This window comes from Trachinotus anak, unplaced genomic scaffold, assembly GCF_046630095.1.
Source record: "Trachinotus anak isolate AG129_WGS33_773 ecotype Australia unplaced genomic scaffold, CSIRO_AGI_Tana_v1 ptg000003l, whole genome shotgun sequence".
Lineage (NCBI taxonomy): Eukaryota > Metazoa > Chordata > Actinopteri > Carangiformes > Carangidae > Trachinotus > Trachinotus anak.
The window spans coordinates 15,923,755-16,067,933 of NW_027273854.1; the positions used below are offsets into that span (position 1 = coordinate 15,923,755).

A 144,179-nucleotide genomic window follows, 5' to 3' on the forward strand; every position below is an offset into this window, starting at 1 on the left:
GTGCTGCTAGGCTGATTTTATTGTCTTCGGCTGTCTCTGGTTGTTATGCTAGCTTAACTACGCTAACTGGCTGCTCGCTCTCGCCAACAGACATGGGAGTGGTATCAATCATCTCATCCAACTCTTGGCAAACAGTAAATGAGCAAATGTTGTATATTGATGTTCTTGTTTGTTTAATCTGTACAAAAACCCAAGTGTAAAAGCAATTATGTGGCGGACTGTTGCTGTGCGACACACATCAGACTCCAGAAAGTCACGGTGCCTGGTAAAGAAGGAGTGCAGTCACCAAAACCTCAACATGTCATTTTTAAACTTTGTCTTTTTTGCAGGCTGTGGCTTTATTAAACAGATAAAACTATGACGTGTTGTTTAGTTTTTTACAATTTGGTTTTCTTACAGACAACAGAAATACAACATTTCTATTAGAGGGTTTTTAGAGAGATTTTGTTACCCTGGAACAGAGCCAGGCTAGCTGTTTCCTCATTTCCAGTCTTTATGCTAAGCTAAGCTAATTTCAGCTGCTGACTGTAGCATTTTACTATGAGAACATATGAACATAAGAGTGATTTTGTTCTTCTTATCTAACTCTTGGCCAGAAAGCAAATATGCCTATCATATGGAACTTTTCCAAGTGTGACTATTTGCATTATGATGTAATTTATAACAAACTTTCCCATAAAACAGCTTTCAATGCTGTCTGTAGAGATGGTGCAGATCAAATTGTAATGCGTGTAGTATCTAGTACAGTGTGAGTGTGTGTGTGTGTGTGTGTGTGTGTGTGTGTGTGTGTGTGTGTGTGTGTATAATGGTTCTTCTCTGAGGGTATAAACTGAAAAAAAATCAACCTTAACTTAGTTGTGAGTCGATATTTGCTCCTCTTGCAATGCCCCCTCACACCTACACGCATTGGCTCTTGTTCACTTGAAATAAAGCTGACATCACTGCGTATGAAAGCACAGCCATATTATACACCAGCACAGCTCTATGTAAGTGGTGAGTAATCTATAACCTCAGGTGATACATATATATCAGATCCTACCAAAAACAGATACACACAGACATTTAGCCAATCAACTTATTTGCTTTTTTAAGTGCAGTGGAAACATTAGCAACAGTGATTATTGTAGCTGAAGTGGCTTTAAAAAGATAAACTATATAATTTAGTCACCGTATCTTGAACAGTGGTTGAACTTGACCTTTTTTTATGATTGATGCGATGAGGAAGATGCAAACGGGCATGGACAGGAGTGAAAAGAAAAAGACAGCTGATCAATCTCTCCACATAATGTCTGAGCTAAAGATTATATATATATATATACACAAACACGCACACACACATATATAAGTTCACACAGACTGAAAAAAATGTCCTCCACTCTGCAATTCTTTAGTCATAACAGGCACACTCCATTAAGTAATGTCTGAGAGTGTTGGTTTTTCAGACTACATCCTATTATTATGGAGAAAGGCATCCGCATACAGTATGCACACACAAGGAGCAGGGCACAGAGTCATTATGTGTGATGCATTTATCTTTGTGGGAGGCAGCGTGAGCAGAAGGCAGCTAGTCTCCTCTCTGTCACCCATACTAAAGAGACACGAGCGAGGAAAGAAAGAGAGAATTCATTAGGAAGAAGTATCAAATATAATATAGCAGAAGTGTAAAGGGTGGGTGATCAGTCATGGAGAACTTTTCAGTATTTCAGTTTCAATTAAAGGTGAGCAAGCAGTTCAACCTCCGCTGCCCTCTCGTAGAAGAGATGAGGTGAGGGCTGAGGTTTAAAAACAGTCACAGGAGAAATAATGTGGATAAATTGAGAAACGCGAGAAAAAAATAGAGACATGAGAAGTAGAGCAATTGAGGAGAATAAAGGAGTGGAGAGGGCAGTGATGAGGAGGTGAGTGTGGGGCTGGAGGAATGAAGGTGCCTGCTGTGTGTGGAGAAAAGCGATTAATCCTAGTCTGTGTGACCTCTCTCTTTGCAAAAGTTGGCTTCGTATGCCATGAATCATACTGTGTCGTGGTTACACTCTAATTCACTGGTGAGGAAAACACACTTTCACACTGCTGTGAGCGCTGCAGCAGCTACTGCAACCAGCATTTATTCACACTGAGCTTTGTCCAACAGATGGCCAAAACCTTGACCATATATAAAATGCCTTAATTTGTGCAAATGTAAATAATAATTCTGTTAAAATCAGATTCTGTGAGAGGACAAATTGGGTCTTTTTTTTTTTTTTTTTGACCATTATTTCTACCAGTTATGATAACATTGTGCTGATATCTGCACAGCACAATCTGACCGGGTATGAAAAATAAACAGTCAGACAAGTGGACATATAAAAGAAATCAGGCTTTTTGGAGGTTAAACCAAAAGTAATCACACAACCACTGCAAGTAAAGCTAAAGTCCGTCTGCAATTTGTGACGGATGTTTACAACAAGCTGTTTTGGTAATAATTTCACAAACTGCCCTCCATTCTTTCTCAGATACTTACAGTTTGGCTAACTGGTGGCGTTTCTTGTCCTGTCAGGTTTCTTTTAAGATCTTACCTCAGATCTCTCTCTGTATTAACATCCATCACCACAAAGAAAATTGGCTCCTGACATTGCAAACGTTCAACGCTTGAAAAGGTTTTCACTTCATTTCTCTGCACTTGTGTACGGGTATCTTATATCCATCACAAAGGGAAGTAAATGTCAACAATTAGTATGATATGATTAGGGTGATGGTAAAGAAGGCTGCAAACAGGTGGAGGTGTTATTTCATAGGCCCTATGACTTTGACAGCTGATGACTGGTGAGTTAACATCAACACGAGGTAGGTCTGGCTTGATAATGCAGGTGATTACTGGCAGACAGAGATACAGGCTTGTATTCCAACACTCATACATCAGACAGCATTTCACAGATGAAGTACGTATAGCTGTAGTGTCTTAAATGTCATATATAATTGAATGTACTGTAACAGCACTTATAGTGCAGGCATAAATCTGCTGTCAATACCCAATTAAATATGCTCACAGACAGAAATCTTGTGAATAATACAATGTAAGTCATCAGTGTTACACCTCCGGAGCATATCCCACTCAACCATTAAGATCGCTTTCTTAAGGCAAGTGTGTGACATGTGTGAGCAGGTAATATGTCTTGTGAATTTGTGTTATCTTAAGGCCAAGCAAAGATTTTCCACAGCTTGAGAGATGAAAGAGCTCCTCAATAAACTTCTTTCTCATCTCAGTTCACGTTGTTACCTGAAATAGGTAGTGCAGACTGAGCTTGCCGGTAGCCTTTCTAGCACACACAGTTCCAGACCGGTCCATAGGCAGTGTGTGGAGAATCTGAAAGATGTTTTTAAAAAAAAAAAAAAAAGAAAAGAAAAAGGGAAAAACCGTCTTCATGTGATTGCTGCAACATCTACGAGTGTCTTACTCTGCCAGCCAGTTACTTCTTGCCAGAAAATTAATGAAAGAGGTGAGCTTTTTTTCTCTGTATAGCTGAACAGAAAAGTGCTTAAGCACAGATTTGAGAAAACTCTCAAGTGGTATATTTATATTTTTCTTTATAGCTTTAAGTCTCAGAAGCTTTTGTTCAGCACCTGAATTCTCACCATAAAAGCCTCACAAGATTCAAAGCCTTCTTCACTACTGCTACCACACACACATATTCTTTTTCCATTGGTTCCTGAGAATCAAGAGAAAGTTCAACATTAGTTCAGAGATTATAAATTGGAAAGAAGAAACAGGCATATTGCGAAATGGTCCTTACTATCAGTCAAAGAGACACCATCATTAAATGAAAACTGGCAAATTCCAACTCTGTCTTTTGAGGATGTCTCATTAAAATCCTCTTATCTTAGTGAAGGGTTTCAGAGCTTCAGAGGAGCAGCAGCTCACATGATAATGACTTTAGTGACATTGCAGCATTTCTGTGCATATTATGATGTCCATTTGTAAAGGTGATTTAAAATAAATGAAAAAAAAAAAAAAACCCTGTTCAAAATTTCTGATCTTCAGGCTTTCAAGTTGAGCTGGAAGTTGACGTGGAGATACCACAGCAAACAAATGGTGCTGAAGCCTACAAGCATGCACCCTATTGTGAAAGAGTGCACGTCTTGATTGAGTATATGAACATAAAACAACGTGACTGAAGTGAAGAAAACTGTAGACAGCAGATTTCATTCGACTGTGTAGATTTTTCTCTTCCAGTCCACACACTTCAAAGTAAGCTGTGGTCTTGACTGGTCTTGAGAAAAAATCCTGAGTCCAGCTCGTCTGAGACCGAGACAAGACCGAGTGAAAATGCAGTCGATACCGAGACAAGACCAAGACCTTGAAAAGACTGATCTCGAGTACCACAACACTAATTATTACCACTGTGTTTTACTATCTTGTCATTATCTGTTTGTGCTGCAGCCTCCACTTATGTGCGCACACAGGAGGAGGTATAATTGTTGGTGAAGACATTAATAAAACAGAAAGGATAAAATACACTACACCTACGACGAGATGAAACAGAAATACGTGTGACTAAAGTGAAATCCATTAAGGATTGTACTTTGAGTGGGAAATGAGAGCAACATTAAACTTGCCCTGCTTGGGGCGTAACAGTAGATATTTTACAGCCTTTAACTACTATCTTGTTGAAAAAATGCTCCCAACATTGTCCCATAATATATCTTTTTTGCCTCAAGCAAGTAAAAGTATTTCTGAAGAGAAAATTCTGCGGAGAATTTGATCATTTGCGGTTTTCAATGTGCTGTGAGGTTTGAAATGACCGTAGAAGCAGAGCGGAGGTTTCTGGCACAAATTCACCTACTTCCAAGGTGCATGGTGAAGTCATAAGAGATCAAAACTTCAGCAACACTTGCAGCATATGCAGTATATAGAACCACCTTACAGTGAGACTACAGTGTTTCAGCTTGTGGCCTTCATCAGGGTCCTATATACTGCAAGTGCTGCTGGAGTTTTGACCTCTTTAGGTTTGAAACGACTCCATAAAAAGTCACAGGCTCATATCTGTACATTCAAACTGTTTCTGGTCACTGTAATCATCCCTTCTTCTTTATTCTGTTTAACACTGACTGCTAAAACCTCACATCGGCTTCACCTCACGTTTAGAAGTCATTTTTTGCACAGAATGTCATGTGAACTTAGAATAATATGGCACTTCATCCGTGAGGAACATACCAAAATAATTTGAGAAGTGGAGAAAGATTTTATCTGCAGCTACCATCCATCAGTCACTGTGCAGTCATGGAGCAGCTCATCTATTACTCTCTCTGTACAGCGGGCTGATGTCTGCCACTGTAATTTTCACCACAAATGGTTGTGTTATTAAAGAAATTATCTCCCTGTGCAGAAAACATGTGACAAGTATGGGTTTCTGTGAGGGCTAGAATATAAACAGTGCTTAAGAGTATTGTATTATCTACAACAAATATCTTCATCAGAGTTGGGGGATAAATACAAATAAATAAACAGAAATAAATAAAATAAAAATGCAGGAATCAACCCAAACACTATTGTCATCTTTTATCCAAAGACTGCTCTATAAACTAATGAGCCTGAGCCAGCACTGTTTGCATATAAATCAGTCTGAAAGAAGTAATTAGGATATTTCCCCACACTTGGCTTTGTGAAATTGACCATAAAAGATTGATGATCTCTTATACTTTGAGTCCTAGTTTTTAAAATGTGATGAAATATTATAATTTCCACTCATATCTTATAATGAATAATGGTAGCATGTTTTTCCCCTGTATTTTATTAAACAACACTTATGTACAAATATATTCATTACAGGACATGGAAAATAGTACATCTCAGCACGGTGTAAATGGCTTTGGGTGCATCTAGTATAAATATCCGAACTCCACTACGATACTGTAAGTATTCACACAACACTGAAAAACACACTTATGAAATTCAAGCATTAGCAACATTTTTTGTGACCAATCTTTCCCTTTGATTGCTCATGATTTCTTTACTAAACTCTAACTTGAGCCATCAAATGACACATTTCATCATGACTTTTGTAACAACTGTGCTGTCCTGATGCTGCCAAGTAAACCTTTAAACTGAGGCTTCAAACCCACCAGATTCAAAGTACAATCATGCAGTTCCCTGAGAGGTTATTACCACCTTACCTACTTTGGCAGCCACTCCTGTGTCAGAGGTAAGGGAGTAGAGTCATTGTTCAAGGATTACAGCTTTTTACCGCATTCTCTCCTTGTCAGAGAGGAGAGTCTCCTGGGTCAGCCCGGATCTTGCCAAGAATTAGAAAAGCGTCTTCGTCCTCCAGGTCCTCCTGTGGTCATAGGCAGTCTCTGCATAGTGCCACCTGGCCAACACGATAGTCCCTGCAGGGGCACAGGCGCTGGTATTTGGCACTGGAGCCGGCGCAGCTGAACAGCAGCGGCTCCTGCTGCAGGCCACATTCAGCATGCTCTGCTGAGAAGGCGGGGAAGAGGTGGTTCATCTCTGACTCCAGTCCCTCGCACTGGAAGTCCAGCCTGGACACCAAGATAGAAGAGGAGGACCCAGCTTACAATGTAACATTTATTGTTTTCAGGTTTATAGTATTAGTAGTATTATAGTATTAACTGTTATTCCACTAATAATATATTTAATATTAATGTAAGCAAGAGTGCCAGGAGGTGTCGGTGAATATTCCACTAATATATTTCATATTAATTCTACAGTGTTGCCTCTAGAACCTCAAGGGGAGAAGGGAAATATTACAGGGAGAGCCAGTGTCTTCCCTTGTACTTTGTGCTGCTGCATAATTTTGAAACTAAGAGTGCAAATGATGTGAGGAGGGAAAGTCAATTTAATGTTTCCTCGAGATGCAGCATCTCATTAGGACTTTCCTAAAAAGACATTACATTTCACAAAATACTGAATAATGTGAACTGTGCATCTGGAAAGAAAACAGTTAAAGGGGGGCCAATGTAAATCACAATCACAGGTATAAAGCTGACATTTCAGAATGAATCTACAATAAAGATGAGACTTGCTAGTATCATTATGAGCAATATGTACATTATCCAAATGTACAAATATGTATTTTAACATCATTAAAAAACATCAGAATTATAAAAAACAGCATGTTTTATCGGCACTTTCAAGAACTTCCTGTTTCCCTTTTTACTACCCTGATACATGCTGATAAACACTAATTCTTGTACATTAAGAAATGAAAACTAAACACGCAATGTCAACAGGAGCAAATGAAAAGATTAAAAATGAGCAGGGCCAAATGAATATGAACAGTCAATTTAGCTAATTATCCAAATGAAGAAACATCTTACGCGCTGAAGGCCTCCTTAACGTTGATGAAACGATACAGGGCGGGCTCACAGATTAGACCTGTGCTCTGGCACGCCTTCACACACGATTGACCCTCCAGTGAAGCCAAAAGCCGCAGCGCACTGAGCGGAGGCCAGGATGTGTACGAGCTGCTGTTAGATGCCCAGGTTAGGAAGGTAGAGTTGGGCAAGAGGATGAAAGGACTGGGAGGGCTGCCCAGCCACGTCCTAGACGAGTTTACCGGAGGAAACTGAGCTTCAGGAGAACAAAAGTCCTGCAGGTGTGAAGATAAAATGTCCCAGATCAGTAATATTTTGAGCGTTATATTGCAAACACTTTGACCTGTCAGGGAACATAAACATTATACTCCACTACAAAACAGTGACAAAGTATACATTCAGCTTAGCAACACATACAATTTCTGGACAGCTGATACAGGAAATAATAAAGGAAGTGTTACAATGCAGAGGTTCTTATCAGAACTGACAAGTCCTCGACAATCCTCCAGGAGAAGTATATGAACGCTGTTATGCCACCAATAACAAATGAGGTTTAGAGGCAAAATTAGGCTCTGGTGAAAGCCCTGATTAGATTCCCCCTCCAGCTGGAGCTATTCATAAGACCCAGGTAATAACATTTCTCTGACATGTCCCTCTGGCCTCCAGACCCGTTTATTAAACAGGCTCCTAGTGCCCACAGGCAATAACCAGGTTTCCAATCTCTCCGCCTCTCCTGCTGCACCTCCACTCTTAAACACAGACATCATCCATGACACACACGCACGCATGCGCGCACACACACACACACACACACACACACACACACACACACACACACACACACACTCACGCACGCACGCACTCACACACACACACACAGCTAAGGAGGGCTGGAATGTGGCAAGGCTAAGAGACAGATATGAACAGCAAAGGTGTGTGGAGGTGGTACTATTCGCAACTATAAGTGCATACGTTTTATTTGAGTGTAAAATCATTGTCAATGTTGACAGGGTACATTGATTTAAGTATTAGACCCTATTTTGTTATTATAGCAACTTCAGCATTATGTCTTTGTGATACCACAGTCACAAAATGTTCATTTCTACAAAAAGGAAACATTAAAAAATCTGAAACAAACCTTAATTTTGTATATTTGAATGGTAATATCGATCTGTGCAGTCAGAGGATCACAGAGGTTTGTTTATACATAATAAACAGGTGAAAGTCTTTTTTTTCCACCTGTGCAGGTGAAAGGCAGGTGAAAGTCTTTTTTTTTTTTTTGCTGTTCATTGTGTAGCTAATTGCTGTCGTTGCGTATACCTTTTCAATGCAATGGATGGCTGTAATGGACATTTTGAGTGTGTTCACTGTTGGGTTCACGTGGAATAAACTGGGTGGTTTTTTTTTTTTTACAGCCTGTGTGATCATTTGAATGGAATGACTGAGTGAATGATGTGGTAATGTTGTCGCCCTCAACAGTTCATTTAATGATAGAAGTGTTTTCTTTAATGTGAAAACATATTAGGTTATCACATTAATGCATGTTTTGTATTATCATTTGCACATTATTCTTTGTACAATGAGCATTTGCATATTTCTAACTCGCTCACTACTATTCGTCAGTGCATGACCCCCCACCAGCCCATAAATGCACTGTAATAGTGAAAATAACTGTAGAACCTCCTATTATTAGCGACCACAAAGATCTTCCTCTGTTTAATGTCTAATTGTGTATGTTTGAAACAGGGAGACTGCCTGGAGAAGCAAAGACAAACTTTACCTACACCTCTACTGAATTACATGAGGAGTGACACTGAAGTTATTTTTCAGCTGCATACTTTCCCCACGATTATTGGGATACTTCAGAAATAAACAATAAAAGGACATTTAAAGGTGTGAAATGCATTATTTCTGCTTTGCTGCATGTGCCGTCATGCTGTCCAACAATCAACGCTTTCATACTCTGTTATCATGTGTCACCATCATATATTCATATATCATATATCATGTATACTGCAGGACAGTCACAGTGGGACTGGAGCTCAGTCAGCAGAAAAATGAGGGTGAGAAATGTGAGCGATTGTGTAGTTAGAAAAAAATTGGAAAAGTCTGAAACAGGGGAAAGAGAGGGTTAAGAGAAGTGGAAGAAAAGAAAAGGGAAGAGAGTCTGATTGCGAGTGTGACCTTGTACACGCCAGGCAGGCAGTCACAGTCTCAGTCAGTCACAGCATGTTGAGTGTGTGTGTGTGTGTGTTTCTGACAGCGGGGGAGAGATTGTGCCAGAGCAGAGCAGAGGCTAACACATTTCCTTAACCTGCCACTGCCACACTCAAACCAACCACCACAAGATGATAGATGTGAAAGAGGTTGACAACATCTGGAAATATGCAAATAGATAAATGTGCGTTTGTGTGAGGTTTGGATGTGTTTATTTTTTTATTTTGGTAGTAGGACTTCTGTATTAACCCTGGGTTACAGTTACACATGTAGTAGTATTGATTATTGATTAATTCACAATTGCACAAATTCAAAAGATTAGATAACAAGTCAATTTTATGTATGAGCCTTACATTTCTCTTTCATCTCTGTCCTTGAGGAGCATCATTGAGAAAAATTTGTCACGGGTGCTAAGTCTATTATGCTTGCATCTGCAAAAGTTTTAATAGCTGCCCTCAGCCATTTATCCATACGATATAACCAGTGAAAACCTTAAATACCTCCAAACACAGGCTGAAATGAATACAGTCGTCACCACACATTTGACCGAAAAAAGTAACAGTCAAGATAAACAGGGACACAAAAGCTCAGCACATGAAAAAACTGATGCTAATGGATAGGCTAAATGTGTCGAACCGAAGCGGTGGGGTTTAGCTCGTGTGTATCTGGTAAAATGCTTTAGAACAGGCAAGCAGAGATGATGTTTTGCTCCCTCCCCTGACTAATACCGTGTCTTAGTATTGTGTTTACTACCGTAAGGACACATTCTTGATATTCTTCATATACAAAATGGGGAGATTGTAGACGGTTGGAAAATGGTTGGTAAGAATGCCAGGAGGGCCAGAAGTGGCCCAACCAGTTTCACCTGAGAAAGTCTGCTCCACACCAGGAAGAGTCCAAGGAAGTAGATTTATGGGGTGTAACAAAATAATAGTCTGTAAACACTGTAATGGAAAATGACTTGAACTTATAAGCTATAAGAGGAACTTAATCACAAATACAGCTGCATATGTTGGTAATATTCTACTGAAGGCAAATTAGCTGTGGGTATTAGCTCTAAGCATAGCTAAAAATGTTTCTTAATATGTTTTTTAAATATATTTCTTTAAAATCCTTTGAAAATGGCCACAGCAGTTGAGCCACACACAAGTAGCCGAATAATTAATCTTGTGGTTCCAGTTTATCTATCTATATGGTCGATTCACACAACCAAAATGTCACCAACCTTGCCCGCTGAGAGGCAATATATGCACCAACAAATACTTTCTATTACACCATTATGACCCTAACTGGATTTGGATTTGTTTTGAGACCCACCTGGTTCTGAATGTAGGCGTGAACTCTTTCAAGCATCCCCTCACAGGTGTACTCATAGGGCAGGAATGGCTCCACCTGCAAAAACAGATGTGAACACAGATGCAACAGTGGAAGGGCGGGGGGGGGGGGGGCAGCAAGCCATTGTAATTATAGGAACTGAGCATCTGATACTTAATCAAAACTGACACATTCATTAGTGTAATTGTGAAAGGCTTCTATCAGGCCACAAACCTCACATTAAAATCAATGGCCTAATACATCACAGGTGACGGGTTTGAAAATTGATTTCATTATTTTTTGTGATGACTATATCAATATGTCAAACATTGGATTGAACTGACAGCGGGGCACAGGTCATGCTGCGCTAAGGAAGCTGAGTTTTTTTTTTTAATGCATTCTGGATGCTTCAGGTGTAGTTATCGGTGTCGTTGTTAAGGCCTGTCACTCATTGTGTGAATTTTGATAGCACACAGTGGATTAAAATTCAGTGAGGGAGCACTGATCGATAGTTTGTCCTGTTCTTTCTACTGTTTTCTGCTAACAGCCTTGTAAGAGATGCGAGAACACATCAGTGGCAGGAAGAAATACTCTTACTGGTGGTACAGAAAAATATGGTACCGTCTTTTGAGATGGGTTTATTTTAATTAATGAATATTTAAACCTATTGTTTTTTGATGACATCAGTAATTATGAAATAAAGCAGGATAGGATATATTCTGTTAAGATCCTCAGAGGAGAATCCCCTCTGAATGTCTCCCGTGGCAGCTGAAGTGAGATCTCATTGTTTACTATCAGGCCACTAAAGCACAAGGGCTTTTAAACTGATAAATGGTTCCTTTTAGTGTTGTGTTCCTTTTAGCACTCCCTTATTACTTTATTTCATCTGAGTTTAATGAAATGTATCTGGCACTTCATCAGCTATTCTGCAATGCAATTCGCCTTTTGGGCATCTTTATATAATAGAATCCAAGAGTGAGAGAAAAAAATGCTTCATAGATGGTGATTTGAATTCAGCAGTGGAAAACATTTTAAAAGGAGTGTGCAGTTTATATGCCAAAACTGACTGCATTGCTTGGCCTCAAGAATATCTGAGCAAATTCATTATTTCATGTCATCTTTGATGACACAAAATAAAATTCAATGACATGTTCCTTAGGTGAGTTATGCCTGGGGCAGCCATGTCCAGAAAAAGGCACACAAGCCCTGCCAGCGAGTGAGATCAAGCTGGTGTCAAAGATTTTTCAGTGTGTCTTTATCAGCTGCTTGTTTCTTCATTTCCATCATGCATTGTTGCCATGGTGCCGGTAAAAACTGAGGCAACATGTTTCAGACAGGCACGGAGGTAGCACTACAGCTCACTGACAGAAGAATCTATCTAACATTAAAAACACAAGCAGCAGCTTTACCAAAAACAACCTTAACTAAAAATAGTGCTGTGTAGTTAGTTGCTCTGAAAACGCGTGTAAAAGTCACATCACACGTGAACACCTCCCAAATCTCAACAACATGTGTCAAATAAGCTGAGTGTTTCATCCAACACCTGTCGGGACATCAATGTAAACGTATCTGACTGACCAGAGAGACGTTACTGAGAGTTAGACGAGAAGATTGACACCACTCTCATATCTGCATGGTAAACATCAAACTACCCTGAGCAGGTAGTTAGCTTGGCACAATGATTGGAAATAGGGGGAAATAAGTAGCCTGCCTCTGTTTGAAGATAACAAAGAACCTATAAAGCTCACTAAATCACATATTAGATCTTGTGTGTTTAATCTGTTACCTGTTATAATGTGTGGGCTTTAGATCTTTAGAGGTGTTGGTAGCTTTGTTACCTTTGGACAGAGCCAGGCTAGCTGTTTCTCCCATACGCCAAGATAAGCTGAGCTAAGCTAAGCTAACCCACTGCAGGCAATAGTTTCATACCCATTTACTGACATGATGCAGGTATCTATCGTCTCATTTATTTCTGCTCTAAAACAGATAATATGCCAATTTCCTAAAATGTCAAACTTTTCCTTTAAAAACACATTTTAGAGGAGGATCTATCTTGTTGGCTTCTTAGTCAGTTTAGCTCAGCTAACACTATCCCACAACTAGCTAGATGAGCTAGTGTCTAAAATCATTACATTTTATCCACCATTAAAAATGACATTTCATTGTGTCTGAATTAAATACTCATGTAAGTAGCAGGTTTGCTTGTCAAGCACATAAAGCTGCTCCTACTTCTTGCTCATTCAGCCTGTGTGATCAGTTTTATTTTTTTCTCCTCTAAGGAACCACTTTTTGAGCATTTACCGTAGCCACTACTGGTACCTCATTTTACCTCTATCAGCAGGACACGCAAGGTCTATTTAACACACCTTGCAGGTAGAGGCACACATGCATCTTGGCTCTGCGAGAGCCTTGGCTGTGGTTCTGTGTTGTTGTGGTGACAGATTGAGCACAGCATGATTAATTAATATGATCTGCTGTGGACAAAGCTTACTGACTGAGGCGCTGGCCTCTGGAAAGCAGCCAGGTAAACCCAGGTATGGGCACAGTTTACCTACTGAGCTGCTCAATATCTCAAGCAATTAGCAGTGCGGAGAGCGGAGAGGGAGCCAGCTAAGCATTTTGCTCTAATGTCGGATGCCATGATTAAGAGCTCTATTAAAGGCTGAGGGCTTCAAAAGTAGGTCAAACCACGTGAAGTGTGAATGTAAAGTGTGCAAGAGCAAATTATGCTCTTACCTAGCTTATTATGCAGCAGTATAAAGTGTGCTGCTGGAGACTATATATCAGAATAGAACTTTTTTTGTTGGTACTGCTGAGTTTGGATGACAAACAGCAAAAAAAAAAAAAAAAGAACATACATTGATCCTCATGATCTCACGAATGGTTGCATCAAACTCTTCAGAGTTATTGAAGTCGATTGTGATGACATGAGGCCTGCCAATATACTGCTCAGCATAGGGATGCTGAGAGGACACCTGAGGGAGAGATAAAAGAGATATATTCACAATCACAAGGAAAGTCTTAACAGCAAATCAAGATCAGAGAATGGTGTTGTAAACTCGACTGCTACGAATGTGCTGATATGTGGACTGACAGGCAGAAATTAAATGACTGTGTTCTGTAATAATATTGTCAACTGCCATCATTCTCATGGCTGAGATGAAGACACGTGTATCTACCTTCCTGGAGGTGGGCTTCCCTCTGAAGAAGTTATGATTGAGGGAGCTGTGAGGGGGATTAAACTTTGGTTGTAGGAAGATGCAGCCATTGGCTATGGCCTCCAAAGGGGCGGGACCTTCATACGGAAAGCCAAATCCAATGAAAAGCTTGACAGGAAAATAAGGAGGAGGAGGGGATCATGAGTATATACACTGAGCTGCTCATATCCATGACAACACTTGCATAGGGCTTAATTCAACTCTTCAAAAGCACAAAAACTATTATAAAGTATTTCAATATATAAACCAGAAAATGTGTAAGCAAACATCTGAGCATTTTCATGACAGCATCAATAATGTCCCCACCTTGGCCTTTCTAAGGAGCTGCTGCAGCTCCTGCTGAGGCAGCAGACCATGGTTCTTGACAAAGGCAGGCACCTCTGGCGGACGCTGTGTCTCATAGTACACCGTCCCGTGGATCTCCATGTAGCGATGCAGAATGGCCAGAAACTTTTCCTTACCCTTTCGAGACAAATGGGACAAAATGAATCAAGTACTTAAAAAGGGGCACTGGAAAATAACTGATTTATCATTGTAAACCCTGCTACAAAGGTGGGTCATCTTCATTTGCATTGAAATTAATATTCTTTCAGTCCACCATATCCCTATTTGTTAGTTTTAGCCTTTCACTGCTCACTTTGTGTTTGGCATATACTGCCATGGTTTTCAAGACTGTTCCCCGAAACAAATGAATTTTTTGACCTGCAGTTTGGATGCTTTTAGATGGCTTATGTTTCTTTGAAAGCTCACATATTAAAGCAAATAGCTTATATGATAAATATATAAATAAATAAATGTTGTCTATACTAAAGTCTGTTTTTATGAAATTACTGAATTAAGATAAATGTCTCATTCGACTGCAGAGGCAATATATTTCATGTGAGAATGCCAGTTATGCATTTATGAGCTTTTTCTTATTTTGATTTATACTATGTTTAGTTTAAAGGTTCTGTAAATGTGCTTTTAAACAATAATTTAATCTTCTGTGTGAAGATATAGTGGAGTAATTCTGTCCTGAGTAAAGAATGAAGTCAAGCCCCCTCTGCGTGTGTTTTAATCTGAGTTTCTCTGTTCTTTGTTTTCGTATCCGGTCCGAGAGTGCATGCATGTTAATGTATGTACGTGTTAGTGCATGTGAGTTCCTCCTGTGAAACTGTTGGCCCTGCCTTGGTTTATAAACACAAAGGCACCACCCACAGGTTAGATCTTCAAGAATTTCTGATGCTAAAGAAACCACGTTTTTCGACTGAAAAGGCCTCTGACAAAGAAAGAGATAAGATCAGAGCACTGAAGGACTGGCCATGGGATTACTGGCATAAGTCCTGGTTGGCCGGTGGCCCATCAACACATCCATGAAGCTCTGTCAGTATCATTCGTGCAGCCGGTGTCAGCTGATAAGTCCAAGGCTGAATTTGTTTCTCCTCAATTCTCCTCAATGCATAAAGTAACTTGATGGGTACATAATGTTACATGTCTGTTTTCATTCGTGACCAGCTAAAATGGGCATGACAATGTTAGCTAATTTGATGTGGGGTTGATAAGATAAACTTGTTCAGAAAATGTTGCCATCACTAGCTGACTAAATGCCAGCATTGCCATGGTATGCTCCATGACATTGCATGGCCCAATGGTTATGGCTGGGTCGTGGCAGTGGCAGTTGTTTAAAGAACCTTTAAACACCTGTCAATCATTTCTCCTCCTGCACCAACACCACTTTGCCCAGTTAAATGAATTGCACTGATTCATCAGTATTACACACAACCACTGAAGGGCAGAGGAGAAAACACCAAAGGTGCTGGGGTGGGCAGGAGAATCACCCCAGCTTGAGCAAAAGTTGCCAATGGAAATGAGGCAAGCAAATCTAATGAGCTGAGTCAGCTCTTGTTAGCGCTAACATCATCATCTTGGTACCTGGTAACTGTCCAACACCTGTGACGTGATGAAAGAATTAAATCAATGTACATCTTCTGTCTTGCTGTGTGGAGACACTTTGCTCGAATAATGTTACTGAGGTAAAAGTGAACTTGTTCATCTCAAAAAGTGTTGCTGGGGGGATGTCATGAATTATTTACTAATGCTATGTCTTGAAGGCATAAAGCATTTATAAATGCCATCTGAGTTTTAGTTCTCGTTTTTTAGCTGGGCCATTTTAATGTCTGTGAGCGACATGGAGATGAAACCACACTCTCTGTGATTCAAAGTGATAATCCTCCCAAAAGCTTTCATTCCTGGGTTCATGTGAGTTACAGTGAATAATAATAATTGTAACCATAGATTTAAGGAAAAAACTTCTTAACTTCATTTAGTCATTTATTTAAAACCTGTTAGCATCTTACATGATGGCCCTCTATGCTACATTACACAGGTTTAGATTCTGGCTGATAGTTGAAATCACTGTAAACAAGTCTGTAAGCATATAATATGGAATATAATATAACTGTTTCCTGAACTGACATTAAAAACTCAGGCTATATATATATATATATATATATATATATATATATATATATATATATATATATATATATATATATATATATATATATATATATATATTTTTTTTTTAATTATTATTATTTTTTTTCATGCCCATATAACTGAGGTGGAACATATTTTTTGGGCATGTTTTGACATTTGGAGAATCAATAATGCCAGTGAAAGGCAGGTGCACCTACTTGAAGCTGTGTGGATCCATCAATGATGCATCATGGTATCATGAATACAGAGTAGTACAGGACGAGAACAGAAGTGTGAAGAGGAGTGAAGTGAGTAGAGAGAAGCAGATGCAGAGGAAAAGAGAGAATACGACATGAAAAATTAGTCATTTTTCCTCTCGTAGGACCTTTGCAAGTCTAAAGTCTCACATGTGAATCTCAGAACAGAGGTGAAGGATGACGCTGCTCTCAATGAGCGGGTACTCATTGTCTGGAGAGACCCTAACAACACTGGCTTTCACATGGCAATCTTTCAGACTCACAAATGTTACATTGCAGCTCAAGTTGTTCTGAGAAACAGGGGACGCTGTGGCTGTGTAGGAACAAAGCTCCAGATAGATTCAAGTGAAGCCAACCTAGGGAGAAGCTGCAGCACACTTCAAAGTTACAATATGAGGGAGAAACCATGCCAGTAGCTCGGAGGGAACATTTACTCTAAACAAAACCAACTGTTCTTCAACCAACACACTTCAGGACAGATTCCTGGAGGAGAAAGCTTTTTGGAAATGTGTCATTTACTGGGTGTTTCACAGCTAAGGAATGTGATATTGAAAAGTTCTCTAAACTTTGTTTTTATCCTCACTTTATTACATTCAAAGCACATTCTACGGCATCAATACATATGACGCATATAGGTATAGTTGTGGTAAAGAAATCTTCCTCAGATTAGAAATATGCTACAAATATATCGTACATGTATTGGCAGTTGTTGCAGGGAGTTATTGTGTGATACGTACCTTCCACATGCTGGCTTCTTTGCCATACACAACAGCCATATTGTTAACCTTGTTCCTCTGAATGTTAAGTCTCTCCGTCTCATTCAGCTCCTCTGCCACAAAACCCATAAAAGAGTTGTCTGGAGTGTGGGCTGTCAAGGACAAACAAAGCAATTGGCAATACAGTGTTAAAAGTTCAATTTCATGTCTGGAAAAAAAAAAAATTAAAAAAAAAAAATTAAATTAAAGAAGCTGTTGTGAAGCTCCAGGCCATTCTGTGCTTAGAGAATACAGAATAAAAGGAGGACAATGGGAATTCTGTAATGCTGAATTTCATAGCGTTTTATGCAGTTTATGATTCCATTCATCTGTATGGGGCAGTGTGGTGAAACACTAAAAATGGTGCATTTACTGGGGGTGAAGATTTGTTCCATAATTGTGATTGTTGAGCAACCTCACAGAGTAGCGTGTGTCTGGTTGATGGTCTCAGTGCTAAGTTCATCAATGATCTGTGCAGTGTATTTCGCCCCCAGGTCACCTGATTGGTTGATTTTAACTGCAAACCAACAATGAGGTGAAACAACTTTACAGAAGTGAAACTTTCTGTTCTATCATCTTTGTTGTAGTTTTAATGAACACAGAATTATGGATTGTGGCTTTAATGTGTTCTGAAAGCCTTCAGCTCCCAGAACACAAAACAGCACGATGAATATTAATACACAAAGGATCTACTACACCAGGGAGCTGTAAAGTGGGAAGGCGAAAGAAACGGTATTTTCAGTCAATTTTCAAATCCTGAGATGAAAGCTGACATCTTTCACAGTGTCATGCTTTGTGATAAAGTATACAAAGTATTTTGGAAACAGTGGGGGTTGCCCATTGTCACTGAATTAGATGGAGACTAGTACAAATAGCTGAAGTTTCACCAAATGTGCTTGTGTGTGTGTGTGTGTGTGTGTGTGTGTGTGTGTGTAACGCTGGTGGTGCTTGGCCACTCTAGGCTGCTTTAGGCATCTGTGCAGACACAGCTGCTGTGAATGAGCTCTGCGGTGTTTGTGCCCCAAAGCCGCGCCTGTGTCGGCCTGAGGACTTTGTAAGCTCATACAATCTGTTCACACTCTCAGTCACATAAAAAAGGGACATACACATTGCTGCACACATGCACCAAAACACCTTTTTTTCTGATTCCTAATCATATGTGAGAATTTATGCGGACATTTAATCTAATAATGTCCCATAAGCAGATGTGCAGCCTTAAGCTCAGAGAGAACAAAACGGAAATCTTTATCTTATATCTTTATCTTTATCATATAAAATCAAAGTCCACGTACGGAACATGGTCATGTACTGTTGGCCGTGGAGGTTCCAGTAGCCCCAGTTTGTTCTGTAGCCGTGCAGGGTGGCGTACTCCTCGTGGTTGTAAGCAGGCTCTGTGCCGAAGGTGTCAATCACTCGGATGTGGCACCTGGGACAAAATAAGAAATAGGCTGAGCTGAAATTAGAACAAAGTTGTTTCTTGCTTTCAAATCATGAAGTCTCTGCTGAATCAGTGACACAAAGACCAAAAAAAGTGAAAAATAATCCCAATAGTTTAGTGGTTTTTTTTCACTAAAAGTAACACATCCATGCACAGTAAGAATAAGTCTGCATTATAAGATGCTCACACAGTTAGACCATGATAACAACATGAATGACAGCTGCGTAACAAAAAATAACATTAGCCTCATTTTGAGATATGGGAGCTTCTCACAGAGCTATAACAGTGTCTTGTTGTCAGAGTGGTTTGTAAAACTGTCAGCTGTGATGGATATCCATGTCCCCTGCCAGTCTCCCCTCGCTGAGCAGAGCTCACAGGGGCCTCAAGGTGAGACAGCTGAGGTTTAAATCACAGCCTTGTTTCACAGCCATCACAGGGCCCTCCACTGGAACAGAGCATGACACCACCTGGACTGGTCTAAGCTGAATTTGAGTCAAACTCATGGATCAATATAGCTCTCTGAAATGTTAAACTTTCTTGCCATGTGTAAGTCTCCCTGGATTGACTGAAAAATGCTTCAAATCTTTCCTCATAATGTTGAGGCAACATTTCAACGGGGAATAGATTGCACTCCTTGGACTGCAGCTGCACTTAAACATCTTGAAATATGTTGCATTGACGTCCCTCCAGATTAAACCCGAACAGAAAAACTGGAGTGGAACATTTAGTTTACGATGAGCAGCACGAGAAAAGACATAAAGAAAACCACCACTTTATCAGCGGTGAATATTCGCACTGGGAAGTCAAAAAAAAAAAAAACTGATGTAATCCAATCTGAGAAGATTTATCAATGCTCGGCATCTCTAATCAGTATCAGGGCTGGCGAGGAAATTAAAGTACTGGTCTGTCACACTTTGACAGCTAAGGAGTGTTGGTCGATCAGCTGACCTTGGACTGATGCTGATTGGAATCAGCGGAGGCTTTCGCCGCTGCCCTGCCGGGGGCCACATTTTAGAGAATTAAAATGCAGGAGAATCAGGATGAATTATTGTGAAAAGCGTGTGCCTGCTGCTTGGTCATTTAACAAATGTAGCACCCTTCTCTTCTTATACAATAACAGTAAAATATAGATTGCAATATAGCTACAGCATGTAATCTAAAGCCTGTAAAACACCCTATTGATTACCCTTATTTTCACATTGCTACAACTTGAAGATTTTTCTTCTTTGACTTTTACCTTTTCTTACCTTGTTTCCCTCCCAGGGTTGTAGTCTGCATTAAAAGCTGTTAACATGGTTTTTCTTTGTTTGGATAAAAAGAGGATTTTCTTGTATGCTGTGAAAATTCCAGAGCTGCTCATGCTGTACAAAATCATTACCAACTATATTTATTGTGAGAGATCAGAGGCACTCAGATTGATGGAATATGTCCGTTTTTTTGGGCATTTGCCAATAAATGAGCTTCACTCTAATACATCTAACTATACACTTGTGTCGTGTATATGCTAACACATTTACTTTTAAGGAAATAACTTACAACACCTTTCTCTATGTGATGCATATAAACAACACAGTTTGTCACTCTGAGAAAAAGGAAGTGACATCACCGGGTTCATTGATCAGTGTGCAAAGAGGCTAAATTAGCAGCCTGGTGTCTGACAGCCTGTAACGCTGTGGCAAGTCAATAAGCCTATAGCGAAGTGTTTCATCAGAAAGGCATAATTAGTGATAACCAAACTGGGTGCAACAAATAAATGGAACTTGTTAAGTATACAGAAATGACAGTCTTAAGAGAGAGAGAGAGAGAGAGAGAGAAAGAGAGAGAGAAGGACTGACTTGTGCTTCCTCAGTGACAGACCCATGTGCTGCTTCATTTGCTGCAGGCCGTGGTAGTCGGTGTAGATGAGGTCAAAGGGCAGAGGTCCCGTCAGAGGGCAGCTTCCTCTTCCTGGAGGGACACCCAAAAACCTGCATACATGGGTCAGATGTGCATTAAGTGTTATACCGAGCCGACAAATGTGCACAGTGGCATAAAAACACTCACTGTAATCCAATAACGGAGATGAAGAACATCAATGAAAAAGCAAATGTCACTCCCTGAGAGAGTCTGACTGCCTATCTCATAAGTGGAAAGGGAACATATCTGGGCAAAAGTGAAACAGTCCAGGGACGCTGCAGTCTAATGTGTCCAGTGCTTGAACAGAATTTCAACTAAGGTTCTGCGCATCTCAAAGCTCAGTCCACCTGCCTTCAGTCAGCTGATACTAATGAGACAGTAATTAGTAATTAGTTCATTTAATAAAAACCTGTTAATATTGTTTCTCCAGTATTATTGTAGCTGTGCAGGTGAATGGATTCTTGCAGAGGAATCTGACAATGCAGCACTTAAAAAGACACTTTTGTGAACATTATTGTGATCGAAGGATCATTCTCGACAAAAGGACTAAAATAACTGTCGCTCCACCACAATGCAAACAACCGATCAGGAGAGTAATTGATTTTTATGGGACAGCTCTTCTTTTCATAGCTGTTTTGGTGCAATTTCTCCCATTTCTCTCAAGTGTGTAAGAGTGTGCATGTATGAATTGAGAATGGTAAGGAGACACACACACACACACACAGAAAGAGAAAAAGAGAGTAAGAGAGAGAGAGAGTAAGAGAGAGAGAGAGAGAGAGAGAAAGAGAGAGAGAGAGAGAGAGAGAGAGAGAGAGTAAGAGAGAGAGAGAGAGAGAGAGAGAGAGAGAGAGAGAGAGAGAGAGAGAGAGAGAGAGAGAGAGAGAGAGAGAGAGAGAGAGAGAGAGAGAGAGAAGATAGAAAAAATAAAAGAGCCCAATTGCACCGTGAAGCATCTCAGCGCTCTCAGCGAGAGCCATTCAACCACACAACCCACAATTCAACGCTACCAGGCAGTGATGTCTCGCACTGGGGGGTCACTCAGTTTTGTCTGCACAACTTGTTCTGACTCAGCCGTGAAAACACACATATTATCTGAGACGTGCAGCATGTTCATTTAACCACACATCTCTGGCAGATGCAGAGATGCTGCTGCTTTCAACCATTATTTCTGCCTTTGTCATGACGCCACCTAAGCAATTCTTATTTTAGCTGATTCATTTGCTTTAAATTGCAATGGCTTTATTTATTCCTTAGGATTCTTTATCTTACTAATTTGGCTTGTTATTATTTTTACTATGTATTGCCATTTTTATCTTTATCTTTCTGTCTTGTGTTTCTTGGATTTTTTTTTTTGTTCATTGTTTTTAACATGGCTATATTTCAAATGAGGTTTCTACCTCAGTGTAATTCTGAGTTCAAATAAAGGGTGAAAGAATGAAAAAAAAACTCCTGCTTTGTTAGCTCTCTTACCAGATGTTTTTATAGAATAATAATAAGGAAATTACAATTAAGTGACTGAGGAAACACTGATTACAACAAGGCTTAAATTACCTTGCAGATTGAGCCCTGTATCTTGCTCATGGGGCATATAAGTGACTGACAGTTATATTCTTTGCATATTTATTACATAAATAAAAATGTGTGAGATTAGAAGTCAGCCCTGTATTGAGATAACATGCCCTTGTTGCTTTGCTATTCTCTGCAATAAATCAGCCTGGCTTGATCAGGCTCGGTATCAAGAGTCTGCTGCCAGAAAATATTTTTAAAAAATTTAAAAAACGCAAAAATAAAACCAGATGAGAGCAATTATAAAAGAGCCTTTTGTTATAAAAAATAAAAAAAAAGGGAAAGACAGGAGATGCAAAATCATTGTCTGCTATGACAAAGTACAGTGCAGCTTTAGAGTGCTCTGCTTTCAGTTGGGATCAAGGTAGCACTTTGTTTGAGAAAAACACAATCAAGCGTTTCTGTTTTCATTACATGAGAAAGTACTGCTTTGTCAAACTTCAGCAGTTCTTAAGAGCCACGCGGCACACAAAACAGCACAGCAGAAAAAGAGGGAGTGGATGTACTTTGTGGACTAAATGTACATGAATGTGTGCAAGAATAATGTGACACCGAACATTTTGAAGCCGTTTGTAAAACAAAAATATAGAGTATTTTATAAATACAGTTTTGCAGGACCAGTCCATACACACAAGCACACTGGAGGTGCCAATCTCAGCTGACAGTGGGTAAGAGGTGGGTAGACGCCGGACAGGACGCCAGTCTGTCACATATACACACGTATGGGCAGTTTAGAGTCGCCAATTAACCAGCCAACCTGCGTGTGTTTGACAGCATACCGCAGGAAGAAGCCAGAATACACAGTGGAAACCCAGGCATGGGGAGAACATGCAAACTCCACACTTCACCCTAGTCATAAATACTACATGCCTAACACTCTCACATCCACTTTACCATGTCCGTGACTTCAAACTCAAACCTAAAACTTGTATCGACTACAACATTTATAATTGCTCTTTGGTTCAAAGGATTTAAAAATTAAGGTAAAGGAACAGTCAGTGGAGGGACTACTGACACAGCTAATGACAACTAACACCCATCTAACATAATAGTAGTCTCCCCTGTTTAAGATATTGAGTTTTCCATGACTTTGACAATGTAATAAATACATGAGAAATTTAGCTTGACTTTCAAGCTAAATTTCCTGCTTCATCTACTGGAGCTTTCAAACTGAGACACTAATGGGGCCACAAAGTAGATACTGCAACCAAATTACTCACAACAGGAAATGGACTGGATCTTAAATATCAACGTTTATCTGATCAAAGGAGATCCCAAAAAAGAGAACATTGTCAAAACTTCTGGTTAAATATAAATGAGAAAGAAACGTGACCAATGGCAATGAAAGCAGACAGAGATTATCGCAATAGCACAGGAAATACTAAAGAAATGACTGTTCAGTCACTGTTGGTTGAGAAATTGAACAGGTTTAGTGTTGTCAAACCGCATCCACTTTGTGAAAGTCTTTGCAGCAGAAGTCACAGACCCATGACCTTACACGCGCTCTCTCTTGGTACCTGGCCTGAAAACACATCCTGCACACAACCAAACATCCATCCACACACACACACAAATACCTGCAAAACAAGAGACTATCGATCTTCCTTTGGACGGTGAACATATTTAGTCAGCACTGCAGCCTTGTGGAAACAAGCATGGCCGCCCGTTTCCCTACAATAGATGGGATAATGAGCGAGAGTGTGTCAGCCAACGGTGCTTTACGCTGCGGTTTCATCAGTCAAAAGTACACACCCAGGCGATTCAGCGCTTACACAAACAAAAAAGGGCTCTTCACTTAAGCTTTATTTCTGTTCTCTATATTGTGTGCAGTATGCAGCCAGGTGGACACAGTACAGTCAAGATGACAGAATCCTACCACAGGTACAAGAAATAATGCAAGAAAATAAACTTTATTCATAAAGATTACAAAGCGTTTCACAGAAGTGCTCCCATATCATCTCCCTCACACATGCCACATTTTTTTTTATTTTTATTTGTAATAAATTCAAATGTATGTAAATTACATTTCTTCTGTTGTTTGACTGCGTGTATGTGTGTCTATGTATGTTGTATAAATGAGCTTGTGTTTTCATCAGTCTGTGTGAGTATGTGAGATTTCACTGTGTGAGCTCTAGTTTGAATTATGGCCTTTATGGGCCCTCGTAGTTTAATGCTGATGTGCATTAATGTGAGAGCAGATGTGTTGCAGTGACTGAGTGCAGAACTGTTACGTGATTCCGCTCCACACAGATCCACTGACGGCGCTGCTGTTCAGAGGTTTAATTGGATATATGCAAATTCAGAGAAACTTTAAGGGAAGGGTAAAGGGATTAAAGTGCATTATGGAGCAAAGACTGTGGAAATGGGAGTACACACATACTGTAGCCCACGAGCGCACATACATATATAGTATGCATACACATGAAGAAACAAACAGCTCTATCTTTCTCTCTTTATCTCCTTTGCGGATGCACACGCACAAGATTAAAGGATAAGGCTGGCATTATTTTATCTTTTTTATCATTACCAACAAATCCCGTGAAAAGACCAAGACCAACAATGGATTTATTCTACTAACAAGTACTGTGGGTGCAGCCACAGTCTGATACGGCTCATGCCTTTGTGATGCACAACTTCATTATCATCCGGAAACTATTTAAAACACATTAAACAAAAGCCATACCGTTGCATATTGGTGACATTTTGTTTCACTGTGAAGAAGATAGCAAATGTAGTTTAGTCTTTTCAGAAGTATAAAGAGGCAGCACATCAATGAGCATGCTCAGTGATGTCTTCCCTTCACAGAGCTGCTCTTTAAATGATGAAAATGCAGCTAGAGAGTTGTTTCAGGATTAATCACCCTGGCTGAGTTCATCATAATGAAGGAATATGTCGCCCTACACAGCTTTATGCTTCTAAATGTGTTTTTAATAGGTTTTGGACAACACCGAAGTTGGCATGGAGGGATAAGCTATATCAGGCTTTGGCTACACACACAAAAACTGTAAGGAGGATTAATTAAACCTTATTCAAAAAAGATCAAATAATATCAGATATTTGAAAACACAGAATGAAAGTGAGTTCTAAAGAAAAAAGATCGAGGGTTTGATAACCTGCTCAGATTTAAGAGAGGAGTAATAAGTTGTGAAAATCTGCAAATAGAAGAACAAAGGTGCAAGACTTGCATGCATTTCCTGACACCACTTGATAACCACCATCAGGCACAATTTGTCTCTTTCACAGCTGGCCACTGGCACCATGGCAACTCACCGGTTTGAGGAAAAGGGAAAGAGTGGGAGAAACAAACGAGTGCAAGAGACTCCACACTCGCACTGCACTTCTTAGAGGAGAGACGCATAAAGTATATCAAATGGGAAAGGTAATTGGCTGAGGCAGATTTCCAGGCACATATGAGGGGCTGAGGCTGGGGGCATGGAGTTTACTGAGGGCTGCAGGGAGGCAGGCTGGAGAGAGGGCTCACAGTGTGAAGAGAATGACATGGGCAGAGAGGAGAGTTGATGTACCACTGATTGTAAAGCCGGCCTGGCAGAGGGCGCGGGGCATGGCATGCTAATGGATCACTCGAGACAGCAGGATGGCGGGAGGAGACAAAAACTCAAGACGCTGTGATCAGATAGAGCTGATGTGCCATGCTGTTGTGCTGCGTCTAGCTCCGATTTCATGTTAAAACAGCCCGTGAAAATGGCGCTATCACAGCACATAAGAAACAGTCTCTCCTTTGTGTTGGACGGCTTTGAGCGAATAAAAAAAACAAAACAAAAACTAGGGCTCATTATTTTTGGTTTTTATCTAAAAAAAACGAAACCTGGACATATATTAGGGTTCATGGGGGGAAAACATCAATAATACAAACATTTGGGGAAAAAAATCTGACTTTCAGCTTTCAATTTTTTACTGACGAAGAGGGACTGTAGTGCAAAAATCAGCTGCTCCCCTGTGTTTTTTTCTCCATTTTTCCCTTCAATTTCTATTCTGGAAGCAGGTTCAGAGCTGCCGACTTCACAAGAGGACCTCATTTTCTCAAACACTGGTAAACAGTGTTCTTATGCTGAAGGAAATCTAACAATTTTGGGGACATAAAATATGTGTGAAAATTGGTTCAAAGGAAACGTTTCTGATTTTTGCTGCTGCTGTTTCTTAAGCAACCCTCTTGTTTTGCTTCTACGCCCATCACTTCTTTTCTTTAAGTTAGAAGTTAGCATGCTAACCAGCTAGCTCCTGCCCAGTTGGCCCATCTCATCACTTTCCAATGCTGAGTCACTGTTGCGTCCAGTCTGTCAGAAGAATAGTACCGCTCAGAGGAAGTATTACCATGTATTCAAATCAAAACAAGTTTTATTTATATAGTGCCAAATCACGACAGAAGTTATCTCAAGGCACTTTCCAATTGGAGGAGGTCAAGACCTTCTCTATAAAGTATTGGAGAGAAAGAGACCCAACAATTCCCACCGAGAGCAAGCACTTGGCGACAGCGGCAAGGAAAAACTTCCTTTGAGAGGCAGAAACCTCAGGCAGAACCGGGCTCAGGGTAGGCGGCCATCTGCCTCGACCGGTTGGGTTTGAGAGAGAGAGAGGGAGGGAGAGAGGGAGAGAGAGAGCGAGAGTGGGAGGGAGAGAGAGGGAGATGCACCAGTAGTAGTGAAAGTAATAAGCACTAACAGCAGCAACGATAGTGTTTAAGTTAGCGATAATGCAGCTACTGATATTACTATGTATTACTCTTGTATTGTAAATACATTATTGGCTGAAGCTCTTGGCTGGACTGGTGAGTAAACAGCTGCTAATGTTAACGTTAGCTATACAGCAATAGCAAAAACTTACATATAGCTCCTTCTTGGTCTTTAAAAAGTATCTTTCTGTGGAAAACCCCAAAACACTGAGTCATATATTTAAACACACTGCCTGCAGTTATACTTTAAACAACTAAATGCTGAATAATGACCACAATTGTGGAATATCGCACAAAAGTTGACTGCAATGCAAACGCACTGCAGTGTTAACCTCAGCTGATTACCATACTGCTCTGTTGCACTGAAGACGAATCCCGAGGTTGGCCCACACTGGCTATTTTTAACAGTGCTGCTGTTTTGCATTTCATCTCAAAGCATAGAAACGAAGTCTCATCAATCAGAAGGCTGCAGGGTGAGAGTGCATCAGCACTTATGGAGAGGCACAACTTGACACTGGCAGCATAACAAGGCTCTTTGTTGGTGCTTCGAGGAAAAAAAAAAAAACAGCTTTGATTTCAAGTTTCTTATTCTACACTTCAGAATGCCTGTGCGCGCATGTCATTACTTCTACTGTTCAGGCTGGGTTTGAGGATTACAGACATATTTGAGTCCCAGTCAGACATTTTTGAAATCGCTGACCACATGACTCTGGCATGTCTGCATGTTTGCAGTCAGAAACAAGGAGAAATTACCTGGCGGCTGTGTCAATGTGCTCTGTCAAGTGCACCTTCAAGGCCCACTAGACATGATTCATATAGAAACGCAATCGGCAAAGCATCTACGCAAAGCAGCTCTTACATCCCGCATGTCAAACCAGAGAAAAGAAAATTGGGAGAGCCTGAGAGTAAACAGTGAGATTATATCAGCGTGAGACATCAAGAGAAAGACTGGCAGAGACAGTTGGAACCATCCTGTGAGAGAGAGTGGCAAATCAAAAATATTGGTTTCTTCCGATTATTTCCGGGTGACAACACCACTAAGTACAATACTCCTCCACTTTGGTGACAGGACTTGCTATACCTGACAGGCTGCAGCTACCCAGCTTCCCCCCTCTTTTTTTTTTTCCTCCTCCCCCTCCTCTGTCTCTTCGCTCCTCAGGTGTCGAGACGGCATGCTCTGTCGCAGGCTAATTACCTGTGTCGCTCTGGGAGGAGATGAGGGGAGATCCCAAAGCGGAAGTGACAGCTGTCTTTGCCACACTGCAAACTGCCGCGGGACCCTCCCCTCCCCTCGGAGTGCGACAAGTGCCGGTGTTACATACAGAAATGATGTCACAGTCTCCACCTCACTTACAGTAAATCAAGGACAGATGTGCGACAGAGACTGTACCGCTTCTCTTGTTCTTTTGTTACTACCACTCTGCTTCAACATGGATCTGTCTTTTACTTTTCTCTTCATGACTCAACCTCCCTGCGGCAAGGTTCATGTCTCAAATTCTAATCTCAGTGTCTGCACTGCCACCATCTCTCATTTCAACAATGCAACAGCACAAGACAATGTTTGGAGAAATGGTTAATGAGCAATGCTTTCAGTGGAAGACTGTAAACAGAGTGTATAATGTGCAGAGCAACGATGGTCCTTTGCAAAGTAAAGAATGATTACCATTAAGTAAAATGTACTTTGGGAAGAAATACAATTTTAAAACTTTCTAAGATTAAATATTGATTAGTTTCTACTGTTGAGTCAGACCTGCAGTGAAACATGTGCCGTAAAAGATGTGTCACTTTGCAGCACTCGTAGCACCATCAGGACCTCCATCTGATGCTCAGAGCAGCGTTTTGAATTTCACTGCCGATGATAAGATGGTGATCAACATGAGCCTGTAATATTATAGGCCGGGTGGCAGAGCTGATGCTGCTACAATGAATTCTCTTGCATTAGTAAGAGAGCGAGGACATAATTTGTGAAAATATCACTGCTCCCTGACACAATCTAGATGATTTACATGGACAGCTATGCCATCTGTTGTGCACAGTGCTATGTTTGAATTTCCCTGCTTTCTATGCAAAACACTTTCTTTGTTAAAAGTAATATGTAATAGAAGTGTATTACTAGGCTGTTTCTCCTGACAAAGCACAACTCCTAATGACAGCATTTGATGGAAACATGCATTCATTCTCATTTTCTTTTGCAGATTTTCTTGAAAATCAGTTACAATTAGTCCTACATTTGTTTGGGAGCTTACCTATTGCTATCACAGTTACTGTATAATTTCAGCCACACAGGTGAATAGGGTTGAAGGAGCAACAGGTTGATGTCAAAAAAATGAATAATTGCAAATGTAGAATAATTATAATCACGTTAACTGAATAATCACAACTACTCATCAAGGTGCGATCAGTGCATCCCTTGAGAAAATCTTGCACTGGGTGGAAAGAGAAAAGACAACAATGTCTCGGCGAATCTGCAGGGGCAGTCAACCGGAATCTTACTGTGAAAACATAATGTGCGAGCTTAACTGATTTGTCCAAGCAGGACAGCAAAAGGAAGATGCCAGCCAAAGCGACTACTCAGTGAAGCCACCAGAGAGCATGAGTCCTGCCAATTAGAGCCAATTATATGGTGCAAACCAACGGTCTGACTCCCACTGTAACTAAGCTCCCAGTGTGGCTAATCTGTCTATCGGAGAAAACACTAAACATATCAACAATCCTGTCCACAAGAGAACCACAGCAGGCCATCCAATGATATTAAGCTCCTTCCCAAAGCCTGGGTGGGAAAGTGAAGAGTGGGAAATGTAAATAGATACAAGCCTGAGGGAATCTGTGGGAGCACAGCCCACATAACGATCTGTCAATTTAATAGCATGTGGGAGAGTAAGAGTAAGGGATGGAGAGAAATGTTCCCCTTCTCTATTCATTAATAGTCACAGAAAAGGGATTTATGGATGTTCGGCATCTGCCATTTACCGGCCAATTTAAGAAGGGATATGTACACTGGGTTGTGTCTTGTGTGGCTGCACGCAAAGAGGGAACACACTCAGAGCCTGATGAATCCGCTTGGCTATGTTTTATATTTTATATATGTTTTCTCTAATGCTGAACATTGATTTTCCTAAAGAACAGAGACCAATATCAGCCCTAACAGAATGGCATCGCGTAATTTTATAAATGCACATATAATGTACCAATAAAATCTTAACTGTATCTCTCTGCCGTAGCATAAACACTCAAACACACACACACACAGTAGACCATAATCAGTTGTTAGCCCTAACCTTGGCTGGTGTTTCTTTGCGAGTCTCTGTCAAAACTTCTGCAATTTTCTAAACATTTCTGATGGTGCTGCACCCCAAGGAGACAGGCTGCAGTGATTCAATACACCATGACACCAATTAGTGGGGTAAATAATAGCACGGTCAACAGAAGCATTCCCACTGCGCCATCTTTCCCACCTCACTGATCTCCCCAGTCTGTTCTTATCAAAGCAGCTTTTCTTCACAGCCTGAAATTTAAGATCAAAGGGCAGCTCTAACTCATCAATGCCCTCACCTCTTCCCCACAGCAATGGATACAGTGCTCAATAACAAGCGCACATTATCATCAGCCTGTCTGCTCCAGCTTCACACCACCCACTGACGGAAAGGAATCGACAGCAAATCTAGTCTTGTGCACAGTCATCTTCCTGACCAGCCAGCGTGAAGCTGGAGCAGTTCTGAAAGATCACAGTCGCCCAGAAAATGTCCAGGCAGGACTGGATTCGTCTGACGTCTGAACTCCCACCACCAGAGTGACAATCATTAGACTTATATTTTTAGATGAAACCATCTCGTCTGTCTGACTGGAAGGCACGTTGTCTATCTATATGTGTGTGTCTGCTGGCATAAGGACTTATGTTCGTGATGACAAGCGACAAGGCTGTTATCACTCTGGAGTCAGTGAGCTGCAGCAGGAAGGATGTGCACGAGCTGTAGAGATGCTGTCAAGCCCTCAGGATGAGACGGCACTCTGCAGGAAGGACAGATAGCTTATCTGTGTGTGGCCAAAGGTGATCGAAAACAGTGTGTGGGAAAAAGCGCTCCGACTGGACTGTTGATCACTTGCAGCGCATCCAGAGAGAACAACAGAGCATTTTCATTCAACGAAAAAAAGCGAAAGAGAATGGTTAATGGTTTGTATTTTCATAAAAGGACAGATGATTCCTACATAGACGCTACAAAGAATCTCACATAAAATTTGGATGGGAGGGATATCATCTCACAGAGCTGCGTATTGTGCACTGACTGCAGCAGTTCTGCCTCCAGCTTGAAAGCAATATGAGAGTAATAACAGGATCAGAGAGGAATAAGTCAAACCTTGACTTACCCGTGCAGTTCCTTGAGAGAAAACGAGATCTTGAGGTTGTGCCCGAGCACATGAAGGACTGTGAGGATGTCAGCCCATTGCACCATCTCACCCAAAGGACCCCCCTTCAGCACCTTGGGGCTGAAGACATCCCCAGACTCCTCTGTCAGAAAGCCCACATGGACGAGAATCTGAATGTAGAAGGAAAAAGAGAAATGTCAAGGCAAGAGCAGCATGCTACAGCATAGTGTTTTGTTAATGTAGGGTGTAAAGTTTTTTGTTTTTTTTTTTTAAACCGTCTCTGCACCGTTATTACAGAGACCAGGCCATTATTTCCATCAATTTTTGATTTTTGTATTCAATCTCCAGTCCTCCGTGGTGAATAATTGAGATTTTGTGAGAGTAATTTTCACAAAGGCTTCAAAGGATTCTCACATGAATAAATTCAGATATTTGGTATGGATCAGTGATGTCAAATTTTTAAATATAATTGAGTATCTATTGAAAGCGAGGAAGCAAGTGACAGCATATGCACACCAACACGACTCCCAAGACAGACAATCAGCTGTGCATTGAGTTGAAATGAAAAGTGACCTGCTGAGGGCTAATTGATATGCAGAGCGATACACGAGCAATGTAATTACTGAAGGGGAAGGATGGAATTTCTAGACTGTTAAATACATAATGAAATTAGATTTTTCAACAGATGGTAGCATTTCTTTTTTTTTTTTTCTCAATTACTTTTGTCTTGAAAATATTTTGATTCATCCCCCAGACCGCACATTTGTTCACCCACTCGTTTTAGGGGTGTGACAGTGAGTAGTAACTGACACCTCTTCACTTAGAAATCAACATGAACCCGTCCTGCACCCGTTTGAAGAGACATGCTGTTTGTCAGACTTTGCTTCGACTCTTGCTATCCTCCAAAATCAATTTCTGAATATCTCTGCGGAGACTAACAGACCCTGAGGCAGTCCCTCGTTTAAAAAGATGTTAATGAGGTTTTGAGAAGCGTCAAGTCATATTAGCATAAAGAAATGCTCCCATATTTCACTGACTGGGCTAAATTTGTTTTCATATGGGTGATTTTTAGACTTAAATCTCATCACAAGAAATGTCTCAATTCCAGTTTTTCAGATTTGATACTGATACCATTTTTTGGTAAAGTTATTTATAAGCTATTTACATGCAAGTTGCAGGTTGTTGGGATTTGTCTTGTGGAATGACATGCACTTTTAGTCTTGCCATTGCGCTCATTTCACCAATTCACGATGGACTTAGCATTTCCCACACTGCTGATATGATAGATTTCCCACATGTGGGAGCCACAAAGCTCTTTAGTCTGCAGTGCTGTACAAACGCATGAGCCCCACATGTCAGATATGAAACTCTCTTTGCCAACCGACAACATAGAAATCTCCTTCAATAACAATTATGAGGTAGTTTAATAGAATAATAAATGTTGTACTTTTGGTGGTAAGGACTGTGAGAAGTCTAAGTGAAATGACTTTTTGCAGTACAAAATGTCAGTGATTTTTTTACTGTCGATATATCTTCATTCGATTATTATTAAAAGGAAGTGAAGAAGGTCTTGGAGAAACATTAGAAATGCCCCATTTGCTCTCAGTGGCTGGAAGGGCATGTGGCTGTCTGACTGTGTTTGATTGACAGCAGCTGGGAGGCTGAGCTCAGCCCTTCTGTCGTAGCGTGTTCCCCCTTCAACTAGTGTGTTCGTGCTGGAAGGTTCCAATGTTATTGCAGATACCAGATCCAGTTGTCGTGAATCTCAAAATTAGTATTTCACGTTTTTGAGTATTAGGTGCTGCGCCTCTCTCAGGCCACAAGGGTAACTAACATGGTTGGTATAAAATGGAAGACAAAAAAATAAAATTAAGCTGTTGGTGTAGAGCCCCATTTGTCTCTCAGGCACTGGAGGTGGGTAGGGCAGCAAGTCTGTGCGAGAGCCGGTGTCAGCAGGAGCCGAGTCGACTGGCGTATACGAGTTTGTAGTACTGAACGATATCAGCACCGAGTGCACACAGCTGTGGTAGGCCTTGAGGGGAAAATGTGTCAGTCAGTCACCACCTGCACTGCTTAAAAAAAGCTAAACTTTATCACACTGTACTCAAGTGAGTTTGTAACACTGTTTAGGCCTGTAAAGCTTTCATTGATATGGAAGACATAAAAGAAGAAGTAAAAGCCAAGTAGGCTGGAGACGGCGACAGCTTCTGTCCTGTTGGGCTGCAGAGTGCAGGCATATGGCTATTTCCTGATGGCAGTACATACCAGTGTAGACTTGATATGCACAGAACTAACAAAAATACGAGTTGAAAAGACTCATTCATTTTTCACTTAGTGTTTCCCTCCCCTCTCCCATAGTTCCCTCCTCTGCAGCTCAGGTTAGAGCTAGGTCAGCTTAGGTTATGTCACAGTAAAGTTATGATCATAGGGGCATAGCAGCAGGGACGTAGATTTGGGTATGGACAGTATACGGACATGTCCCTACCAATGTCAAAATGCTGATGAAATGTCCGTACCAATATTTTTAGGTGATGAGTTGGTGGTAAATCTGAAACTAAGTATTAATAGTTTAAAGATTTCAAATATCAACATCAGTTGATAATATATTCAAATTTCGGCGGTTAAGGATTCATCAATTTATGAGGTGAAAGTGCCTCCGAAAGCAAAGTAAGAAATCAGGTCCTTTTAAAGAAGGAGCTCAGCTAATAATAACCTGTAATCAATCCAAACATGTGCACAGCGCTTACTGCATGTGGGTCATTATGACATGAACATAATTCATCAAGTACATTAGCCACAGCTGGTCCAACTGATTTGTACCAAAAATACTGTCAGGCAGGTGAGCTGCAGGCTCTGATGTCCGAGAGGAAGATCTTACCATAAGTAATGATAAAAAATAATACAAGCCTTTTTTAATACAATCTAGAGATTGGTTTGAGTATCACTGTATCTCTTTCATGAAACACTTCAGTTGTGTTGCTCAAATTAACAGAAGGGAACGAAAGGTCAGGGCTACAGGATCTCAGGTGAGATTTGAACAGATTTTCACGGCAGTTAATTCAGAGTGGCTCACCACCTTCAGGGTTTTTACTTTATTATTTATTTTCATGTTACATTTCCTTGAAAATCTATCATGTCAAGATTTCTGTTAATTAAAAAAAAACAAAAAAAAAAAAAAAAAACTTAAAATACCTGCTTAAATAAAAAAAATAAATAAAAAGTTACATCAGCAAACAATAAACTTTCTGCAGAGTCAGACTCTTTTTCTGTGTGGAATGTGTGTGCACACATGTGTGCATATGAATGAGAACAAAGAGATAGAGATATTTTGGCCAATCTGACAAAAAACATCCGCGCCAAAGATAAAACCAAACCTGTGCCCTTGTGTAGCAGAGAGAACTGCTTGGGTTTAGGGTGAAGCAGGGGTCAGGTTCAGCATCTCAGAGGATGATTGGTTGGGGTTAGGGATAAGGCTCAGTTCAGGTTAAAGTAAGGGGAAACACAGTCTGACAGGGAAGCAGTCTTTGACACAACACCAGCACCAGCAGAGTGAATGAGAGACTAAGTAAACAAACCTACTCTATAGCTTACGAGCCACGGGCAGACAGCGTGTTGTTCTTAGGTCGGGTATTGAAGAGAAAGGGCCACAACAACATCTAAATGGAGCAAAGTGAGATTTGCAGCATTTACATGAGGTTTAATGTGCTGCAAATGGGCAGTTAATTAGCTATCTAGTCTGCAAACTGGCGTTAGCAGAGCACTTTTCCCCAGTGAATGTTTGTTTGGTCGCTCATTCAACAAGCTAAGATGCAGGAAGGACAAGATTTGTGTTTGTGTGCATAAGTGATAAAGAAAGCTAATGTAGATTGTTGTTCAATATCTGTGGCTCTTGTGTCGTGTAGCAGGCTGCTGTCTGGCTGTTTTTCTGTCAGCGTGACCGTCTGCCTGTTTTCTGATTTTTTTTTTTTAAATGCGATGTGATTCTTAGATGTGCATGTTGTAGCTTGGAAAAAAAAAAACAAACATGCAATTTAATTTCCGTTGGACTCAGCTGGAACACACACATCATCTTACCCTCTGGATTTCATCCTAAACAAAAACAAGTCATCGTGTTCTCATCATTGCGCTTCCAATTAGAGTACAACCTGATGGGATATGACCATGACATCAGGAATGACTCACGGCGAACTCAAACATCACATGGGTACTGAGAAAAGAGCAAGAAAGAAGGTGAAGTGGAAACTGAAAATGGGTTGTTCACGCAGTCGCTAAAAGTCAAGCACACACTACAAACAGAAAAACGTTAAAGGGATTAAAAACATATACAGGTTGGCCAGAGATGTTCGATAAAACATTTGTCTTCTCTACCAATCTGTCTCTTTCTCTTTCTCAACAGCACTCAGAGTCTGAGCGATGGAAGCCAAGCCTGCAGGGTCTGGTTAATGGACAGTAACCATTACTGTCAAGCAAACCATTACAATAAACAAAGTCCTCTCCCCAGTGGGGAGAAAGCAGGCATTTGGGAAGAGTGCAATGCTATTAACAGAACAGACTTTGATTTGTCCAAGTGAAAATCGGCCGATGAAAGAAACTGATCAAAAAAAACAAACAAACAAAAAAAAAAAAAAAACCCACAGTGCAGAATGCCAGGCTTCTGTCGGCTTGTTTACAGAAAGCAAAACTGAACAAATTAATTTCTTCCATTTCTCATGTTTCATTTATGTGTTTGGAGAATCAAGCCACTTTTCAGCTACACAGGGATTGTGGAGAGCTGTGCACACGTTCTGGGTAAAACAAGATCTATAGTACAATGCTCAGCCATGCATCCTGACCCCACTTCACTGTGAGAAGCGAATCCACATATAATGACACTGTGCTATATTTATATGCAAGGCTCAGAGATGAATGGAGCATCAGGCAAAAGAAACTTGAAATGTGCCAGATTGTTGTTTTTATAATTAATTGTATGCAAATGATGGTGACAGTATATTTTTCCTGTGCAGTGCTGGTCTTTAGCAGGTGTTGAATATGCAGTTTGTTCCAAATATAGATATATAGAGAGAGAATCAAAGAAATATATTGTGGTGTCGAATATCTTGTTATCATTTTGCTAATGATTTAAAGTGGCACTCCAGTGATTTAATATTATGCTTCCATAATGTTGGGGGACTCACAAGAGAGCGTTTAAAGAAGAATGGTCAAAATCGACGCAGCAGAGACTTTTAAGCTGTAGTATGGGTTCCAAAATTTCCAAAATACTACCCTTCCCATAATGCATCTGGATATTATCTTTTCAGTGCCCCTAAATGCTCACTTCTTTCAAACCCACACCTGTAGTTTGGAACACAGGGTTATAATTTTTTTTCAAACTTTGGGAAGCTCCTCTAGAGTCACACAAAACATTAAACAACTGATTTCACAGGCTGAGTGGTGCTCCTTATCACGAGTAAACTGAACCTCATATATAAAATCAATGGAGGCTGAAAGAAATGTGATTATGAAATATGATGATGCTCTGGATACTACTGCACAGATATTACAGATATTTCACATTTTCAGTCTCTCTATGGCACAATTTACTGCTACCTGTTATGTGGGGATAGAAATAGCTGTATACTGAATCACTTATAGTGATGCTACGAGGATGTTATTGTGTGTGCGCCAAGATTTTACAGTGTTAGTCATACAGCATGCTCGTCAGCATCAATGATCCCATATGCCAGGCGGTGATAAGGAACCTTATATTTAAACATGTAGACTGGATAAAAGCAGCACACATTATTCACCAGAATTCAGGCAACTGGAGTTTATTTGTCTATTTTTGATCACTGGTGACTAATAAGGCGAACTCGGTAAAACTGGTGAAAATGTACTGTTTCCCGGGTGCAAATGTCCAAGATTTGACAGAAAGGGTACCAACAATCCTTTCAAAGCACCCTAGATGATGGCCAGGTCCTTGTTTCTGGCCTCATTCCTGTTCATGTTTGCAGTGCTGGCTGTTTCAGCAGCCTCCTTAACCTGCATATGTGTCTGAGAACAGCAAAATACAATATTGACTATATTGATCATTTTAACCTATGTAGGGAATTGCAGACAACTATTGGCCATTGAATGCCTCCATCCAAACCCGCAGATCTCAAATACTTAAAACCACCATCCTATACTTAACCACACACACATTCCACTGTCTGACAATAACTGACGCACCAAGGAAGCTACTTTATCTGAGGTTAGTTTCACTCTGACGTGATTGCATGTAGCCCTCATATAAATTCATAACCAAGTGATATACCTGTAATTATCTTTAATATTCGATTAAAGAACCCAGGTGGTGCAAACTGTAGCCACCTCTGTAACCTAATCTCAACCTACTTAAACCTACTACTTTACTACTCACAGGTTATAAAGTGGTGTTTTTCACCATATGTCCCCAGACCAATAAGGGATTTACGGCCAACAGATGATAACGCTGTAAATTGGATATTCTTTTTTACTAGTGAAACATGGCTGGATGCATCTGGTGCATTTACTCTCTTGCTGAAGCTTCACCACCCATTTACAACTTTTTTCACACACCTAGTCAGGAAAGATGGAGTGGTGCTGTAGCTGTCATTTTCTCAAATTGCCTCATTTGTCGCCAAATTTCACTTGGTGACGTGCACAGCTTTGAATGCCTTGCCTTGATTATTGAAGGTGATGTGCCAGTTTTATCTATGACAGTGTACCAGTCCACGAAGTATAACTGCAAATTTCTGGATGAGCTTGCAGATCTATTATCAAAATTTTACTCTGATTACAATGAGGTCGTTATAAGTGGTGACTTTAATATTCATGTTGACAGGTCTGCTTCCATGAATAGAGCTCAGTTCAGAAACCTACTTTACTCATTTCATCTAATTCAACATGCCTCTGCTACTGCAACCACCTTCCAGATGAAATATTTTGCACTACTGCTCGCTCAATACTGGAAGTTTTCCTCAATTAAAAAACCCCTATTAAAAAAAAAGAACAATTTTGACCCTGCTATTTTAGGAACTATCGACCAATTTCAAACTTTACCATCCTTAGTAAAATAACTGCTAATAGCAGTCTGGTTTCTGGCAACATCACAGAAATGAAACAGCTCTCGTCAAGATTATTAATGACATTATAGGGATTGATGCAGAAAATCTGTCTGTGCTGGTTATGCTTGACCTGAGCTCAGCTTTCAATACCACTGGCCATTACATTTGGATTAAAAGGCCAGAGAGCTGGGTAAGCCTGTCTGATTAAGATTTTATCTTGAACACTGGACGTTGACAGCTTCTTGAGGTGATTTCAGCTCTAACAGGTTTGACATGCTGAGTCCCACAAGGATCCAATCTTGGACCTTTAGGGCTCTTTGTTAACGATCCGAAAATACATGGTCTAAAGCACGTCTATGTCACTTTTGCTATTTTAACAGCAGAAAACATGGTTGCTGTGCCAGGCGCATGGTTCAACAGGGTTGAACTTAGTCTCTTAATTATTCATGGGAGTCTTTTGGGTGCAACATGCAATAAACCAATCAGTGCCATCTCCCCTTCCTTTTGAAAGCCTGGTGCACTTGCACTTCGGCAGATTGCTATTATAATGGTGCAGTGTTTCACACAGAATTAGATTCTATTTGTGGCAAGTTGATTACATATTGTGACTGACCAATGAGTCCAGTCCTGGCACACGCACACAGCAGCTCTGTGTGCCCTGAGGGGAAAGGAAAGGCTGAGTGAATCAGTGAGGTGTGCACAGCTCGCTCAGTGAGGTTGTATGATCCCAGTGACCACAGGTAGCAGGTGGTAAGAATGACGCTTCTCTGCACGGTGTACACAGTGTTGTACAACACACAATATGTCGCAAAGAATGCTCCGACCTGCTGTGGGCCGTATTTTAATGTTCCACCTGACGTATCCAAGCATCTGAAGGCCATTTTCAGCACACTCTGCTCGTGAGTAACATGCACGTTGCGAGATCTCAGATTGGTTGAAGTGTATTTGCTATTTAAACAACGCGAGCTCTGGAAGGGAAAATGAAACCAGCAAAGACACTTGCTTTGCACCACTTTGCACCCGGTGTAAGATCGCGCCCCCTCCCCTTCAATTTATATGTGCTTTCACTAAGCTCTATCATCAACAAACACAGGATAAGCTATCACAGCTATGCAGATGATACTCAATTGTAGCTCTCACTGTCTCTCATTAACATTAACACCTTTCATTGTTGTTTTAAGGACATTCATCTCTGGATGTCACAAAACGTCCTACATCTGAACAGAGACAAGACAGAAGTCATAGTGTTTGGTGCAAGGGCACAGAGGCAGCAGGTCTGCAGCTACTTGGTCCTTTACCCATCACTGACCAAGTCAAAGACATCAGAGTTATAATAGATGCTGTCCTAAATTTTAATTCACACATCACCAAACTATCCTTCCATCATCTCAGAAATATATCACAAATCCACAGCTTCATCTTGCAGGCAGATTCATAAACTCTTGTCCATGCCTTTGTCACCAGAAGACTAGACCACCTTTCAGGTTTGACTGTCTCACTGCAATTCTGGCCACCAGTCATAGAACTGATTTTAAAATCTTGCTTCAAGCCTATGAACTACTAAATGGCCTGGGTCCTGAATATATATAGCAACCAGTAGATCCCTCAGGTCTCAGGACATTATTCCAAATCAACCTCCTCTTTTAAGAATAAACTGAAACCATATTTGTTTTTGTTTGGCTTTTAATTAGGTTGGTAACTTCAAAGGGCTGTTTGAGGGTTAAGACTTGGTTTCAAGGTTAAGATTAGAATAAGAAGCAAGGATTGTGATGTTCAATAGATAGTGATGCAGGGGATGGCGACGATTAAGTTTTTTTTTTTCAATGACCTATTTTCTACTATTTTTTTAATCTCTGTGGATCAGAAATAAAGTGAGTTCGAATGATTGGTTGAATAACTGACTGTGTGAAAAACTTAACGCTTGGTTATTTTTACCACTGTGTGCAGGACCAAAAAACACTGAGCAGCCTAAGGCGAAGACGACTGCTGGCATGTCAGAGGCAGCAGGAGAAGAACATTTCAACGACATACAATTCACTGTGTCACTAACACATGAAAACAGCCACAAAAAGAGGCAAAAATAACTCTAGTAGTTTGGGACACTGAGTCAGTGCTATGCTGTGGGTCTCTCTGCACTATAGTACTATACCAAAAAAAGAGTATAGATATTGAACATTTATTGTGTATTTCCTAAAATTTAATCCAAATTGCCACCACATGGATAGAAATGATTTTATGAAGAAAAAAAAGAAAACACTTTTCTGGCTCAATTCCTTAGATGCTGCAGTATCTAGTAAAGCTATTTAATATATACACCAGGAGGGATCTAATGTCATTGCCATTTCATCAGACATCTGCTCCAGCAGCCAGCAGTCCTTAACAGTTTGTGATAATGTCCGTGTAAATGTCAGCGGTGAAAGTGCACTAAAGCCAACTGAGGCCTGCAAGGAGCTACTCTCCATCATTATCCACTTATGGTGGTAACTCAACATACTGTGATTCGCACAGAGGAGCCAAAGATAAAAGAAGAAAATCTTAGTCCAGCAAACTGTGACAGCTGTTCTGGAAACTTAGTAGCTTAGCATGTGGGCATTAAAAGGCTGTCTAGCTTTGGCAGAACTGTTTGATCCAAAGCATCCTGTGCTACGAGTTTTTTTTTTTTTTCTTTAATGACTAAACAGATGGATTTACATCAAATTAGGAGCTGAAGAATATGTTTCCAGGGTTACAGAAAAAAAAAAAATTGTTGAAACTAAGAAAGGCCCCTTTTTTTTTTTTTTTTGCTTGGCTCATCCTCTGCAGGCTGTTAACCACAGCGCTTTGAAAAGATGAAACCATGACACAGACTTGTTCTCGCATCCTACACTTTAATCCTCCAGTGTGTGCACATGCATATTTTTTTGTGGAAACGCTTCATATTCACCCTTTTTTGCTCTCTCCAGTGGTTGCGGAGTTTGTCATCCAGCCGTCGGGCAGCAGAGGCCCACTGTGCTGCCAGCCTGCGTATGCGTCTCTTCATGAAGCTCAGTGATTCCTTCCCGGTGCCCACCTGCTCCAGCAGAGTCCCAATGTCAGACTGGAAAACAGCCTGGGTGACAGGAGCAATAAAAATCAACGGAAAGGATCATCAGTACAGAGAACTTCTGGTGTGGTCTTTGTGGTCCTCTGACCTTGAGCAGAGGTTCTGCACCAGAAACCGCCTGGTATTAAGATTTATAACTTGGCCTGCAGCAGAAGGGGTGGGATACTAAAAAAACCCTACAAAACAGACATTGTTAGGCTGTTTTGTACAAGTGGAGCTATTTTTATCGGAGGTGGTAGACTGTATAGAGCACAGAGCCTGTTATATCTTGTTATCTGCTGGTGCCCTGAGGCGAGGCCTCTCAGACAGGTTGCCTGTGGGATTCCTGGATCATCCTCATAAATAGTCTGTTCTTATTTCACATCTCCTCCTCTGCCCACTATAATCACTGCATCACAGTGCAATACCAGTATGCTGGCATTAATCAATGGAGTAACAGCATGGGGGGAGGACTTAAAAATATACAGAAGAGAAACTACAACAGTCAAACACAAACCGTCTGTCTCTCTCAAGCACACATCCACTATAAAAGAAACTGAAATTCTCTCAAAGGCAAAATCAATATGCAGAGCTGTGCTGTACTCTCACAATGCAGGTGAATTATTGCTCTGTAGAGCGACTCATGTATGGCACAGCAAAATGCAGAGTACCCAAGGGAAGCCTTGGGATTAGTCTCATTGAATACAGGCTGGCAATTAGAGCAGAAGGTAGAGCTGCAGACCGAAGTCACATCAGGACCTGTCATGCCTGCTGTACATTAATCTGGGGAGAAAAGGGAGGAGGGGACAGAGGCAAATGTGTTTTTGCTGAAAATAAAAATCAAATGATGCGGGAGCAAAAACACCAATGAAAAGTGGGAGTGACAGCTTGCACCAAGTGAGAGATAATGTACAGTAGGGTGTTCACATTCTTCCAGAAGCGACTAATCAACAAAAAGTGCCAGTGAATCCCATGTACTTAGAGAATCATTTCAAAACACTGTAGCATCAGTGTCAAGCTACTAAATCTTCAACATGAGTATCTCTAAAGCTTTTTATTTTGTCATTTCAAGAGTTGGAAATCTCAGTTGGCATTAGAAGAGTGCAGAATGCTGTGCGCCTCCTCAGTGGAGTCATCAGCTGGTTTGTTTCACCTGCCTGCAAAGATTTTAACTTAGAGAGTTTGATACTTTTCCCCCCAGATCTCCTCCTCACATTGAACAGGTCTGAAAAAAAAAAACAGTAAGAGTCTGTAGTGCAGGGACAAGAGTGTGTTTCCTTATTGGTTTCTCACCAGAGAAAAGTAGGAACTGTGTTTTTGGCTGCTTCCCAGGAATGTCTCTGCAGTAGAGGGACATTGTCTAACCTGTGCGCTGCTGTTGTGTTTTTTATTGAGCTAACTGTGTTGCTGTGGAATCAAATCGAATGATATGGAAATGGTGGAAATGTTGGGTTACCTGTCTCTTGGGCGGAGGCTTCAAAGTGGGTGTAGCAGTCTGGTTCCTCCAGGCCAGTGGGGGGCAGAACCACTCAACTTCGCTCAGGTAGATGAGGAAGGAGCAGTCGGAGCCGTCCACACCATAAAAGGCATAGCAAGGGTCTGAGGTCCAACGGGCGCGCATCCACTGAAAGGCAAAGACCCAAACTGTTGTCATCTGAGCATATTCTCAGGGTATGGTTTTAATCTTCATCTCTTATGTTATTTAATTTGACGAAATGTGATCATGTGGTGACACAGACGACCGTGCTGATGGTCCACCATCACTTTCACATTTTGAATTAATCTTCAGCTTAATGCCATTTCTACAAGTTCTCTGGTGGCCCCTTTAATGTGGCATGCAGGCTAGGAAAAATCTGGCCTTATTGATATTATATTGATAACACCTTATTTGGGAAAAGATGGCTTGAGGAACCCTGTTAACTGAGTTTCTTCACTGCTCCCCCCTCATGTGAACAGGAACATGTCAGCAAAAACAGCATAATGAGGTCGTCCAGCAGTGGAAGATCATGAAAATGTCACAGACAGGACAGACTAATTTTGTTTTAGAGGTTCAGATCAACTAAATTAGTTGCTTTTTTTTGCAGTTGCCTGGTAAGAGTGGCCTTCCAAGTAGTGGTAACAGACAGTATAATTAAATAGTGAAAACATCTGAGCTAGAGAAACAGCCGTCTTTATCTCCCAGGCCAGAGGGTCTTCTGTTATTCGCTGACAGAACTTAAATCATTTACTGTTATGCCTACCAGTGAAGCAGGTTGCCTGTACAGGCGACACAAAGTAGAACAGTCTCTAATTTGGACATGATACATGTATAGACTACATTAACATGGTGTGGGACAGACATCTATGATTATGATACTAAAAAATAAACAACTCTTGACCTTGCATATGCGTATTTTTCTATACATGTGCTATCTCTGTGCGGTGTTTCCCTTATATACATTCACCAAAATTACTGTCAATGCCTTAATGTCATGAAGTCATTATTACACAACTCTGCAGAGGGCTTTTAATTTAAAGATGGATAAAGTGGAGACACAAATCCCTTTGTAGTTTGGGTGAGTCGCCACATCGGTGGGTCTGTGGACTGTCAAAACATCCATAAAGTTTTTACCGGCCCTGTTGTGTCACTCTCTCTAATGGCCTTCTCTGTGCCTGTAATTCAGGGTGCACATGAGAGCGTGCAGTGTGTGTGTGTGCCAGGACCAGGTTGACTTCAGCAACTTGGGTTCTGGACTGCAGCGGACCAATGCTCCATCACAGTGAGGAAATAGAATATTTGCAGTTTGCATATTTTAAGACCTTGAAGATTATCTTAGATTAGACTCGAGCAGTTATCATATTGACATTTAAGGTGTATTGATTGATTCTCAACATCAACTCATGCAATGAGTAACATGCAAGAAAACATTCCACCTTACAGCTGCCAGTAGCTGCCGGTGGCCTTTGAGAGACACAGTGAGTGAAAGCATTTTTGCTACCTAACTATCATTAACTGGTAAAGGTGAGAAGGCAGCAAACAAAACATGCTTTCATTCATCAGTCTCCCTTCTGACGGTTTCTTTATTTGTGATGCATTTATTAATAAATTTATAAATAAAACACAACCTATTAAATTTGGACAGCTTGTGCTGCATCCACAATGCTGCTGGAAAACCAGAGCCTGCTTGTAGTGTTGTTCTCAACATGATGAAATAATTCAAAAAGTCAGTCTAACATTTAATCGTGTTGTCAGTTATAGTTGACTAATGTGTGTAAACTACATAACCTTCAAAGCCAGCCGCAACATAATTGGGTGTGTGCACGAATGCGCGTGTCAGGAACACTCCGGTACTTAAACAAATACCAGTACAGCTCACAGAAGACCCACCCGCGCTGATCCCGCCACTGCTGAAAAAACAATCCAGAGGGAGACACTGCTGTATACACACACACCCCACACACACCTCTCGGCTACAGCTATTGAATATTGAACAAAAGCTGCATAATTTTCATCATGAGCTTTCCTTGCATTTCTTCAAGCAATTAAAAGAAAGAAGTTCACTGAACAGTTGATGCAATTTTCTGCTGTTGCTACTGCGGCTATTTTGAGTTCATAATTCATACAATGTATCTGTGGGTATATATGTATAGTGGGTTTATAAAACCGTATTTTGTTTTATTCTTATTCTTTTCTACGTCCCGTTTTTCTTTGCTGTCACCCAATATAATTCTTACTCAGACAAAGCAGTTCTCCACAAGGAGCCTTTAAACATCCCTTTATCTTATTATATAAAATCATGTTGCACCAAGGTGAGTCCCCAACAGAGGACAAGGGGGTGTTTGCTCTGTCTGTGAAATGGTTTGGACTTAAGTGAGATATGAGGACTTACATCCATCTTGCTGGGACAGTCTGGATAACGGGGATCTTTAGGAATCTCACATTGTCCTAATGTTCCGTCCCTACCTGGAGAAAAGAAAAACGATGGGTATTTATCAAAGCTTTAACACACACACACACACATTTTGACAAAAGACCACACATATCAGACCCTGGCACGAATCAGCAAAAAAAACAGAGTCTTTTTTCCACAGTGTATAGACACACGAAAGTCACACACAAAGAGGAAGGTGAGAAAAACATGCTGGCAAGGTACATCCTGTACTGTATATCTACTGTGCTTTTACATCTTTGGTCAAGGAAAATAAAGTGTGCCATAAATACCGTTGACCTTCTTTCCATTATCTAGAAATTCTGTCGGTATATCAGATTTTATGTGAGGTTTAATTTAACGTAAAACCCAGCGACATAAAATTGATAGTTATAAATAGATAGAAGCATCACTCCCCATGCAGTGATGCCCCAAACTGGTCATAAGACTAACTGGTTAATATTGATCGATCTGGTCTTTACAGTGTTTGCCTTGGGCGTTAAGTGTTTGTCTCTGGCATTACAGGATATATCCTCCTACCTTTGGGATGGACAGAGATAAATTAGAGAGTAAGCCTGAGCTCTCTTGCTGAATGGGCAAGTCTCTGTTCCAACCCAAATGCTGGATTTACTATAGATAGATTGCATTAGTGTGATTCATAAAAATCATAATCCCCCCTCTCTCTCTCTCTCTCTCTCTCGTTTCTCATCTTTCCTGTATCTTTCTGCTGCTCGGCTGACTCTCTCTCTCTCTCTTTCTCCTTTCTTTTTTTCTCTGCCTCACCCCCTCTCTTTCCTCTCTCTTCATTTCTTCCCCTTGAAGCCCAGCGCTAGCAAGCCTAATTAAAGGAGTAGTTGCAGCTTCTCCACCAGCATCCTGCCATGCGTCGAAGAGCACAATCACAGACAAATAATTGCTATCCATTCTGTCTGATTAGCATGATAACAGCGGACCTCTCACGATGAAAAGGGCCTTTGTACCTGCTTCTGTCAAAACTTAGCCAGGTTCACAGCAGCCTCATTTAAATGATATCAGACATTATGACAACAGACAAATTATCTCAGAAATTTTAATGAGGGAGTGAGTTGAACTGCCTTCAGTCATAAAATGCAACGTAGTGGATACGGGGGTGTGGAATTGAATTGTAAATTAAATTGTGCTGTCCAGCTTCTATTCTGTGCCCAATAAAGAAATTGAGAGTGAAGGCTAATAAAGAAAGCTGACAGATGCGGATCTCATTAACTAGGCAGTAATTCATCATTGTGCTTTCAGCGTCCTGCAGTTGTGTGGTTATGACAAGGCAGCAACAATGGAGCACTGCGCTGTGGCGCACAAGAGCTCCTCCACCCTGACACACAACAGCGGCTTGCTATTTGGACACGTAATGCGCTGTGAATAATGTCTGTCATGTTCTATACGATCAACCAGCAAGAGCGTGTCACACACAAAAATTGTGCATTCAAGTGTTCTGGATCCAGGCGATCTGATGTGGGCAGAGTGGGAAAGTGTTTTCAGATTGGATGGATTTGAAATGGACAGAGGGGATTTATCTAAAGGGCTACAGATATATTTGGTATTCTCCAGGTGTGTGACTGTGCACTGAGCAGGCTGTGTGTGTGTGTGTGTGTGTGTGTGTGTGTGTGTGTGTGTGTGTGTGTGTGTGTGTGTGTGTGTGTGTGTGTGTGTGCGTGCGTGTGTGTGCTTGTACTTGCTACATAGTAAGGACCAAAAAAAGTATTTTACTAACAGAGTGAGGACATTTTGGGAAAGTGAGGACATTTTGACCGGTCCTCCCTTTTGGAGATACCTTCAAATCACATTTTGAGGGTTAAGACTTGGTTTTAGAGTTATGGTTAGAATTAGGGTTAAGGTTAGGGTCAGGGTTAGGGTTAGGGTTAGGCACTTAGTTGTCATGGTTAAGGTTAGGGTAAGGGGCTAGGGAATGCATTATGTCAATGAGTGTCCTCACAAATATAGAAGTACAAGTATGTGTGTGTGTGTGTGTGTGTGTGTGTGTGTGTGAGAGAGAGTGTGCATGCATATGCTTTAAAATCATACCTCTGTTATTGGCCATGCTGCGCTGCAGGATCTGCTCTACCCTCACTGCCATGTCAGACATGTTCTGGGCTATGGCCTGGATGCGCTCCATGAGCCCTATAGGCTGAATCCTGATCGTACACACACACACACACACACACACACACACACACACACACACACACACAAAGTGGAGGGCAAAATCTAAAAATAATCCAAAGACAACTATCTTGTTGTTGACCTGAATTCTCTATAAACTGCAATCAGGCGTCTTCAAAAGAAAGAGGACAGTATATTTCTTTTATGGCTTCCTTCCATGCAGCAGTACTTGTTGTTTTCCCACCCTTTGCAGTCAGTGTGGAGTAGTGGGAAAAAAAATGCTAATTGTCTACAACTTGAGGCGTGAAATCGAAAACGCTTTTAAACATTGACAGATAATTTATTTGTTCAGATAAAAAAGTGACTCAGCATATTAAAGCGCATCCTCGGGGGAAATAAAAACAGAAGTCAATTAGATTGTTGGCAAATGTGTTTCATTGCACTTGACCTCTGTGACCTGAAAGCTTTTGGCAAAACAATCAGGAACCAATATTTACAATGGAGAGGGAGATATGGAGGGATGAAACATGGAGAGGGTAAAAAGGGGAGGAGGAGGTTTGCAATATACATTATAGTGCAGGGTTACAGTTCCAAGAGATTTTGGAAATCTCTGCCATGTCAAAGAGAAACAGAGCAACAGCAAATTATCTGAACCTTTGTTCAGTCCAGGACCCCAGTCTTAGTAAAAGTTTTATTTCACTCTAGAGCTTTATGTTTATAAAAACATTTTCCAAGACCTGCTACTGCGCAGTCTTACCAGAAACAAGCTCATGACACATTAACTGCTCTACAAGGTGCAAACACCAAAGCAGAAAAGATATCTTTCCAAATTTGATCTCTATGGGTAAAAATAAACCTTCAAAGGAAAGAGGGCAAATGCATTTGCTGCAGCACCTTAGGAATGCACCACAACTGCCTCCATTAATGGTTCATGGATTTATACAATCAATTATAAATATTTTTGAGAGGAAAAAAAGTCAATGACAACTGGTATCCCAAAGAAAAAAGCCTGTTTAAAAGTCAGGTTGACTTGAATTGTCAGATATCTACTGTGTGTGCAGTGTGTGTCTAGTAGTGTCACAAATACTGTAGGGCTGCAACTAGTCATGATTTTAATTACTGATTAATCTACAAATGTTTTTCTCAAGTCTTTGATTAATTTTTTTGGTCTATGAAATGTCAGCAAATCGTGAAAAATGCCAAGATGATGTCTTTAAACATATTGTTTCATCTGATCCTCAGTCCAAAACCCAAAGATATTCGGTGTACTGTCATAGAAGACTAAGAAAACCAGAAAATGTTCACACTTGAAATATCATTGAAATGATTAGGCAATTATCAAAATGGTTGCTTATCAATTTTCTGCCAATCTAATAAACAATGAACTGACTGATTGGAGCAGGTCTTGCCACAACTAACAATTATTCTGATTGTCAATTGATGTGTCAATTATTCTTTGTCAGGAAATAGTGAAAAATGTCTATCACTATTTGCCAGAGCCCCAGATGATCTCATCAAATTGCTTTGTCTGTCTAAACAACATTTTTGCTTGATGATGATGATTACTTTATCTGTTGATTTAAAAAATGAACCAGAACTGACTAAAAACCTAGGGGTTTAATTTTCTGGAAATCCCTCTGGCTGGGTGGAGACTTTTACTATGGTGGTAATTTTTGTACATAAACTATAGATAAAGTTTCCTATACAGAGAAATACAGTATATATTTTTTATTGGTGTACACTGTATATGATGATATATTATGTAGAGCTCCCATACTTTCCAATTAAGTAACTGTTTAGTGTTTAGAGAAGAAGTTTAGTGATTTTCACACTGTTTGCTTTGTACTTGCTCGTTTTACGTTGCAGAGAGTATTTTTGCAAGACAAAAGTCTCTAAATACTTTATGTCTGCAGTTGTTGGTGGAGCCCATTAAACTGGTGGAAGACAGTCCTTTGCAGTGTTATCCTGTCTCTACACAACTCAACATATAGTCCAACCCGCTGAATAACATCTGACGTGCAACAACAAAAGATAAAAATGTAAATTTTAACCTGAGTCGTGTGCTGTCTATGTTATGAACAACCATTATAAAACAATGGAACTGCTGGCCTTGACTTGTTTTACATGAAAACAAACACTTAAATGACTTATTTTAATGAGCTCTCTTGTTATGTAGTAGTATTTCTGGAATTCATATTGCTCGTTAAACAGCTCTGAATATGTAAACTGAGGAAACTCAGAAAAACGAATGGAACAGTGGTTCTGGGCCAGATGCAGATCAAGCAGTAAAAGTCTGATTTCATTGAGGCAGCATGTATTTCTGTGTGTTTGCCAGAGAAAAACAAATCTAATTCTGCTTATATGCATAACTTAACACAATCCTAAACCCCCTTTTCATTTTTCCATGCAGTACCCAGGAGGCAAGTGGTGGCCAAACCTTCTCTTCTACTCTGTAGACCAGCAGGTCAGCATAAATTAATTGCTAATTACTAGTCACACTGGCATACAACACATTGAAGTACACACAGACCAATATTTATTAAACAGTGGCACAAAAGCTTTCATTTGTGCAGACATACAGAACCATCCCATATTTAAACTGCTGGGACTCTGACCCAGAGGCCATCAGCTGCTGAAGAGCAAGAGGACAACCTAATTATTTCTTTAACATTATACCAGGTGGCCAAAGTTTTTCCTGCCTGATGAACTCCCACTAATCTCTGGGGTCAACCCAGTGTGTGTGTGTGTGTGTGTGTGTGTGTGTGTGTGTTTTTTTTTAATCACCTAAATAAGGTAAACTGAAGCCAGGACGTATCAGCATTAGATTAATTCATACCACCAAGTTGGTTAAAAACTATTTGGCCTTTGTCACTGTAACATTTCCAGTTTAGTCCCTGAGAGGCCAATTAAATGAGTGTTAGAACTATATAACTGAGAGTCCACAGTCAGGGCTTTCTGTAAGGAAAATTCAATTCTGTAAGTGTAATTTCAAATAGCAGGTGAAAGTAATTATATGCAGAGTTTTGGCCAGAACGTAATAAATATTTTCCCCCAGGCATCTGAGAAGCAGTTGTCGGGTCAAGTGAGGAGCAGCACCTGTCCTGACATTGTTCATTATATGCAGTCAGAAACAGACACATAGTGGCCAGCATTGTTGTAAAAGTGCGAAGTTACAAAATATTTTAATCTTTATATCTTTTAATATATTATGAGAGGTGGTTATATTATTGTGTGCAAGAGTGCAGACTCTACTGAAGTAAATTTTAGAGAAGATATTTCCTGGCTGTGAGGAGGAGTGAGGTGGGAGCCAGCAGGGAAACAGACAGTAAAGGCAGAAACAGGAGGGAGCTTCCTCTCCTCAAACTCTGAGCAGGTGCGGGCATGAGAAAAGGTCTGTTGCCACGGAAACCATGGAGCACACACACAGACACACACACAACTCTGTGCAGGCAACATGTCCAGCAAGACCCCTGCTCTCCCTTTTTTTTTATAAGTGACTGTCTCTTTCATTTCTCCAGCTGCCCAGGGAGAGGGATGGAGTTTGTTCTAACACATATCATCTTCAAGACCAAGCTTCTGTGGCACAAGCCTCTTTTCACTGCTTGCACCTGCTCTGATGGGATGCCCCAGGGCTCAATACTTGGCCTTCTTCCTTTCTTCACACTGTACCTCTCAGGTCCACTTCAGCTTCCATGTTTTTTTCTCACCATTACTATGCCAATGAAATTCACCTTTGGCACACGGGTTGAGCTGGACAGAATATTCTGTGGACCACCTCAAGTACAACCTTGACAGCTTTGAGCTGCTGTTTCCTCCCAGCCTCTTACAGCACCTTTCTATCACTACTGACACCATCGCAGTGGTTACCTCTAACACTGGAAAAGTAGTTTTGCCTTTTGCATTAACTGTATCTTCCACTAAACCAATGCTGTTGAACTAATAACCTACAAAGGGAGCACTTTCCTTTACAATATAAACAACTAGCAAGTCAGTGATGTACCTGTCCAGGGCCGAGCTGAGCTCATCCAGCCTGTGGGTGTCTGTAGTGTTACCCAGTTTAGACAGAGCGTCCATCCTCTTCATAATGACCTCCAGCATATCGCTGATTTTCCTCAGAACCCCACGAGACTCTTGGCCACCAAGAACTTAAAAAAACACAGAGTCAGACAGTTAATGTAGCAGGCAACTAATATTACAAACATAACAGATAAAAGGAAGTGAGGATAAAGAATAGATGAGCAGAGCAAAGTTTATGAATAACTTAATAAATCTGATGTTTTGATGGCATGGTACAGCGTATCACCTTTTATGTAACAACATTTAGCTTTATATAATATAGACAAAAAGGTCACAGGAACACAACAACAGTACAGTAAATCATTTTCTCTGAAATAATGTAGTGTAGTAGCAGTTTAAATGCACCGATGTAGAACACCAAGGCCACATTTATTTCAGGTGCCATTTTCCTGTGAGTTTACTTTAAAACATCACTTCAGTCTAGTTTCTATTTTCGTTTGTCCTTCATTATTAAACCAGCAGCTCACTGGGAAACAGCGCTGCCGCAAAACACAGGGATGGGCAAATTAGTCTGACAGTATTGGTTTTTGTCTTCCTGCTTGGCTCAAATTATTAACGACCTGACTGGTGGTGAACTGGAATGATGCTGTTAGCGAACACCTAGTCAATTAACCAACCTGCAGCTACAGACAATATGGTCAAAGCAGGTCTCAGACTGCACTGGCGCTGTGTCGAGGTCCCGACCCTGCGCCGTTTTCTTTGATCACACTAAACTCAACGCTCAATGCAGAGTGTAATTATTAACCCGTAACTGCACCAGAATTCACAATCACCAAAGGCTTCACATGCGCCTTTGCTGCTAAGAAAACACAATTAGCTTGTTGCCTCAGGCTGAAGGTCTTTAGTCGTTTTTGATGTAGAAAATTCAAAGAATGAAGATAAATAATTCCACTCTCGGGACTTGGGAGTGAATTTGTGGTCCGAGCCCCTGAGAAAAACAGTAGAAACCAACAACAGCCTTGCATCGTTCTTGGGGACTGCGAGTGAAAATAAAGCCTCACTTCCCAGCGTTCCCTCATCAATTGCATTAGGCTTTAGAAACTGCAATGTGTGCAGGCTCACTTCCCCTGCCAGAGTTCATTTATCACTGCCCAGGCGAAAGTCACCTTTCACAGAAAAAAAAATTGAATTGAATCACTGGTAAATAAAATAAGGAGAGAGAGAGAGAGAGAGAGAGATCTGTGTGTATGTTTGTTGTTGAGATATAAAAAAGAAGAGAAGCACTCAGCAGCAGCAAATTGCAGAGGTAGACTTCAGCTTCTAAGTGAATTGTATTAGGGAAAGGCAAGATATTTCCCCAAATCGCTTTCCTTTATTGCCTGTACATATTTTCTTCTTTGTCTTCGTACAGTTTCTGTTATTTCCAGAATATCTTCAGCCAAACCGGCTTGCAGACACCTCCCTTTGAATAATTCAGCAGTTAGACAACAAGTTTTCCTTCCACAGACACAGAGAAAGAGACTAAATGAATTTCCATTCTATTAAGGCATAAAGCACTGCAGGGTAACATATTACTATGCTGTCCAAACTGTCCAAAACCTGCTCCATGCAGGTCCACCCTAATGTGTATCTATTTATCAGGATTTTTTGTGGAAAAGAAAAGACTAGGGGTTCATGAAGAGGATTCAGTATATTTGCTAACTTCAGAGGACCCTCTATCAGCTGCAGTGTACTCTCTGCAGCAAATCTAAACAAAGCCTCTGGGCTAAAGTGTGGGAAGAAGAACTCACATTTCTTCACAGTAATGCTCCTTGCACGCATTGTGCTCGTAAATCACCATTACTGAGACCAAACACCCTTCCTACACAGTACATTTTTAGAACTGAGCCTTATATGTGTTTACAATCAACTGCTCATCAGGCTAGCTTTTAGTCTTGCTTCTTGCTCCCTCCTGGGAAACATTGGCTTGTTTTTTTGGTTTTTTTGTTTGTTTTGTTTTGTTTTTGTTTCAGAGGAAATGTTGACAGAGGTGACGCAGGAGTTGATAGTATCTATGAGCTAATGTAGAGCATCCTCTGTGTCGTTCATCATCTGCTGGTTAATCAAGGGCTGATTTAGCAGCAGCTAATCTCATTTAACGACTCAGTTTCGGAAGTGCCACAGCACAATCGATGCTATGAACGAATTCCAATTAGATCACCATTTGTACTGTAGCCTGCTGTGTCCACAGTGAAACACTGGCCAGCCAGCTATAAGCAGCTTCCCATTGAGACTCACTGGCTATGTACCAAGCACAAAACAGTTCTGCCTCAACAGGCTACTAACATTTCAGTCCTGAAGATGTGTTGATGAGAATGAAGACTTTAAAATAACGCTGAATGCAGCCAATGTCCCTCACGCACTATTTTAACTGTGAACAATATTTTTTTTTCCCCAAGACAATGCACAGCTTGGGTAATCTCAAAACAGCTGCTTTCATTGAGTAGTTCCAGATCAGTCTCCCTTATGTGATGGCCACAGCTTTGTACCTCTGTTGTTTGACTGAAAGCCATTTCAGACCCTGCCATTCCCCTCTCTGTTCACCAGTTGTCTTCAGTGTGTCCCCACTTTTCTCCATCCCCTGATCCCCATACTTTCACACCTGTCCCTAATTCTCTCATCGGCTCCCCAAACTACTGTATGAACCTGCCCTCTCACCGTAGTTCTCCACCAGATATCCTATTGTGCCATACCAGTCATAGCGCCTTTTGTTGGCAAATACAGCTTTTATCATTGACCTTTGTGCACTTTACTTTTACCAAACCTGTTCTGTTCCTTGTCTGTTTTCGATACGCTCTGGTCTATAATTGGGTGTGCTATCTTGGCCAGGTCCTCATGGTTAAATAAAAGGTTAAATAAAATTCTGTCTGCAGGTCTTGCTTTTATGTCCTCACCCTGCTTTACTGGGCCACTGCAGCCGAAGCGTTTTACACGACTGAGAGATTAGTATTTTCTTAAGCTTCAAAAGTTCCCAGCTGAACGTCCGCTGGCATATAAAACTCATCCTTCAGGCATTTCCACAGACCCTTGATCTGAGCCAATTATCTGTTTATATGTCCAGGATGTGAACGGCTTCGAGTGTCTGAAGTCAAACAGGGAGAGATGGGGTTGCTTTTATTGACTGGTCTGTTGATTGTTCATTTAGATATGGCCTCTCAACTCATCAAAACCAGAGTCCTTCAGTTGATTTGGATGTTTAAATAGTGATATAAAGTTTATAGAGAATAGATTTGCAAGGGTAGCCTGGTGCATGCCTCTGGACAACAATATTCCAACTTAAGTCATTCTTATATACTGTATCAAGTATAGTGTGTGAACAATAACTGACCCCTCTCTTCTGGCCAGTATTCCACCTCAAGCATCTTCAAGCCTGACAAAAAGCGGGATTGACTAATCATACAATCCAGACTCTTTGCATGATGTCTAATTGTTGTTTCCTTCAAACACCCAGCCATCTGGAAGGCTTTAAAAGAATGGCAGTACATCTCAGTACCCTGGCTCTCATGCAGTTTGGGGATTTAGACACTGCTTGACATCATCTCTGAGCATGGTGTCTCACTACATTGGGCTAATTCTGCCACTAGCTCCTCTAATAATCAGATGATATATGTAATCTCTGCACAAAATAAAATCACTTAAACGGAAGGTGCATAAAAGGATTTGTTTCCTTTTAAGACATAATACCTACTGAGTATGAATAACTTAGCGTGTTGCTTTAATGAAGCTTTTCTTTAAATAAGGACAATGTGGCAGCACTTGCCAGGAAAGTTATCAGCTTCAAAATTAGTACTCTCTTTAAAATTACTTAAAGTATTCAAAGTAAAAGTACTCAGGCTGAATAGGCTCTGTCAGTGTTAAATTATATATTTATATTATTATATAACTGGATCATTGCTATTGATGTATTAACATGTGAACTGAATTTATTGTTGTATCTGGTCAAAGTGCAGTGAATTTTTTTATCACTCTGCAGACTTGAATAATCGAATCTATAGCAATGCATCTTTTCTTACAGACAAATCATATGTTTTATATGTAACATCTGGATATGTAAAGTAACTACGTGGTTAACGTTAAGTAGCATTTACCAAGTGTAAATACTCAATCCAAGAACCTCAAAATTATACTTAGCTGCAGTACTTCATCACGTGCGCAGCAACACGACATCACCTTATTTCTGCAACCAAATGTGGAATTACATTTAAATGAACATTTACTCATTTAGCAGACGCTTTTATCCAAAATGAATTACATGTGAGGGACATCACTAAACATTCAGGGCAGTAGGAGACTGTGTAAATACGAAGTACTGCATCTATTCAGTAAGTACAAGGAGATCAGGTAAAGAAGGCCACTGAAATGACAAACTTAGCAAGAAAAATGAATTTCGCACACCAGAAGTAACACAAATACCTCTTTGAGAGAATCTTACTGCACCAAGGTTTAATTATAAAATTACATATCCCAAAAAATGATATGGTGCAGAGAGCTGTCGCTGCCAATGTGTCATCACATATTTTGAGAAGATGTAGCTCATACAAAAAACACACATCTCAGTTGTTGGCTCAGGTGTAATGCAGGTGTTGAGCACCAACAGTATGTGGAAGGTATGTTATCATTAAATGGTACTTTGAACTCTACACAGGTGAATAATACAAACTGAACACCGTTAAAATGATCTTATTGATAATTTACTGATGATTGAACTAAATTATTTTCTAAATTCTTTCTTTTTCCCTAGAACAGGCTGAATGTTCATAAGATATATTGACAGCATTGTAAACATCAACAGAATCCAGTAAGAGATAAACTAGATCTCTATAACACATCAGTATAAGACCTTATTTTACACTGAGCTTACTAAAAAGGAAATACAGTGTTTTGACATTTGGTAATTTATGCATCAAGAAAACTATTGCTTGTAGCTGTGTGTCATATTTGATTTATATGCAACAGTTCTTTTCCCTCCCCACCTGCTAAATAAAAATAAAAAAGCTAAATAAATAAATGCTGTCATCCCTGATATGCATCCTGGCTGCCTAGCTTTCTTAGAGAGGGAGCTCGAGGTCAGATCTCTCCATCTCACCTGTCACCAGGATCTATTCATACATTCCCTCCTGCGCTGAGCTCTTTTACACTCACACACTCACAGCTAACCCTCTGCCTGTCTCCTCCCTCCTAATTCAAATATTCATTACAGAAAAAGGCTGATTGAGATGGAGTTTCTCCTTTCTTTTTGTCTCCTTTGGGGGAGCTGCCAGTAGCTATTAGAGCAGAAAACCTCTGTGACTTATCCACTGCGCAGCTCTGCCCTATTATTGTGCCTGACAGCCTGGAAAAGGGGAAACTACCTGCACTATCTATCTATTTTTTTTTTTTTTTTTTTTTTTTTATTAAAAACGTGGCTTTCTGTGGCTTCAATTAAAACCTGAATCCATGTCTTCCCTCGGCTATCTCCCCTCTTTCCCCACACTATGCAGATGTACACCAACATGTTCTATAAATTCCCCACAGAAGTAAACCATATTGTCATTTGGTGTGTGATACATGAGTGGAGTTTTCTTTTTCCAGTCAAACAATCACCTCTCAGTTTACCCTGCAACACCTGAGTGTGATACTGCAGAGTGTCACCATTTTTCCAGAATGGGTCTTAAGTAGTTTTATCCTCTTTTATCCTTTCACTACTCAGATTGTGGCGAACCATAAAAATATGATGAGCATTTGCATAAACATATTTCCTGTTTTCACACAGAAGGGTCTCGCATGAGTGCAAAAGAAACCTAAACCAAGTGTGGAAGTGAACTACCTGACCCAGTTTGCAGCTCATCCTACAGAGCCAACAATGCCTGATCAACAAAACACATGCTCCAAATGAGGCTGAAGTCAAGCAACTAGTCATATTCATTCTCAGCTATATAATCTTACAGCACAGGACGTTGTCACTAAATTAGTAGCAAAGTTGCTTGTGCATTCATTACTTCGAAAACAATTATGTTTCTGTACTTTCTGCATGTATCAGCACTGATATGTCCAAGTGCACGCACACGCTTCATGGCCACACTCCGATAAAGATAATAATGTTGCGGCACCTAATTTACAAACACAGTTGCAATCAAAAGCGTAGTACTTCATTCCCAACTGCTTCCCCGAGGAGACTATTTAATCAGCTAATAGTGCAGGCCGACACCAGCACTTCCACACACATCGCAAACGCAGGACGCAAATCAAAAAGCAAAGCAAATCACTGGTCTTTGCACCAGGTGACAGGAGCTTGCGAAAGGGTGAACGATGAGCACTCATCTTTTATTCACACCTCTCCTTTGTCAGGCACAGAGCCAAGCAGCCCGCCGCGCATTCATTTCCAGTTATTCTTAACTACTGGTGAAGTTCCATCAGCGGCAAAGGTCAGCTTTATTTTATTCATAACATCTACACACAGTGGAGGAGAGCACTTCTATTTCAAGCTGATTACTTATCCCATTTCAAAACCAAGTACTCGAGTTCGCACCTTTTGATAGACCTGCAAATGCCACACCCTTACTATGAGCGATGTCAGGAAAGACTCACTTTCATGCATCACGTAGTGAAGATTGCTGAGCCATGAAATAAAAAAAGGTTCCGTCAGTATCTGTGAAAGAATGGCAGCGAACTGGACGCTGAACACGATGCTCCTTGCACACCTGATGCTCTGACTCAGTGAAGGATTAAAGCTGTGTGGAAAAGGCAGGTTTGGGTTTAGATTTAACGCTGAACTTTCAATGTTGCAGCCACAAAGGTGTAAGTAGTCTTTATTATTCATTCAAGAGCAGTCCAAACATATTGTTTTTGGCAACAGTCATTCAGCACAGCAATTATAAAGGGGTAAATGTAATGGTTCTAACACAGGGATGTGCTTAAAGATTTCAGAAAATGTCTGCCTTCGCTGAGAGATGCAACAGTCTGGTTGCCTGCAGGCAAAACATACTGTATTTTCCAGCACTTAGAGGATGATGGGTAATGGGGCTTGCAGGTAGGAATGGAGAGCACCTTAACATCTGAAACATTTAGTCTTGCTCTGACCAGACCTGAAAGCATTCTAGGCCTATTTCCCCCTTTGTGGCTAAGCTGCACTAAGACCCCTGTGGTAAACGGACACCCTGTGAAGGTGGTCTTCAAACATCTTATTAGAAAGCTACAGTACACCTCTGGAGCCTTTAAGATATCTAGGATCAAACGCCTCTGCCTTCCATGCTTCCTACTCCACTAGAAATAGTCCCCCTCTGTCCCCCCTCTTACTTCTTTTCCACATCATTAGTTTTTTGTACCTTCAAAGAGAAGTAATGAAGGAAATGCATGCACATTAAAGCTGGGCACAGCCTGGCATCCAAATGCAACGCTGTTTTATTCTGGGTCTCTGGCTCTCAAGTGTCAAGGAGTGCAACATTACATTATACACAGTACATGGGAATCTTTAACTCTGCAGAAAATGGAACCTATTTTTTAATGAAAAGCACCTGAAAAGCAGGTTTTAGAGTCTTAGGTTTTTGACAAAAATAATACAAAAAGAGAGGCAGAGAAAGAGAGAAACATAAAGAGAAAAGGAAGGGAACAGGTAGAGGAAGACAGGGAAGCAGGAAAGCAAGAGAGAAAGAGAGGGTAGCAGGACAATAATTACATATTTTTCCTCACGGCGTTTGCTCTTCAGGTAGTTGATGCTATTCACAAGGTGAGTAATAGAAAGAGTAGCGGTTCCTGTCAGCACAGCCTGGCCATTTTATTTACGGTTTCAGATTCAAAGCACTGTGAGTTTTAAGGTGCCTCTGCTGCTTTTATGTGATTTTTTTTACATTTACTGCATGGATGCATGTCGCACACGTGTCAGTGTAAAGGGTGACAATGCGGCTGCAGGTGCATGCTTGCAGTTATCTCCTACAACTCCACAGCGTCCAGCAGCATTAGCTGGATGGGTGTGTGCGCTAAGCATTATCAAGGTGCTGCTCCACTGAACAATTCACCCCAGCTCATTCATTATGCTAACCCCCCCCCCCCCCCCCCCCCGTGCCGCTAATCCACATTCCCAAACATGCACATGTGCACAAGCACACAGTGGACAAGAATTTACATAGCCTGACTCTCCCTGTTTGGCAGTAAGGCAGGGTTTAATGAGCTCGAGGCTGGATGCCCTCCCCTGACTGCAGCCTGTGAGTGGTTAATTAATCAGACAGCTCTCCTGTCTTCTACCCCCCAACCCCCCTCTCCCTCTTACCCTGAACCAGCTTTGCATATGCTATTTCATAAATGGGTGAGACCCTTGAAATTGTCTCCCATGATGACACCTGATGCACCTCACTACAACATTCACTGCATCACCGCAGTTTCAGAATTACACTGAATTTCCCAAGGACGTCCTCCAAATAAGAGTCAATATTAAAGCTTTTCATAACGGAGTACAATCATTCAACTCAACAGTATCTTTATATCGTACACAAACAAACAAACAACCACAGGGCGTCATGCTGTTTACTGATTGGATCAGAGACAGACTGCATGATTCAACAGGGGTGAAATGATTACCGTTCCCTCATTTGAATACTAATACATTGAAATCAGTGCAATATTTTACAAATACAAACTACAAATAATTGGTGTCCTTGGATGGTTTGTGATTGATAAACGCATTGCTTTCTCCTGTGCCAGCTGGTACCCGTCACAAAGGATGACACGCAGTGTCAACATTGTGTCAGGCGGCGATAAAAAGGTGGGAGACAATAGTCCAAATGCTAACACTGACTCTCCCACATAGATTGTGCTGTAGTGGTTGATATGCAGAGGCACATCGCGCAAACACAGACAACGTGCTGAGAAAGATAAGTTTCTCTCAGGGATGGTGTCTCTGAAAATAAAGTTCTGATTTCTTTATGGCATAGCTTTGACTTGGTCAGTGCTGCTATTTCTGAGCTGACATTTGACATTTTTCATGATAGGATTTGTCTAAATTTGTCAATCAGCTGGTTATTAAAGGGGCACCAAACCATGACTAGCTGTGCTTTGCAATAAATGTAACTGTCACCCTGAATATACAGATCTACCTGAGAAAGAGATGCAGTACTCTCTGGTGATCATATTACCATCAACATCTCAAGCAGATGTTTTCCATTAATAATATTAGTATTTTCAATTTGACTTTTAAATCTTCACTGCCAGATTAATTCTCGTTCAACATGGCTTATTTTTGATTGATTAAGCAGGAGTAAGAATACTTCTGCTGCATGATACATTTCAGAAAAAAGAAAAATGTTGCTTCCCTTTCACTTTATGTCCAGTTTATCCCAAACTAGCTCCATGTGGTTTACGTCTGGAGCCTGAGCTGTCTTTTCCTCTAGTGTTTTAGCTCATTATCAGCCCTGACCGTCCAGTCTGTCTTCCTTTGTTACTTGCCTTTTCACACTGTGCCGACAGCAATATACAGTACTACTTCCTGCAGTACAGCACAGTCCTAATAATGCATCAGAGGATGTGGTAACACAGTTTGTTCCAACACTACCTTTGTACAGAGGGTTTGTAAGTCATCACCTGTAGGAACCGTTTGCATTCACAAGGCTTAATTTACTTCACTGCTGCAGGAAAGCTGTAAGTTAACCACTTTCTTAATCCTTGAAAAAGGCCTGTTTTCTCTGAAATATACATATACTTTTTTACCTTAAATAGTTTACCGATTACCTTTGGACCTTTTAAGGTTATTCACTTAACTAGAGCCGCTTAAATTTCAGTTGAGTGTTCCAACCGGGTGTTTTGAAAGGTAGTCTACATACAGGGTCAAAATAATTAACATATAAAGATGCACAAAGCAACAACAGAAAATCGTACTTCAGCCTCCACAATTTTTGGCTACTGGTACTACACTGAAAATGAGTTCATATGGGTCAGAACATGGTCATGTGGACACTGAGCAGAGATGAAAGTAGGTGTAAAAAAAAAGATGGCGGTGTAGTTTGAGAGAAAATCAGAACCTCTACAGGCAACAGGACCCCCTGACGCACCCCTGATGAGCAAAGTGAGCAGGTCTGTCAGCCCACTGGCAACAATCAAGGAAGCCCCACGGAGCTCTCAGCATGTTCCCAGCCTGTTCATTACCAGCGCAGGGCACAGCCACTGTAGTCACAGGCTAGTGAGCAGCACTGACGTGCAACCACGGGCTTACCTTCTGCCCGCGCGGTGAAGGGGGAATCTCCGGGTCGCTTGGCCGAGAACTGGCCCCCGAGAGAGGTCATTAGAAAGCACAGGCTGAAGAAGCCAATCCCCACCACAAAGATCCTGCATGAAAGGGACAGAAGGATAAATAAGTGGCAAAAGAGCAAGAGACAAGATTAAAGCTTGTGAGACAGAAAGAAAAACAGTTAAAAAGGAGAGACATGGACAAGAAAGTAGAGGAGGAAATTTCACAGTATAAGCGTAAGAGAGTTGACTTCACTTCAAGCTCTTTGAGATAACATCCCTGTAAGTCTGTGTGTAGCTCTATGGAGCATGGACATACAATTCTTTTCAGTGTTCATATCGCACTACCCACCGAAAAGAATTGTGTCGTCGCATGACTGTGTCATCTTAAATGAACCATAACATGGGTTGGTTTTCTGCATCACGCGGTGCTCAGTGAGCAAAACATCCAAAATAAAAGCATTAAATTACAGGTGAATGGCTGCACTTTTGGGGGGGGGGGGGGGGGACAGTAAACACACAGCAAACATTTCTCCAGTTCTCGAGCTCTTAAACAAATACCAAATGCTTGGAAATGTTTGGAAACAAGCTCTTCATGGAGAGGAACTGCGAGACAGATTGTCACACTTCTGCAGTCCTCAGCTCGCTTTCTTGAATGTTTACAGCAGAAGACTGACGGCGGAGAGGCTGCAGTCACTCAGCTAGAGCCTGACTGAGTGATAGTGATGTATTACCATCCAAAACGTGCAGTAATGATGTCAAACTGGGATTTGTCGCGCAAGGCAGCATGCATGCTTTGCGGGGGGAAAATACATGTAGTCTATACTGTACCTATGATTCTAAGGTGAGAGCTCTTCTGTCTGTGCCAGCCACTCAAGTGCAGTATAAGCATGTGAGTTGATCAGTGGCATGTTAAATCAGGTCTGGGGCCCTGGCACTGCCTTGCATTCACTCAGAAAGCTGTAAAACATCAGGGACCCTTACGCCTGAACCACTGACTGTCTGTGCTGGCGTGGACACCATCGCTGCCCTTGTGATGACTAATTCCTTTAGTGCTAATGAGTCCTTGAGCTTGTGTACAACCTATCAGGTCACACTTGAAACTTTGAATGAGTTTGCTTCCTGCTTGATTTACTTTCACTGCTTCTCCAGCTGCCAGTGGTGAAACTTTTAGCTGCATAAGCAATTGTGCCAGAGCCTGTGCCCAGTTGTTCTAATTAATGTCAGTGCTCTAAGCTTGGAAGACTTGTTCCACTCAGGAAGACCACCACCCACCGAATTCATATGTAGGGACAAATCTCCTATGTTCCACATAACATGTTTACATGGTGGCAGTTCAGCAGTTTTAGTTGATTTCATTTCATTTTTCATGATGTTGCAGCAGCAATAAAGAAAAGTATCGCATTGTGTAAACGTTAATAATGCAAGTCCGCTGCCATCACCTTGAATGGAGGTGAACCCTGAATCGGTCTCAACCTGGGAGCATGTTCTTACCTGAACGGTTTGAAAGTGAGAAGACATCTCCTCACCATCATGGAAAGGTCGCTGCTGGTCGCGATCATTTTCCACACACGGAGAAAGCGCCGGGTCTCCTTATCATTGTGCAGGTCTGTGCGACAACCGGCGTCAAAAGCATAACTTTCAGCCGGAGCCCAGAGGAAGTTCCCGGCCTGACCGCTGGCCGCGCTGAGCTGCGAACAACTTCAGCCGGAACCCCTGCGCGTCCTGCGGCGGCGGCTCGGTCCGATTCTGCGGAGAAACAAACAGGCAAAAAAAAAAAAACAAAAAAAAAAACTTGGCCCCTGTCCTTTAATCGGCTCCCGTAGTTGGCTGATGCCGTTGACCGTCTTGGAGACGGAGAGCTGAGTTCTTGAATTCCTCCGAGCGGATGAGGCACTGACGGAGCCTCTCTTCTCCTCAAGCCTTTATGAGCAGCTCTTGAGCCGCGGCGCGTTTACCGGTAGCGCCATCTATTGATCCGCACTGGGTCATGAAAGTTGATTTATTTCCTGCGTGCGGCCGGAGAGCTCAGGTTTAAATGTTATTATATAGGAAACAAGTCAAATGCATTCATCGATAACGCCATTAAGTGGTAGTGTGGTGACACAGTGGGACCGATGCTTCAAAAGCACATAGTTCTAACATTCAATAAGCCGCTTTCATGACTACATGAATGGCAGGAAATTATTCATCGTGACATGAATTGTTCTGAGCGTGTGTAAATATTATCCAGTGTCAGATTACCAGATCGCCACGTGATATCAACAGTGACGTGGGAAAGTCTTCACCTCCAGCAGACATCATTTCGTCGGCCTGTGCCAGGACACGCTTCAACACCGTGGACAGCTCCGGCCTGCAGACAAACAGCGGCTCCGCAGCGACACCCAGCGGACCGAAGACAGACCACACTGGAAGAACACCTGAGAAACACGCCTCTGTGCTGGAGTCCAGGGTCACACAGGCCTATTTGTTCTCATTTACACCCTCCTGATGAAATTAAAATATTGGTTTAATACATCCAAACCAGTATCAATGAGGTTGGTCCTCTTGACTTTACATGACATTATTCAGCAGTTAATGTGCACGTTTATTTTCAGTGGAAACCAGCATCTCGGTACGTGTGTCTCAGTAAAAGGACAGTTATAGAAAGAGAAGATAATAAAAACATAAAATATATAATACCGTATATTCAAACGACAACAAAAAAAAAAAAAAAAAAATGCACTGCTTATCTAAAGAAAGATGCAAGCAAACAGAATAAAGTAGAAATTACACAATTCAGTTACAGGAGAGATAAAACAAGATTTTCAGTCTTGACTCAAAAATCTCAATGTGTTTGCCTCTGGCAGGAAAAGGCTCTGCCACCAGAGGACTTATTATTCTTTGGAACTGCTTCATTTACTGACAATGAACTCCAGCACATCCTATCATCTCTCAGTTGTTGCTGTTTTTATTGTTGTTGTTGACTTTTGTTTTTGTTGTTTTTTCCTGTCTTTATAAGAAACACCTAAAAAGAAAGACAAAGAAATGCCGCTTTACCAGGGCCACATCCAGCGTCAGCCTAATGGACAGCCAGTGGCAGCATCCTCTGTTGCCATGGCGACTGCGTTCACTCTTACTATGCCGGGCCTCGGCTCTGCCTGTTGCTGCTATATTGACTCTTGGCCTGCAGCCCAGTGAGACTGGCTGACATTACAAGCCTGGGCAGAGATTCAAATTGCGCCACCAGTCAGATCACATTCACTTACTGTAAAATGACAACATCCACATCTGACTGGCCGCTGGGCGTCATTACAAGGCTGAATGGGAGGAAACCTCAGAAAGAATTAGAAGTGAAAGAAAACAGATTATGCACGTGTCTGTGCTATGCAAATGAACTGACAGAAATGTTCCTTTTATCTGAAAGCTTTGGCTGCACCAATGAGCAGAACACTCTCAGGTATCAGTGAGTGTCAGTCGAACCTGCGATGAGCTTTTACACCCTTTTGATTAGAGTTTGAATCAAAATGCCACCTGAAGAGACTCAAATCAGGACATTACCACCGGAAGCACCCTCTCAGGTTTTCTTTCATACTTTATCCTTTCTCTATTTCCTATTTTATTCCCTTCTGTTTTTCTTTCCTAGCCGCAGTCCTGAGTAAAACTGCTTGTCTACTTCTTTTCTTTTTTATATTTTCTCCTAATTCTTATCATCTTCTCCTTTTCCTGCTTCATCTTGACCTTTCCACCACTGCATTGTCCTCAGTATTTGTTATTTCACTTACTGCCTTTCTATCCCACTGTCTTTATCTCTCTATCTTTCCCTCCATCTGTCTGTTCGTCTCTTGAGTATCTGCTTCCTTTGCAGTTTCTCTCTCCCTCCCACTGTTTGGTTTGGACTCACAGAAGCAGACGCCCAAGGACAAAGAACTCTTAAAAGTAGTGCCTTTATAATAAACACTGTATTTGTATTGAACAAGGAAATATACACTTGGGAAAAGCAGAGGCGGAAAATGCAGGCTTATGTGTTAGAAAATGGGTGAAACTTCAAATGCATTAGGCTTGTAGCTGTATGATCGGAGTAGAAATAAAACCCAATCATAATGAGTTTTTGGAACAGCTAGTGTTTTTACTAGTATTTGTCTGCCAGGAATGTGGGAGAAAATCAGGGACTGAAGCCTCAGCAATACACACATACAGTAACTTACTTTCTTTGCTGAACTTCACTAATAGCAGCTGAAAGACAAATAACAACAGCACCTTCAAGGAAGTAGACGTCGCCGTCTTCAGTGCCCTTCTCTGGACTCGGCTGCACTGATGTCTCAGACAGCAGTCGAGATCTTTTACGGGAAAGACAACAGAACAGCATTTCACACATTTACAAACGATACAAACGAGGGTTGGCAAAAAACAAGTTAACTTGTCGTGTTTGGAAAATGATTTTAGGGAGACTTATATTCATACAAGGTAATCAATAGTTGATTTTGGCTGAGTTCAAAGATACAGAAAAAAAAACATTTTCAGTTCTCTTCAGAAAAAATGAAATGGTGAAAGTATCGATATCATGTTGCTGGACATGAGATCACATCGAGTATAACACTTCTCTTGGTGCCTCATTCAAAATGAAAATGCATCCTGATGACCCAGGTGCACATCTGTGATTTCAACCTCAGTATTACACACACAGTATGTGCCGTACTTGGCATTCCCTCATCTGATCGGATTTTTTTCTCTTTTTTTCTTCAAATCAAGTTGTCCAAAATGCTTGAACCTCTATCACCTGAGATTTCATTTGTTGTGACTCTCCCATAGGCATTACATCATTGTGTTAGGGTCTGTGCTTTTCTGATAAACTCACTACGTCTTTATGTTCCAATTAACTGTCTTTATTGTTCATGACTGTTAATTATATAAAAGTGTATGTTGTTACATTTTTTTCATACTGTCAACCATCTATCCCATACCCTGTATCTGTAAAGGTTGATTTTATATGGATTTTTTTAAACTATTTTTTTGTTTTGTTTTTTTTAATGATTTTCTATTGGGAATTAGCAAAACATGATGAAGCATGATGGATATCTCAAAAACTATAAAAGCTACAACACTAGCATTTGGTGAACAGGTTCCCCATACCTCAGTGCCCCACCAACTGAATAATGGTAATGATAGCACCGCCATGTGGTGATAAATGAGCTTACAAATATTGCAAAATGTTTTGGCTCATATCTCAGCAACCATGTGGCATAGATTAAAAAAAAAATTAAAAAAAAAACTTATGGTGTCTCTCGATTCGGGGGATGATGATGAAGAATTTGAAAAAGGCCAATTCAATTTTCTGCAAGACACACTTTTGACTTCTGACAAACCTTTGTGGTTCCACTTTAAAAATGTCAAGCATAGCTAGGCTATATCAGATTTTAGACAGCTTGTTGATATCTCTTGTAATTGATTAGTTATATTTTTTTCATGAAAGATCACCGCAGTAGCGCCGCCATGTGGTCAGTCATTGATGTTCTCTTTGACTAACACTTTAATATTTTTCCTTACATACTCATGTCTTTCGCTTGACCATGATAACGTCCCTTTTCACGCATTAGTCGCCACAAATGACAGCAGCAGATTACAGCACGCATCTTCTCCAGAAGGTAAATACCGCGTATCACCGCACCTTTAGACGCCGCTGAACTGTGACGTGGATGAAATAGACAGCAAGTTAAAACTGGGCCCACAAAGTAAACGGAAATGTTAAGTAGGACATAAGTTAACCGCATCTTTGTAACGTTAAAGTCTGAACGTAAGGTCAGGATCCAACTATTTTCACAAAATATCACAGGCTACACTTCAACCACTCACCTGGAACACTTACAGTGTGTGTTGTCCACGCATTGTTTTGTTTGTAGGTTGGTTTGTTTTTTGTTTTGTTTTGTTTTGTTTTGTTTTGTTTTGTTTTGTTTTGTTTTGTTTTGTTTTGTTTTGTTTTGTTTTGTTTTGTTTTGGTTTGGTTTGGTTTGGTTTGGTTTTGGTTTTGTTATGGGACAGGGGAACCTCTTACCGCAATTATCAATTTCCCTTCCACCATGCTTGGGAATAAATGTTTGATGGGAACAAAAGTTCACAAAGTTGTGTTCTGTAGTGTTTTCTAAAGCGAGGCACTTCTACTTTCCGTTTGGTAGCTCATTACCATGAAGCTGCCTGGACTTGAACCATGGATTCATTATAGGACCCCATCTTTTCTGACATATCAACGGTTTCCTAGTTCCATAGTTTTACCCCTGGCAACTGCAGAATTGCATATCCCCTTGGGTGAAAGTATCTTTCCCTGGGAATCACTGCTGTAACCACTGGATATTAAATGTTAAGTATCTGTTTATTTTGTAACCTCAGCAACATGAGAGAAATGAATCTAATCCAAAGTAAAACTCAGACTTTTACCTGTCCTCACAAACACACTGCTTTGACTCTGGCTTTCATACCTCTGAGCAGCTGTCAAGCCACATCATTCAGCATGTGTCAGGGCAGAGAAACCAGCCGGTTAAAAACTGAAGTCAAATGCCAGTTCCAAACAGACACACTGATTTTTTTTTTTTTTTTTTTTTTTTTTTCCCAACCATGGATGCTTGAAAGGCAAGATATATTTAAATTCCTCATTACCCTCTCCCCAAGCCTGCTGCAATCACCAGCTACACATAGTAAGTTATCTCTCACAGAGGAGCTCCCTCCCTGCTGTGCATTACCATAAATGTCCATAACACCCGTTAATTTAGAGAGGAACAGTACTGTGCTCGTGATGCGCTAATATTGGCGTTGAAAGCGTGGCAGCAGTCTAAATGTTCACTTAAACTAACTGAGCCATTACGATCTGAATGGCTGCCCGTGTAATAGCAACTAAAAATGTGTGTAACTGACAATCTACAAACCACATGGGTCCAACAGAAAGGAATCGTCAACTTTAGAGCTCAGTCTTTCTCCTCTCCAGTCGTTTGCAGCCGCCCAGGAGTAAACCGTTACGAACATGTTTCTCTTGTGCACGTGCATTCCTAGCAGCTACCTTGCACAAAAATTAAAATACCTTTTACACTTTCAAAATGACCTAATAAAATATATACTGGAAGACCTAACTTGAATAATATATAAACTATGTATTTATATCAACACAATTACACAGCAAGGGTACTGATAGATGTGTGTGAGTGACTGCACCTGCACAGATACACCCCAGAAGAATGAAAACACACGGCACATGAAATAGCATACACAGGTAGATATTGGTGACCTTAAATATAAACACAACAGCTAACTAACCCTAACCTCCGAGTGGTTATGATTTGTCAGTGCCTCCTTCAAGTTGCACTCAGAAGCCCACGTCCTAAACAGAAACTTGCCAATGTTCGCATTAATGGTGATATCGTGTGGCATATTACCTGTGAGGTTTAAAACTACAACACCGTTAGTCTTTTACAGTTTTAACATAGTGCAACATTAAATATGATTTGGATCCAGACACTAAAGCACACATTTAAATGTACCCTTCATCCTGTCAGGATAAATACTGTCTCTTGTTAGTCCCAGACTCCTGCTGTAGTTATGAAGTGCATGAAAAAAAAAACTTGTATTTTTTCTAAATCTGCAATTCATTTAAAGTGTAAAATAGCTTTTTTTTTGTTTGTTTGTTTTACAGTTTTAGAGGAAAAGTAAATCATTTCTGTTCCAGCATTAGCAGAGGTATCAGTGCATCCCTGAGGTACAGCACTGTTTGCATGTTAATGTCACCAGAGGCAAAGTAGCAAGTGATGAAAGAAGCTTTATGTCCAATTAAGGTGGAGGGTTAGCACTCAGGGTACGAAGCTTCTGTCCCAAAGTGTTTTATGAGAAAGATAAAGGTTTGTCTAAAGCCACTGCACACAGGACATGTCTGAACTCTCTGATATGTATTTACCTGCCATCATGTGGCGCTTGGTCTCAAAGACGCGATGAGGAAATAGACGAAGAACCTCTGCGCTGCATCAGTGTTTTAACATTATAAATAGTACTGGATCATATTAGTACAAAAATGCAGAAAACACTGCATTAATGTGAACTGCTAGTCTTAGGTTTGCAAAACTTACTGTAGCTCTGAACTTTTTTAAAAGAACTCCAATGAAATGAAAAGCAATATAGGGTTCATAAGACTGCCCGGTGTTTGTTCAGACTTTATCTTTCATTTTGCAAACCAGTGCTAGCAGACAGAAACAGTGCTCAGTTCCCTTGCACAGATTTGATCCTGACAGATCAAAGAAAAGTTTCCCTGGAGCTTCAGAACAGATCAGTTTTCTGTTTCCTCTCCTTCTACTACAGACTTTATGTTCTACACTGCTTCTGTGTCTTACACCTGTGAGAAACAGGCCTGGTGATAACCCCACACTGAACACTAACAAAACTGAGCAGGACTGCTTTCAACTCTTCTGTTTGAGTTTCACATAATAGCTTCATCAGTCTCTGTCTTTATGGCTTCGTCATGGCAGCTGTTTTGTCCTCTCCTCCATTTTTGCCCTCATTCAACTTCCCTTCTGGGTTGTTTCTGCTTTTCCTGCATGTGTGCTTCTTTTCCTGGCATGGCCATTCCTCATCTGTCCACCAGGTGTCCTCAGTGTTCTCCCCTGATTTCCCAGCTGCTTCCATTGGGAAGTTACTGTGCGTGTGTAAATGCTGGAGGGTACTTTTCTTGGTGTTCATCACTATGTTTCATGGCCATACAGTTCACCTTCAGGCATGCCTGTCTCAACCTGTTGCTAATTTCCCTGCCTATTCTTGCCTGTACTGGAGGCACCTACTGTAGCAGGACTACCACAGAGGTGGTTCTGAGTGCATTGGGAAGTGTTTATATGTCTGTCCGCCTGTGGACAGATTTTTATGCAACCGTGCAAGATACAGTCATGAAACTTTACAGGTTTGTGTAGTTGACACTGGTGTGATCCTGTTGCAAGATGGTTTCTAGCTGTGTATGAAAGTGTACTGTATTTTCTGGTACTCAGCTACTGAAAAGTCATTTCAAACATACCACACACTATCAGGAAAATGGACATACAACATTTTCAAAATATTTAAATTATATATTAATAAAGTCAACCAAGTTCAAATTATTTTTGTAAGACAGAGAGGTATTGACTCTCTTTGGCAATATTTCCATTGTATTTTTTTTTCAACTTATGGAATAGAAAAATGTCTAACAATATAATGTAACACATGATAGGCATTTCTTACTTTATATGTTATTATCAACACTGCTCGGTATATCAAAATATCGAGGGATCACTATTGTTTATTGTATTGTTTGTTAGTACATGAATTTTTGTGAAACTGTGACAATTTTACACATGCATAATCTAAAAAGTACAGATGGGTTTTCTCTAGTGTATGTGATGTGATTTACTCATTGCTATTTCACAATGATCCATATATTGACTTTTACTCGTATAAATGTAAACCTTTGATTAAAACCTGATAGAACTTGTAGAGGCTGATTTGTCCTCAACGTGAGAAAGGGCAACTTGTCATTTCATGTTTAACTGCTGCGTCTGTTGTTACTAGATCGCTGTGGTATTTGGGGATGTTCTGGCAAATATTTTTTCCACTGGATCTGCCCCCGCTGTCTATCTGATAAACGCGGGTTCCTTACTTTTACCTTTGTCATCAGGCCCATTTCCACAGTAAAGCTCTTTTTTGCGCTGTTCAGTATGAAAGGATGAAAGTAATGTGAAATCCAGTAGAAACTGAGCAATTAACAGAAAAAAAGATGAAATGTTTTATATAAATCATTTACAGGAAAAATGGATTTGCTGCTGGCAGGACACACAAAAAAACTGTAGCCAATGTAGCAGGATCTTGGAAATCAGCTTAGTATTCTTGTAGTTATTATTAATTTAATTACAGCCTACACTTTTTGTTCTTTTGACATTGCAATCACATTGCAGACAAAGACACGCATAAAAATCTTCCAGTTTTATCGTCTGAAGAAAAAGTTAGTACCCAGCAAAACCCCCTCTTCAACAAACAATAGATAGATAGACTTAATAGCTGATCCCAGATAATGTTTTAGTGTTGTTAAGTATGAATCAGGCAAACTGAAATGCCATGTTGCTTCATAGCCGAAGCTGCTATTATGTCAATGAAACCATTTTCCCAGCAAGGTCACGCCTTTTTGGCATCTCCATCCACGAACTGATGGTTAGAGTGACTCAGAAGGAGATGAAATATTCCGAAACCTGGTAGAAGAAGGGAATCTTGTTTACATTGTGTTTATAATATGATCTAGATGTTGCTATTGCTAATTACTGTCCAGAGTTACAGGCACATGCTCTAGTAAGATTCACAGAGGCTCTATAGACAGTAACTAAGTACATCTACTCATGTATAGTATTTGAAGGTACTTGTACTTTACTTGAATATTTCCTTTTTACAGTTTACAGTTTGGAACCGTCTTGGCCTTCAGAGAAAACCAAACATATGAGCATTTTAAATGTTACATCTATTCTCTTTCATTTAATAATTTTTCTCTTCTAAATCTAATTTTAGCCTAATTTTCTATCAAATGGTGGACCCCAGACGGAGGCTGTGTGCTGTGTGAGAGACAAAATAAGAAAGATTCTGTGCTTCTAACTTTCTCTCTGAGTGATCCAGTAAATATAGCCGAACTTTCAACACAGCACAGCACATTTTGTCGGACAACAATGCAGTTACAGAATCTGGATTTGACCACAGGCGGTCCAGACATTTACTGGGTTTTGACTCTTGTTTCTTTTTTCCTGCTCCATTAATCATCTCATGACCTCTCTGATTTATCTTGTAACCTAGCTGTATATAAAGTAGTTAAAACTAGCTCCACCTTGACACCACCACAGTAAATGTTGCTTACACATTGTTAAATCAGTATTGACAATCAAATAATGTCATATATAATATAATACATCAGGCACAGAGCTCATCCTCTGCATAATGAGTGCTATTACTTCTGATGCTGTGAGTACATTTTGCTGACAATACCTCAGTAGGGCTTTAATGGAGTATTTTTATGTTTCTGTATTGATACTTTTACTCAATTAAAGAATCTGAATACTTCTTTCACCAAAGTTCAACTTGAGGACAGAAATTAAGAATCAAAATCTATAAAATCAAGCAACTGCTGACAAATATCCACCAGTGGGTGAACTGCTGAACTGGACTCCTACTTTCAGTTTTTTTTTTTATCTATTTAACTATCAAAGGATGGCTCAAATTCAATCTAACTTAATATGTAGGAGTTGCAAAGATGGCTGCTTATTGTCAGGGGCAAGGGTCTACAGAAATTCAGATGGAAACAACAACACTGACAGAAAACTTTAGTGAAGTATTAAACATATCAAGCTGGTAAATACTTGAGAATAATACATACACATTTGCTAAAATAACTGTTAAATGACCTTTTAGGGCTAAAAAATAATCACGTGTTCAGTCACAATTGAACATATTCACAAACCAGTCAATTTGCAGAACATAATGTGTATGGGTTTTTTTTCCTTTCACTTTTACTTGTGTGTCTCAGCAGTCATTCATTCCAGGGCATGTCTACTCATGTTCAAGTGAAAACCTGACTCCACACTTGACGTTGCTTTTCAAATGCTGACAATGACTCCGCTGAATGCCCTTTCATTCAATACGTCCTCTTGAGCTCCAACACATTAAAGGAAGTGGACTTCAGCCCACAGAAATCCTTCACTGGGAGAAAACATTTATTAGCTGTGTGTTCAGGAGAATACAATGGTGAGTATAGACAAAGTTCGTTTACCTCAGTAGCTCTCTGTGTCTCTCATGTAATGGGATAAATACTGATTTTAATACAGGTCAAAGTGAGGAGTTTGTCCTCTGGTGTGGGGACACAGCGTGTTTTTGGCTGGGTTTCCATCATCTGGTTGTCTTCGGTAGTCGGCATTGCAGGTAAGGCTTTGTTTTGTGCATGAAAAGAAAAAAAAAATTAACGCACTGATTTGCATGTTATAGCTTACGCTAGGTGCTTTAAAAATATGTGCTCATCATGGCATAATGGTAGTACACTTTTTATGATTTAAAGAAAAAGACACATTGCGATTACTCTCTTGAAATCTTTGCCTGCTTTTCAAATTAATTTATAATGCTGTTGCTCCTCCTTGAAAAAAATATGTTGGACTTTGCTCTGAAAACACAACATGAGCGACTCCATCAGCTACAAGGGGAGAACGCAGCATTCCACAACACCTATGCAGTGATTGCACATATGTATGTAGCTGGAGTGGTGCTGATTAGTTTTATGGTATGAAAATGACTGTGTTTTGGAAGTTGTGTTTGCAACTTTGTGTTGTAATTGTAATTTTGTAGTCTTTGGGATCAGATGGGGTAGTACATTGGGATGATATTGCTTGAAAGTTCAACTTGGTTTTTATATTCTATTTACATCTTTTTGTCTTTTATGTAACTGCTCAGGGACTGCGAATGGAAATTAGCTTTTTTTTGGGCTATAACCTGGTACAATGCATCTCTCCTTGTTTATACTATGTTAATGTTTAATTGTGCACTGCCCCTGCCTAAATAAATAAAAATAAAAAAAGAGAGAAAAATACAAATCCTTCTACTAGAACCAGTATTTGTACAGTAAACATTGGTTTTTAGTACATGTCAGATGTACTTTTATTTCTGGTTAACCTCCTAACCCTAAGCATTTTTGGACATTAGTGGAAAATTAGCAAATTTGCTTTCATGCCAAAATTCTGATGTAGAGTTTAATACCACTGTCATACCTGTATGGTAAACATGTAGTTGGAGTCAGCAGCTGGCTATCTCAGATGAGTATAAAGAGTGGAAAGAGACCAACTACATACCTGCACATTTTAGAGTGGCCTTTTATTGTGACCAGCCCAAGGCACACCTGTGCAATAATCATGCTGTGTAATCAGCAACTTGATGCTGATTACACAGCATGATTATTGCACAGGTGGATGGATGATCTTGATAAAGAAGAAACTAACATTGATTTTAACACATATGTGAACAAAATGTAAGAGAAAAAAACCCTCTGTGATTATATTTATGTTGAGTATAGTCTGATCAGACACTGAATCCACAGACTACTACAGAGAGACTCAGCCTCTTTAGACTGTAAAGCAAGAAAAATAATATTATCATTGGAATATTCAAAGGAAATAGACCAAAAGTAGATTCATCAGCAGGAATCAGTTATCAGCCTGTGTCATGCTCTTTAACCCAGCCATCTCTCTCTTCCTCTCTCTCCCTGCTAATTCAGGCAGTCAAGATGTGGAGCTACAGACCATACCCCAAGTGGTGGCACAGTGTGGAAAGAATGTGACTCTGACATGTGATGCCAGCTCATCACGTCATATGGATATTCAATTATTCTCCTGGCTGGCTAACGCTGAAACTGTGTGTCCACAACGAGATGGCCAAACCGACCCCGAGGTTCTGTGTGAGCGCACAGAAGAGACTTCGCACCACAGACTCACTCTGACTCTCATCAACGTGATGCCGGTCAACAAGGGAAAGTACCTCTGCAAACTACGCTCCAAACTGGGAGTAAAGGATGCCTCAACTTTTGTTACAGTAAAAGGTGAGCTAACCGTAAATTTATTGTTCTTGTTTTTGTTTTTCCGTCACTGTCTTCTTTCATCTTTATTCTGTCTTATATCTTTGCAGATTGCTTTGGACGTTCTGGTTCCCTCACTTCTGAGTCTCGTGCTGTGTGCTGGTTCTCTGGGGTTTATCCCAGCGGCACCGTCCACTGGTTCCGTGGAAATGTTAACTTAACAGACACTGCCCTCACACAGAAGGAGGAGGACCGACATGGCCGGTACAATGTCTCGAGTACACTATATTTGAAGAAAGAAAACCTGAACCTGCTTTATAACTGCTCACTGTGGATACCTTCTGACGGGAAGTATCTCTCCAGTCAACAGTTTACTATTACTCATAGGTTAAAGTCATCAGGAAGAATGTTCAAACTGCAGTGGATCTGTATTATGGTGGAGCTCATTATGGTGAGATTTATGACATAGAGGGGAAAAAGACAGGTAAAATTCAGATTTGATTTCTAGATGGAATTTGGCAAAGTTGAAATATGAAAAAATGAAAAGTGAACCAAGAGAATTAATATTGCAGGAAATTATACAGTGTTGGATGTACTAGACTAGTTTCTTAGTCCGTGTGTTGTTGTCTATGTTCTTGCTTTATATAACCTAATGCAAAGGCAACTGTCTTCTCTGACAAGACTAGAGTTTGCAGGTTTCCATGCTTCAAAAAGTCTAAATATTGCACAGATTCGAAAATATCTAACCGCAGTGGAGGAAGCCAGTGGTTTATTGTTTGGTGTGAATCAGATCTGCATTCAAACTCCTCCACTTGATGGCAGCAGAGCACTAACTGTATCTTGGAAACATGCAGTCTAAGGGAGTGTATGCCTGAAAAAGAAAAGCATGCCTTTCTCAAGAAGCCCTCTGAATCATTGTCTTAACCAATGACTGACAACTTTAAGAGGACAGTGGACTTTGACTGATTAAATGATGTACAGTTTTCTTAAGAAAACCTCTATTCTGCAGATACAGCATTTTTGTTTTCAAATTTCGTGCACAGTCTTGTTTTACTGGTATTTCCTGCTCACTGTGACCCATGCAAGTATAATTCCTTTGTAAAGAAAAAGAACTACTGCTTTACTTCTATTACCCATACAGTACACTGTAAATACTGCAAAGGAGAGCTCTGTTAAGTGCACTCCAGACATGATTCATGTGAATGACCATCATGCACCTGAAGCACAATATACATTTTCTGAAAAACTACTATACAGAGGTTAAAATGAATGTATTTATGCAACTTCGTGCTACAGCATCACATTGTTTGTACTTTTTGCTCCACTACATTCATTTAGCAACTTCAGTGTTAGCTACTAATCGCTTCTCAGATTAAAATACTATCTAAAATTTAGTTACTGATGATGCAAAGGATATTGTGTATTGAAGATTATTTTTGTTAAGTCAGCTTTTTTGTAAAATTTGCTCTGTAATTATGCTACATTAAACATTAAATGTGTTGATTCTAGTATTTGTATGTGTTGTACATCAAAGCTGCGTTCCATCACCTGTAAATGTGTGCACACCTGCTGTCCTGACCGCGTTTATTTGCTTTTATGGTGTGGCCATGTGTCAAATGTTGATTGGTTTTGCAACTTTGGAAATCTGTACACTCCTCACTGCACTTCACTGCAAATGTTTCTTCAGACATGTTGAGGTATGCAGTCCCTCAGCTAAACCACAGTAAATGCTGTGTGTCGCCAGTTTTGATAAGTAGATTATGTGGAGCTGGATGCGGGTTTTTGTTTCCTGGTTACAGCCCCAGTGTTTATTGAGAAATTCTCTGCTTGGTGGAAGATGTGTCGAATTACACTCAGTTTTCGTGGGTGGTGGGCGGTGACAAACCTTACCCAATGGCCTGTTGTGTTTTTTGTGCATTTTAGCACAGTTATTGTTATGCATTTCTGTTTGTGTGAAACTTGCAGCATGTCTTCTCTGCACCAGTCCGGTGGTTAACATCCAGCTGTAAAGATGAAATGAGTATCTGCGCTGTTAGCCACTGAGGAAGAACTACTGTATATATCAACTGTGAGTAAACCAAGCAAACGAGCTTGAAGATGAGCAGGTGTCGCACAAGTATGTTCTCACGCGTGTGGTTTTCATAATAACCGAGGCAGTTACACAAACAGGGGCAAATTCATTAGGAGAAACTAAAGACTAAGATGACTCAAACTAAAGGCAAAAGCATGCATTAATGGTGACAACCCATATGAGAATATAAAATGTGCTCCTCAATCCTGCTGCTGTTCCTTGGACATAAGACGTCCTTCTCCAAGACCTCTGAGTTGTTAAACCAAGCTACTGAAGCAGAAGAGGCTGTTAAAAGGCAAGATGGCATGACCTGAGGCGACCCTGCTGGGAGCAGATACACACTACAGATTAGTTACTAATGATAAGACACAGAGAAGAGGCTGAACTTATTTGCTCCAGAAGCGTGACAGCAAAGTTAGACTCATTGGAGATCAATGAGACAAGCAAGCAGGCAGCAGAGCTTTTCATTAAATGTGAGTGTAAGGAAAGTGTATGAGTTTACCAGTACAAAATCTATAACTCACATAGCCCACATGAGGGTATCCACACAGATTTATGGATTACTATGAGTGTATTACCAGTCCTCTCATTTACCTCTTGGTAAGAAAACAAAAAAGTGTATTTCCCAATGTGTGTAACGATTCCTTTAACATAAATACATCATATCTCAGGAAAAAGCATCGGTTGTTTCAGCAAATGCTCTAAAAAGAAATTTGTTAATATACGACTGGCAAAGAACTGGAGATTCGGTCACAAAAAAATGGTCATTTTAACAGTTAATATTCATCCACTGTTTAAAAAAAAAAAAAGAGTCATATTTAAATGTAAATTGTATCTTTTCAAGTTAAGAATTTAATCTGCTTTATCTGCTTATGTGTCAGAAATAATGAAATATCTGTTTATAAGCGATACATCTACACATGGCCCCTCCATGTATTATCTTGGAGAAAATGTTTACTTTCCATTTGAGGACATATTGAAACGAGCGAGATTCATTTGCTGTGTCATTGAACACACTGATGATTTTAATCATGGTCCTCCAGATGCCAAAGTTGAGGCATTGCAGCTTACTGTGTCAGAGTATACAGCACATCCTCACAACATTTCAAGGCTTTTGCTATAGCGCAACCTCTGGGTCTGCAAAAACAAGAAGATAAAACTCTGTTGCCATGGTGAACTGAAGCTGCCAAAGCCCTGCAGAAAGACAGCATAGCGGCATTGCTCTAATAAGTTGCTCTTCTGGTGCTGCTGATTGAATGAGTCTCTCTGAAAAGACAAGCTATTCAATTTGCTCAGCTTTGAAAGGCACTCCGATTCGATTCCTCATCAACCACAGAGGCTGAACTTTAAATTTCTGGGTATCATTTATCTGAGGATCAGTTGCATTTGCCTTTACATGCAGCCATGTGTAATAGCTCCATGGTCAGGATGCATTAAGTTGTGGTTTCATACATATAGTAGCCCTTCATGGAACTGGGGAGCATTAACCAGAAAGGCAGTTCTGTGAGCCTGTCATCCTGTTTATATAAATGTCTTAACACATATTTTTAGCAGTATGTTTGCTCGAACATGTCGATTCTTATTCCATTACACAGGGCTTACAGTCAAGTCAAGGCACAAAGACAGCTGCAGACAGAAACCTGTTTAGAGCTGCCGTCTAGGAGGAACTTCACTGCAGCCACTTTCCCTCTGTGCGTGACTGACAGCTCAATACCTTCTGTTTTTAGGTGTCCATGTACAGCTTGACTACCACAATGACGCAAATCCTCGTTGTAGTATTTAAAATAATGTGGCAGATCATGTTCTCAACTACTGAGGTGAAAAAATAATGATTCTGCAGCAAAACTCAGAGCCTTGTGATCACAGACCTCTTAGATCTTCGGAATGCAGATGCTGTTTGCTTTGCACCACCATCTGTGCAACAAATGATTCACAACCAGCTTTTAAGCTAACCACATATTCTTTCAACCAAAGATTTATATGCACAATACAGGTTGCTCAGCGGGGGGGTGGGGGGGGGTGGGGGGGGGTGGGGGGGGGGGGGGGGGTGCCTGTGGCTGCTAGAGTGGCCAATTCTGAAGACATGATAATGGTCACAGGAGTGGCTGAACCCAGACCTGAGTTCAAAGCTCCCCCTTAACCTAATTGTCACGTGAGCGCAAAGTGGATTCCAAGAATAACACACTTGTCAGCTTTCTCCAGTGGAGCGGTTACCTACACACCTTAGGTAGACAGCTTAGGTAGAAACATGTGACCGTTTATATTTAAGATGAACAGTTATAGGTAGATATTGTGTTACTGCCTGTATGTTTTAAAGGTCTGTATCATCCCTGCAGCTGTTTGTCACTGCCTTAGTTTATTGTCAGGGGCAAGGAAGTCCTATTTCTTAAATGTACACATTTTCAAAAACTCCTCTCCATGATGACGAAACATGTTCCAAAATAGGAGTACAATAGGCTACATCTGTTGCTGATATTCAACATCATGAATAGCACTGACTGTCTTGATACCTGAGACATGAAGTGCGGTTCATGAAAAGTTAAATGTGTGTTCAGACACAAGGAAAAGCAAATTGCTTGATTCATGCAAATCTAATTGTTGGGTTGTGTTTATTCACCCCAAACAGCCACTCTACCAATTGTATGTGAGTTGTAGCTAGCAACAGATGTGGCCAGCAGGTATGTGTGGAAGTCTCCACTCTCTGTGAAGTTAAGAAACCGGTTCACAAAGCCCTGGAATATGCACGAACTTTTCACTCAAGGTGAAACTTTTTCACCTTTGTGAATTGTCAAATCATGCCACACGAGTGAATTTGCACCAAGTTGTGTCCTTCCATTGACTGTATGTAATCATATTCTGTCTGAACACATAGTAACATCTTTGTTATTGCCTGTGAAAGAGTATTTTAGCAGGTGAACCTGATGTTTGGGGGTTGTTAACTCAGTGATTTCAGCTAACTCATTTTGTATTAAATAGACCTTTTTCACATCAGACATTTCGACATGTCACAGTTAGAAAAGCAGATGTTAATGTTAATAATAACATTAATGGTGGAATTCCATTCAGCTGCTTTGTTTTCAGGGCCTCGCTATAGTGCTTCCTAGCTTCCTGTCGTACTCTCATGGTTACTTAACTAGAACAGAGCTGTTCTTAACATCATGAGCAACACATGTGCTTTTCTTTCTGCGACTAATCAAAATGTCTGCTGAAAAAAGGGCCTGTGTCTTCATCATGCAAATGTTTGACATGGCTAAATTATTTGTTCAAACCCTGTTTGTGTCTCTTAATGCACCTTTTCCATTACTGTACACCCATTCAACTATAAACCTCACCGTCGAACTTCAGGTGCTGCCTAAAATGAATCTGACAACTATCAACTGTTTTGTGGGTCACAGTGACAATTTACACATGGATGTGGAAAGACGAAAGGACAGGAGCATCATCAAAAAAAAAAATCAAACATCAAACACTGAACACTTATATAACCCTCCAATTACTTTATGTAACTGTGAGTTTTCAGGCTCCTCCTCTCTGCTCTGATACCCCGACATTCTTCCATCTGTGGATACTGAGCAGTGTCACCATATACATTACGTACGTCTATTACTGTGCATACTGTATACACACAACAGTGATGTGGAAGACGAGGCAACACTGGCAAAAACAATAAGGTGGTCACTCTGCTATACATAACATTAGAAGACTATCTTGTTAACTGTCTAGGTCTATCTGTACAAGGTGAGGCATGACATCACTCAGTTACTTTTCAGCATCTATGTTGTGTTTCCATAAATAAGCACAACTGGAGAGTTGAAAAAGTACATATATGTCTTTATAAATCTTCCCGTTAATTTCTAAACATGTATAGTTATGATCATAATTTTTCGAAATACCCCTGTTTAATTATGATGCATCTATGTTTTCTTTAAATTTCTTTGTATGGAGGATGTTCAAACAAACTGAGATGATTGGTTTGTTTCATGTTGGGTTAGTTGTGATGCAATTTTAGTATGTTGGGTGTGAAGGTGATACTGTCACTGTGTTTACGCACATATTATTAAGTGCAAACATATGTTGAATGTAATATTCTATATAGATTCAAGGAAGCACAGGTGTTGCCACGGTAACAACTAATCAGCATCCAAATGAACAACTATATGGCTATAAAAACATTTTCATCTTAGTGTCCCCTGAGGTGATATAGCCTATTCATATATGAAAGAGAACTAACAATAAAATAATATATTTTTTTAAATCATAGGGCATGGCATGGCTGTCTCTGTCTGCTTTTTGATGAGTATTTAGTATGAGTATATTGTTTACTGTGGATATAATAGACTTACATGTGCTTATTTCAACAACACATTGGTTTCTGTCTGCCGCATCGAGTGGTCAGTCAACTCACAGTCAATTCACAGTTAAAGTAGAATCTTTGGTCATTTTCAGACCATCACAACAAAATCATCCCCTGAAAATGGAAGTGATCCAAAAGACAATTTAATGATTTTTTCTCCAACACTGAGCTGCAGTTTACAGCCAAGCAATGACAGTGAGAGGAAAATTAAGAGTGACAGTGACACAAGGGCAAAGTGTAACTAATGTGACAGGTCACGCTTTTTTTTTTTTTTTTTTAAATGGCCTTAAAACAATGCATAAAATTAAAACTGCAGCAATTGTTGTGCTTTTATTTTGACTATTTCTATAAATAAACACAAAACTGCTTCACCCTGAGTGACACCATCAGATAAAAACCAGATGTGCTTGGTCCACCAGAGTCGTCGGTCGTCTTATTGGTAGACACCGGCTGGTCACATTACTATCCATTATCTCGCTGCATTACACAGTCAAACAAAGCCTCGGGTCATGTGCCTTAGAACCCAAACACAGAAACCGATCACCATGCCTTCATGACACTCGAGAGTTTTCACACTTCCACTTTGGAGACAGAGTGAAATGCATGTGTGTATATGTGTGTGTGTTAGAGATGTTAGAGTTAGAGATGGAGTGTGTGTGCTTCCCTGCGTATTTGCAATATACATCTGGCAGCACACTAACATCAGGACCTACACAGGAAAATCAGGTGAGAGTTCAGCACAGCTGAACTCAGTGACTGGTGAGGAGGAATATGTCATGGCTGATTTGATGCACACAACTGTGCCTAGAAAGTGTCATTGTATGAAAACCCCAAAGAGCGCAGTATTGAATAAATAAAAAATGACATGAAAGAAGTAATTACAGTCATATATTTTAAAATGCATAAACAAACTTTGTGAAATAATTAAAGAAATTTTTAAACCCAACTCATTACTATGAAATTTCATTCCATCAGTCATTAGTAAAACTGTCGCATAAATTGCATTGTCTATTATTTTATTTCTTTTTTTTTTTTAATTCAAGATGTCCCCTTTCATGTCTGTTTTTATTTACATGTCTCCAGACATGTTTTAAACTATGTAAAAATACTCTGCTATGATAAATATTTTTGTTTAAAATGGCTTTTCCACACAAAATGAAAAAAAAAAAAAAACTGGGGCTGGAGGCACATCTACACATCTACATCTAACTTCCTCAATAAAAAACCTTGATCAGGCCTTATGCTCCACCCACCACCACTGCTTCCGCCAGGTTGACAGGTAAAACAGCAGCTCATATTGATATGATTAGGGAAGGAAACGTAGGAGAGCCTCAGTCAGACCCAGACTCAGGAGTTTTTGAGGAGTTTATTGTGCACCGAAGTTGGCCACTAGACGATGTATCAGAAACATCAGAGAGACTCAGCTACATGTTTGAGTCTCAGTCAGACCCAGGCTCAGATGAGGAGCGTGTTGTGCGTCAAAATAGGTGACCAGCAGACATATCAGAACGGTTAGTGGAGTTAGCCTCTTTGATTTGTTTATGCTGTTTGTAAGCTCACAGCTGGCAGTGACTGACACAGTGTTAATGGTTGAGCTCATGAAAACTCTGTACTGACAAGGTTTCAGATTAATTTTGCCCTCCCCTCGTCCCCTAAAGGTGATGAGATTGGCTCCTTTGGTATGTTACGTAAGAAACCCAGGCTGCCTGAATCCGTTTTTTTGAGACTGTTTCATTGGTTCACTGCGGTTCCAAGGTGGAAATTATAGTCACAGCGTTGACATTTACAACGATTACTTTGACACTATTTGCTGAACAGGCAGGGGATATGTGAATGGTTGAAAGATGACATGTTGGTGATAACACCAATGTCGTGAAAAGTGACATTGTGAAATAAAAAAAAGTGGCATGAAATAAAAGTACTAAGTCAAATTGCTTTCCTTATGCACGCTTGTAACTTGATCAGGTTTTTCTTGAGTATCCTGGTTATGTTTTGCAAATGCAACATTAAACATCATGCCTTCAGAAACCTGGAAGGCCTTACCCCAGTTTTAAGAAACTTGGATTTGCGCCAACAGAAACTGTAGCATGTGTATACACCTAATCCAGGTTTCTGAGCATTCCCTGTTGATGCCACATGGCTGAGGTGGTGAGACAGTAAGGTAGAGCTGCACACAGATGCTGCTGTTGTTGATTTCCAGTTTGTAATTCATTGAGCTCATATTAATCAATACTATTTTTTCATTATACAACACTAATTTTACAACAATGGAAAGCCAGTAACCTGTTTACCATCTGCTTCATTTCCCCCAAGTATATAGAATTATTTACTATATTGGTAAATTTATTTAAGAAATTCACTTGTAAAAAAAAAAAAAAAAAAAAAAAACATAGGGAAAATGTCAGTATTGCTGTTGGCTTCCTCCGCTTCAGTCATACTGATGCAATTTTCACCAAGGTTGTTGACTGCCTGAAGTTATCTACAGTGCTTGAAGTATGCTTTCACCTTGACAAAGGTCTTGAGAGGCATTATGCAAACCCAAGGCCTTCAAAACAATAGATGGGAGGATATGTTTATCTTGCACTGGGCAGAATATGCTTGGAGAAGGAAAATAAATGCTCAGAAATTGTTTTTGGAAATCTTGGTAGAGCTCCTTGGGATTTATTACTCAACATACCCCAAAGGTAGGTTGCTGCATAAAATGTTAATGTACCAGTTGGTCATTGATCTCACTTCAAATTTGTAAGTTGTGGAGTAAAGTAGCCAATAACCCAGGCTTTACAGGATATTTAAGTTGGATGACAAAAGTGTCTCACCTCTTTGAACCACCAAGCTGTCAGCATTACTGCTTCCATGTGGCCACAATAGATTTGCATAACAAAATGTTTGTGGTGATTGAGTGACCTCGGTTAGTCTGCAGCATGATGTACAAAACAAGACGGGCAATCCATGCATTGTGCTTCACAAGCACTCCTGCCTGTTTAGAGCATGGCAAACACATTCAGCAGGAAAAAAAAAAACATCCAGGTCATGCAATTCTGCAATTCTTCAGTCTCAGTGGTAGTTTGACTATGAAAGAAAGACCAGATGGAAAACATGTTAGTGTACGCTCAGCATAAATAATACAAATAGAAGAAAATGACACAAATTGTGAAAATAACATACAATGACTTTGAGAGAGCTGGCCTTGGTCTCGTAACTCACTACATCAAGATGACTTTTAACATTCTCATGACCTATATACAGCACCATGCAGGAAATTAACTTCCCTCATAATGATTTCCCTGGCAGATCTGAAGGTCAGGTGGATGTTTGTGAGGCTACTTGAAACATCTTCAGATCTTCCCACATCCATACTGCTGATGGCTGAATCTTAAAGCCTCTACTAAGAACGGACTGGCAGACCGAGACATGACAAGCAGAGCATACACATCAAACCAGCCCAACAGGAATATTCACCTCTGGAAAGGAAGCAGTGTAGACCCTATAAGATATAATAATTACACTATACATGGTAAGCATTTTTATGCATGACTGTGTCTTAACATAATCTTCAAAGTCAATGGTTAAGTCATAATGTTTCTGTCTGTTAATTAAAGGGAATCACCACTGAGTCAAGCATCTTTCAACCAAAAAAAAAAGTATATATCCTGTTTTCCTTTTTAGTGTCAAACATTTCTGGAAGACCATCCATAGATTAACCAAGCAATGACTATGGAATATTAAATCATTGCATATTCAGGTCATTGTTTTTTTTTTTTTTTTGCAAGTTGCACATTCAGATTCATGCCTTCCAGCTTAACTTAACAAGCTGTGAGATGAGAAAATATGCATAAGCGTATTATGTATACAACTGCAGCCTACACTTTTTTTTTAACCTATAAATCTTCATTTCACTAAATACACACTTTACAATACTTGGCACACTATCTTTTTTCTCTCTCCCTCTCTTGTATTTAATCTCAATGGACATGAAACATTGTAAGGGCCTGATAAGCTCTGAACACTGCTCAGCTGATGGGGTGGGTCTTCCCTATGTCCCAGGAGGAGGTTTAACGATTCCCCCACTTTCATCTTACCTCCTAGTTTATTTTTATTACCTCTGCCAAGGAGGTTATGCTTTCACCCATGTTTGTTTGTTGGTTTGATTGATTGATTGATTGTGAGTATATTTTATTTTTTATCACTTTCCTAAACATTGCAATAATGCTTAGATATTGATGTAAAATATGATTTAATGATGTTGAGATCTATTAGTTTGTACATATTGTTGCAGATCCACATCCATAATCCAAATGTCTGATTTACTATTGTTTTATGACAAATAAACCATTTATGTTATCAAACTACTTCTGTTTCTCCTTATTATTTTTTCCTCATTATTTTTCTATTATAAGAGCTGGACAGACAAATACCATTAATTATGAAATACATGCAAGGCTATATGTTAATTTTCTTTAATTAGCCTCTGGACCTCTGGACATAATTTAATTTAAGCCTGGTGCAGATTGAAAATTAAGTTTCTGATTCTATTAAACTTTATCATATAATTAAAATGGACCTTGTTGTTTGACTGGTAGTGGGAGGCTAATCAAAAGAAAGACCTACTTGCTATGCCAAAAAGCTTCATCATATCAACATGCTTTAATTAAAAATATTCCAAACAATGTCATCAAAAAAAAAAACAAAAAAAAAAAAAACATGATGTAAGTTTGCAATGTGCTTCTGATGTAGTAGTTAGTAGGCCACTGGTGGTCTAGATGTATAAACCTCTCTGTAAAATAAATAAAAAGCAACAAACATGAGTCGCCACGACTCTGACTTCATGCTGTGAAAAATGTATCCTGAGGGAAAAAAAATCTATGCAGTCAATAAAGACAATTGCACATTTTCACCCTGGAGTCACTCCAATATGATAAAACTACAATTCTGAGAAATCCAGTTATATTTCCTGCCCTCTGGGTCTTATAATGCCCAATCATTTGGAGAGAGATATCAATGCATTGCTAAATAATAATAGCATTTATTTCAGGGAAGTACATGCTGCCAGATCTCCCCCCAGCCTGTTCGATAGCCATGTCTGGTCTATTTCATTTGAAACACAAGAGCACTTATAACACAAGAACAAGAACACTTATATATATATATATATATATATAGAAGATAGTGAACCCGGAGAGGTCAGTGAGGTGCATAGAAGCTGCCCTTGTTTTGTTTTATAAGTTTAATATTGCAGTTCCTCAATACATAACACCTTTCACCAAGGAAACTGAAAAACATGCACTGGGTGATTGGTTCTCCAGCTAGAAACTAGCAGACCACTGTTCACATTGAAAAGGTGTTGAATGCAGACTGGTCCCTGATGCTTTGGACATCAAATTAAGGCAGGCTTGGGGACTCGTATTCATGAAGTGCATATGGACCATTTGCAGGTGGGGTTTGCCTCTTTCAATAAATCCTTTAGAGAAAAAGGTTTATGTATCATAGCTGATGGTGATAAGCAAAATAACAAATTCAGATAAGAATCTCTTTCTCTGTGTACAGTGTGTTTTTCCACTTTCTGTCACACATATCCTGACTGTGCAATTTACATTGTGTGTTAGTTTACTGAAGGTCCTGTTAGCAATGGGTACTGTACATCATACATACTTGTCATTTCACCTAAACCCAAAAATAAATACCTGCTGCTTCTCGATGCTTCTTACCCAGCTGCTCCCGCCTCCCCCTATTCAATGCCACAGGTTGCATAACAAAGTCCTTGGACACCCAGTCCAAAAAGTTTTTAGTTTCATCATGGGATGTTCTGAGTGAGGTGAATACATGCAAACGCATATAAGACACCTCACTGTCAGCCATAGAGACTTCAGATGCATACACATATTTCTTGACACTAAAAAAAGAAATGAAAGAAGAAAGTAGTGATTGCTCCTGATTAAATTCTTAGAGCATGTGCTAATATAACCTAGTACTATAATAACATGTAGTAATATGCAGGGTAAATAAAACCTGAAACATGATTCAGGCACAAAACCTCAGATAAAAGTGTTCAATGGCAGGTATTTCTTTTTAAACATCTCCATTCAGAAGACACTGTCGACGCACACAGGCAGAGCGTTATAACCCAAAATAACATAAAGCTTCCTCAAACACAGAGAACACCTCTGAGTGCAGCGACGTGTAAAGAGAGCGGTTGCCACTGGTTAACCACTGTTGTTCCTGCCCCCTCCAGCACCACACCTCTCATTATCCAGGACATGATGTTCCAGCGCCAAAGGACAATGTCAGAGGACCTGTACCCGCTGCCAAACTTAGGAGGGAGGAGGTTTGAATACACACTTGTGAGAGGTACCTGCATGTGCGCTCTAATTCTGTCCAAAGTCACAAAGCCACTGAATGAAAAGGATGGATTAAGACAAACAATAAGAAATTTGCAGGCTGGTGTTAGTTTGAGGCTTCTCTGGTCTCTACTTCTTACTGACATACATTTAAAGTGGTACCTGTATTTACAGGTTTGATTTTTTTAAAATTATATCAGAACAAGGAAAGATATAAATAGAAAAGTTGTTATTTATTTGGTACCAATTTTTACCATTTGCACGTTTCTTTGTAGACAGACTCTGACAAATCCAACAAAGCAATATCAGGCTGTCTCCCTAATCAGGTGAGCCGTGGGGCAATGACTTAAGGCCCAAATCCTTAAAAAAATACAAACCCAATTTGGAATCAATGCTCGGCTAAAACCAGTCAAAGTGGAACATCTGTGAACCAACAGCTGGTTGTGGAGGTTCTGGCATTTCATTTTGAAATAATTCACACAGCTACAGTCTCCACAGGGAAGACAACATCCAAAAATGTACCATCAGATTGCTCCCTTGCCCAGGCCATTACGCATGTGTCAAGCTGTTTCTTGTGTGAGACAGATGATGGAGCCGTCTGCAGCATCAGACCTCTGCATTACATCTATGTCAGGCGGTGTTACTGTCACTGTTCATCCCCAAAAATAATGAGACAGTCCATCAAAGTCGAGCTAATTTATCCCGAAACCCTCTTGTAGCTGATGTAGGAAAGAGTTTGGTCTCTAAGGTGTGTCTGTTAGATATGTGGTGTACAAAGCCGCCAATGAAATTCTACTGTTTCTTGTGGGGAATAAAATGAGAACAATTCGTACAACCCTATTCTGCTCCATTCACACCAATTTAGTGGCATTAATAGCCTACGATGGCACTTGACTTTGTCTGTGCAGATCCTGTGTCTGTTCAGACGCCATCATCCCCTCCACTGGAGAGCAGAGCCCTTAAATTGCCCACTTAGCTCAGCTGTAAAAAAACAAATGACTTTACAGCATGGTGCAGCGTTTCTGGGTCAGCCTCTATAACAGTTTAAAGTGCACCTGTGTGTATTTATGCCACAGAAGAAGAAGAGAATATAACTCATGCGAGACTTACACTCCCTTATTAGTAATCATTAGGAGTTGTTTGTTTTGCATTATAAGTTCCTCCATGCAGTGCAAACTCACTATTCCAAATACAGACATTTGGCCTTTTAACCTGAGTACATATTGGCAGCACAGCCAACAAAGTTTGACAAGGCTAAATTTTCTCCTCCACATCCCATGTTGACAGGCTGGGCTGTCACTCATATTAACACACCCTGATGATTAAATACAAACAGAAACAAACCACATATACTTACACAACTCTCCTTCCCAGGTACTGCATGCTAATATCGGACTGCTTTAGTTCCACCAAGTCTATTTATGCACTCTACTGGCTTATTGAACACTGTTGTGTAACTTAAGTAAATGTGGCAGGTGGCATCTCCTGAAACTGGATCCTCCTGCTTTCTTGGGGTTTTTCTTAGGAAACTGAAGACAGACATAGCTACAGAGAAAACAGAAAACACATCGCTCTTTTCTTTCAGAATTCTTCTTTAATAACTCACAAGCAGTACACTGAAATCAGAGGTTACTGACAGGGCACTGGGTCCTGAGAGGGCACCCTTCTTCTGTGACCAAATGCAAGACTTTGTGCTCTGAGAACAGCTTGTTCCACCTATTATTGCAGGTAGTCATCATCATAGACTAACACCTTTGAGCCAGTGAGAGCAGCCAGCAGTTCAAAAGTGCACCACAGGCCAGAAAAAAAGCCAGCTGCTGGAAAAACTCTCATCAACTACGATTGTACACACATTTGTATACATAAAACTGGTTTTAAAAAAATGTAGCTTAATGTTCATGAAACCATGAACAGAAAATATCTCAAGACTTCGATGTAGTAACAAAGAAATCAGCAGGAAAAGTTGGCATTTGAATGAGATATGCAATGCTTGCAGCTTTGTGATGTTGCACTTTGGTTGCAAGGAAACAATATGCCTTTGTTACAAATAATTCTGCAAACTGCATGTGGTCTAAAAAAAATCAGCTGTAGCTGTTTTGAATAATATTAAGTCCCTCTTTGTATTTCCATTCCTTGAAGCTGTTTTAACATTATCCTTGTGGAACGTCCTGACCTGCAAGGAAACTATACCGAGAAGAATGAGCAGTTGAGAGAAAATGAAATATCGGCTCCCTTGCTGGTTCTGTCGTGCTCCTGTGTTTAATGAAGTGAAGAACCTGAGAGATGGAGCTGAATTGCTCAGGGGCCTTGAGCTTTAGTTTCAGGCCAGTGTTGTCTCCAGAGAAGGGAAGGACGGGGGCCTGGTCGAGACAGAGGTCAAGGAAGTCACGAGTTAAAAATCTCCAGTCACTTGCTGAGAGTTGAGAAAATGCAGCACACGACAGTAACATCTCGAGATGTACTAAAATTGTGAGACTTACTCAGCAGAAAATCGCATCTACACACAGTTGTAACAAATGTACAAATATGACACAGAGCGAATCAGTTAAAATGTGCAATGCTGGAGTAGACATGGTGGGATCTAACCTGAACAGGCAAAGAGGAACCCAGGTGTAGAAACTAACACATTCTAAAATTTGATTTTTCATTGAAAAAGCATAAGAACAGCCTTAGAGGTAGCCACATTAAATGCCTATGAAATAATTAGCCAATATACCCCATTACCGTTCTGCAGCGTGAACAGTTAGACTCAGTCATGAATGACAGCACTAATTAGGAGCACATTTCTACTCAGAAATCACTTTTAGCTTTCATGGAATGGATTCTGTGGTATCATAGCAACAAGTGACAAAGGGAGCATGTGAGAGATCTGAGTATGATAATGATAACTATAATAACATATTATTTTTCTACTTTGTCAGAACTGAATGCAGACCATTTAGCTTCCCACACAGTTGACATTTGAATCACAGCAGCACCGGGAAAACAATGATACTGAGCACACAATTTTTTTAAACATGGGTTACATAATTTTAACACAAAAAAGGATTTTTCTGAACATGCACTTTATATTAGATTGAACCAGGTTGTGATTAACATGCTGTAATGAAGACAATTGCGTCAAACCTGCGCAAAACTGTGGCACCCTTGTTGAGACTGCAGGAACAGTACGTCTCCGCCAGTCCCTTTAGCCTCTGACATGTGAGCTGAGTTTCAGTACAATGACAAAGTGATGTCTCCCTTTGTCAACACGTGTCACAAGTGCATATAAAACCAGTAAGTGCAAGAAAAATGTCTACTGAGACTAATTCTACTCTGGAATGAGGGAAAAAAAATGTAGCTAAGCCTACACATAACATATTTGTGCATGACATAAAACGGCAAACGTATCAAAAAAGAAGGTTTTTATTTTGCAATAATGAATTTGCGGAGTGTAGTACTAGAAGCATGGACAGTCAGGCTATCAAGTGATTGTATTGAGTCTCCACTGGTGGAACGTGAGATCTTTTATTTTCGACATAGTCTTGCGGGGATCAAATGACATTTCAGTTTGGACATCAACAGCAAATTACTGGCATATTGTTCTTGTCTGGGTGGTCCACTGAGAACCGGTCCGAATATATGACCTTTTATAATGACAACCAAAATGACTGCAGGAGCATTTTATTTCATTTTATCAACAACTGGATTTGATCAAAACTTTGGCTTTTATAACATTTTTCTTAGTTAATTAAGTTAATTAAATTTGTCTTCCTCCAAGGTCAACAATTAGCTTTGCACCTCAATTTTCTTTCATATAAAGGCAATAATTACATCAACCATGTAGAATTTTGACAAAAGATCAAATTTCATATTTTATAACTTACACTAATGACCAACTGATTACGTATGAGATTGAGATTCACTTTCATTCTTTTTTTTTTTTAAGATTTGTCTCTTTTTTTTAAAATACTAAAACCAAACTTGGTTGAATGATCCAGTATAAATATTAGGAGAACTTATTTAGATGTCTGTTTTGTGGTTGCTTTTTGGTTAAAGCGTTCACTGTAGTTCCTCTTGTGATCTGAAAATCAATATTAACGTGTTGATCCTCATTGAAGCAGCAGTTAGTGACCTACCACTGCAGGAAACGTTTTCTGCATTTCACACAGACAACAAAGTAAAACAACTCCTGTCACCTTTTTTTTCTTTTTTTTTTTTTTTTCCCTTTTACCCTACTTGATTTGCATCAGTGCCTCTGATTGGCTGCTTTGGTTGAGAGCAGAAGGGGGCAGGTACTGTGTGTGAACATAAATACAGCGTGCAGCCTGACGGGCACACTCACACGCATCTGCTGCTATCATCATCCTCTTCAACACAGCTCCACCCAGCTCCATCACTGCCATCAAAACCATTTTCAGAATAGTAGAGGAGAGGAGAATAAAGATAAACGACAGAAGAGATTCTTTCAGTTTTGGTGGAGAAGAGCAACAGATACCCACCATGTCTTTCAAAGTCAAGGAGAAGACAGAAGTGCGTCTGGTGTTTCTGGGAGCAGCTGGAGTGGGGAAGACAGCCCTCATCCAACGCTTCCTCAAAGACACCTTTGAGCCCAAGCACCGGCGCACGGTGGAGGAGCTCCACAGGAAGGAGTATGAGGTGGGGGGCATCAAAGTCACCATCAACATCATAGACACCAGCGGCAGCTACTCCTTCCCAGCAATGCGCAAGCTCTCCATCCAGAACAGTGACGCCTTCGCCCTGGTCTACGCTGTCGATGACCCTGAATCCCTCAAGGCAGTCAAGAGTCTGCGAGAGGAAATCCTGGAGGTCAAAGAGGACAAGTACACGCCTATCGTGGTCATAGGCAACAAGATTGACCGCCACAATGAGCGCCAGGTGTCCAGTGAGGATGTGCTGTCCACAGTGGAGCTGGACTGGAACCACAGCTTCATGGAGTCCTCGGCCAAAAACAACATCAACGTCCTGGAGGCTTTCAAGGAGCTGCTGATGCAAGCCAACCTGCCCAGTCGGCTCAGTCCGGCACTGTGTCGCAGACGGGAAACCTTCCCCAAGGAGAGCAACAAACGACCTCCTATGAACAAGACCAACAGCTGCCTCATCTCATAATGATGTGGCGCTGCTCAGGGGGCAACGACACCAAGAGAGACTGAGAGAAAACCGCACAGAAGAGAGTGAAAGAGCTTTGTTGGTGGGGAGCTGACTGGACAGGGACAAACCAGTGTTAAATGTGTTAAGACTCTAAAGAAACACTGAGTTACTAAAGTATGTCCCCTCATCAGTCTTGGAAGCATTGCACACAAGCACCACGGCAGCGCTGGAGGCACAGAGATGCTGCAATGAGGACAAACATGTTGAAAACAGACACCACCTCGAAGACCTGAAAGAATGTGGCTGAACTGCGTAACAGTGACAAAACTGGTGCACAGACAGAACTTAGTGTGAATGTTAAACGGTGTAGAAGCAGCATTATGTATCATAAGCTCAGTTTTCACTTGTATCTCTGCATATGTGATGTTTGTTTTTGGGGTTTCGTGTTACTGGTGTTTAAAAAAGTGCAATAACTGTGAAGTCATGGGTATTCAGTCCGTTTGCGTCTTTGTATGATGGCTTTATGAATCCAGTGAACAACAGAAGAAGAACTAAACCTGGAAACTGTTTATATTTTTAATAGCAACATATCAGACATTATGTTCTGCAGCTCTGAAATGCTACCTTGCATAACCTCATTATGCATGTGTAAACAATTATTTTGAAATACACACTCTACATTTACTGGTGTATCTCAGTCTCTTGACTAATAAATATTTTTTTAATGAAAGTTTTCCTTATTGGATGACTGACAGTTTGTTTTGGTTAGGGGTGATGGTCTCTTTGTGTCTGTTCTAAGTGTTTCGTATTTACCATGACACAACTCTCTATATATTAATTGGTTACTTTCACTGTTGTGATTTTTCTTTATGTAACAAAACAGATAGAAAGGTGGTGTGAGTGGGGGAAGGCACAGCAATTCACCATTTTTTTTTCTTTTAATGGCAGTGATGTGTAAAATGACAGTGTTATTGGAGTAAAACACTAACAATACTGATAAACTGATAATGAAATAAATCTTACATGGGCTGACGGAAAACACCACTGTAAAATCTCATTTGTCTCAGAATTCTTTGAAGTTGTCTCTAAGTGTAGTTTAAGGACACAGATGTTCTTACATAAATCTCCTTTAAATAAAATGTGACTATATCACATCTGCTTGATTTGGCTGCACATTCCTGGCAGAGAATTGTGTTGGAACATATTTGGAAAGCTTTGACTTTTTAACTTCATTTCTCTTTTTTCAGTTTTTTAAAACATGTAATCTGTGATGACATATGCAGACATTTTTGATGTAAAAGGCAAATTAAATTCTTTCACTTTAACTTGTGTTGTGTTGTCAGACTGATAACTACTTTCTCTGACCTGTCTACAATTCAAAGTGATTGGTATTTACTGTCAATTATCAAGTTGAAATAAACCATGGACTTGTTGCATTGGTCTGAAACACACAAAATCAGTTCCATGAGGTCTCTACACTGTGTTGTATTGCCCTCTGGTGGTCATTATGCACCAACAATGAATGCTCTCTCTGGCTCAGTGACTCGCAAACTTTTTTTTTTTTTTTTTTTCATGCTCCCCTTCAGAAACGGATGAAAAGTTCACTCCCGCCCACCCCACAATTTATATCAGCCATTAACAATAATAGAGGAAGCAACTAATAAAAAAGGATCTATGTTGACGTTTAGTGAAATAAAGGTCAGCACAATCATAAGCAAACTCTTTCCCTACATAAATCATATTCATTCAACTTAGTTTCACTCCATATTATATATACACGTATCAACTTCTGTCTCTAGTGACAAGTCAAAAAACAAAACTAACTTACATAACTATGTAGTAAAATGAGTTACTGAGAATGCATTCTGGTATCTATGGCACATTATATGTATACTATACTGTTTAGTACAGACACATGCAACAAAGTGCTATGCAGCAAGATTGGCTGCAGGTTTTCATTCCAACCCGACAGGTGGAACGAGATTTAAAACAAATAAAAACAAACGATGATAATGAGGTGAAGAGCTTGTACACTACTTTTTTCCTCTAATTTCAAGATTTCAGGGGAACAATACATTTGTGATATAAAACAAATTTGTGAAAAATACCCCCCCCCCATGCTGTTAAATGGTTTGCAAAATTTCCCAACTGTTGAAAGAACCCATAGGGCCAGAGAGGGAGAGAAAAAGGTATGCTTCCTCTTTCCAAAAACGTTCAGAGACAAGGTGCATTGTTTCCCCAGAATCAGACAAGGAAGTGACCTGTGACTATCAAATGTCTGGTTCCTCTTTGTGTCCTGTTTAAACTCGCAGCTGGCTTCAGCTGGTCCACAGCAACACACTAGCTCGTCTTTTTGGCACATGGACGGAGACACAGGGGCAGACAGAGCCTTTTAAACTCAGGTGCGAACTATAAACTTTTCATTCAGAGTGTATGCTCTGTTTCAGATAGGCATTAGAAATTTAAACACTTTCAACAACTTTGTATCCACACTGAAGGTAGAAAGAAGTTTAGTTTCAGCCTAACTCATCATTATGAAAATGCTTTAGTCTCCTACCATGAATAATGAGTGTTTCTGAGTTTGTCTCTGCTCCTAGACTTGGTCAAAGCTCCTCAGTGTTGGATAGATGCCTGAGAAGTCTTGAACAAGTACAGGATCTCTGACTATCACTACATCAAGTGCAATACTGGTAACTGGTATGCTGCATGCAAGGTCTGAGATATCATATATGTATTTACATTTTTGTTATATCTTTTTATTAACCTTTAACTTGATTCTGCACTGAAATGGAGGATTTTGATCTTTCTATATTATAATGATTAATTTATCATAGAGACTATTATGGAGTGTTTTGGTTAGGGAATGAATATAATCCTATATAATTCAGATTAAAACATGTTGCTGTGTGCTGTCGACTAAAATCCTAATAAAGTTTGACTTTCCTGTAGAGACAAGGCACAAGAGTAAACAGTTTTATTTTCATAGATATTGACAAAAGCTGTAGAGGGATACAGAAGGGTGTTTTCTTGACATCGCAGATAAGTCAGGGGAAGAGTTCAAACAGAGAGGACATCATGAATAACGCTAATGACATGTAAAATCTGAGCTGGCATAGCTTCAACCTGTGATACAGACAAGGTCCAACTTTGTGCCAACACAGCACCAGTTTGTGCATCTTTAACTGTCAAAATCCAAACCATGATAGAGTATCTATAACAAAACTAAACTAATGGTAAAAAGCAAAGGCGTGCAGTACAACTATATGGAAAACATTCTCAACAAATTTTTTTTGCAAGAATGCAAAAACAAATAATTGTGCATTGGCTTATAAAGTATATTTCCCTGAGCAAAAGGCTCAATCAGCATAGAAATAAACTAATTTCCCCTTGAGCGTCATTCTGAAATTTACTCAGAGGCCACATAAAGGTGCACATTACACAAAAGTGTAGGTTCTTACAGGGAGATACCACAGTAATCTAGAGACCAACATCAAGACCATCCTGTTGTTCACATGTTTTTGCCAATTTACTATAAACTAATGCTGACAGTTTTCAGTTTTTTTGTGCACGTCCTGTCTTCCAGACATTCAAAAAAACTGCATCAAAAAAACAATTTAAGTAGCTCACAATATTGGATTTCGTAGTCATCACTGCAGGGTAATGCACCTGAAAGCATGGATCAAATCAAAGTCTACTGATCTGGTAGATTCAAGTGCTGAATGCCTGATTAAAATTCAGATGGAGAAAAATGAGCACGTGTGGACACCTTTGAAAGGAGAAAGAGAACATTAATCCTGCTTGCATTTAAAAATATATGACCTCGGTAACTTCCAAGTAAAACAATTGTTTTCACCTGGTCTACATAGTGTACACAGTACAGCCCAGCAGACTTTCAATCACATCAGCAGATAAAAATACTGTAACTGTGAAAAGACAATAACTAAACCACACCAAAGCAGGTTCCTGCAAGTATATTGTGGCTTTGAAAAACAACAATAATGTAGAGTCTTTGTGATTGTAGTAAATTGGCTAAAACATGTAGAAAACCTTATGGTCCTCCTTTTTGCTATGTGTGTTAACTCACATGCAGTGAGTTAACAGATACCATCAGCCTGTTAAAATAAGCACAGGAATATGGTATATTAAAGAGTCAGTTCACCCAATGACAAAAAAAAAAAAAACATACTTCCTACTTCTTGCCAGTCATACGTAGCCATTCACTGTTAGACTTCTGCTGCCACCACAATAGGATGGAAGTGAATTTCATTTGTGGCGATCAAATATTTTAAATACTTATCTCACTGATCAGTTATCATTTTCCAATTCTTTGAGCTAAAAACCCACAGTAGTACTGATGCGCTGAACACCACAAGTTCCTCTCACCCTCATTGCACTGGGGTAGTAGCAGGAATCTCAGAACAGATAGAAGAGCAAGATGTTACAATTGAGTTGAACTGACCATCTAATAAAAAAGGATGGCCCATTTATTTCTACAGATGATGAGTGACTTCTTATGCCACATAGGACATTTTACCAAACATTCCCAAAAATGGTGCAAAAAAAAAGCTGCATAAAAATATAGTCTGGGCACCAGAGAACAGGAGTTTGACCAGTCTTATCTGTGTGATCTGAAACATCACAGTGCGAAGCAGCCCTGATCACGAAGGCCAGCAAGAGCATTGAAAAATGGTTTAAAGGACCTAGATGTAAGTTTCTTCTGCTATGGACGTGGTTTCTTACTGGGAGCAGTCTGTGTGATGGTCACAGAAGGTTGCTTTCCAATGCTGGAGACAGCTCTTGGCGACTTAAGGAAAGAAGTTTCATGCTGAACTCGCAACGTTTCTTCTAGACTGGTAAGTAAACAGCTGTAAATGCTAACGTTAGCTATTTAGCAATACCAAAAACTTACATATAGTTCCTTTAAAAGCACAAAGTCCTGTTACTGGAGACATTTTCTCTTCTTATTTGCAGATGAAACTCAGTTTTTAAATACGAGGTACCGTAGTATATGACAAAATATCTTTTTAAATACAAAGCATCTTTTGTTCCTGTTGGATAGTCAATGAAAGCAGCAGGTAGAACCAAGGCTTCAAAATATGACTGAATGCATCAAAGCTCCAAGTCACTGGTTTGCTATTTTATCATCCTTATGTAATAAGGACAAGATGCATTTCTCGACTAAACAGAAGAAATACATGTTTACAACTTTTGATAAGAAGATAAATAACTTTGGGCAATTCTTAAATTTCAGTTTCTTTAAATTATTTAGGATACATGTGATCCTGACATACACAAGACACTGAACATGGCATTAGCAAGTTTTTACAGGAGTGGGAAGAAGTGCACCTGCCTTCAGTCACTATCAGACCTATCTCAGCACTCACTGTCTGACACTCTCTAGTCGTCCACTGTGATGTTGCGGAACAAGTAGGCCATGGACTCTCCATTGTGGATGCGGCGGATAGCCTCAGCCAGAATCATGCTGACATCCACGGTCTTGATTTTGGGACACTGCAGCTTCTGTACTTCATGGGGGACTGTGTTGGTCACCACCACCTGTGGACGCAGTGAACACAGAGATTGTGCTTAGACTTTATGAGATAGTTTCAATTTGAATTAAAAAGCCGGCACACTCGAAATTATAAGATTTTTTTTCCAGACAAAATATAAACATGTTTGAAATGGAAGTCTAGAAATCTGAGATGGCTGAGAAACTGACAGGGGATAAAAATGTTGATCTTTGTAATCCACACTGAGTTCTGACATGCAACGTCAGTGAAGAATGTGCAGCCTGAAAAAGTTGCCTGGGAGAGCTTGATTAAGCTAATTTATGTCAGTATATATGAGAAACAACCTGAGATTGCAAGTCAAAGGTTAATATGTTCTGAATAAGACAAATGTCATCAATGTAAATCTTACATATCAGTTACTTGAAATAAATGGTACATTTTAACTAAACTGTAACTTTGTCTGCTGAATACTGGAGACTAAGGAGAAACTGAAAATTTGAAACTAATAGAAATAGAAACACAACTGTTGGATATAATGATCATTTCATGCTTCACAATTTAGCTGAGTGACCCTCAATTACAAGTAAGAATTGCATTCGACATTGTTTACAACAGATGAGAGTTAATAAATAAAGCACATTTTTGCTGGTTTCTAATAGGTTTTTCTTTCACCTTCACTTCTTATTTAGCTTCCTTATTGACATTTAGTAGAGCAGGTATGACACAGAGGGATTTCCCTTCAAACCAACAAGCATTTTACTGTTTAACATAGCTTCAACTATTTCAACCAGTTCAGGTGTCCTCACCTCATCAATGGCAGATTCTTCTATGAGGCGTGGAGCATCAGCGGACAGTAAACCATGTGTGGCCATGATATAAATTTTATAGGCCCCTCTCTCTTTCAGGATCTCTGCAGCTGCAACAAAGTCTCCCACATCATCTATAATGTCATCCTGGAAGAACACAGAAAAAAGAAAAATTCAATCTGTACCTGAGAACAGGTACAGGTACAGCTTTCCAGTTTTCCAGATTCTGTTTTGGTTAGGTTTAGTTCTTCCCTTACAGTATAATTTGGTAGTTTAGGACCATGGCAGGAACATATGAACAAGACTGAGGGGCGGTCAAGCATCAAGACACAACAGTCAACTGGTCAGTGAACTGAGTCAATAACGGCTGTTATAAAGCAAAATCTATTTCAGGTGTTACTATGTTGTATTTCTAATGGATTCAACTTTTCAACATTGAAAACCAATTGAAATGTTGAGAATTACAAGATTGCAGAACAGCTGAAAACGACAGCTCGACAACATAACTGATAAAGTGTAGACATAGAGCTTCAGCAATGTCTTTATAGCATCTTACCACAATGATGGCAATTCTCCCTCCCACATCTCCGACAACAGTAATGGGAGGTTTCTCCTTGGCCATCATTACTGAAAAGGAAAGCAGAGTGGGTCACCTGCGAGAGCACATCAAGGAGGTTATGTCTAGTACATTTCATCTAATCAAAAAAGAGGTCTCAGTAGATTGGGTAAAATGGGTTGAGAAAATGTTTTGCAATTTAGGCAAATCTACACTCCAAAATCATGGGGTTGTTATTGAATGATGTAATTTGTATAATTTCTGTTAGAGTAATACAATGCTGCATTCAATTTAAAATGGCAATCAAAAGCCAGCAATAGCTTTGAATATTTCCCCCCATTCTACCCCACCTACCCCTAGGGGATTAAACAGAAATGCTAAACTTAGTAAAGCACATGCCATGCAATAAAATCAATGACAGGGTTTTCTGCCCAGGATACCCAATCAGAAGGCAATGTATAACTGCCTGCACACACACAGCCTCAGGCCTGGGCTGTGGCAGGCTCATGGCAGCAGACTGCATATGAACCAATATGCACCAGACAGTCTTATTTCACACGGGACAACAGTGGCTGACAAGCACTGATGAGGGTTTCTTCATACACACTTGCCAATGTTCTGGGGTCAGTCCTCAGTCGAACATCACTGCTGCCAGCGGCTACTTTTACATGCACGCAATAATCAGAATACATCTCACGTGCCAGTCTCAAGAGATACAACAACTGCCTTTTTTTTTTTAACCACACAACAAAGAACATGTGATTTTAATTATTCATATCAGGGCAGTTTCATTTCTCATTATGGATACTTCTGAGCCAGGATGCCGTCCCTCATCACAATATGGGGTTCATACATGTGTTAACGCAATTCTCTCCACCCCCAGGCTATGAGCAGCTCATATCCTGGTGCAAGTATCCTGCTGTCAAGTAATTTTGGTAGCTAAAAATAATAATATGCAGGGGTATAAAGTGTCACAAGAACAGTTAAAGAGAGCTATTACAATATAACAACATGTTGACGCCAACATGAAAGTGCTCCATCTTGTGACTTAATAATATGAAATGTGTACATGACCTGCAACTAAAATAAACTGTTGTTAATGAAGCATCAAATTGAAACAGGGATTTAATTTGAAACTTTTGTTATATAGCCCAATTTAAAGGATGCATTTTGAGTATTGGTGTGCATGTAAATGCGGTCATTCAAAGGGTACTAGGAAACAATCAACTGGTAAACAATCAGCCAGCAAAGCCGATTGTGAAGGAAAAAGTATAAAGAAGCAGAGAAAGGAGGAGCATGCCTTGCAGAACACTTTGCTGAATACCGTGAGTCCCACAGCATCAGAAAACCTGGCAGTGTCACATTCAGACTTCTAAAACAGCAAAAGCCATGTAGTTAGCAGTACACACACTTCTCAAAATTATGTTGTCTTCACAGCTTGCTGAGATACTGCAACAAGCTACCTGAGAAATGTTTGGTCAGATATCTTTAAAGTTAATTTAAGATGTCTTGATTTTTTTTTTTTTTTTAAAAGAAAACCCATTAATCAACATTTCTGTGACAGATTTGAAAATTACAATGGCTTTCATTGGCAAATTGTAACAACAGGTTGGCACTGTATTCAAACTTCTACCACAGAGAAAAGTGTAATACTACACCAAATGTTATTGTCGACAAAACTAGTTCTGTTTTACCACTGAGGTAGCAAACTAAAACTTAAACCAACACCAATCCTTCCATTCGTAACGTTTCTCCTCCCCTTCACTAGATGTAAGGTTCAAAAGCATGCTTCATTGTTACCATCACATGCAGTTATGACCAAATGTTAATCAGGTTTTAAAGAGCAGATTTAATATGGGTGCATCATGTGTTGATTGGCAAGATGAGTCCAGATATATAAGTAAAGAAAGAAAACAAACCAAAAAGAAAAATGTTTGGCATGGTTTTGGTTTGATTTATGGGTTTCAAAATAAAATCAGAACACAACAAAACAAAGAGGGTTTTGGCCATCTTGTAGAACTACCCGTCTGGAATCTTAGAAAGGTGCAGTGAACATAAATGCTGCTAATTTCAAATCAAACATGCCATGCAAATAGCATATAGTATGGTGCACTCTGTGGCTTATTGGCCTGAAAAAGTTTTGTCAATGCAAATTGTCTGGGCACTAACAATCGGTCTGTGCAAGTTTCACAAACTCCCCCCTGCTGAATCCAGACTGTATTTTCACAAGATGCAACACAAACCCTTTATCTACACATGCACGAATTGAGGAACCATTTGAGGAGGAATCATTTCATAGTCAGATGTAAGTTAAGTTTACGGCCGTACTTGGGAGCTCTATGCCAGGGAACGGGGCTTGTTGTTTGCCTGCTATTACCAACAAATAAACACCACGTTAACACAAATGCACAAGTATTTGACATGACAAACACATGACGCCAAGACTTGGAAAATCCTCTCGCTAGGTTGGCAGAAATTTAAAAAAAAGTCACATCAACAGATCAGACTTATTGTGTTAAAATATAAAACAAAGTCTTCTTATGGTTGAAACCATTTGTGAGATATTGTCCAAAATGAGGATTTTTTAAGTCAAGGGTAAGAATTAAAGCACAAGTAAGAATATAAATATTTTTTACCAAATAATAAAGTGAACACAAGACGCAAATACTTTGGAGTCATTTGCCAATGACACAATCTTTTGATATCTTGTCAGACTGAACCATTAACTGTACCTGGCCTTACCAGAAATTAACAATGCAAATATGTTGAATACTATATGCCAGAGATGCGTTAGTATTTCTTTAAAAAAAGTTTTTTGTTTTTTTTTTGTTTTTTTTAAAGGTCCCATATTTTACACTTTTCCAGTGTTTGAAGTACAAAAAAAAACATCTCAATATAGTTTTTTCTCCTCACTCAGGCTTCTCTCTGGAGATCCAGCAAGAACAGGGCGTTTAGTGTCAGTCTGTGAGCCTCTCCTCTGATTGGCTGACTGATTTCTGAGTGATGAAAAGCCAGGCCAACCACAGGTAGTGCACTGCAGCCTACTAGCTTGGTAAAACTTGCTGGTAAGTGCAAATGGTGATGGTAAGTCAGTGCTGAAATGCGCCAAACAAACGGTCAAATTCAGACTCAAATGCTCCAGTATTTCAGAAAAAAATAAACGTGAGCCACTGGTCTCCAGTGTCACTATCCTTGGGAAGTATATATAATGATATATTGGCTTCTTAACATCCAACGATTGTTTAGCATTTCCTTGACATTTATTTGTCTAGTAGCTTGTTAGCTCAACGGAAGCTTGCTATTCGTGTAGTTATTACAGTTAAAGACAAAAAAAAAGAAAAAAAAAAATGCCGTGTCCAGGTGGGCCATGCTAGGGGTGTAGCTGTGGGTAGTGACTGTATACCTGTGACATCACAAGATTGCAGAAGACCTGACGGCTCATTTTAAGGCATAGTTTCTGAACACGACCTGTGTGCATTTCTGCGTGGACTGAGCATTTTGATGTTTTCACTGTATTTATATAGCACCTAGACTTCCTTTACAATCAATAAACATGAAACATGAAATCTCACTCTCTACAATATGGGACCTTTAAATGAAGGTATGTGCCAAAAAACAGGCATGGACTATGATTTTATCACTATTAAGCACGTCACTCTTTGTAAGTTATGAGTTGCAGCTTGCTGAAGATGCAGAATGAGTAGAAGTAGTGTATCTGTGGAATTAAAACATGCAGTAAGACAAAAAAATCAATTTCTTGGAGTATGGTTGATGGTATGAGAGAGAAACGGCAGAATCATCTCCAAACAGGTTTGCAATAAGACTGTATTAAGTTGTAGGCTGGATTTATATTATGAACGCGTTGAAGTGTTGAGATATTAAACTTTAAAGCACTTTAGAATAACACTAACAAAAAAAAGAAAATAGAAATTTCTTTCTGAATTCAACCATGGTGTGACAAATAATAAGGAATCTATCCATGAGAAACAATAGACAGGGATCTGTAAAATAATGTAAAATCTATCAAGCAATGGACTTACAAATCTGCAAAGAAAGCCTGAAACACCAAACAGTGTTCTACAAAGATAGGGGTTCTTACAAGGTAGCTCCAGTCCTGTGTGTCCTGTGGTGTTGCGTACACATGGCGGGGAGTGTCTTCCATCGGCCATGTCAGACTCTGAACACTGAGCCTCGCCATGAATCACAGCCAGACCCAAACGCAGGCGCTCTGCATAGGACTGAGCCCTAGAGAAAGAAAGAAAAGTCATAATGCATTTGTATGATTGAACAGTTCTGGCTGATGTAATGTTTGTATTTTTCCAATAAGACCACTAAAAGTTCATAAATTTTATAACAGAAGATGAAATCTGTGTTGTATTTTTACATCAGTTACCTCTTAGCTGCGGCTGGGGACTTTGCCACAATGATGGCATTTCGGTAATCAGGAATCTGAGAGGAAAAAGGAAAATGTTTCTATCAGATTAATTGACTAATTTCATGTATAGGTGGAGTTGCCAACACCTATACTTAAACATGCACAATAAACATTCAAATGAGATTACTACCTCCTCTTGGATGTACTGAATCAAAAACGGGGAGGCACGCAAGTTATCCACTGGAAAGCTGAAGAAGCCTTGGATCTCCTTCTGATGCAAGTCCATGGTGATGATGTGTGTTAATCCTTTGAAGTAAAAGACAGATGAGTAGCACAGCCTTTCTCACAATCAACACAGGTATTTTACTGTCAAAAATTAGAATAGTTTTTATCCGTAGACATGAAATTCAATCCCTGCAAACTCAACCCACACCAGAGATGAGGAGGGATAAAGAGATTTTTAAAAAAACCACAGCTTGAGATGCATTCTGTGGTGTTCACCTGCTTTAGCTAGCATTGAAGCTAACAACTTGCACACTATTGAGCCCCTCTTCCTCATCTTGCACTGCTTGCTGTAGGGGAAGTATGGAATAACTCCAATGATGTTCTTTGCACAAGAGGTCTTGAGGGCGTAAGCCATAACCAGCAGCTCCATGATGGCTGTGTTGACATCTCTGGTTGTAGCAAAAACATAGTGAGAACAGTAAATCATGTAAACTTAAGTTAGCTACAGTGCAAATGTGTTGTCTATCTATACTCACCTTGGTATTGTCTGGATGATGAAGATAGTTTGTCCACGAACAGATTCTTTTACATCCACTCTAGTCTCTATACAGAGAACAAAATAAGTCATTGGTTAATTTAGAAATCACTTTCCAGTTTTAAGTTCTTTCAAGGAAATGTTTTAGTTGAGTTTCTTATTTTAGTACTTCTCTTTTATTTACATTTTATTTCATTCGCATAACTTTATTACATTTTTAGTAATTTCAGTAACACCACCTCACACATGCCACTCATCATTAAATCCTCACAATGACAAAGTTTTCATGATTGGTTAATCAAACTTTATTAGCACATTTTGCATTTTGCAAGTTAAATATTACTGTGTATTATGCGGTGCAGGCACATCTATGCTTCACAATGTAACATCTTATTTCTAAATTGAACAAAGTGGACTTTCTTAATGTATCACATTCATTCTACCACAGACATCAATAATGTATGTCCATGCCATACTCAAATATTCAATAGCCAACCCAGACCAACAACTTTTCAAGAATTTAAGAATGCTAATCATATTAGGCAGATTAGATATAAATTGTATCGTGACCAGTCCACATTAAATACAATTTTATCGTAAAAGTCATCAGGAAAAAAAACGATGTCTTTCCTCTATCTGTTACTTTCATTCAATAACAATGGACCACTGACTTGGTTTTCAGCACCCTAACAATATATTGTCTCATGTTAACTGTTAAAAAATGATTTCAACAAATTCCACAAAGTTTGATATACAGGTGCTGGTCATATAATTAGAATATCATGAAAAAGTTGATTTATTTCAGTAATTCCATTCAAAAAGTGAAACTTGTATATTATATTCATTCATTACACACAGACTGATATATTTCAAATGCTTATTTCTTTTAATTTTGATGATTATAACTGACAACTAATGGAAATCCCAAATTCAGTATCTCAGAAAATTAGAATATTACTTAAGACCAATACTAAAAAAGGATTTTTAGAAATGTTGGCCAACTGAAAAGTATGAACATGAAAAGTATGAGCGTGTACAGCACTCAATACTTAGTTGGGGCTCCTTTTGCCTGAATTACTGCAGCAATGCAGCGTGGCATGGAGTCGATCGGTCTATGGTACTGCTCAGGTGTTATGAGAGCCCAGGTTGCTCTGATAGTGGCCTTCAGCTCTTCTGCATTGTTGGGTCTGGCATTTCGCATCTTCCTCTTCACAATACCCCATAGATTTTCTATGGGGTTAAGGTTTTGCTGGCCAATTAAGAACAGGGATACCATGGTCCTTAAACCAGGTACTGGTAGCTTTGGCACTGTGTGCAGGTGCCAAGTCCTGTTGGAAAATGAAATCTGCATCTCCATAAAGTTGGTCAGCAGCAGGAAGCATGAAGTGCTCTAAAACTTCTTGGTAGACGGCTGCGTTGACCTTGGACCTCAGAACACACAGTGGACCAACACCAGCAGATGACATGGCACCCAAACCATCACTGACTGTGGAAACTTTACACTGGCCCTCAAGCAACATGGATTCTGTGCCTCTCCTCTCTTCCTCCAGACTCTGGGACCTTGATTTCCAAAGGAAATGCAAAATTTACTTTCATCAGAGAACATAACTTTGGACCACTCAGCAGCAGTCCAGTCCTTTTTGTCTTGAGCCCAGGTGAGACGCTTCTGACGCTGTCTCTTGTTCAAGAGTGGCTTGACACAAGGAATGCGACAGCTGAAACCCATGCCTTGCATACGTCTGTGCGTGGTGGTTCTTGAAGCGCTGACTCCAGCTGCAGTCCACTCTTTGTGAATCTCCCCCACATTTTTGAATGGGTTTTGTTTCACAATCCTCTCCAGGGTGCAGTTATCCCTATTGCTCATACACTTTTTTCTACCACATCTTTTCCTTCCCTTCGCCTCTCTATTAATGTGCTTGGACACAGAGCCCTGTGAACAGCCAGCCTCTTTAGCAATGACCTTTTGTGTCTTGCCCTCCTTGTGCAAGATGTCGATGGTCGTCTTTTGGACAACTGTCAAGTCAGCTGTCTTCCCCATGATTGTGTAGCTACAGAGCTAGACTGAGACCAGTTAAAGGCCTTTGCAGGTGTCTTGAGTTAATTAGATTGAGATTGAGTTAATTGGAGTGTGGCACCAGGTGTCTTCAATATTGAACCTTTTCACAATATTCTAACTTTCTAAGATACTGAATTTGTGGTTTTCATTAGTTGATTAGTTGTCAGTTATAATCATCAAAATTAAAAGAAATAAACACTTGAAATATATCAGTCTGTGTGGAATGAATGTATACATTATACAAGTTTAACTTTGAATGGAATTACTGAAATAAATCAACTTTTTCATGATATTCTAATTATATGACCAGCACCTGTACACAATTCATAAATGAGCCAAAACGAAAAGGAGCTGGTATTAGCCTGTGTAAATGTGTATGTTACCTCCTCAGGGTCTGGGGGAAAATAGCCTTGGACTTATAACCCACATTGTTGTAGACAGGGAGGCTACTCAAACCCTACTAGTAACTTGGCTTGTGAAATGACTATCCATGACTATCCAGGGAAATGTTCCACATGTTCATTTAGAATAAAAACCTCACGGTTCCTAATACTCACCATCACCAACATATACATTACTAATATGTTTTTGAACCATCCCATAATATTGTCCTCACCTCTGTTGGATTCTTGAAAGACCACAGACTTCCCCAGTTCAACTCCCAGCCGCCTGAGAAACAAGAGCACAAAACAGCTACAGTACAGAGTGTGAGATGTAACGATCACAAGATACTTCCAGCTGCAGTGTCTCACACAACAAACAACGAGAGGCATCGATCACATCATCCATTTTCCAGAATGACAGATTCTAGCTGACCATCACATAACAGCTGCAGCCACTCACATATCATCATTACACAACGCCGCTTCTCCGCTTATATCTGCTGTTGTGGTCAATGCTAAATCAGAAAATGCAGGTCACTGATCCGTTAGCAGGCTTTGACAAATGCAGTTAGATATTATTCACAAGCTTAAATGTCTTTATGCTTGGTCCTGTGTAAAAGAACAACTAGGCAGTCTATACATTAATCAGCAGTAATTGTGAAAAGTACATGAATATTATACTTACTCCGTTATCTTCTTGGCTAGTTCTGTGCATGCTACGGACGAGTTAGCTGAAAAGACGCGATAACCACTTTTAGCGACATTCATCGTGGCACTCCCGGTGGTTTGTTTCACAGACAGTCACCGGCAGCAGCGGCGCCTCTTATCTGCTGACCACTGCGTCTGTTTCCGATTTTCTGCTTCTGACGATGTCGTTAGCTAACCCGCTAGCCACCAACGGCACACTAGGCTGGTTGGAGAGCTTATTTCACGAAATGACCTTCAGTGTTCGACACAAACTTGGCTACAACATAACTACAAAACGAGCATTATTTATTTTTCGTTAGTCTGCTGAATAGTCCGGTTGTTCGCCAACAAATGACTGACACCTGTCTCTCAGGTAGCACTGGAGCCTATCAACTGTCCACACTCAGGGCTACGGAAGCTTCTTTGGTTCAAGCGTGCCGGCTGCGCTTTTTGGGAGCACCTGTTTTGATTGAGTCACATTGAGCGTGAGTGGTTTTGTTTTGAGATGTAAATTATTCATTAATGCAAGAAGTACTTTGTGCTTTTACTTATGTAAAGGTAAACATTGATAGTATTGAAATACATGTATATATGGACCTATGTGTCTAGAATAAAGTATATATATATATATACTTTATTCTAGACACTTGAGGCATATACTAGAATAAAGTATATATATATATATATATATATATATATATATACTTTATTCTAGACACATTTGAAATTGAAATTCCTCATTCGAATTTTTACTTAAGTAAAAGTAAAAACATATTAGCTACTAACTCACTCAAGTACTCTTCATGCAGAAAGGCCAATTCAGAATGATGTATATCATATTATTAATTAAGATTGTTGATGCATTACTGTATGTATCACTTCAATAAAGCAGATGGTAAAGGTGGGACTTATTTAATAGGCTGCTTTATATGCTGTTAGGTAGTTTAATCTATGCTATACATCATGATAATATTATATTTTCCATTTAAAAAATGGAATCTGCAAAGTAACTAAAGCTTTAAACTAATTATTGTGGAGTAAGTGGAGAGCAATATAAGTGCAGCTACTTCAAAATTGTACAGTACTTTGGTAAATGTACTTGGCTCCTGCACACTACTGCAATTATTTTATTTACCTGTCTTTGTTCAGTGAGGACCGAAGGTTTCATAGGTTTTAACACACACGTTGTAAATCCTATTTTAATAAGAAATCAAGAGCTTGGTTTCTTTTTTAAATCCAACTGACACATAATACAGTTGTGACTGAAATATCCCTGAAAGCAGAAACCCTAAAGAGAGCCATTGCATTCATATGAAATAATGTAGTTATTTGTTTCTAACCTAATAATTAAGCTTCTCTCATCTCAGTTGGCAGCATCATGAGTGAGATGATCATCATAGGTTTATGGATCAACGACATTTTAATTGTCAGTGAGTAGATGATAACCTCCCTGAATGATGTATCAGGTAGTCATAAAAAAACACCTGTTTGTACACATGGTGTCATAGAATATTTATAACTGACCTTTTCAAAAATAGTATTTCTGGCAGCACCTGAAAAGTAATGTTACTCCAACTGTCCACTAGGTGTCATTACTCATTAGCCTTGTATCTACTGAGTAGAGTTAAGCCTTGGGGGTGAGGTATCATAATGATATCATGAGATCTGTTTTTCTTCAGGGTAGTGTGGGTTTAAGATAACTTGTATGTACTCAGTCTCAGTTTACTGGGGTGGGTGTGGACAACAGAAACAATCATAAAGCATTATAAAACCTACCTGCGCTCCTCTGTAGAAACATAAAACCACTAAGAGCGGAGCATGTTGATTTACAATCATTGACTAAGTCTCCTTGATTGCCTCAACCACAACAGCCTTGACCAACCGGTTTAATAACTCCAAACTGTGTTATGAGAGGCCTGATACTTTAACTCCAATCTTATTGTTTTCTCTTTTTTTATTGGGATAGCGTGAGATGAACTTAAATAATACTCACCATTAACCAAAGTGACAATATTTACAGTCTGATTAGCTGGTATAATAACTGGCTATAACTGCTGTGCAGCTTTTGGGGAAAGTAATAAAGCTGCTTGAAATTGTTATTTTGCTGAGATATCTGAGACACAGCAGTCCCAGAAATGGTATACTCTAAAGGACTCTGTCAATATTTAACATGGGTGCTTACCTCGTTGGCACCTACTGTACATTGCACCTCCACAGTAAGGCAGTAAATATCACCTCAGTTTTAGCTTTTCAACATCAATATTTGTCTTCTCACTGCTCTTTTTTGTGCTCTCCTTTGACAGTCAACTCACAGATTCCTGACTAATTGGCCCTGCTATCTCAGCCCATTATGAAACTTAAACAAGGACATTCTTGAGTTTTCATCTGTGACAACACAAGTGAGATACGATGACCCACTGATAACCTCTGCCACAACAAAGGTGGAAAATCTATGTGTTTGAAAGATTGCAGTGGGTGAGAGCTGTGTGGGTTTCCTGAGGGTGTGTGCATATAATAAAAAAAAAAAAGGGTAAAAAACAATGAAAATGGACTGATATAATCTGTATCTCATTAGAAGAACAGAACACACCCAAAAGACGCCTGACTTTTTTTTGATGGATGTGATGCTGCTTAATTTTCAGTCAGATTTCTTTTTTTTTTTAATGTTTATGTGGGCAGGACTTCGTGAGAAATTACAGGTTAATCTCCTGGATACTCTGGAATGGTAACTCTGGAGGGAAAGGTCAGTGTGTGCTCATAATCTTACATTTCATCCATGCTCACACATTGCATGTATTACATATCTGACTCTCTTATGAAGGATTTGTTTCCTATCTCATCATGCTTTCATCAAACACCACTTACAAAGGTGAGGTGGGAAGAGGGAGAAAGAAAGAGAGAGAGCGAGAGAGAGAGAGAGAGAGGAAAGGGAGAGTGTAAAAGAGAGAGTACAGAGGCTCCTCCTCGTTCGCTGCGTGTGTTTCTTGTGTTTTTTTGTTTTTTTTTTCCAGCCTGTTCCTTCACTCACACTCTCGCTCAGCAGAGATTCATTGGTGAAGAGCAAAGATTCTCACTGGGAGAAGGCGGACAGGGAACCAGGGATTTTCTTTCTCTCTCATCCAAAAGGAGAAGAAAAAGGTAGAAATATAGTGTTTATTTTGGGGGAGGGGTACTCTCATCAGCCCTGCCTTCTGCACGTGCTCAGCTCTGCACAACTGTGTTCCCAGATGGAGAGGATGCAGGGAGAGGGAGAGGTGGACCACCTGGAGAAACCAAGCCCACTGACTGACAAGGAGAAGGTGATGATCCATGACTCCTGGACAAAAGTCTACCAGAACTGCGATGACGTTGGAGTGGCCATATTAGTCAGGTATTTCTTTTTATAGTTTTACTCTCCTGTTTCATGTTTGAAATGTTTTAACGCAGGGCAAGCCCAACATTCAGAAGATATTCATATGATTCTAGCAGAAAAATAAAGGTAGGGAGGTGACAGACTGACATTATATTCGAGCTGTTTTGATATTCATCACTATTTGTTGTGTTTGTGTATTTACTTAAATCCAGCTTGTTTCTGCTTTATCTTCTGATCAGTGGTTGTATGTCGCATAAAACTGTATGCATAGTTTCCCTTATCTATTTTAAGGACTTTTCATCAATTTCCTCCTTATCTCTGAAACTTTAATTAGTTCACTCCTGATAAGGTCAAATTAGCATTTTGTCTCTTTTCCCCTCAGTAATATGACAGCACCTGCTGGATCCAGAGGGCCCGCTGATGCTTTTCTGTCACTCACAGACTATGGCGTTAACCTCTCTCAGAATGCAGTCAGTGCTGAACTTTAATGATCGCACTGACTTCGAGAGTTTCCAATATGTCCGCAGCCAGTCATATTTCTGCTTGGGATATTCTCACCTCTGCTTTTTCTTAAACCTATTCTTCAAACAGCACAGGGAAAGAATAAACATTATAATCCATCACTCAGGCATCTTTGGCTCTGAAAGTACTCCCTCCCTTACAGAGCAGTTCATGTTTTGAATGCTTGTATGGAGAGCCAGGCAACCTACAGCAGCATGACTCCATCACTGGCAGTCAGACATTCAGAGCGTCCCTCTTTTCTTGGAAAACAAGGGATGACAGAGTTTTCTATTGCCACCAAGTCTGTGTCATTTTTTACCAAATTTTCCTCATCAGTCCATCATATCTGATTAGGAGCAGCAGGCAGTCTTGTTAGAGGATTCCTGCAGTTGTTATAGTCAGTGTTGGTATCGCTGTTTAATATTTACACGGAAATCCAAGAAAAGAAACTACCGCAAAACTCAAACATCTGCGGGCATTTGGCAAATGTTAGTGTGAGGGCTTTGACGATCTTTCACGCGTGACGAGACTCATTGCATGACACAACACGCCTTTATAATCCTTCATGGTTGCAGGAGGTGAAAGTTGAGAAGGGGTGGTTAGCAAAAACACAGAGGATACAATTAATGTAAAGTCCACATCTGTAAAAATGGATTTTCATCACAGATTACTGAATTACCTGTAGCACTCTCACAAAAAAAAAAAATTAAACTTTGACAAAAGACATTTTGAAATGAAATTAATTCTACTCAATTTCCCCTTATTTTCTATCTCCACATTCCTTCACAAAGACCCTATGACCTTTAGGAATTTGAGGAATGATGACTGATCGACAAGCATAACCATGGTAAATTCTCCTTTTGGCAGTAAGACAGGTCTTGTCACCCTGCTCAACCTCAAATCATCCTACTTAAAGTCTTTAGGGGTAACTGATAAGATCCAAACTAGTAAATTATAGCAGTATGTCTATGGAATTAGAAACTTTCTTTGGATTCTGCTCTTCATTTAGTCTTGAAGAACAGATAAGGAAGGATTAAGAATCCAATGACCATATAAAATACTAATGAGGCTATTTATATGCAACCACAGGTCATGCAATTACAAGGGAAAAAGATTAAACACCACGGTTCCTCATTAGTTTGCAGTGAAACTAGGAATACTTTGCTCTCACATTTTCAGAGGCCCTCCACCCTGAGAGATTAAACACAGCCCTCTATCCCCCTCCCTTTTGAGACATTTAAATTCACAAGTGAAACTCTAATATCTGGCCATATGCTTCAGACCTAAGACGAAAAACAATGCTTCCTTTTAGTGTTAGTTATTGCAGAGATAGAGAGAGATGGGACATCAGGATTAGATAGCAAGCAACCAGATGCATTGGCCCTCTTCCCAGACCGTGGGAGGGGGTGAGTTTTTAGGATCCTCTTTGCTAATTCTCCATGATACCTCTGAGGGTCAAACAAGCATAAAATTATAAGAAAATGTCTTTGAACTGTTTGGTTTTTTTTTGTTCGCAGAGGGAGTACAGTGTCAGTACAGTTGAGATGTTTGAGGAAATAATAAAATCTAGACCTGGAAACTGAGCGAAAATGTGAAGAATATAATATCTATGCAAGTTGAAACATGAAATTTATTTGATGATATACAAGTCTTTGCAGAAATAATAATTCCACTCTTACCCATAAAGTAAACAAAAGGCATCAGGTGTGCTCAGGCTAGCCCGAGGAGGCAGAGACGGTCTTTTTTTTTTTCTCTCTGTCTCTTTTTTCTCTCTTTTTTTTATCACCCTCTCTAATTAGCACATTTCACTTTTTGTTACACATTGTGAAATCCTGCAGGATCCTGGGTTCATTTTTGAGCCCTGGCAGGAACCACAGTCAGGTGCCTGAGTCAACAGGTTCACAAGGGGGAACCACATATAGTACAAAGGAAGAATAGGTGAATCCAGAGGCCAGCTTTCTGGCTCATGATATCATATATTTCAAGACACAGATAAGAGGATACATATAATTAACCAACAATTAAAGCATCTACAAAACCCTAATTTAACGAGTTAACAATCACATGGCTTTACATGGAGGAGCTTGGACAAACTTTTACCAACATACATACATACATACATACGTACATACTTATGCATTTATCAAAGCCGAAGCTGATAGCAGTTATGAAACAGAACTCCTCCCAGACACTATCAGAGTCAGATCAATATCTGTTGTGGACATTTTATCTGATGCTGCAAGATTTACACTTTGTGAAATGTGAAATGTGAAATTTTTTTTGCCCTGTGTACATTATTACATAATCACCTATAGGAAAGAAACAAGAGATCAACTTCACTTCATTAGCCAAAGTAAGCACAAAAATAGACAAGAATGGTACTGATAATCTGATCAGAGTCATAGCAAATGTGTAGATTACTATAAGTATCCATTCATAATTTAATTATAGCCTATGATGATTTAATAGTTACTGTTGTTAATGACTTCTATATCTAACGCAACTATTCAGCTTTTTTACGTGGTGATTTCTCAGCTGCTGGATGTTTTTCCTTCACTTTTTAAATTCTTCTCAGAAATATTTCAGAATACACACCGCGCAGCTCCTAGATAATAGTTTAAAGCAAACATTTAAAGGGAAAATATGCAGCAGTTTCATGTCAGAGCTGATGTTTACTTATGGTATCTTGCCAGCTGAAAAAAAAAAAAAAAGATGAACGTGGGTTTGCAGAATGGAGCTGGTGCAGGCTGAAGGGCAATGAGATTAGCAGAGCTTCACAGCAGCTGCTCATACTCATATCTCTCATTTAACACTTACTCTCCTCCTTCACAGGCTGTTTGTGAACTTCCCCTCATCCAAGCAGTACTTCAGCCAGTTCAAGTACATCGAGGAGCCGGAGGAGCTGGAGCGGAGTGCTCAGCTTAGGAAGCACGCTCATAGAGTCATGAATGCCATCAATACACTGGTGGAGAGCCTTGACAACTCAGACAAGGTGGCCTCAGTGCTGAAGCTGTTGGGCAAGGCCCACGCACTCCGACACAAGGTGGAGCCTGTGTACTTCAAGGTAAAGTGTGTGTGAGCAAAAGAAAGAAGTGACGCACACACACCCACACATTAGCTTTAAAGTTTGGGATGTTTGTGATATTAGAAGAACTTCTAAGTGATTTTAACTAAGTTTTTTTTTTTTTTTTAACCGCAAGAAAATAGACCTCAGAACACAAACTGCAGAAAAACATAGACGTAGCTTGTGTGATGTCACCTCAGTAAGCTGAAACATACAGTCTGTCAGACAAGCAATAATGTCACAAACTATACCAATTTTTAAGTCATAACTCATTTAAGGAGTAAAGATTCTCTAATTGACCACCAAAACACATTATAGTCCAGGAAGAATTAGCTATTGTCATGTCTTGTGAATAAAAAGCATTGGCATTGTGTCCTATGGCAGAAATTTTACCTCGACTGAACAGAGAGATGAACTCACAGCAAGTTTTTATATTCATTTATTAAATTAAGTTTGCATGGCCTTTACACATCCAACAGAAACAGAGAAACATAAGTATCCCACCTGAGTCCTCTCCTCTACCACCCCCAGAATTACACAAGCCCAGCGTTCGCCATCATGTTTAGCCTGTTTTGATCTTCCACGTCCTGTGGAAAACACTTGGATCCACTTGAAGGAAACCCAAAGCATATTACTGCACACTATGTCTATTTTCCTCTCTTTTTCACAAGTATAACTAGTGTTTGTGTACTGGGCTCTGAGCACTTTCCGAACGCAGCACTCAGCTTGTGCCCGCACTTCCTGTATAGACTACTCTCTGTCTAGATGCAGTGACTTCCTTGAGTCTTCTTTTAGTTCCCTGAGAGCTGGTCCCAGCCAAGAAATAAAATTAGATCCCAAAGACAAAATTATGTTATCTCTGGGCAGAGCCAAGATGGATGTTTTGCATAAATTCAGTCTTTATGCTAAACCTTAACTAAACCTCTCCTGGCTGTAGTTTTATATTTATCATGCAGAAACAAGAGTGGTATCAATCTTCTCGTCTAAATCTTAGCACGAAATCAAATGAGCATATTTTCAGTGTAAACTATTTCTTTAATGGAACTTGAAAGTGTCTTAATTAATGACTGTATTTGTTTGTGTCTTTCCCAGATCCTGAGTGGTGTGATACTGGAAGTCCTGGGAGAAGAGTTTCCAGAGGATGTGACACCGGAAGTGGCCGCGGCCTGGACCAAACTCTTGGCCACAGTCTACTGCGGTATCACCGCTGTCTATGAGGAAGTGGGCTGGACTAAGATCTCAGCCTCAACTGGGTGAAGCTTCTAATCTGGTTTTAATGGACCGTGCAGACCCAGAGACTTCTATTGTTTGTTTGTTTTTTGGCCAACCTCATAAAGTGAGGAATCAACTGACTGTAATCTGGGAATACAGTTTGATGTAATCTAAGGTAATAATGGACTATGGGGCATATACTCTAATGTAAACAACAATAAGAACAGGTACTGTTCCCACTTCATGACTAAAAGTGTGTGTGTGTGTGTGTGTGTGTGTGTGTGTGTGTGTGTGTGTGTGAGTGTTTGGTGAGGGAGGGGGAGAGAAAGTAAAAAATTAAAAACCCTCCTCCTTGTTTTTGTAAATGGCCAACACTTTTAGAGGAGAGAGCAAATAAGAAGACACTACAAACATAAACCCAGCAGTGGACAAGAGGTCACATTTGACTTGGATGTGCCTTCTACTGAATGTGTATATCAAAAAACTGCCGTGTAAATACCATTCTTTCTAAATATTGTGATGTTTTTCTGATGTTCCCTTTCATCAGTCTCTATCCACTTGTGTCCACCTTAAGAAGACCAAGACATTTTTACATTTTCAACAGTCAATTGTGATGATTGTACATGTATGACTCACCTTTGTATCTGTATTCAACAAAACTTTGAAATAAAATGACAAAGAAAACCATGTGGTGTCACAGCGCAACACCGAAACCTTTTTAAACCCGTGTCTACTTTAATCTGATTCCCCTGCATTTCTACTCGCAGACATGTCGGCAAAATTAGACCTTTTCTTTCTCTCGCTTGGCCTACTGCTCCCTTATTCTCTGCTTGAGTCAGCAGTGCTAAGTATAAATGGCTCAGCTGCTGAAAGTCCTTATTTATACCCCCATTTATCCTGCTATGCTCTCTCTTTTCATAATATATTGTAGGAACACTGCACTTGGCCTGCAGGGATGTCATTAGAGGGCCTGGTATATTTAAAAGCAGTCTCACGGTATCTATAACAACGGTCCAACATTTCCCAAAGTAAGTTTGAGCACAATAGCAGTGAATAAGTATCTAGATACACGGTAATTTGATTGGTCACTGTTAATCCTTACTGTAAACCTGCTGCCAAAGTACCACTCAAAGCCAATTTCAATGGACCCTTGTACAAAATGCTTCCCTTTCTCAACAAAAAAGATACTATTACGGTTGATTTGGCGTGCTGTGCTGACGCTATGGTGGCGAGGTGGGGTTGTTTTCAGAATAGAAACACACAGCATGCTTTGTTTACCTCCTAGTCCTGCCAGCGAGATCCCCCCCTCCTCCTCCTCCTCCTCCTTGATCCTAGCTAATCCTCTGAGCTAATCTCCGCAATCATAAGTGAGAGCCAAGAGGAAAGACGGGAATAGTCAGATTGTTACACCACAATCTCTGCCATTTACCATTCAAGCCTTTCAATGGGAGTAGAAGTCTCAGTGCTCTGAACCACCAGCAGTCCCAAGGCAGGAGATCCGTGGGGTAGGACCATGTGTACCACTATGATGGTCCTCACCACCATCGCTCTTATCCTGCGGCAGAGGTTCTCCAACAAAATCAGACCGTGAGTACTGATCATGGACTGTCTTGATTTTTAGAAATAGGGGTTACTGGAAAAATGTGTCCGTTACAGAATAGAAATAAGAGACTTTTTGTTTTGGATTCAGACTATGTTTCCAATGCCTGACAAAAAAAAAAACAAAACAAAACACAAAAAACACAAATTCAACAACTTGAGGCTTGTGAGAAAAGCATTTAATACTTCTAATTACATAAAATACTTCCACCCGTACCCAAATACGAACACACACACATACATACAAACACAGAGACTGCATGCTTGCTTCATGTGTGGGAGAGTGAGAGAGGCAGGAAGAGACTTATCTGCTTCATTGATTTGAAATCACCCTTGTGATTATTTTAAGGTTTGCCTTGAGCAACCGTGTGTGGATTAAGTGGCTTGCTACATAACAACAGCGTATTCCAGCTTTTTTTAATGGAGAGCTGAAGGGAGGGGAAAGCGTCAGGGCCCTTGAGTCCATGGCTGCTAATTGACTCAAAGTGCAATCTTCTCAGCCTCCGGCCCTGCTTTGCCGCTCACATAGCAATGGCAAACAATGCCACGTGGCTACAGCACCATGGAGCATGGCAACAGATAGCTTGCACAATTATAAGCTAATAAACAGCAAAACCTTCTTCAGTCTTCACCAAATTGTTTCCAAAGTGTTGTGTGTTTAACTGAGCGTGAGCAAGAGGGTACTGTGATGATAAATACGAAGAATTTGATATTCAGTGACATGTTCTGTATTACCCGTCACAGGCAGAAAGAGACTATTGAGAAAGATGTGCCATACATGAGGAGCAATGGAGCAGCAGGAACCCAAAAATGACAGTGAGCATCACAAGGTGAGGAAATACAAACAAATCCAGTCAATGAAAACAGACTGAGCTAATGTAGTAAATGGCCTAGTAGTGCCTAGTAGAGGTCAAGCTCCAAAAAGTGTGATACTTGCAATTCTACAGGTAGAATTAAGGGTGTCTTCCAAACTCCACTCCCCTAGTGTGTAACAGGTTTTCTGAGTACTTGTTTTAGGGGAAATAGATGCACATTTTGTACACTTGGTTTACATTTGGTTAACTGGGATTTATGTTGAATGAGTTTCTGGTTAGACTGAAATAAGGTCTGCGGTTAGCACATTAACACAAGCTCATGACATTTTCACGTTTTATTCTAACGACATAAAATAGGCCAGTAAATACGCGACTCAAGATGTTTTAAGCTTTGAAAAGGTGGTTAATAACAAGCAGCAAAATGAGACTAAAGAGGCTGTCAGGGACATTGAAAATCATCACACTACAAAAACTGATCTCCTCACCAGTCTGCCTTTACTGCCTCATTGTTTTTACAGTATACTCACTCTTGTAAACTGTCACTAACTCTCATTAGGAAAAGCTTTTGTAGAAGAGCTGGAAGCTTAATAGTGGTGATGTTGAAGTCACGTGATGTTGACGTCATGCGACCGAGGTGTGGTGAAGAGTGAAGATTATCTTGCTGAACCAAAGGTGTACGTATAATAAACTTTTGTTTGTCACAGAGCTTATTTTCTTCAATAATCCAAAAGCCAACAGAAAAATCCCATTGTCTTTTTGTCGAGGGAACCAGGGCAATGCAAACTGGCTTAGGGGGCTGGCTTACAAAAATACATCATCCCTGCAGCACTCAGTACTGGGCCGAGGTGAGATAACCCTGATGACACCATCAGGGAAATTTCCTCACACTGACAAAGCTCTGTAGAGTGCTCCTTTAAGCACATTTAAAACTTTGGCCTTTTTAACCATGTACATCACCTTGAACCTTTACCTTTATTCATTGCCAGCAGTGTCACAAATCTGGGTCAATTCTAAATTTTATCACTGATCCAGAACCATTAACGCAGACATGAAAACAACAGCGTGCAAGATTCAATTGAATTAAATTCAAAAGAAAATACTCCACATAAGCATTACGGGCAACTTAAAATCTATACACCAAAACAGAATCACAGTGGGTGACAGGAAGACATCCAGACAGATGAAGAGACATTGACAGTCATGGAAGTTGTATGTCTGTGTGTGTGTTAGGGGGTTTACCGAAGGGGCTCCAGACCAGCGGAGAAAGTGGAGCAGTGGAGCATGCTACAGAGGCACAGAGGCATAAAGAGCTAAGATGCCTGCCCCACATTTAGCTTTTAAGTACTCCCTGCTACACTGCTAATACTAAATGATTCAGAGGCAGAACAATCCACCATCTCTTTGGAGGGTTATTATAAATACATTACCTCCCTACTACCACATCATTTAAAGCATCTGTGAAAGACCTTAACATAAAGTAATGAACTAACTGACCATTGTTCCCGACCACTGTATGGAGAGTTCATGCAGGTCACAGGCCGTCGATGCCTTGTCTTTTACCTGTTACCTGAATCACTTTTATGGAGGCAAGTATTTAGCTGAGTCAAGAGGGATTTATTTTATAAGAACAATTATTTCTCTACGTCAGTTATGGACTTACTGGAGTTAAAGCAGCAAATGTTGATTTGTTTTGTGTGCTTTTGTTTCAGTGGCATCTGCTTTCAAGACCTGTTTCCCCGGATACTACAGGAGAGATTTCCCGTAATCTGTCGTTGTTTTTTTCTCATTTATCTGATTCTGATTCATCTGCACTTAACAGCTCACACCAAGACTCTCCCACCAGGAGTGAAAAAAAAAGAAAGAAAGAAAAAGTGGGCTAGAAAAACAATGAGGCCTGTTTTGATTATGGCTTCCACTGTCTGTCCCGCAGAAGCTCTCATTACTGGAACAGGAAACAGCAATTAAGTGAACTCCCAGCTTGGAAGATGAAACCTGACATATGAACAACAACTGAATTTATTGCATTCCTTAAATTGTCATCCACTTGTGACTTCAAAGTTCAATATACTGTATGATCATGGTGTAAAGTGATAAAACATGTTCTGTGCCTCCACAAAAAAAAAAAAAAATACAGCTACAATCGTTTCTTTGATTTTATGTTTCTCTTGCTTTGACAAATGTAATGATTTGTGTGAAATATATGTATGAGGACAAGAGGAGCTTTGACTTCATGCTTCTTAAAGAGTAGCTTCTCTTACGATCTAATAAGTGACCTGATTCCTTCGGAAACAGGGACTGAAGGCACACATTGTACTTTACATGGCAGGTATGGCTATCCTGTGAATCTCTGAAAGGTTTAAGCTATCCTCACCAGCGAAACGAAACAATGCAGTGCATTTGTGTGCCTTCCAGTGTTACTCCACATTGTCCCTCCTTTGCACTATAAATTCCCTGATTATTGATTGAAAAGCTATACAAATTGGTGGAGGCTACATTCTTCTGATAATTACATCAGTAAAGCATTTGTTTTTCTTTTCCACCACAGATTGCTGTACTTTGAAATGGTCAGTCATGCTAACTGCCTCCAACTTACATTTTTAGTATGTCGGCTGACATTATGGTAAATGTACTCCTTCAAAGTAAAGATTTTCATGAGTCTGAACTTGACTTCAGTGAGGTTGGTCTGTTGATTTATGTCGATACAGAGCAGGTGCTGCTGTCTGTAATTTTGCATCACAACTATTATTATTATCAGCTACTTCTCTAAAACAAGTCCTAAATAGGACATTAGTTATCTATGAAATCCCAGGGAAAATATATCCCATGGCATGTATGACATAATAATAAGTTTGACTGAAATGAGACATAAACACTCGCTGAATTACTACGAATCACTACTTACAAATCTCTGTTTTGACACAATGATGAACGGGTCAAAAATGTTGGCATGGATGTCTGATCCCACCTCTGAACACCTGAAAAGCCTGTTCAGTGGTAATGGAGTTTGAACACCTCAAAGAAATAATGGTATCTGCCCAATTTTGAGCAATGTGTTTACTGAAGGGTGATTAGCCTAGATATCATTGCGCTGATTAAAAGTGCAACATCAGGCTTAGACCTCACTGAATTAAACATAGGCTACAGAGGATAAATTATTCAGCTCCTCAGTTTTGTCGTAACTGATTTGCTAGCTAGTTTTCTAAGCTCTCATGCCACCTGGTGGTAAATCAGTTTGGCAGATCCCGCAAAGTAAACAACCAGGGAGAGATGTCCAAAGTCCAAAACAAGCAGCTTGATCATTTAGACTCAGTCCAAAGCGAAATACCTCTCTTCCAGAGATACGTTTCCCTAAAGGGTATGCTTTAAAAAAAACAAAAACAAAAAACTACTCTACCCACAATGCACCGCGGACTGTAAACAGGAAATTACAATTTCGCCGGTTGGTATGGTTGTGGTACTGCTGCAGTAAATCGCTCAGAAACGAGTGGTTTACCATGTCCTTTATATTTAGCTGTATTTAGTGCTAGTCATAAGTGTGCGTTACTAGACATTAGCTTAGGTATGCAGTGTGGCTGACGTGCAACCATAACTAGATGTGGTGTGTTGTGGCGGTTTGATTCATTTCACCGTTATTTAAAGTCAACTGGCCAATTTTAAAAGGCTAAACGTCGCGACTAACACAAAAAAAACAACCATATAAAAGCATGAAACGATACCGTTTTTAGTCATATTGTCTTATTATAATCGTGTAGTGTGTCGTTATGGACGCTCGCCGGTGTAGCAGAGTGGTTACCATTGGAGACAGGAGACGCCTAATCAGATTTAGTCAGCGCTAGCTAGCTAGCTAGCTATCTTCACACTCAACGTTACCAGCAGAGATTCAACATGGTGAGTCAAACTGGAGCCAGTGACCACATTTGCACGACTTATCAGAGTGAGAACCGATATTGAAAAGGTCAAACAAGAGTTTTCGATACATCGATGCACGTCGATTTGCTGTTTCTTGTGATGCACAAGGTTAATTCATTTCCATTATAAAATAACCTAATATATGTCATTGTAATTTACAGGATACAAAGCCGAAGGGCAAACCATCCAAAAGTAAGTTCCTGTAGTTTTACATGAATGCTGCACACCCCAGATTTACTCGCTGCAGCAGTTTACATCTGCATGAATTCACTTAAAACTAAGTCAAGGTTTTCTTATATAGGCAAAAATCTCAGAGGGCTTTACAGTCTGTATATGACACCTTCTGCCATTGGACGCCAGTTTATCTGGAGGATCCCTCTACCAGGATGAAGAAACAACATAGCAATATACAGAAGTAGCAGAGAAACAGAAATACCTACTACATAATAGCAATTCCACAAAGAAATAACACAGAATAACAGAATCAAAAAACACTTCAGTTGCACGTAGCAAGTATATAAAAAACAAGGCAACTTAAAGAGTATGTTAAAGTGTACTCCCTCATGGTTTCCCAGGTTCTTTTGGAGATGACGATGTGCTTGACAGCTTATTTGACAATAAAAGTAAGTGAGCACACTTCTGTAGTTTTATACCAAACACTATGCTGTTATATAATGTTATACTGTTAAACAGTATAAACCTTATTATAATGGTGTTATCATTGTGAAAGTGTCATGTGTTATATTTTCTATTACCAGAACATTCGGTAAGGGGGAGAGCATCTCGTGGTGGACCCTTGAATCGGTAAGTTGGAGTTAGAATCAGCAACATAACACCGATCTTAAATGATTACTCTTCCTCTTTACTCCCCACACCTGTTTTTCTTCTCCAGCTCCTCTGCCACTGACAACATCTTCAGTATGCTAGCGGAGGAGGTAAAGAAGGATGATGGCGACATTGAGGTACGTAGAAAGAGATATGGGAGGGGACACATAGAAACATTTATACAATCACAATCTCTTAGCATTATATTATTGCCCCACTGTTGCTGATCCCCCTGATCCTCAATTGCACCAATCACCAGAAAAAATTCCTTGTATGTGAAAACATACTTGGCAATAAAACTGATTCTGATTCTGATTGTTCTTACTTTCATTTCTGTCCAAGGACTCAGATGTCTCAGCAGCAGATCCCAATGACATACTGAAGAACATGAAGGTAGATCATTATAAACGAAGCAGAGACAAAGTTCAGTTTTGTTCTTTCTCTATGCATGGCCACAGATTCATCCACAGTGTTGTTTTTCCTGCCTATCCTCATACAGGACATGGATGATATGGATGCTGACCTTTTTGCATCAAAGAAAAAGCCCAGTTCAGCTCCTGCACAAACAAAGCCCTTTGGTAATGAAGGGACAAAGAAAGACTCTACTGCATTAGAAAATAATGGAAAACCAGTGGGAGCAGGTAATTCAGAGCAGAGTGTTCTTGCATAAATTATTTTCTCATTATTGGCTTCACATTATTACCAGCTTTGAAGTTTACATTAATAGCAGCAATCAGAGAGAGCTGTGTCTCCCCCGCTTCACTCAGATGAACCCAGCACAGGAGGGAGGAAGCCAAACTCTGCACCCTCTATGTCTACAGCACGTAACTACAAGAAGTTCACCTTCTCTGGTGAGTGAGCCTCTGTCTTGTATCCAGTCTCTGAGACCGAATTTTATATAGCTCAACAGGAGAGAAAACATGCTGCTTACTGATAGCTTTGCTTATCTCAAACTGCTGCATTAATTCAGACTCTGGTGATGATGACGAAGGTCTCGGTCAGACACCATACATTAAAGGTATTATATATGTGTTTGGCCTTTTACTTGTAGCTGAGTGTTGTCGGTGAGTAGTGTCAGTGGGTCTGAGTCTGTAAGTTTGAACAGGAGGACACAAAAATAACTATCCATACAATGTATGACCATACACCGTTAACCAAGTTATTCACTTGAGTTGCAGTGTTTTAGGCATGCCTGACATCTAATGCCCTTGTCGAACTCACTGCCTTTTCTTGAAAGGTATTTCTAACATTATGATGAAAGACTCTGATTTCCTTTGCAGATCTAGATGACCCCCTGGATGACCTACTTGGTGACCTAATTCCAGATGAAACCAAGCCTGAATCAAAAGCCAGCGTACGCCAGACCAAACATGAACAATCTGTGCAGTCTCCTTCAGCATCTCCAGGCTTTAAGAGTAAAACATGTGAGCCTGACAATTTCCAAAATTCTTAACTTTTCATTTTCATTGTAATCATCAAACACTGAATATGTGTGTGTTTATTCTTTGTTCACCAGCTAAAGCAGCAAAGACTCCAGCTGATCTCACATTTGATGATGGTAAGGATGACCTGATGGATGCACTCGGATTTGACAGTGATAAAAACAATCCCAAGAAAAAAGAATCTAGGTAGGTAACAGCTCTGTTTTCACTTTTACTGTTTCACTCTTTTTGTTATCCTTATTTATAGCACTTAAATAATAAATAATTGCTGCCTTAGTGCTTTGCGGTGCGGCTAGAAAAAAACTTTGCTCAGAGACTGATCTTGTTCTCTCTCATATAATTTGCTTCTTACAGAACATCATCTTTACTTTTACCCTCATGCTGCTTGTGTTTGCAAAGATGGCTGAGTCTCCCTGCCTTGCTTTGTATCATAACATGACATAAAGCGTACCTTGCATCTCTCCCCATTTCCTCTGCGTCTTTAATCTCAGGAGTGAACCCCCTCAGAGAGCTCGTACTAGACTGGACGAGATTTTGGAGAGTTTGACTTCACCTCGTCTTCTGGAGCGACCACCCACTGGTGAGAGGAAGGACCATCCTCTGTCTCAAGAGAAGCAGCAGCAGGAGAAGACCACCGGTGTGAAAGGTAAAAAACTTCCGTGAGCTGTGAGCAAGTACTGTTTTAAAAGAATGAAATAATGAAAGCTACTTTTGTTCACATGTAACAGAACCACTTTTAGAAGATGATCTAACATTTGGGTCCTACCAGCCCACTTTGGGATCCACACCTGAAGGGCGCCAGTCCCGCAGACAGTCTGTCAGGTGTGTGTCTAGTCAAATCTTGGGGTTTTACAGAGGACTTTTTGCCTTTTTCGCCATGGTGAACTGCACAAAATAAACACATGATACGTTTTTTTTCTTATTGTCAGATTTTCCACAGAGGATGTCAGTGCCTCTACCCCAGAAAAGAAACCAAAACCCATGACCCCCACTTCCACTCGACAACGCAACTCAGCCGACTGGTTAGGCCTCAAGACAAATGGAGATAATACATTTCTAGAGGATGAGACCAAAGAGACCAAGACTTCAACAGAGCCTCCAAAGGTTCCCTCCTCTCCCTTATTGGAGAGAAAGCCCTCTCTGACTGGTAGTCACGCCACATCTGCTGCAAAAACGGCAGCAGAGACCCCAGCCCCAACTGTTAATATCGCCAAACAAACCAAGCCAGAGGTTTCCACAATCCAGAAGGAAGAAGGAGAGGAGGAGGATGACTGGTTAGCAGGAGCACTGAGCAGGAAGAAGGCTCTGTCAGCTTCAAACTTGGAGGCAAAGAAATCCAAACAGGAAGATTCTTTAGGTCTGGGAGAAGAGGTGGATCTGGAGTCGTTTGTTAGGTACAGTGGAAGCCACACAATACAATACAGTGACAGCAGAAACGTGTTTCTCAGAACTAAATGATGATTACCTGCTTTTGTTTTCAGTAAACCAGTCACTTCACAGGCTCCCAGGAGCCAAGAGGCCACTCTTTCATCTATCAAAGAATCTAGGTAATATATTTCTTGTGTAAATCCAGTAAAGCCACGAGAGTGACTATTTTGTAATTTTTTTCCCCATTCTCCTTTTTTTTAATGCAGTAACACTTTTCTTGGACATCCCAGCCCCGCAGCTCACTCCACCCCTGTCAGAGAGGAGAGGACTGAGCAAGGTATTCACAATTCACCCAAATATCTACTTTTCACTTACATTTTATTCTAAAATTATGAATTCATTCTGTGTTTTTCAAAGTCATGTCCCTCCCAAACAACTCTACACATTTGCAATAGAGGCATTCCTCATTTTGACCCTCTTAATTTGTCGTCATTCTCACAAAATTAGCCATTCTAACAAAGTGAAGGTATCATACAGCATGCTGTGCAGTTACGAGACCCATATCTAATACCTACCTTATATCATATCATGCTCATCATCTTGAATCATGAACTCATATCCTTCTAAATCCTGTACTCCTCGTCTTGTACAGAAACCATTCCCACCTACCCCTCAACTCCGCCACAATCTCCTTCTATGTATACTGAGTGTACACCCACTGTGCAGCCTTACCTGCCCTCCACCTTCCCATCCCCCTCGCCAACTGCTAAAGTAGACCTTGGACAAACTCTTAGTTTATCTCATCCCTCAGATTACCCATCTCAGTTTACTGGTCCCTTGCCAGTCTCTGCTCCTAGCATTAGCCAGCCCCAACCCCATCCTCAGCCCCAGCTGCAGCCTCAATCCAGTATGGGATCCAGGGTGCTCAGAGGGCTCAATAAGGCCTCGGACGAAACCCCGCAACAGCTCCCATTGCCCAACCTTATGTCTACCACACTGCCTGGCACAATGGGGTGTAGGTAATCTTAGGGAAATAAAGTTTTAAATACAGTAGCATGCTTCAGTATTGCTATAATAGCCAATTTGAGCACATCTGCGTGATTGTTACTCATATCTCTTTTCTCTCCAGCAGTTTCACAGCGGAACAACATGCAAAACACACCAACTGCTGTCCAGCAACAGGTATTCATGCTTTTCTGTTATAAAGTTTTCATGATTTGGGACATCATTTAATGACGCCTTGTTAATTCCATCCATCTTTCCTGAATAGGTGACATTTTCAGCAGACAGTCTGCAGCAGCTGCTACTACAGCAGCAGGTAAGAAACTACCAAACTACTCTACTTACAGGTTTATTCAAAATATGACAACACGTTCATTACCTGTTTGTTCTTAATTTACCTACTCTCCTCTTTAAGATGATGCAGTCTCAGTTGCTGGGTCTAGGGGGTGTTGGGGATGTTGGGGTCCTGCAGAGACTCAAAGAAAAAGAGCATCAACCTGGAGATTATCAAGCTTTACAGGCTCGTATCACCCAGCTGGAGGGACTGGTATGTGAATTCTTATGTGGTGATGACACAATACTAATGAATTGCTACTGTGTAGATAGGAGGGAATAATAATCTTCTATACTGCCCCAGCTTCACTTCCATGTAGTTGCCCTGCTTGAAACTTAGATATTTAATTGTCCAGGTGAAGACCCTGCAGCTGGAGCGAGACCAGAGCCAAATGTTGCTGGAGAGTGTCCAGCAACGGCATAAACAGGATATGGAGCTCATGGAGAACACACACAAGTAACTTATTCCTAGACCACACACACACACACGTACACACACATATACAGTATATATGTAGTGCGAGTGTGGTGCATCTGTGTACGTGTTTAACATACATAATGCATATTTCCCTGCACTCTCAATAGCTTATGCCTTTGTGCATGCTTAACACACACTGTATGTATTCCTGTGGACATCCAGGGCCCGTGTGAAGCTGCTCGAGGAATCAGCATCCCAGAGGGAGGCACGAGCGCGGCAGGAATATGAAGACCTAATGGAACGCCTGGCCACAGTAACACGATCTGCTGAGCAGGAACGCTCTGAGCTGCAGGCTCAATACCAGCGCAAACTGGCCCAGGCCCAGCAGGACAGAGACCGTGAGGTGGAGAGACTCAGAGACCTCCAGAGGTAAACCTGGGATGCCTATTCTGATAGCAACAGCACTAGCAATAGGAGAACCCCCTTTACTGTATTAACAGCACATCTATTGACCAAGGTCACAATTCAGGTTCAAAAGAATTAAAACAAAAAATAGCAGTTCCATGCGGTTTATTGTGTCTGAGCACTAGGGATCTGATTCAACTGGCAGGTTTACTGAATTGTCTGGATATCTTGGCAGTTGAGCAATACCCAGAATTCCCTTTGGCCAATGTCCAAAGACCTGCTATGGGTTTTACTCAACCAAAGTATCCAGATAATGCAGTAAGCCCCAAAATGAATATATTATAACCTTAAAGTTTACCATACACTGTCATATTTGTCCAACTTTGCCATCAAGGAAATCTATTTTAGAGATGAAGAAAGACCATGAGGACCAGGTCCACAGACTGAAGAGGTTAAAGGATGAGGAGATTGATGCAGTTACAAGCGCAACATCTCAGACCAGGTAAGTCATTATCAAAGGACAGTAACAGTACCATTTAGAGTTATTTATATTTAGTATCTTTAGTATCTTCTCTGTGTTTTTTCTGTGAAACACTAGTTTCAGTGTTGATGATAAATGTAGCTGGAGCAAACAACTGCAGAATGTCTGTATTCTACTTCAACAGTCAGCCTGGAATTATACGTTCTTATTGCTAACTTTCTGTATTCGAACAAATTTTTAAGACCGACCAGCAAATCTTTGTCAAGATTTCAGAGATTTTTACTAACATCTACTTGTGATCCTGCTCTTTGTCAAGGTCTCTTACGGTGGTGATCGAGCAGATGGAGCAGTTCTCCTCCCGACTGGGAGAGCTTTCCTCTCGGGTGGAGAGCACACATGAAAACACGGCCCATGGCCTGGAGCAGGGGGCACGGCACAGAGACGAGCAGCTTCGAAGTATTGCATACACACACACACACACAGGCACACACTGTCTACAAATGGGTCAAGACACTAGCTGTCTAAGGACATGGTTGTATCAAACTGCAAGTGGGTTAAGGTCATTCTCTAAACGTACTTTTCAGTAATGCAGGACCGTCTGGCTCAGCAGCAGAAAGCCATGGCGGAGGAGAGAGCTTACCTCAAGGAAATCATTTCCAGGATGGACACTCAACTCAATGAGCAGCAGAGACAGCTTGAGAAGGTCAGGATAAAGACAGGCCTTAAGTGCAGACTATTTGCTTTGACATGGCAGTATTAGCACAAGAGAAATACCTGAAACTAAAACTGATGCTTAAGTTGCCATTTCTTCCTTGTATGCCTCAGGAGCGCTGGAAGATGACAGCAGAGCAGGCCAAGGCAGAGTCTACCCAAAGAGGTCTGGAGGAAGAGCGCCGTTCCCTTAGTGTGCAGATCAACATGGAGAGAGAGGAGCTGGAAAGAGCCAAGGTGTGTCTGACAAGCATCCACATCAGTGCAGACAGTAGAGAGGCGAGCTCTTTCCCGATTCTGTGTCTCCGCCTTACCTCTCCTCTCTGTCTCCGTCTTCATCAGAGCGCATTACTGGATGAGCAGAAGTCAGTGATGCAGCATTGTGCGGAGGAGAGGAGGAAACTGGCAGCTGAGTGGGCGCACTTCCATGCCCAGGAGAAGCAGAGGCATGAGAGGGCTGAACGAGAGGTCAGCAGTCTCTTGGAGAAGAGAGAGGGCTCCATCATCAGTCTGGCACAGGTGAGCTTCACAGTGGAGAAAAGAGAGGTGACTCATCTTTTACCTACTGCTCTATTATTTGAAAAGGCTAATAATTCAAACATAATTGCACAAGTAGACATTTGGATAAAATGTATGTACTCTCTTGCGACTCACTTAATGTTTACATCAATTAGTGTAATGGAACAGAAACAGTCTGTTTCTGTTGTAGGAACAAGCTGACTTAAAGCTTCAAACAGCAGAGGTAAAACAGAAGCAGGTGGCCGTGGCACAAGAGCGAGACACTTTGGAGAAACTAAAAGAAGAACTAGACAGAGAGAAAGAAAGAATAAGCAGCACAGCCCTGAGACTGAAAACACGAGCGCAGGAGGTGGAGGCCTTCAGCAAGGTAGATTCACACCACACAGACCTCTACAAGTAGTGGGAAAAACAATATGTAATATTTGGTTTTTGACGTCACTGTGTTGTTTGTAGCTCGCTGCAGAGAAGTATGAGGAAGGAGAACGAGCATTGCAGGAGGCAAAACGAGTCGAGGCTGAGCATGAGGCACGGCTGAGAAATATTCATATCCAAACTGAGCGGCTGAGACAGCAGGAACAACGAATCCTCCAGGTATGTGTGTCAGTTAATATGAGCTGCACAGACTGTATACACTGAGCGCATGGTAGTGAGTGCTGTTTTTGTTACAGGAGCGAATGCAGTTAAGTCATCTGCAGAAGGAGACAGAAAGGCTGAGGCAGGACCCACGCATCACCTCTTTACCACAAACCATGTTACCAGGTGGTTTAACTCTGGTTTTCAATCCTTCAACTTAAACTTAAACTGGTGTCTCATACCACTTAGCAGTTCAAACCCATTTAGTGTGGAGAACATAACAAGCTTTTGTCTTTATTATTTTATTTGTAGACTCAATGTCAGTGTTGCCGAACCCCGAGCTGCCATCAACCCTCAACATTCCCACTCCTCTTACTTCATTTGCCAACACCCAGTCTATGGCACTGCAGGCCAGTCTGGCTCTGTGGAAGTATACTGCAGAAAAGGTAAGCACTTACATTACAGCTGATGGGAACTTTTAACTGTGTTCCAAAAAAGGTAGTCAAACAATCATTTTCATTGTTGCATAAATTAGCACTCAAGACGGCAAACTGTCAAAATGCTGCTGTATTACAGAGATACAGCATATACAAAAGGAGTTAGAGACATTATACCCTGTATAGCTATCCTGGTATACCAGCTGCATGTCAGATACATTGTATCAGGCATGTAGGAGCATTATTATCATCTAGGGCTATGTTTTGCAGCATTTAGCTTGAGCTGATTTTAAATATAAGATGTCTGATCAAATGAACTCTTGCTCTGTTGGTTTTAAAACTTCAGTTTAATCCCTAAATGTTGCATCATTAAAAAGAAAAAAAAACCCATTGCAACTGCACAAAAGATGATTCCCCCGTGACATCAAATGAACACATGTAGGTTGTAACTGCATAGGTTTTATTGTAAAAGTCAAAATAGGTTATAATTACAGTGTAGTGTTGTGGCTTAAAACTACCAATCAGCTTTCCAACACACTTAAAGCCGCAACAACATGTGTCAGTAGATGCAAATGTTCAACTTTTGAAAAAAAAGTTTTGAAAATTTCCATCCCAGATAACTAGTTTTTAAATCTGTCCACAGGACCGTGAATACCTACAAGAAGAGCAGATCTTTCTAGAAAATTTAAAGAAGAAATCCTACAGATCATCTTTCAACACAGATTGACCAATGTTTGCTGGGCATTTCCAGTAGGATACATGTTAATCTTAAAATGCTGGATACTTGAATGTGCCATTATGCTTGAATTTTACACATTTTAGTTTTATTAAACATGTTTTAAACGAAAGACGATTTTCATTTTGTATACGAACAAATCTTCTGCATTTTACATTTTCCTGTGGCGTCAAGACTTGTGGATCAGTCCCAAGCTGGTTCTGAGTGCGTTTTCCCACCGACTTCGCCTGAGAGTTACAGAAAAGGAAGAATTACAATTTTGGCACCAAATGTCATTCTCATCCTATGTCTCCAGTCAAGCCTCAGGTTACCATGACTCCACATTTGAGTTCAGACAGGGATAACTTGTATCATCACTGGCTTGATGTTGATCGAGCGTCAATGTGCAACATTCACCTGGTTCATATTGTCTCAGGGCCCACGTTACTCCTTATGGTCTTGTTGTTCTGCTGCTACATCTGTATGGGGAAATTTCACATCTGGATCATTTAATGCTCAGATCATAGACACAAAACCAAAAAGGTTTGATAACATTTCTCAGAACAGCTTTTGCCATCGTCAGTTATCGCATCAGACGGCACTTCCTATGCAGCAGCTTTCATCACAGAGTCAATGGAAATTTATTTGATGATAATCAGAGAAGTACAAACCTTTTCTCCGCACCTCCTCTTCCAGCATGTAGTCAATGCAGAGTGGGACATGAGGGCCACAAAGCTGCAAGAACATGTTTCATTAGTAGTAATTCGTCTGAAGCATGTAGCTTTCCACACCTGTCTGCAGCAGGTCAGATACCATTGGCTTCCACACTTGTTATTTCAGACAGGGATAACAAACTCATCATGTGCGCTGCAGAGTCAGGAGGAGCAACACGTCACTCATGTTACACTTTACCTCGCATTACGATGAAATACGTCGCCCTTTGTTGGCGGGAACACGGGCCTCATTCCAAATCACCCCACGCTGCCTGTAAAGCGAGAACAAGTTCAGTCAGACATCAGATCTGAAGTTCATCAGGGCATCAGCCTGTGAGCCATGAGAGGCCACGTTGCTTCCCGCCACTCTCTAAACTGACACGATGCAAATCAACACGGAAACTTGATGTCGCATTACTCTTCTTATCAGTGAACTAATCTCATATTTTCTGGCTTTACCACATCACGTAACTTAATAACCGATTTCTAACCTCTGCCCAACATGCTTCCCCGCACACGTGTTCGCCCGGCTAACAGAAAGCTAACAGCTAGCCACCTAGCACCGCTCCTATGAGACCACCTCCAGACCTCACCCCCTACTGTCTCACTGACCGCTCATCAAACCTTCACCTGTCCACGGTGGGTCCACGGCAGCAGACTCCACGGCGACACGGAAATGTATCACAGGGTGTGAGAAACGCATGCTGGAGCACCGTGACCGGCACACACCGCCAAACCCTCACCGAGCTGGAGAAGACCGTAAATCTCGCGTGAAAACCTTTTTATGTATAGGAAACGTCACAAACCACGTGATTTCCGAGTAGGTGCGGTAAAAGTTAAGGTTTTTTTTTTTTTTTTTATTCTTTCTGTCAATTCAGTTTGCTATGAAGACAGTAAACCAAGTGCGAAACCACAAACCTCTTTAATGATGTGACAAAGACTTAACAAAATATATATATACAAGATATGAAAAAACTGTCTACATTGTGACATGAATATGGTAAACTTAGAATTTAACATAGCCCTCTAGGTAAAGTATGCAACTCATTAGGTTGCTCTTAAAAAATGTTATTTTACATTATAAGATTATTATTACTGAGCTCCAGAAAAGTGAGCCTTAAGGGGGGGGGGTTGTTTCCAAGGAACTATAAGGAAAGAAATGTGGGCTATGTTTAAAATCTGAATGTAATCAGACATTGGACTCATTGTCATCATAGTTATTTTCAAGTTGGCTAAACATACGGGTGATCCAGTTTCTATCCTGTAACTTTTATTGAGACAGAAAAGATGGAAGGACGTCAGGCCAAATGCTATTGGCTATAGGCCTAATTGAATTTTTCAATTGATAGCCTACGTTTGTAGCCTACATAGCTTCAAATACTGACTTGAAACTGATAAGCCACTTTAGTGTGGGCCGATTTCACCAGCTTGCACCAGGAGCAGGCACAGAGAGGGCAGAAAGCGTGGAGGGGAGGTTGGTGTCAGGACAGCCGGCTGCGCTCTGCTCCAGCTCCATCACTGCCATTCCCCGTTCAGTCACTAGGGAGAGACTCTGAACTAGGAAAGCTGTTGTCATCGCACTCACAGGGTCCCACAGCAGGCTGGTAGTAGGATCGGAGTCTACACCGCACCGCCATCCGCACACCGGCCTGCGGGACGCGTCGGCACTCTCCGCCCGGGATGGAGAGAGACGCCTCTGAACCGGACCCATCCCGTCACCGGAGCGGGGTCGCGGGCGCGCTGTACGGGGAGTTCACCGACACGCTCAACGACAGGGTCCGGTACTCGGTGAGCCTGACGGAGAGCGCCCTGACCATCCAGAGGATCTCCTCTTCGCCCGGCCGGACTAAGGTGGTTTTTAACTTGACCGACTGTATCGGCTGCCGGGCGTACAGAGGGCCGGACAGCGCGGACGTCGGAGCCTACTTCACAGCCTATTTCTACCCGTTCAAGAGGCGCTGGATGAGCGCCGGGGTGGCCCGGCAGAGAGTGGAGCAGTGCTTTCGGGTCGCGCTGGTCCAGGACCCGCTGGCCAACCTCCAGGAGGCTGAGAGGTGGGCTCATGCCATCAGAGATGCCTCGGTGCTGCAGGCGCCCCGGAGAGACGGTGAGGACACGGGTCGCATCCCTTTGATGCTAGAGAATGTAAATTTAACACATGACTTTATCTCAAAATACACTGCGGGACTATGTGGGACAGATAGAGCAGTGTGTTTTGATGAGAGGATGAAAAATACCACCAGGATGGATACAAAAAGTCATCACTGTGATTTCCTAATTTTATATGTGGCAAAAGTCTTGTGAAGTAGAAACCATTTGAAAGTGGGCTAATATAGGCTGACCTGACTGAAGCCCCACATGATACTTCGATGATACTCACAACTTCCTAAAAACAGGTTTGGCACATTCTGTCAGCTCTCAGTAACCTGCTCCACCTGCTGTGAGAGGTGATCCACCTGCCAGCAGCAATCACAGCTGCCTCATTCACTCAAACAGCCCATTCCAGTGATGTTTCTGGAGCCTGCTGTAAATTCACACACACACACAAAACTGATCACTTAAATAGTTCGATTTTCAACTGATCCTCTGTCAGCAGAGAGTGTTAACCCGCTGCCCAGGCTTCATTATTCCTGCTCAGTAAATTCCCACTGAAATTTTATTGTTAATGGGTGGAAAAATCATATCAAAACAAAGGCTGTTTTTCATCCCGCTCTGCAGCAGCTACGTCTAATTAGGTCTCATCATGTCTCGCTCTGTTTAAAATGCAGACTGTCCTCAGGTTCCTTTGTCCTCCAGTCTCATTAGCTTCCCTGTGCTCCATCCTGGTATACAGTGAGACAGCAATTACCATGAATATGATGTGAGAAGTGTTTGTGCTGCTAATTATCCCTATCACTCATCTGGGAGGAAGTGGTGGAACTTGCTGATGATGAGATGAAGCTGTTCGGGCCCCAAAATGATTGAGTTTATCATTAAGGTGCAAATTTCTGAGTCCACTGTGTCGGGTCAGGTGATATCCTTCGCTGCGGCTCCACCTCCAGATACAGCAGTCCAAAGACGAGGCGGATATTTGACTTGGCAGTGACTAATTTGGAATGTTGGTCACCAAAGATGGAGGCAAGTGTTAGTCGGGGGAGGAGGAATGAGGTCACCCTCCTGGTAGCAGCCTCCAGGTGTGCACTGCAAACACGGAAAGAGACTGGGCTCTGTGTGATGATCAGGAACGTCCAGCCTCCCTCTGTTCTGCAGCCAGCAGGACTTTGGGTTTCAGCCCTGCATGCCGGGCAGGCAGGCAGGCAGGCAGATGGTAACCTAAGAGGTAACCCCCCACAACCCCCAGCACTGTCCTCTCACTGGACTCATCAAAGAGCTCCAGCTTTTCAGACCACACATACTAATCACCCAGCTCAGCCATCTAACAATTTTTAGTCTTTCGTTTCAGATCTTCCTCACTTCTTTTGAACACAGCGACCATGTGATCACATCACTAATTTATAAGCTTGTTTTAGCATCCCAGATCCAGGCCAGCCAATAATACAGTATTTAGCAGAATATATTATGTGTTTTAAATGAGTAAAATGACAGAATAGCTGCTTTTCTGCCTTGTTGCAGAGGGTGTATGAAAGTCAGTGAGATTCACTAATCCCTCATAGAGTATTTACCCCCGAAGTTAATTGCATGTCATCTCATCTGGCATTGCAGATAGAAAGGTTGGATTAAAAGTCCAAATGCAGCACAAGATTTTAGGCAGAGAGCCATTACTATGGCAAACTTTCATTTAAGCATAAAGTGGATAAACATGAAATTTAATATGTGACGATATAGTTTATAATGAGGTTATAACTCTACTAATTTCGTTTGCGTGTGTGTTGAAATCTATCGCACCAATAGTCTCACAGGGTTTTTATTCTCACTGCAAGTTCATTGGAATGAATGAGCCGTAAATAATGAAGTGAATACACTATGATACAGTCCTGCTCACGTTAATGGTCTGCCAAAGCGTTTCCCCTGCTTAGAAGCTCAAGTAGTGAGATTGCATGCGAAGGGATGCGTTGATGGTTACTTGCTTTGACTTTTCCTCCTCGTGGCTGCTTTTGCTGCTATCGGCTCTATCCTTTTCTGGTAGGAGTTACAGATTTAACATTTATATGCTGTGGAATTTTATATTCTTTTGATTCTCTTTGTGCAGCAATAGCTTTGTGCACTGTATTGATTTTTAAAAAATCTTATATTCTGACCCAGAACACCCTCAAAATTTTCCAGTGTGTGCTAAGTTCCATTACTTCTCCAGTGAAGGAGATGAGAGCTGAATGCGTCACCAGACGACCTCTCGCCCCGTCCAGCGTCTCAGTCCCTCTGGAGCCTTTGTCTTCTGCTCTGTGACACATGGCTGTGATGGCCTGTCAGCGCCCCCCCACCCAGCCCGGTGATGCCTCAGTGGGCAGCGGCGTTTATACTCTGCCGACCTCCTCCCCTCCTCTCCAGCAAACACTCACCCGACCCTGGAATGCAGTTTGTTTGCAGACACGTCAGTCCAGTCTGGATATAGTGTCAGTTTCACTGAGGCTGCTTTCACTGAATTGCCCACACACTTGTTTCTGCTCCAAGAGTTTCTTGAATGGTTTTATGTTTTAACAAATCCCACCTGTGCTGCAGTATGCCACACTGATGCCACATCACATCTTTATTTAGTATTTTTCTGCACAGTGATACACTTGTGGCAACGAGACGGTAACGCTGCTCTGTCAGTTCATCACTTGTTAGCACTGACACATTGTCACATCCAGTCTGCCTGGCACCTCTCTGCCTCTGCGTGTGCGTGTATGTGTGTGTTTACCCACTTGCAACTGTGAAATACACACTGCAGCTGAAAGTTTTCTTGCCCGTGTGATGGGCAGATTGTTCCCAACAGGTATCTTGACTTCACATCACAGACAGATTTCACATACACCCTCACACTCTGCATCTAACTTTCTGTCACACACAGACAGGCTACACACACATGCACACACAGACACAGACACAACCCAGGAGGAATGTCCAGGAAGAAGTTTTATATCTAATAATTACGTTTTTTAAGTTATGACTATCGTAAATGTAGTTGGAAACAAGAGGCTGGGTAAACTGAAACACCTAGTGTCTGATAGAGCCACTATCATGGCTGCTGATTCTTCTTCTTGTTTGGCCACATTACACTATTTCAATGCGAACAGTATGTAAAATCATGTCTAAAATTGTTATGGTTATCAATTAGCATACATTTCCAATACAAGAGTTGAGGGACTTGACAGAATTCCCTCTTTCTAAGTTATTTAATCCCCTCAAATGAATAAGTACTGCCTTGCATGACAAGTGATTTCAGTGCAACGTTTCCGAGTAACGCTACATGGGTTTGAATTGCATGATAATCAGACTGAATGGCCGTTTCACTTCATTATTCATTATTCTTGTTGAATCTGAGATGTGGACAGAGATTCAGAGGTGTGGATCCACTGAGCAAGACAGAGGAGCAGTTCTCCACCTTATCTGGTTCTGTGTTTTCTGCGTCATAAATTCCAATGTCAGAGTTGCCAGAGGATTTTGTTTTTAAAGAAAAAGGATTTCAACTTCAGGTTTGACCTTTTCAAAGACATTTGCGGGTTTATTAAGGCTCTGCTATTCAGCTCAGCACAGTCGAGTGCTAATCCTGATTTTAAAGCACTTTCACTGTCAAAAGACAGTTTCCACTATATTCTGGAAGTGTGAAGAGGACCCTTTGTGTCTGAAAGCCACATTGTGTTACAATACAAGTAAAAAACAATGGGAACCCCTGTGTGAATGGAGGCAGGTTTGGCATGTGCCTGTGTGTTATCGCACTCTCACCTCGCTCTTCCTTGGGGGGGGGGGGGCTCACAGCTCTGTCTGTGAGATATTTTTGTGCATCTGCTGTGTCCCATCACAGGTCAAATGAGGAAGAAGGAGGCAGCATCAGTGCATCACAGGTCACAGCACTGGAAACAGAGGCTCCAAACTGTAAAGAAGAAAAACCCTCAGACAGAGTGGGCGCAGATAGATGTCAACTGGTCATCTTACTGTATCTCTCTTGATTTGTTCATTAAGTGGCAAGAAGTGGTGGATTTTAACCATCCATCACATTTTGTGCTTCTGATACTTCTGTAACCAAAGTCAGCATCAACTGCAGCCAAATAATTATGCTGGAAATTCAAACTGTCCTCCACGTCCAAAAATGGAACGATTTTTTTTTGTTTGTTTTTTGTTTTTTTTGGCCCTTCAGATTCACTTGATATGGTTTCTGGCGAGTGTGTGTCTGCTTTGAAGGTCGAGTGTATCTGCTGGCAGAAGCGTTTCTCTGAATTCACTTTAAAAAACCCTCTCAGCTGCAGCCAGCAAATGTATTGCAGTTAAGCGGTTAAACTGGACCCTCCCACATAAATATGTGTAAAGAAAAGAGCAGGAACTTTGTGCGATGGAAGAAATAACTCATAACTCAAGGCAAAAGTTCTGTTAAGGCAATGAGATCATTTGATCTTCATTATATTACATTACAGCCATTTAGCAGGTTTTATCTAACCCCAGCTCAACACTTGAGTTACAGTTGATCCCCACATCACATCACCTGTAGCTACATTTTAGCTTTGCAGACATTTTAAAGATTATTTTAATCGTGCCTTTCTCCCCCTCTCCCTTAAAGCAACTGTTCAACATTTTGAGAAATGTGCTCTGTGTGAGTTAGATTTAAGGATTGCACGGTAAAAATGAAGCTACAGGTTGTAGCTGGTTAGCTTAGCTTAGCATAGAGGGAAACAACGAACCTGGCTCTGTTGAACAGAAACATTCTACCTGCCGGTGCCTCTAAAGATCACTAATTAACATGTTGTATATTATTTGTTTATTCTGTACAAAAACCAAAGTTTGCTTTACTGATGATCAACACTGCACTATTTCTTGCCACTGTGTGGTCTTTACTCCAAGAAATGAGTGGTCCCACCCAAGACCCCCAGAAAACAGCAAATTGTTATTTTTGCACTTCGGTTCTTGTCTGAAATAAAATAGTGATATTGCTATACGGCTGTATGGCTGTAGCTTCATATTTACTGTTCAAATGTCAGAGTGGTATCGATCTTCTGATCTAATACTGCTAGAAACCTCCCAAAATGTTGAACTTTACCTTTAATGGACACATAGTGCAATAATTCCTCCTCATTGTTTTCTTTCTTACTATTTGTTTTGTCTATTTTTTCCAGTATCCAGTAGTTAATTGTCTAATTTAAAATTATAATCTGCATGGAGACAGTTGGAGAGGTGCTGAATCTCTACCAACTCTATAGTCACTCTATTACTCTGTCTTTCCTTGAGAAACACAGGCAACAGGAGGATCTCCTCATGGGCATGAAAACAATGTCACAGAACTGCTATTAATAATCTGTAAGATCCCAACTGAGAAGCATCTGAAAGCGCTCTCTCTAGGAAGGAAGTAGCACGTCACATCATCATTAAGCGTCGTCAGTCTGTCACAGCCTATGACTTTGAGTTTCCTGCTCTTTTTTCTGTAGCACATATCTGTGCCACAGAGACCCTGAGGGACAAGGCTGTCCTCATACCTTCTCTGGCATATTTGATCATGCATAAGAAGATCTACTCCTTACTTCTTGCTTCATCTCTATCCTTGCCTTCACTCCACCCCCCCCACCCACCCGCTCTCTCTGTCTGTCTCAGGTGTGGCCTATACGGAGGTGCGTCGGCCTTGCCGGGTCATGATACTGGTGAACCCACACAGCGGGCGCGGCCAGGCTCTGCAGCTCTTTACTGGCCACATACAGGGCATGCTCACTGAGGCCGCAGTTCCCTACACACTCGTCATCACAGGTTAGTAACATTTGTACACACGCAGACCTTTGTTGCTCACGTATTTATATAATACTACAATAATATGACATGAAATAGCTGTTGAGGGGATTAAACTTTCAACCCCATCATGGTGCAAGCATCATGGACAGATAATGAAACTATGAGCCCCTGAGCGCAGACATGCAAAGGGACCCCACCCTCCTTCCTATGAGCAAGACTCACAGATTGAAAGAAGAAATGCAAAACATTTATAGCAATATCGATAATAATCATTTTTCTATTGAAGAAGTGAAACTGACGAAGGTGACTGGAATTAATGGAATTAATATATGAATTGTTTCAGACTTACTTTGACTGTATGGGCATATTACTATATGTGGATGATGTAGTTTTACTCAGTGGTGCCGGCAGGATTATATTTCATCGTACGCACAAGCACCACCTGTCAGCTTGTAGGCTACCTTTAGGTTTCCCACTAGGGTTGCCACCCATCCCATATAATATGGGATCGTCCCGTATTTGAAGATAAAATGCTTCATCAATTTGACCCCTGTCCCGTGCTGTGAATAATGTAATGTCAAGTAGAACCAAACTAGTTATAGCCTACAAGTGATTTGGAGAAATGTATCAATGAGCAGTAGACTGACAAGGTTTGTGTGCTGTGAGAAAATCCGTGTGGCTGCTTCTGATACATAAAAGTAACCACGCAGCATCGTGAAAAAATCATTTAGAAAACAATTACGGCTGCCGGCGCCACTGGTTTTACTTGCTGAACAGGAAGAACGTCTGCAGACTACGCTGAACATTGTTGTGGAATGGTGCTGGGAATGGAGACTAGGGATGAATCAAGACAACACACAAACAAAAAAGAGAAGTTCAGCTGCTTTTCATTTTGGTTCAATAGTGCTGTCATATCAGTGCAATTATCTTGGCTTGACGCTGGACGAGCACATGACATTTAAAGAAGCTGTTAGTGTTCTCGCTCAGTCAGCCGGTAGAGCACTGGGATCTGTACCAAACTAAAGTTAAACAATGTGCTAGTCTAGGATTCCATACTTATAAACAACTTTATAATTCATGTGTGTCCTGTGTCTGATAAGGCTTCTGGTGTTTGTGGTTTCCTTGACCAAACAGGTTGTACTTGATTTTTCTTTTGTTTTGAGAGTCCTCCAACATGTCTGACAAGAGACTCGCTATAAAGATATTTAATCAGGACACTTCACACAGCCATGATTTCTTATTTATTTTTCATAACAGGTTACTTGATGTCCAAGAGATTACGACAAAGTGTTTCTATGTGTTGAGAACAATAGTCTGTTGAAAAAATGTAAAACTTAGTGTCTTATGTAAGGTATAATTTAAACAAGAGAGAGATCACTGTGTGCACAGTTACATTCAGACTGCCAGTCCAAACCTAATGCCACTCCAGAGGAGGGCAGACTTGGTTTGTTGTGTGAGCATGGTGAAATGGAGAATGAGGTTCCTGTCTACGAGGACATAAGTGATGTTCTTTTTAATAAAATGTCCTCTGTTTATGTTCATTTCTTTTGGTTGGATGATCATGAAAAAACTTCAGTTTTGCTTCAGGAAGGGAACTTTTATGGAGCAGCTTGGGAGAGAAGGCAGAATATTTTAACACTGAGCTGTAATATATCCTGTAATTTTGAAATGAAATGTTTGACCACAGCAACTGTACTTTTGGTGTCTTGTAAACCCATGAGGGTTGGGCACTTTGTGCGCAGGGATACAAAAATAAAATGACACACAAAAATACAATATAGTTATTTTGCAGGTGAACCAGAACTCTGACTCTCAGACAAACAAAAATGACTCAGTGATGTAATTTATGGTTATTTTACATCTTTTTAAGTTATTTCCTTAACTTTCTAACAAGAAATATTAAATGTCACCTCATACATAGGCCCATGGGCCCAATGGGTCAGGGGGCCCCTAGAACTACGCCCAGTTATGCCCATTTAGTAATCCATCCATGAGTACGATCACTGTAAGAACAAGTTCATTGTGCCATTCGCACACACTCGCACACTTAATCTGGCATAACCACAGTATGAACAAACTTTCATCTCTGCAGCAACTGCACTATCTGCAGTTATTATGCATTATTTGTGTAATCACAAATTCACGGGTCGCGTGTTCACAGCAAACATGAGCACATGCACACACACACACCCACGCCGACATCTGCAAGTGTTCAGGCACATGCACACTGATACACAATAAATTATCATGCAAGTCACCACAGCTGCTCCACATTCTGTCTGGGTTTGAGGTGGCTTTTTGTGACCTTAACCAGTGTCATCTGTTGGTTACTGTCATCAGAGGCTCTGAACTCCAACTGACCTCTCTCTCTGAATACCAAGGAGCTGCAGGGGAACAGGGACAGGCTTTAATGCCAAAGGTTCAATGCACAGTGTGTCATTTACCCTTCGGGCTTTAATTTTAACCCCCTTCCACTCCAACCCCAACTCTGTGTGACAGGATCCACAATCTGACAGGTGAGAATAGTAAGCTGAATCTCCGATGCATCTCAAAGTGAGCTGGAGTGTGACAGCAAAGGCAGAGGAAAAGGAGGGAAACTGTGTCTGTGTGTGTTTATTGGAGAAAGGTGGCTGATGCGCATGCAGGCTCTTTGTGCAGACTCCTGGGACTTTAAGAAAGGTCAGCAGCTGGATGGTGATGAAAAAAGACAGAGTAATTACCGACGCCGACCTAGGACGAAGAAGAATGGAGCGGAGCAGAGAGGAGCGGGGGAAAGTATGGGTCACTGAGGTCCTTCTGTGGTCAGATACGGTAGCCAGCCAGATGTGACTCTGAGTGGATTAACTGGCACAACATTTGCCAAAGGCACAACTCCTTGATGAATGTATCGCATAGCCTTTGCCCAGGGAAGGACAAGTACCGGTGGAGGCGCCTCTTGTGTCAGCATGTACCTTTTACATACTGTATGAAGCATCCAGTGTACCAAGCTTTATCTCTACCCTGGTTAACCTCAGAAGAAGGCAGTAGAGTGTGACACGAGGAGGAAAGTGCTGCATTTAGAGTGAAACTACAGGAATTTACCCAAGATTTCTAAGTGTGCGTTTACAGAGCCATCAAAAAACGATTGGATCACACGAAAACCACGAGTAGCCTCGTTTCTTCTGGTTTAGGTTGATGTTCCTGTTGGTATTTGCCAGTGACCCCTTGAATAAGGAAGTAACTGGGAAGTAAAGCATCAGCCTGAACACTGGCAGCCTCAAAGTGCTGAGTCAGCTGTGCAGCGCAGTTACTCCCTCTGCCTGTGTCTGTCAACACAGCACTGCATCACTGCCATCCCAGCACACGGCAAACAAACAGCAGCGCCACCAGGGGAGAGAGAGGCCCACGAGAGTGCAAAGGGGACGGATGGGACAGGAAGAGGTTGAGCAGCGTGAAAGGAAAGGAGAGGACAGTTGTTTTTATTTCACTGCTGTCCTCAATCAATAGCTT

The 144,179-nt window shown here is 40.5% G+C and overlaps 6 protein-coding genes, 2 long non-coding RNA genes and 2 other non-coding genes across 13 annotated transcripts in view; 5 read left to right on the forward strand and 5 right to left on the reverse strand.

Moving 5' to 3' along the window:
• Nucleotides 1-5,747: 5,747 nt before the first annotated feature.
• On the reverse strand, nucleotides 5,748-64,403 carry LOC139618289 (alpha-1,6-mannosylglycoprotein 6-beta-N-acetylglucosaminyltransferase B-like). The gene is made up of 17 exons (XM_071474111.1): nucleotides 63,395-64,403; nucleotides 61,887-61,999; nucleotides 51,651-51,795; nucleotides 47,573-47,682; nucleotides 45,476-45,549; nucleotides 43,063-43,230; nucleotides 41,469-41,633; nucleotides 31,482-31,651; nucleotides 20,800-20,931; nucleotides 18,819-18,952; nucleotides 17,509-17,639; nucleotides 14,364-14,519; nucleotides 14,019-14,165; nucleotides 13,698-13,814; nucleotides 10,843-10,917; nucleotides 7,312-7,583; nucleotides 5,748-6,513 (listed from the first exon to the last, which is right to left on the reverse strand). The coding sequence occupies exons 1-17, from the start codon at nucleotides 63,460-63,462 to the stop codon at nucleotides 6,315-6,317; spliced, it is 2,376 nt and encodes a 791-aa protein (XP_071330212.1). The 5' UTR covers nucleotides 63,463-64,403; the 3' UTR covers nucleotides 5,748-6,314.
• A 9,113-nt stretch (nucleotides 64,404-73,516) lies between these two features.
• LOC139618291 (uncharacterized) lies at nucleotides 73,517-76,854 on the forward strand. The gene is made up of 4 exons (XR_011689711.1): nucleotides 73,517-73,654; nucleotides 73,735-73,828; nucleotides 75,168-75,488; nucleotides 75,575-76,854. It is a non-coding gene; the product is annotated as an uncharacterized lncRNA (long non-coding RNA).
• Nucleotides 76,855-92,548: 15,694 nt separating this feature from the next.
• LOC139618294 (ras-related protein Rap-2a-like) lies at nucleotides 92,549-94,637 on the forward strand. The gene has a single exon (XM_071474117.1). It carries the CDS (start codon nucleotides 92,707-92,709, stop codon nucleotides 93,331-93,333), a length of 627 nt encoding a protein of 208 aa, XP_071330218.1. The 5' UTR covers nucleotides 92,549-92,706; the 3' UTR covers nucleotides 93,334-94,637.
• Nucleotides 94,638-96,272: 1,635 nt separating this feature from the next.
• LOC139618292 (phosphoribosyl pyrophosphate synthase-associated protein 1) lies at nucleotides 96,273-108,861 on the reverse strand. Of its 2 annotated transcripts, XM_071474112.1 has the most exons (11): nucleotides 108,447-108,860; nucleotides 107,995-108,047; nucleotides 105,324-105,390; nucleotides 105,064-105,236; nucleotides 104,753-104,868; nucleotides 104,581-104,636; nucleotides 104,287-104,432; nucleotides 102,516-102,557; nucleotides 100,188-100,258; nucleotides 99,632-99,778; nucleotides 96,273-98,871 (listed from the first exon to the last, which is right to left on the reverse strand). In XM_071474112.1, exons 1-11 carry the CDS (start codon nucleotides 108,527-108,529, stop codon nucleotides 98,713-98,715), a joined length of 1,113 nt encoding a protein of 370 aa, XP_071330213.1. In that variant the 5' UTR covers nucleotides 108,530-108,860; the 3' UTR covers nucleotides 96,273-98,712. The 2 variants fall into 2 exon arrangements, with proteins under 2 accessions (XP_071330213.1, XP_071330214.1); XM_071474113.1 differs by lacking the exon at nucleotides 102,516-102,557 and having other exon boundaries at nucleotides 108,447-108,861.
• Nucleotides 108,862-111,127: 2,266 nt separating this feature from the next.
• Nucleotides 111,128-117,264, forward strand: LOC139618293 (cytoglobin-1-like). Of its 2 annotated transcripts, none has more exons than XM_071474114.1 (4): nucleotides 111,128-111,191; nucleotides 111,460-111,818; nucleotides 115,134-115,365; nucleotides 116,458-116,765. In XM_071474114.1, the coding sequence occupies exons 1-4, from the start codon at nucleotides 111,171-111,173 to the stop codon at nucleotides 116,620-116,622; spliced, it is 777 nt and encodes a 258-aa protein (XP_071330215.1). In that variant the 5' UTR covers nucleotides 111,128-111,170; the 3' UTR covers nucleotides 116,623-116,765. The 2 variants fall into 2 exon arrangements, with proteins under 2 accessions (XP_071330215.1, XP_071330217.1); XM_071474116.1 differs by lacking the exon at nucleotides 111,128-111,191 and having other exon boundaries at nucleotides 111,449-111,586; nucleotides 111,676-111,818; nucleotides 116,458-117,264.
• Nucleotides 117,265-122,375: 5,111 nt separating this feature from the next.
• LOC139618295 (fas-binding factor 1 homolog) lies at nucleotides 122,376-132,262 on the forward strand. Of its 2 annotated transcripts, XM_071474118.1 has the most exons (30): nucleotides 122,382-122,879; nucleotides 123,062-123,092; nucleotides 123,476-123,523; nucleotides 123,659-123,704; nucleotides 123,793-123,862; nucleotides 124,068-124,118; nucleotides 124,225-124,366; nucleotides 124,493-124,576; nucleotides 125,006-125,149; nucleotides 125,242-125,353; nucleotides 125,659-125,813; nucleotides 125,896-125,989; nucleotides 126,097-126,561; nucleotides 126,649-126,714; nucleotides 126,802-126,872; nucleotides 127,665-127,717; nucleotides 127,806-127,853; nucleotides 127,953-128,084; nucleotides 128,227-128,327; nucleotides 128,511-128,717; nucleotides 129,088-129,195; nucleotides 129,491-129,630; nucleotides 129,759-129,877; nucleotides 130,000-130,122; nucleotides 130,228-130,404; nucleotides 130,595-130,771; nucleotides 130,858-130,995; nucleotides 131,073-131,163; nucleotides 131,290-131,423; nucleotides 132,058-132,262. In XM_071474118.1, the coding sequence occupies exons 1-30, from the start codon at nucleotides 122,877-122,879 to the stop codon at nucleotides 132,139-132,141; spliced, it is 3,414 nt and encodes a 1,137-aa protein (XP_071330219.1). In that variant the 5' UTR covers nucleotides 122,382-122,876; the 3' UTR covers nucleotides 132,142-132,262. The 2 variants fall into 2 exon arrangements, with proteins under 2 accessions (XP_071330220.1, XP_071330219.1); XM_071474119.1 differs by lacking the exons at nucleotides 130,858-130,995; nucleotides 131,073-131,163; nucleotides 131,290-131,423; nucleotides 132,058-132,262 and having other exon boundaries at nucleotides 122,376-122,879; nucleotides 130,579-130,738.
• LOC139618297 (uncharacterized) lies at nucleotides 131,854-133,632 on the reverse strand. The gene is made up of 5 exons (XR_011689712.1): nucleotides 133,473-133,632; nucleotides 133,042-133,114; nucleotides 132,801-132,864; nucleotides 132,547-132,608; nucleotides 131,854-132,377 (listed from the first exon to the last, which is right to left on the reverse strand). It is a non-coding gene; the product is annotated as an uncharacterized lncRNA (long non-coding RNA).
• On the reverse strand, nucleotides 132,446-132,515 carry LOC139619378 (small nucleolar RNA R38). Its single transcript, XR_011690376.1, has one exon. It is a non-coding gene; the product is annotated as a small nucleolar RNA R38 (small nucleolar RNA).
• On the reverse strand, nucleotides 132,686-132,759 carry LOC139619380 (small nucleolar RNA SNORD49). The gene has a single exon (XR_011690378.1). It is a non-coding gene; the product is annotated as a small nucleolar RNA SNORD49 (small nucleolar RNA).
• A 152-nt stretch (nucleotides 133,633-133,784) lies between the features above and the next one.
• LOC139618296 (sphingosine kinase 1) overlaps nucleotides 133,785-144,179 on the forward strand; it is a 14,227-nt gene continuing 3,832 nt past the window's right edge. Inside the window, exons 1-2 of the mRNA XM_071474120.1 lie at nucleotides 133,785-134,949; nucleotides 140,559-140,708. Coding sequence (XP_071330221.1) covers nucleotides 134,523-134,949; nucleotides 140,559-140,708 — 577 coding nt within the window. The 5' untranslated portion in view covers nucleotides 133,785-134,522. The remainder of the gene's footprint in view (nucleotides 134,950-140,558; nucleotides 140,709-144,179) is intronic.

Coding starts and splice junctions, on each gene's coding strand:
- LOC139618289 (XM_071474111.1), bottom strand. CDS start 63,462: ATGATCGCGACCAGCAGCGACCTTTCCATGATGGTGAGGAGATGTCTT. Junction 51,796..61,886: donor CTTCACCGCGCGGGCAGAAG/GTAAGCCCGTGG, acceptor TGTTTTTTTAAG/TTCTTGGTGGCCAAGAGTCT. Junction 7,584..10,842: donor ACGCCTACATTCAGAACCAG/GTGGGTCTCAAA, acceptor TCACACCTGCAG/GACTTTTGTTCTCCTGAAGC.
- LOC139618293 (XM_071474114.1), top strand. CDS start 111,171: ATGGTAACTCTGGAGGGAAAG. Junction 111,819..115,133: donor GGAGTGGCCATATTAGTCAG/GTATTTCTTTTT, acceptor CCTCCTTCACAG/GCTGTTTGTGAACTTCCCCT. Junction 115,366..116,457: donor TGGAGCCTGTGTACTTCAAG/GTAAAGTGTGTG, acceptor TGTCTTTCCCAG/ATCCTGAGTGGTGTGATACT.
- LOC139618294 (XM_071474117.1), top strand. CDS start 92,707: ATGTCTTTCAAAGTCAAGGAGAAGACAGAAGTGCGTCTGGTGTTTCTG.
- LOC139618295 (XM_071474118.1), top strand. Junction 123,863..124,067: donor AGGATGATGGCGACATTGAG/GTACGTAGAAAG, acceptor TTTCTGTCCAAG/GACTCAGATGTCTCAGCAGC. Junction 124,367..124,492: donor TGGAAAACCAGTGGGAGCAG/GTAATTCAGAGC, acceptor CGCTTCACTCAG/ATGAACCCAGCACAGGAGGG.
- LOC139618292 (XM_071474112.1), bottom strand. CDS start 108,529: ATGAATGTCGCTAAAAGTGGTTATCGCGTCTTTTCAGCTAACTCGTCC. Junction 105,391..107,994: donor CTTTCAAGAATCCAACAGAG/GTGAGGACAATA, acceptor TTCTCTGTATAG/AGACTAGAGTGGATGTAAAA. Junction 105,237..105,323: donor ATCATCCAGACAATACCAAG/GTGAGTATAGAT, acceptor TGCTACAACCAG/AGATGTCAACACAGCCATCA.